Below are 137,723 nucleotides of genomic sequence, written 5' to 3'. Positions count from 1 at the left end.
ATGAACTAAACATGAATTTGAAATCACAATGCATTGTACTTCCATAAGTTTTAAAATAAAAAATGGATGGGACCAGAATGTCATTTTAACAACAATAAGCTACATAACACTGTGTTTTTATGGCTGTTGCACGTTTCACTGCAAATTAGCAGTACTAGGCTTCAGGATGCTAAAACATTGCTGATAAGTGTTGTCTGCTGTAGCTATTGTGATGGATGTTTTCTCCCTGTTAATTATGCCACCAAATGCATAAGCCTGATGGGCTTTGTGCAGAAACAACAAGCCATTCTCACAGAAAACAACTGTCGCTTATGTGCTGTCAACAACTCTTAATCATAACATATTTTAGTATATATTTGCAACATCAGTGGGATAACTGAATAATGGATAACCTTAAAGATTATTACATAATGTACGAATAATAACATATAACGTAAATAATAAAATAGAATCATATGCGTCTTTTCTGCTCCCTGGTGGATTATCCGTCCACTGCATGCACCAGAAAAATACAAACAGAATTTAACATTACTTTGAAATTACTTGAATAACATTTTGAAGTCAAATTAGAGTAAAATGGGGTTAAAAGTCTTTTTGCGACCTTTTTAAAAGAGGGGGTAACGTCCAATCACTACAAATTTTACTTTAAATATGTTAGAGTCTGCTATTTCTTGAGCTACCCGGTGTCCAGGAGGTTGAGTTCCACTTTTGGGTCTTGGTTTCCCTGAAGATTTCTTCCTCTATATCTGAGCCACTTATATTCCTTGCCACTGTCCGTTTTGGCTTGCTCAAAAGAGACTTGGACCCGAAACTGCTTTGTGACAACATTTTCTGTGAAAAGCGCTATAAAGATACATTTGAATTTAATTGAATTGAGACTCAGAGTCTACTCCAAAAACCCAACATTGCATCACTGCGAGCCAAAGAGCCAAAGTAGTGCTGGTAAACAGCAGAAGCAACAGCGCCTCCCGCCAGTTCACTGTCTTTAATGCTGGTTAAAAACAATTCTGTTTTTCCCCTTACCTCAGGCTGCGCTCCGGCAGCGCTGCTCTCTTCCTCCATCCGCAAAACGCTTTAGAGCAAATGAAGACAAAACTCAAAATTGTCTTTACATTTTCAGCCAGCTGACTTCAAACCAGTTTTAGGGAGAATTCAAATCCAAATTGGGTTTGATTTCGCCGGAGAGAGATGAGCAGAGACGCAGCGGAAGGTAGAAAGTGATGGAGGAGCCAGGAGGAGAAAAGTCGAAAAGCACAAACACACCACAACTGAGTTTACAAATCACAGTCAAATCCCTTAAAAGCTCCCTCACACACACGTGCGTGCGCACACACACGCAGCTTCACTCACTCACTTTCGCTCTCTGCACTAATGGCACAGATTGGGATTACAGCAGTGTGTATGTGAGGAGTTTGTGCATGTATGTATATTTAATACACACATTGCTGAATATAGCTCTTCTCCATGCTTCACTAGAAGTGCAGGGCAGTAATGCTATGAGCATCAGAACGTCATTTTTACAGCGTCCAAAATTGTTTATGGCATTTTTTCTTTATTGTATGATTTCAGAGCATGAGAAAGGAAGGGAGAGAGAGAGAGAGAGAGAGAGAGAGAGAGATAATCCATCTGGCCTTTGGGTCACGTGAGTTCTTAAGTGCACAAGGTTCAGTTTCTGATGACCCACCAAAGAGAATCATGAAATTACTTCACATGCTTGCATGAATTAAAACAGCTTGAAACAGTATTCTGAATGTAATATTATTTAGTGTGTATACGTCATAATGTTAAATTGTTTTGTTGTGTTTGTCATCTTAATAAAGTGTAATAAAGTGCAGCACTGTGATCAATCTAAAAGGAAGAGAGTAAAATAAGGTAGAATCCAGTCTCTGCCAAAATTCTTCTTCCATTATTCATCCTGAGAGTAGTGAGGGGTTGTGTTAGAAGAAATGCGTTACAGTACCAAATGTCCTAGTACTCATGATCTTATTTCTTTGACAAAACACCAGAAGTGGACTGGACAAAAGTATTGCCACCTTTTCAAAACTGTAAGAAATAACTGGATTTCAGTTATGTGATCCTTCTTTAATTTGTATTTGTGGCAACAGTATCATTGTGCAATATAGAAATCAGACGTTCAGCCAGTTTAAATTGAGAAAAGTTAACTCAATCTCCCGACTTCATGACAGAAAAGACAAAACAGCAAAAATTGAGAATGTGAGAACCAAAATTGTGAAAAGTTATGGGCAATTTAAAGTCCAATGTAACAGGATTTTAGACTATGTAATGTAATGGACTATAAGACCGTAATGGGATGCAAAATGAATCAAAGAAAAGAACGCCACAAAGTAAACAAACACCCAGACATGATTTAGGACAGAGTGAGTCAATGAGTCGAGCGCTATATTCTACAAAACAAATGTGGGGAGATCACAGAACACACTTAATAAAAGACACTATTCAAATCCCTGTCAGCAAAAAAGAGTGGTCCAAAATTCCAGAGGTGTAAAAAACTCACTCATGGTTACAGGGAATGACTGATTTCAGTAATTGTTTCCAAAGGGTGTTCTACCTAATATTAAGTTGAAGATACCAGTCCATTTTTGTGTTGTTTAATGCAAACAGAATAAACAAACATGTGAATACCAGTTGTAATTGCAACAAATGTCTGCATAGGATCAACTATTATCCTGGAAGCCTGGAAGAGACCACTACTTACTAAATAGTTTCATCAGTGGATAAAGGTTATCCGTCAGATCAATGTGCAGTGATTTGCAGTGTCCCTTACATCAGGGGACAAGTGAACCATGCCAGCAAGTTGCCCCCACATAATATAGCCCCTCACAGTATGGTCTTGGTGTATCACTGATTTTCCCATCTGTACACCAGAGAGTATATATTTGAAATAGCTGAACTCTCATATGTGCCTTTGTCTGTGTAATTAAATATTTATTCACTGCAGCCCTATTATAATATCACTTTGTAGGTGTGGATAGATTTTCCCTACAGACAGTCTAAACACATCCTACATTGACATTCGCAGTCACCAATGGAACAGCTGTTCCTGTTTTTTCTTACATATCACACTAATGCATGAGCACCACACTCATGGAATGTACATTTTCTACCACGATATCCAACCATTTCTCCTGATGTCATGGATCTAAATATAAATCACTTTAATCTTTGTTCTTATTGAAACGCTAGCCAGTTAAGCAGTCTTTGTGACTAAAGCTTCTACTAACTATGCCCTACTATAGAATTCTCTTTCAGTCACTTAGATATTGCCTTTTGCCATATTGATTCAATTTGTATAATAAATTATAGTGTTTCTGGAAGCATCTGCAATCCTTATATATCACTTAACACAAAATGAAAAATGTTTACACCTTCTCCATGGCTCTTCATATGTGTAAATATGTGTATTTCTACAAACATTAAAAAAGGAAAAGAAAGCATATGGCAAAACAATAATTTAATAGTAACAGTTTTTGTAGATGGTAAAGGACAAGAAATATTTATGAAGTAGTATGCTTAGTGTGAGTCTGCTCTCTGGTGGTAATGCATGGTCTCGCAACCTTATTGTGATCATTCAGAGATGCAGATAGGGATGCAGTTGCTAGAGCAACACTACTGTTACATTTAAAGTGAGTCAAAATGTATTGCATTATACTTGCAATCCAATTAACCTTGTGTTTTCCATTATATTCACACATTGAAAGAATACACATTAGAAAACATAAACCTTTGGCTACTCTAACTAAATTTATAAATAAATTTCTCCAGGCCATTCTTAGTTTGAGCATACTCCAGTTAAGATTTAAAGCAGCTGTTTTTATAGGACGAACTGTTACATACATATTCAACATAATCTGGAGCTCCTGGACAGTTGATGTTGTCAGCCAGCAGAACGGTGCCTTTTTGGAGAAGTCCACATTCCTTGAAGCATGAAAAATAGAGCCATTAGAGAGTGTCATGAATCAAGAAATGAGAATCTCAAATAATCAATTTAAGCCATGCTTTAGCAATATTATTTTGCCCTTTACCCAAATGTAGTCATGATGTATAATAATTTAGACATGCCATTTGTACATTGCTAATTGATACCTCCAATAATTTAACACCAGGCAGACAGCATTCTTTCAAGTGATCTAGGAAAACAATGTCAAACAATCAAATGTAAGTGTTCAATGAGGCGTTAAATCCAGGATGTCTCCGGATGCCCCCTTAACCACCTGCACCTGCCAATCATGCAGACACTTTAAATTTTCAAATTTGCATTGCATTTTCTGAAAGTGTGTAAACTTTTAACATTTAATACCTTACATACCAAGAGGTACCAAACTGCCAGACAATCTATACAGTATATTTATACAGTGATCAGCCCTAACATTAGCACCACCTACCTAGTATTGGGCAGGTCCCCCTTGCGCTGCCACAACTGATCTGACCAATCGAGACATTGACTCCACAAGACATCTGAAGGTATAACAGATTCTCTAAGATTTAATACTTGTGAGGTGGGGCCTCACAAGTATCACATCAATGAGTCTTAGGTGCCCATGACCCCATAGCCGGTTCACAGTTTGTCCTGTTCCACAAGTAAAACAAAAGTCTTAACGGCATATCTGTTACATGATTTGGTCAAAATACCTTAAACATCCAGCACAATACCACCCTGGTTGTTGTAATCTGTACAAATTAAATTATAATTATATTATTATATTAAAGTATATATATATATATATATACACAGGAAGTGGATTGTCCTTGCACATGAACTGAACTGACATCCCAAAGGAAAAAAGGTGAACACATGGGCAAGTGTTTCCCATGGACCTGAGATTGTTGTGGACTGGACCTTTTAGAGACTGTATGGAGAGTACTAAAATATTTGCACAAATAAAGTAATGCACAAGTACACTGCTCAAAAACACAGGGAACACTTAAACAACTTCAAGTCAATCACACTTCTGTGACATCAACCAGACCAGTTAGGAAGCAAAGCTGATTGGGAATCAATTTCACCTGCTGTTGTGCAAATGAAACAGACAACAGGAAGAAAGAAAGAATAAATAACATGAAGGATCAAAGACCCTCGTGAGTCTTGCCACTGTCGCCGTTGGCTTGCTCACGGGGGTCTTTGATCCTTCATGTTATTTATTCTTTCTTTCTTCCTGTTGTCTGTCCTGTTGAGGACCCATCCTCCTCTGGTCAGAACTATTTAAACATTAATGAAGGTAACACGGACACGGGAGCACCCTGAGAACACCAGCATCTATCTGCTCCACCGTCAACAACCCTGAGTGATCGCGTGTAAGCAGCAAGACGACAGCTCCAGCATCTCAGTGTACTACAATTTCCTGGGTCCGCGAACCCCTGGACCTGCAACCTTTATCTAAGGAACATTAATTACCAAAAGCTAAACTAAACATATAAGTTTTCAGCTTAGATTTAAAGTGTCTGTGTCTGAGTCCCAAACATTATCTGGAAGGTTATTCCAGAGTTGGGGGGCTTTATAAGAAAAGGCTCTTCCCCCCATTATATGTTAATAGAAGAATTTTGTATTCAATACGGACCCTGGCTGCAGCATTTTGCACCATTGAGGTTTACTGAGGTTCCTGCTGGAACAACCTGACAAAAGTGCATTACAGTAATCTAGACTTGAGGTAATAAAAGCGTGTACTAGCTTTTCTGCGTCTTGTAGTGATAAGGAGTTTCTTAGTTTGGAGATGTTCCTAAGCTGCATAAAGGCTGTTCTACAAATATTAGCTATATGTTGCTAAAATGATAAATCTGAGTCAAATGTGACACCAAGATTTTTAGCTGCTAAACCAGGAATGATGGAAGCATCGGCCAAGTCTAACATTAAGTCAGATAGTTTATATCTAGTGTCTTTTGGACCTAAAAGGAGAACTTCGGTTTTGTCACTATTGAGGAGAAGGAAGTTATGTGACATCCAGAGTTTTATATCCTTTACACAGTCCTCCATTTTCTGTAGTCTAAATTTATCATCAGGTTGGCTGATATATAGAGCTGTGTGTCATCTGCATAGAAATGGAAATTAACGCCATGTCTGCTTATAACTGAGCCCAGTGGTAACATGTATAATATAAATAATAGCGGTCCTGAAATTGAGCCTTGCGGAACTCCATATCTTCTATGTAACTTCTATGTAATTTGAAGATAAATCTTTACGAATTGATAGCGTCCTGTTAGATATGATTGGAACCATGATAGGGCTGTCCCTGTGATTCCAACCATTTTCTCTAATCTTTCTAGTAATATAGTATGATCTATTGTATCAAAGGCTGCACTAAGGTCTAGTAGGACTAATAAAGATACGTAGCCTTGATCAGAGGCAAGAAGGAGATCATTTGTAATCTTCACTAGGGCTGTCTCTGTGCTGTGATTGGGTCTAAATCCAGATTGGAATTTCATACATGTAATTTTTACTCAGGTATAAGCAGAGTTGTTGGGCCACAGCTTTTTCTAATATCTTAGATACGAATGTTAAGTTGGAGATGGGTCTATAATTAGATAATACGCTAGGATCAAGATTTGGTTTCTTGATTAAAGGTTTTATAACTGCTATTTTAAGGGTTTGGGGTACATGCCCAAGGCAAAGGGATGAATTTACAATTGTTAAAAGAGGTCTGATTATAATTGGGAGTATTTCTTTTAGCAATTTAGAGGGAATTGGGTCGAGTGTACAGGTTGTACAATTAGCTGAGGCAATAATTTTTTCTAGTTCAGGCTGTGGAAGTGGGTAGAAGGCTTCCAGCCTTTGTTCTACAACTAAGTTATGTTCTAAAGCAGCTACATCAGGTGATGGCCATGTTTGATTTAATAAGCAGGGTTGGATTTGTTGTCTAATATTTTCTATTTTATTATTAAAATAGTCCATAAAAACATGACTGGTTAATGATGTTGGAATCTGGGGTTGAGTATCTTCCTGGCTTTTAGTAAGTTTGGAGATCTCATTAAAAAGAACTCTGGGATTGTTTTTGTTTTTCTCGATCAGCGAGGCCAAATACACCGAGCGAGCTTTAATGAGAGTCTTTCTATATTGACTAAGGCTGTCCTTCCACGCAGAGTGGAACACCTCTAGTTTGGTCGTCCACCATTTACGCTCTAGTTTCCGCACTGTTTGTTTTAAGGAACGAGTATGATCACTATACCACGGTTCGAACCTTTTTTGCCTCATCATTTTATTTTTAAACGGTGCTACTTTGTCTAAGGTTGATCGAAGGGTATTTTCTAGATCGTTTGTTAATTTAACTAGCTCAGTTTGGTCTGACGGAGTGTAAGCTAAGGTCGATAGGAGTGGGAGGTTTTCAGTAACCTGTACAGTGGTCATTGGGGTTATTGCGCGCTTTAGACATTTTGCCTAAGATGTAGCTCAAAGGAGATTAGATAATGATCTGATATTACTGAGCTCTGAGGTAGAATATTTAGATGATCAATGCTAACACCCAGGGTCAGGACTAAATCTAGGGTATGATTACAGTAATGTGTGGGTCCAGTTAAGTTTTGTATAATGCCAACAGAATCTAAAATTGATACAAACACCTTTGTTAATGGATCGTCTGCTTTTTCAAAGTGAATAATAAAGTCTCCTACTATTATAACTTTGTCGCTGCACACTGCCAAGTCTGCATCAAAATTACTAAATTCTTTAAAAAATTCAGAATAGGGCCCTGGAGGCCTATAAATATTAATCAGTGTGAATGCATTTTTATTAGTGTCTGGATTTGATATATTAATGTAGAGAATCTCAAAAGAAGTGAAGGTGTTACAGTGTTTTTGAATAATCTCTAGTGTATTCTGGTAGATTATGCATACTCCACCTCCTCTGCCTGATAATCTAGGGCTATGTACATATTTATATTCTGTGGGGGTGGCTTAATTTAGTGCTATATATTGATCAGGTCTAATCCAGGTTTCAGTGAGGCAGAAAACGTCTAGCTTCTGATCACATATCATTTCATTTACGATCACTGCTTTCGAGGTTAGTGATCTAATGTTAAGTAGACCGAGCTTTAGGTCTGAGGTGCTGCTGTTTTCGTTTGATTGCGAGAATTTAACACTGATTAAATTATTAAATCGAGCTGATCTAGATGTTCTATGTTTGGGTTTTTTTTTTTGGGGTTGTTTGGGTTATTTGTTTGGGTTTGTCTGTCTGCGGCCTGGTCCCGGCTCTGGATTGTCAGCAGCCTTTTACACTCCTCTGCCGACTAACTAGCAGACTATGGGCTATGCTGCACGAAAGTAAGGCAGCACCCTTCCGCGTGGGGTGGACGCCATCCCTACCTAAAAAAACAGGCTTGCCCTCAAACTTTAACCAATTATCTATGAAGCCCACATGATTTTCCGAACACCACTTGGACATCCAGCGGTTCAGCGCTGTGAGTCGGCTGTAAGACTCAGCGCCGCGCCTCATTGGGATGGACCAGAGCAGATTACGGCATTAGACATCGTCTGGGCCATTGTCTGCCGCCGAGTTGTCACCCATTCGCCCTGCTGTGAGGGCTCTAACGCCGGAGTGGGGGGGATGCTAGCTCTCCCTAAGGCATCCGGGGCTGCTACTAGTGACTCGTGCTCTCTATCCTTCAGTAATCCCATGATGCACACCTCTAACTGCTCCACTTTTTCCACCAGAGAGCTAACTAACTCGCATTTAGTAAAAATGCTATCCTTATCACTAGCGGTGGAAAAAGGGTCTAGACTAGAAGTAGTATGAGGCGTTGTCTACAACCCACAATAGTTGCTCAAGTAGTGCAGGATGGCACATCAATGCAAGCTATGTTTGCTGTGTCTGTCAGCACAGTGTCCAGAGCATGGAGCAGATACCAGGAGACAGGCCAGTTCACCAGGAGACAACCCAGCAGCAGGCCGCTACCTCCATCTTTGTGCAAGGGGGGACAGGAGGAGCAGTGCCAGAGCCCTGCAAAATGACCTCCAGCAGGCTATTAATATCCATTTTACTGCTGAAACGGTCAGAAACAGATTCCATGATATGAGGTGGTATGAGGACCCGACGTCCACAAGTGGGGCTTGTGCTCACAGCCAACACCGTGCAGGGCGATTGGCATTTGGCAGAGAACAAAAAGAAGATTGGTGGATTAGCCATTGGTGCCCTGTGCACTTCACGGATGTTCACACTGAGCACATGTGACAGACGTGACGGAGTCTAGAGACGAGGTGGAGAACGTTCTGCTGCCTGCAACATCCTCCAGCATAACCAGTTTGGCAATAGGTCAAGAATGGTGTGGGGAGGCATTTTTTTGGAGGTCACATAGCCCTCCATGTGCTAGCCAGAGGTACCCTGACTGCCATTAAGTACTGGAATGAGATCCTGAGACCCATTGTGAGACCATATGCTGGTGCAGCGAGCCCTGGGTTCCTTCTGATGCATGACAATGCCAGGCCTCGTGTCTCAGCAGTTCCTGCATGATGAAGGCATTGATGCTATGGACTGGCCTGCCTGTTCCCCAGACCTGAATCAAACTGAGCACATCTGGGACATTCCATTCCATCTGGGACATTCCATTCCATCTACCAACGCTATCGTTGCAGCACAAACTTTCCAGAAGTTTGATGCTTTAATCCAGGTCTGGGAGGAGATCCCTCAGCAGAACATCTGCCGCCTCATTAGGAGCATGCCCAAGCGTTGTAGGGAGGCCATACAGGCATGTGGATGCCACACATACTACTGAGCCTCATTTTAACTTGTTTTGAAGAATTTCCACTGAAATCAGCCTGTAATTTAATTTTCTACTTTTATGTATGATTACAAATCCAGATCTCCATGGGATAATAATTTTGATTTACATTGATCATTTTTATGTTATTTTATTCTCAATGCATTACTCTATGTAATGAATAAAGATTCGGAACTGGAATATTTTATTCATTAAGATCTAGGATGTTAATTTAGTGTTTCCTTTATTTTTTGAGCAGGTAGTAATGTTGCACTTTCCCCTATTAAAAATATAATTTGGTCTAAAAATTACTTTTTTTCTACAAAGTACTTTTTAGAATTAGTGTTGTCACAAAGCAGCTTTACACAATCAGTAATCAGTAAGAGGACAAGAGATCAACAACACAAAAAGACATAAGAACCTAAGGCCTCCAGTGAGCAAGCCAAAGGCAACAGTGGCAAGGAAAAACCCTCAGATCTGGAGGAAGAAAAATTGGGAGGAACCACAAGGGGAACCCATCCTCCTCTGATCAGAACTATTTATAAAGTATTGATTAAAGTCACCGAACGATCGCATAAGACTGTTCTACTGTTCAGGTGTGCAACATAATATAATAATCATAATATAATAATAATAATCATATAGTATAACTTAATCTAATCATAGTAGTGATGGTAAGAATAATGAGAGCAAAGATGATTAATGGTGGTAATAATAATAATAGTGGCAGATAGTTAAGAGATTAGATTGGTAAATTTTAACATGGTCTGACACAGGTGGCAGGGAAGCCTGGTGGTTAGTCTGGTGGGTGGCAGCAGGTCTGACACAGGTAAAGGGGACCCCCATTATTTATCAAAAGCTAAGCTTCAGATGAGTTATCATAAGAAAAGGCTTCTCCCCCTGCTGAGGTTTTCTACATTTTGGGAACTAGTAAGAAGCCATCACCCTGTGATCTAAGTAATCATGATTGTTCTTAATAGGAAATGAGATCTTGCAGTATCAGAAGCGAGACCATGTAAGGCTTTGTGTGTCAATAGAAGAATTTTACATTTATTGGCAAAGAGGCAAATACACTTACACTGTGTGCAGAATTATTAGGCATATGAGTATTTTGATCATCATTCTTTTTATACATGTTGTCCTACTCCAAGCTCTATAGGCTTGAAAGCCAACTACCAATCAAGTAAATCAGGTGATGTGCATCTCTGTAATGAGAAGGGGTGTGGTCTAATGACATCAACACCCTATATAAGGTGTGCTTAAGTATTAGGCAACTTCCTTTCCTTTGGCAAAATGGGTCAGAAGAGAGATTTGACGGACTCTGAAAAGTCAAAAATTGTGAGATGTCTTGCAGAGGGATGCAGCAGTCTTGAAATGGCCAAAGCGTGATCACCAAACAATCAAGCGTTTCATGGCAAATAGCCAATAGGGTCGCAAGAAACGTGTTGAAAAAAAAAAGGCGCAAAATAACTGCCCATGAATTGAGGAAAATCAAGCGTGAAGCTGCCAAGATGCCATTTGTCACCAGTTTTGCCATATTTCGGAGCTGCAACGTTACTGGAATATCAAAAAGCACAAGGTGTGCGATACTCAGGGACATGGCCAAGGTAAGGAAGGCTGAAAAATGACCACCTTTGAACAAGAAACATAAAATAAAACTTCAAGACTGGGCCAATAAATATCTTAAGACTGATTTTTCTAAGGTTTTATGGACTGATGAAATGCGAGTGACTCTTGATGGGCCAGATGGATGGGCCCGAGGCTGGATCAGTAAAGGGAGAGAGCTCCACTCCGACTCAGACGCCAGCAAGGTGGAGGTGGGGTACTGGTATGGGCTGGTATCATCAAAGATGAACTTGTGGGACCTTTTCGGGTTGAGGATGGAGTGAAGCTCAACTCCCAGACCTACTGATAGTTTCTGGAAGACACCTTCTTCAAGCAGTGGTACAGAAAGAAGTCAGTATCGTTCAAGAAAAACATGATTTTCATGCAGGACAATGCTCCATCACATGCATCCAAATACTCCACAGCGTGGCTGGCCAATAAGGGTCTAAAAAAAGAAAAAATGATGACATGGCCCCCTTGTTCACCTGATCTGAACCCCATAGAGAACCTGTGGTCCCTCATAAAATGTGAGCTCTACAGGGAGGGAAAACAGTACACCTCTCTGAACAGTGTCTGAACAGAGGCTGTGGTGTCTGCTGCACGCAATGATCAAGCAGCAAACAGATCAAGCAACTGACAGAATCTATGGATGAAAGGCTTTTCAGTGTCATCGTAAAGAAAGGTTGCAATACTGGTCACTGATTTGTTTTTGTTTTTGTTTTTGAATGTCAGAAATGTTAATTTCTAAATGTTGTTATATTGGTTTACCTTGTGAAAATAAACAAATGAGATGGGTATATATTTGTTTTTTAGGTTGCCTAATAATTCTGCACAGTAATAGTTACCTGCACAAACAGATATCCTCCTAAGATAGCCAAATCTAGCCAAAAAACCCACTCCAACTTCCAAAAATATTAAGCTTTGATATTTATGAGTTGGGTTGATTGAGAACATAGTTGTTGTTCAATAATAAAAAGAATCCTCTCAAATACAACTTGCCTAATAATTCTGCACACACTGTAATGTCAAATTGGCTACTCCTCCAAATATGTGATTAACTGATGATATTAAACACTGCAGTTGTTTTGCAATGGCTCCAAGAGATATTTCCGTAATTTTTGTGAACTTACATTCATTCTTCTCAGATCTCCACTGAGTTTTTTGGATTTTCCCATTGTACCGTGTTGGTCAATCCTAAGGTGCTGTCAAACAAAACCTTTTTATATGGGCACAAAGAAGCTACCAGCTATAATCAATCATGATCACTAACAAATTAAATTAAGAGGTCTTGACAAGTTAAATAACATTTCCAAATTTTAAGCAGCACTGTAATATGTAAACTGTGTATATGTATATGTATATATATATATATATATATATTTTTTTTTTTTTTCACTTTCACTGCCCACTCCTGTTTTTGCAGTAACTGTCTATCCTTTGATAGCACTGCCTGGCACCACTCTCGGCAACCGCTAAATCAAACAGAGGTAAAACATTTTAAAGAGCCGTGATTGTCTATTAAAAGATGTAACTGATTTGCCAATTTTAAAGGCATAGAAATTAAGAGTCCTCTTCACTTTTCCTGTATATTACAGTAGATGTTTGCAGAAGACAAATAGTGCTTCACTATTTATAGGTTTTAAACATTGTATACTTTATATAGTTAACTTGTATATTTTATATAGTTACTATATGATTTAGCAAAAGCAAGCAAATTAATAGTTGCAGCAATAACAGCCTGTACTCTTCCGGGAAGGTTTTCCACAAGATGTTGCAATGTTGATCCTTGGACTTGAGTCAATGTACTATGCTACAAGAGCATTGGAGACTGCAACATAGATGTTGGAGTTGGATAACTCTAACTCATCTCAAAGTAGTTTAATTACACTTAAAGGGATCAGCTTGGATGTGCTGTTGGTGCCAGAGTGACCAACACAACCACGTTGGCTGTTTCGCAACAAATGCTGGTTGAAGAATGGGGCGCCATCCCACAGCAGTGTATGACCAGGCTGGTGAGCAGCATGAGGAGGAGGTGCTAGGATGTTGTAACTGCGTATGGTTCTTCCACATGCTACTGAGGCTCCTATTTCTTAAATTGACAATGTGTCTTGCTTCTTCTACAATCACAATCAAACCACAATCAGCCAGCCCACCAAACACACAAACAAGTCAATGGCAGAGCTGCTTGGCATTGGCAGAGAGGATTTGGCAAATGTTTCATGGGCTCAACCCACATACTCAACTCTGCTGCTCATTCAACAATGGCATGCTCATTAAAAATGTGGCACCATTTAAAAGGGAAATTAACCAGCTTTCCAACTGTATAAGGCTTACTGCCAAGAAGCATTGTTACAACAAAGAAATAATCTACCAAACACAAATTTACTTTTTTCAAGTTTAACAGCAACTGCTTTCTCCAAATTAAAAACACAAAATGCTGCTTTTAATGACTATTGCTGTCTCAGAATTATTCAACCCTTTTATGGCAAGCATATAAGTAAGTCCTTAGTACCCTTTCACTCTTATGACCTGCTGCAAATGTTATGCATAACTAGACACCAGCTTCTGGCAGCATTCCTGAGGAATCTTAGCCTGTTCCTGATGAGTTCCTCCAGTTCACTCATTCTTGGGGTTGCATGCTGCAATGCCTTCTTCCACAGATTTTATAGCAGATTTAAGTCAGGTGACTGTGACAACCAATGTACAATCTTCTAGGGCTTTTTCTAAAACCAAGCCTTGGTGGGCTTTGAGGCAGTGCAGCCCCGGAGTCTCACAGAGGCGCCACCAATAATTCATTGTAGGCAATGTATGGACTTCACTTCTTTTTAGTGCATGTTTCTTTCTTCTTACTCCATACAAACCTCTGATCAATAGGCCCGAAAAGTTCGTTTTATTTCAGTGCTCCCCATTCCAGGTTTTTAATGTTTTATCTCAAGTACACCTGACAAATAATAAGGCTCTTGATTTGCCACCTGATTTACAAATGTGTGGTCTTATGAGGGATACTACTGGTATACTACTCACAGATGATACATCAGTAGTGGGCCTCATCACCAAAAACAAGGAGACAATGAGCATACAGAGAGGAGGTGCAGCAGCTAACAGACTGGTGCAGAACCAACAACTTGTCTCTGAATGTGAACAAAACTAAAGAGATGGTTGTTGACTTCAGCAGAGTGCAAGGTGACCATACCCCCCCTAAACATCAATGGCTCTGTTGTGGAAATCATCCAGAGCACCAAGGGTACCCCCTCACACCCAAGGGTATATAAAATAAGATACATGGTACAAGATAAAATAGGATTTTGAAGGTGACAGTCAAAAGCACAGTGCTTAAAGTGTAGCAGAAGCAGACTTCAAACAAGCCTGTGTAAACAGTAATGTTTTTGAACTTGAATAAAGAAACTGCAACATTTAAAGCACATCTAATTACCTTTGAGAGTTGGTTTTCAGTTCGGTGTAGTATAAAAGTGAAATGTTGCTTCACCGTGGTTAGTTGTGATTCTGGTCTCTACTGGCTGACCAAGGAGTATGTATGCTTTAGGTTAATCACAACATTTTCTGAACCCAAACCATTGGGTGATTTGATTGACTAGTAGCAACATCTAAAATCGTTCTGCAACTCACAGGAAGCCAATGTGGTGACTTTACAGCTGGAGAAATGGGCTCTGTTGTATTGTTTCTGTTTACAACTCTTGCAGCAGCATTGCAAATTATATGGAGCAGGTTAAGTCCAGTTTTCTCTAGATCTTGTAGGGACATTAACCATTTTATTTTGGCTATCAATGGCATTCAGATATAGGCATCATATTTATAATGACGTGATATACAGACATGCATCTGCAACTACACTTAAACCTTTAGATTCTGTGTATCTCTCTGCAACTAGATTCATTACTGGTGACCCCTACAGCATACACCACTGCATGTATGAAAAGGTTGGTTGGTTATCTCTTGCTGTGTCCAAAAAATGTTTCTTTTTTGTTATTAAAGCACTTATTGGGCAGAGCCCACCGTATCTCAACAATGCTTACTGAAAATAACACAACTTGCTAGACTCGTTCCAGAGACTCCATGATCCTTCAGAGGTATAGTTATTTTAACAACTATATTTAAATGAGAATTTTACTCTTGAATTTAACTACTCTAATTGATCTTATTTGTTGTATATATTGTTTGTTTAAAGATATATACATTGTTCCTGTTTATTTCTCAATGAATATTTTATGTATTGGTTTGGCAACATTGTAAGGGAGGGTCACCTTAATAAAAAAAAAACTTTTAAATAAAGGTTGACTAATTGATTTATAATTACCAATGGTCACAAAGAAAGTCTATATAAGGGCCTTCTGTATAATACCCAAACTATTTCAGTTATGTTACAGATAGTCATGCCCAGTAATCCAGTTTGTCTATGAGGATTCCATGATCAACCATGTCAACAACACTTAAGTATAATAATACCAAAACTCCTAATTTACCAAAATCAGTATTTAGGTATTTGTCATTTAATACCAAAGGACCTGAAGTTAGTTAATGGCATAAATTGTTTATATTAGAATTAGAATGATATGGGTAAAAACAGAACATCTGGGTCATTACACTAGGTCATCACAAACCTTGTTACACTAGGTCAAGCTTCAAACCATGTTGTTATTGTATTTTGGGCCAGTTGTCACATACAGACATATTCATTTTAAAGAAGTAAGTGTAATAATAATCATTTTACAAGTTTGGCAAGTGTAAAAACACATATGCATGTATCAGCATCATGTATCAGAAAATTCTGAATGTGAATAACATTTTTGAATGCTTTCGCAAGGCACAACGCCTTTTTGAGTTTGAAAAAAATATTCCCCTTTTTAAGCTCTGTAGTTGAATAGAATTTAACAGAATAAACAGAACACTGCATAATGAACCTTTATTGTGAATAAATATATTCCCATATGGATAATGTGTTTACCATAGTGTCATTTAATCAGAATGGGAAACAATCTATAACAACAGCTATTGCATAATGACAAAAACATTGTAAAGCATTTCTGAGTGAAAAATTGGTAAAACAGTGGTCGGCCTGTTGCACAGTTGGAGCCAAACTACATTATTCCATATCATTAGCCTTTAATTATCCATCCTGCTGGTGTAGACACACTACAGTCATGTCTTATGCAACTAAAATATGTGTATAAAAGCTGATCCATACATAAATATACAATATATATTGTTTTAATTCAAGTTGCTTAATTTATTTTTCTTTATATATTTACATACAGTAAAGACACTGAAAATGAAGGCTACACAAAAACAGACTCCCAATGCACAGCTGTTTGGTCATCATGTTTCAGGTCTACTAGCTGGAGGCACCACACATTGCTAAAATAAAAAGCAATGATATATAAAACAATATTTTCACTTTCTGAAAAGTTTATCAACCAGAAACTGTTAGCATTCATTGTCTGAACCTACATTTTTTTTTTACCAGAAATGCAGCAGGTCTCAGTGCCAAACCTGTGGACACTTCACGCATTTAGTTTTTTTCCTAGCTCAGACGCTACTGATAACTGACCAATTCAATTCTCCGTACCTCTTTCATAAATATAGTTGTATGTCACAACCCCACCTATGACTTTATCTATTTATCTTCATTTATAAAGGAAAAGGAAGGTGTTTAAAAGAAAGGTACACATATGGAAAAGCTGTAAACATGAGATACTTGAAAACCTCAAATGAGTGAACTGTACGTCGGCAATTTCAATAAACCGAATGCCCCAATCAGAAATTAAATTAAGACCCCGCGTAGCTTGACTTTTACACTTCAGCAGCAGATTTAATTGACCTGCTCTGAAAACTTGAATAGGACTTTTGTACAGTTGAAACCAGAGGTTTACATACACTATATAAAAAGACATATGCATTTTTTCAGAATATACTGTCAATTAGGATTACCAAAATTATTAACACACAGAGGAAGCTACACAATAACTAAACTAACTTAAAACAAAACCAAACCAAACAAAAAACATTAGTATACACAAAGACATGGCCTACATAAGACCTGCTTATTAGTCAAGTAAACACAAGTCTTAATAATGAAAAATGTAGTGTATGGAACTGTTGTACAGTAGACCAGTAAGTTAAGAAGAAGAGCCACTCAATCGCTATATGTGCTTCACACATAGAAATGTAACCTCGGCATTTAACCCATCCATGCAGTGAAAACACAGAAACACACACTAGGGAAAAGTGAGCACATATGCCCAGAGTGGTGGGCAGCCCTAGCTGTGTCCTCTGGGGGCAGTTGGGGGTTAGGTGCCTTAATTTACATTAGCCCAGTGCTAAATACTAAAAGCCAGAGTGCAAACCATTTACACTTTACAAACAATATTCATAGAGATTATGTAATTACTTTTAGATACAAAGCACTTCAACAAACTGGCTTGTAACCATTTACTCACTCATGTTCTAGCTCAAAATTCTGGTCATGTTCATGCTGCAAATGCATGTTTTTTTCTGGCCCAATAAGAGTAGAGTGACCAGAACAGTCTCTTGAGATATTCAGAGTTGAACTGGGCAATATGGATATGTAATTTTATTGTGAAAAAAAAGTTAAGACACCTGTACATTAATTACTACTTCTTAAAATTAGAATCCAATGCAGCACAGCTTAAATGAGTAATGCATGTTCAACTGGCATAACCCACTGTAAAGGTGAGCCAATTAAAACTCTTTTATTTGAGGTAAGGGCCTTGGTAATGATATATAAAGCAGACATGTTTGGTAGCGCTTCTCGTGCTAAATACTTGCGACTATGCAATTCCTATAGTGTGTCAGGAGTTTTAAAGCCATCCTGCTCCAGTTTTAAGATGGGAAACATACATTTTGCTAAGCAGTAAGCAACTGTTTCAGTAATATCACACCACTTTTTTTGTAAGGCACAGTGTAGGCAAAAGAAGCTTGCAGTATCATCTGAATTGGTTTAGGCGCAGCGGGTCGCAAATGCTTTGAAACTGCAGTAGCAGCTCAGAGTTTAACAGTAAGTGATGAATAAACCAGGCTGTTGTTCTTCTGTACATAAATGTATATATTGTCTTTATTCATAAGCTGTGTATCCTCACCCTCCATGATGTGTGTGTGTGTGTGTGTGTGAACACAATTGGAGGCAGGGTTGCTAACAGAGCAGAGGAGTGAAGCTCAGAGCAGAGAATGAGGGAGCAGAAAATGTTTTCTGCAAGACTGTAACCCAAGATTAAACTACTCTGCATCTGACTTAAACTCATACTTTTGTATGATGTGGAAACAAGTGAAGATTTAGGCAACGATGTGTCAGCCTACCAGCAACTCATTTACATTTAATAATAATTTAATTTTCATTTAATAGTTTGACTTACAGCAGTGAAGACACTGCACCTTCTCGTGACCCATTGTGTTATAGTTACTGCGACTGGAAAAAATTAAGTCTAAAATAAGCATAAAACATACTGTCTTAAAACCACTAAGGACCACTAGGATTTCTTTACAAACTTGTGGGGCTATTCTTTAGCAATGTAAGTTTGGTATACCATTTTCAGCCTGCCAGCAGGCCATAGACTGTTTAAGTGTTTATAAAAATAAAATACACACACATATAAAGGAAAGGAAAGGTGTTTGAAAGAAAGGTACACATATGGAAAAGCTGTAAACATGAAATACTTGAAAACCTCAAATGAGTGAACTGTACGTCGGCAATTTCAATAAACCGAATTCCCCAATCAGAAATTAAATTAAGACCCTGCATAGCTTGACTTTTAAACTTCAGTAGCAGATTTAATTGACCTGCTCTGAAAACTTGAATAGGACTTTTGGCCAGCATTATGTACAGTTGAAACCAGAGGTTTACATACACTATATAAAAAGACACATATGCATTTTTTTCTCACTGTCTGACATGAAATCAGAAACAACTTTTCCAGTTTTACGTCAATTAGGATTACCAAAATGAATTCTATTTGCTAAATACCAGAAGAGTGTGTGTCATTATCCACAGTGAAATGAGTACTGTATCGGCATGGGCTAAAAGGCCACTCTGCCAAGAAGAAGCCATTACTCCAAAAGAAACATAAAAAAGTCAGATTAATGTTTGCAAATGCACACAGGGACAAAGACCTTAATTTTTGGGGACATGTCCTGTGGTGTGACTAACATAAAATGGAACTGTTTGGCCAAATGTTATGTTTGGAGGAAAAAGGGGGAAGCTTGCAAGCCTGAGAACACCATCCCAACTGTGAAACATGGGGTGGCAGCATCATGTCGTGGGGTTGTTTTGCTGCAGGAGGGACTGGTGCCCTTTACAAAATAGATGGCATCATGAGGAAAGAACATTATGTGGAAATACTGAAGCAACATCTCAAGACAACAGCCAGGAATTTAAAGCTTGGGCGCAAATGGACAATGACCCGAAGCATACTGCCAAACTGGTTACAAAATGGCTTAAGAATAACAAAGTCAATGTTTTGGAGTGGCCATCACAAAGCCCTGATCTCAATCCTATTGAAAATGGGCAAAGCTAAATGCATGTGCGAGCAAGGTGGACTACAAACATGGCTTAGTTATACAGTTGTCTCAGGAGGAATGGCCCAAAATTCCTGCCAACTATTGTGAGAAGCTTGTGGAAGGATATCCAAAATGTTTAAGTCATACAGTTTAAGGGCAATGGTACCAAATACTAATGAAATGTATTTAAACTTTTGACTTTGAAGAAAGTAATAAAAATGCTTTAAAAAATCCTTCTCTTATTATTACCAGCTTCAGCCAACAAAGTTTTTTGCTTTTGTTCTTGGGTTGCTATGCACATTTCGGACCAAAGCATGTTCATCGCTGGAACACACCTGTCTCCTTCTTGAGCGGTATGATGGCTGGACATTTCCATCTTGTTTGTACTTGCATATAATTGTTTGTACAGATGAATGAGGCACCTTCAGGCATCTGGAAATTCACCCAAGCATGAGCCAGACTTGTGCAAGTACACAATTCTCTTCCATATATTTTTCGGCTTATTTCTTTTAACTTTCCCATGCTGTTCCACAAAGAAGCAGTGTGTTTCAGGTGTGCCTTAAATACTTCCACAGGTGTTTCTCTAATTAATCAGAAGCTTCCAAAAACATAACGTCATCACATGGGCTGTCCTAAATTGTTTAAAGGCATAGTAATCTTAGTGTATTTAAACTTGACTTGCCTTAAAAAATCTCTCTCTCATTATTCTGGCATTTAGCAAATAGAAATAATTTTGGTAATCCTAATTGACTTTAAACAGGAGAAGTTTATTCTGATTTCAAGTCAGACAGTGAGAAAAAATGCATATGTGTCTTTTTATATAGTGTATGTAAACTTCTGGTTTCAACTGTATATAGCTTGTCTTATCGCACAACAGTAGATACAAAATAACAAGGCATGGATAGGCTACTAATCTAAGACTAATGCTATGTTAGAGCAGGAATAACACATTTTCTATGTTATGGCATTGTGAACCACATAAATAATGCATTGTGCTACTGTAAAATAAATAAATAAAATATAAAAGTTAGTTGCAAGCTACATCAGTTATCAATTACTTTGTCCACAATATTGCATTTAAACTCACTGCTTTAATGTATTAGATTTCGTATAATGGAATCACAAAAATAAATACTTCTTTCAAATCTTCTTTTCAATCTTTTAAAAAGAAAAACAACACTTACCAGAATATAATGCAAGTAACTAACTAAAATAACTTCAAACTAAACAAAACAAAAAAACATTAGTATACACAAAGGGATGGCCTGCATAAGACCTGCTTATTAGTCAAGTAAACACATGTCTTAATAATGAAAAATGCAGTGTATGGAACTGTTGTACAGTAGACCAGTAAGTTAAGAAGAACCACTCAATTGCTATATGTGCTTCACACATAGAAATTTAACCTCAGCATTTAACCCATCCATGCAGTGAAAACACAGAAACACACTCTAGTGAGCACACACACACAATGGAAAAATATGCCCAGAATGGTGGGCAGCCCTAGCTGTATCCTCCGGGAGCATTTGGGGGTAGGTGCCTTAATTTACATTAGCCCTGTGCTAAATACTAAAAGCCAAAGTGCAAACCATTTATACTTTACAAACAATATTCATAGAGATTGTTATGTAATTACTTTTAGATGCAAAGCACTTCAACAAACTGGCTTGTAACCATTTACTCACTCATGTTCTAGTTCTGACTTAAGCAGACATGTTTGGTAGCGCTTCTCGTGCTAAATACTTGCAACTGTGCAATTCCTATAGTGTGTCAGGAGTTTTAAAGCCATCCTGCTCCAGTTTTAAGATGGGAAACATACATTTTGCTAAGCAGTAAGCAACTGTTTTAGTAATATCACACCACTTTTTTTGTAAGGCACAGTGTGGGCAAAAGAATCTTGCAGTATCATCTGAATTGGTTTAGGCGTAGCGGGTCGCAAATGCTTTGAAACTGCAGTAGCAGCTCAGAGTTTAACAGTAAGTGATGAATAAACCAGGCTGTTGGTCTTCTGTACATAAATGTATATGTTGTCTTTATTCATAAGCTGTGTATCCTCACCCTCCACAATGTGCGTGTGTGTGTGTGTGTGTGAACACAATTGAAGGCAGGGTAGACAGAGCAGAGCAGTGAAGCTCAGAGCAGAGAATGAGGGAGCAGAAAAGGTTTTCCGCAAAACTGAAACCCAAGATTAAACTACTCTGCATCTGATTTATACTCATACTTTTGAATAATGTGGAAACACGTGAAGATTTAGGCAATGATGTGTCAGCCTACCAGCAACTCATTTACATATTTACATTTAATAGGCAGCCAATAAAAAGGCAGTGTTCATCATAAAAGCCAATGGCTGTGATAGTAGACAGAGTTTGACTTACAGCAGTGAAGACTACTTAGCTTACTTAACCCTTAACTGATATTTTATATTGTGTGGTGTGATCATTTTACTAATATAGCACTTTTAAATGCTGAATTATTGTGGTTTATGACATTACCTGTGTTTTGCTTTTTTGTGGGTGTCAATTGTAGTCTTTAAATGGAACATGGAATAGTTCAGAATTTATGCTTAAATGAACACACACTCCTACCAGCCAGATACTTAAAGATGAAAGTGATGAATGGGACCAATGTGAGATAATTCACCCAGGTGATTATGTGGAGGTAATGAAATGTTAACTAACAGATAATTATTGGGATTAACACATAAGCACTTGCAAGTTACCATGTTATGTGTTTTCATGAATAAACATACTCATTCGTTTATTGCCAATATAAAAAGTAGAACAAATTAGTACAAAAATAAAGCATAAATAATATATAAACTAATGACAAACTACCCTATCAGTTAAGAGTGTACTCAATTACTATTTGATTAATTAATAATTAATTAGCAACCCTTAGTGTAAAGTCTTAGTAAAATGTTGCACAATATCGGCCTCAACCATAACACCTTTTAATGGTTTCTGAAAGTCCCATTCTGTCTTTGTTATAGATGACAGTGTGTTGCCCTGAGAAATTTAGTAACTAAAAGGGTTCAATTTTAGGCCCAGTTCTCATATAAATTTTCGATGTTAATGTATCCACAGTGACTAAATTTAAACTACATATGTATGCTGATTACATGATTTTATACTGTAATGCAAACTCAAAGACACACACGCAAAGGTAGACACTGAAAATTGCAATCCGTCTTCAATTCCTTGCAAGTTGCATTTCAAAGCCAAAAATTTTTTAAAAATTATTTATTTAAATTATTTATTTAAAATGTTTTTACTCTCTTTACTAGAGAGATCCATTATGGCAAAGAGTAGCTGAGTACAAGTATCTTGGCATCTGACTTTTTTGTTAAAGTGTAAACTTTGCTTGGCTTCTTTTACAGACACAAATCTTGTTTCCCTGTGGAAAGTAAGAAAACAGCTGCAGAGGCAACCTTATTGTCCATTCTCGATTATGGTAATGTGCTCTAAGAAATGAGAAATGAGCACTCTGAAGGCCCTGAACCCTGTTTATCATTCTGCTCTGAGCTTTATCACTGGAAATCTGTACTTATCACTGCATTTTAAATGAGAGGCTGGGATGGTGTTGTAATGGATGGATGTAATGGTGGTGGCTCAGCGGTTAGAGCTCCGAGCTATTGATGACAGGGTTGAGGGTTTGATACCTGGGCTCTGCAAGCTACCACGGTTGAACAAGGCCCTTCATTGCATCAATGGCTGCCCACCGCTCTGGGCATGTACCTATGTGTGTGTTCACTGCACAGATGGGTTAAATGCAGAAGACAAATTCCATATGTGTCTGACACAAATGGTGAATATGATTGTCCTGTCTTGACTACTTATACAATATACTACTTCCATTCTTTTAGTTAAATAACTTTAATAACTCAAGCACAAATAAAGATGATATGATATGATATTTAGAGGTTCTCAGATGCAAAAGTACAATTCAGCCTTAAGCCAGCCACGAGCTCCTAGCTAACAAATCTCAGGTCTATGCACAGTATGAACAGCCAAATAGCATTATATTAAACCATAATATAGTAAGCACCAACTTCGCTGTGTTGCACAATAAAATGTTATATATTACAGAAACTGACAATTACACTGCACAGAAATGATCTGTTCACAGATTTTGAGGTATTTTTTCTTTATTCTTTGATTATCACGTGAGGTCCCTATAGCGTCTATAGAGTCTACATTTATCCATTTAGACTTAAATATGCATTAAGTAAAAACAGAAACTGTGTTCAGGTCTGATTTATCCAAACTAAAGTAATTTAGAAACTAAATTACTGTTAACAGATGATACTAATAATTTGATGATGTTAACAGATGATGTTAACAATTTTCGTAATGCATAATGTCGGAACTTTGAAATGTCAAATATTTTATTCATAAAGCAGTACGGTAAAAAATACCTGCTACATTTTTCTGGACCACACTTATTAAACTTACACCAGCAGGGAAGTAGATCTATTAGATTTATTATTTCTCAATGTTTTTAGCTAGTTGAAATACATTACCTTTAATTATTTAACCCTCTTAAAACATTTTGTGCATTATAAATGACACTTGAACATAATTTTTCTATTACCTTATATGCCTTAACATTTTTTACACTATGTAGACAAAAGTATTGGGACACCTGCTCATTCATTGTTTCTGCTGAAATCAAGGATATTCAAAAAGAGTTTATTCTGTTTTTGGAGTAACTGTCTCTATGGTAAAGTCTTTCTGGATTTTAGGCATTGCTGTGAGAATGGGTTTGCATTCAGTGACGAGCATTAGTGACGTCAGGGTGTTGGATGATAACCACCCCACCTTATTCCCAATTCCTCAATTTATTCATTCCAAAAGTACTGGATTGAGCACCATCATTCCAGAGAACACAGTTCCACTGCTCCACATCTCAATGCTGGGGTCTTTATACCTCTCTAGCCCTCGCCTGGCAAGAAATGATGTTTATCTGCTCCATAGAATCCTACTCTGTTGGCAATACTTCTCTACATGGACTAAACAGTCTATATGTGCTGTGTATCTGTGTCAATGTGCAATGTGAAGTAGCTGAATGCATTTATTAGAAGTGTCCATAAACATTTGGACATAGTGTAAGTTCTTTGTCTGCAGCAGATTCAGACCATACGGCTCAATAAATGTAATACATGTAACATATATAATTCAAAGTTTTGCTTAAAGTTTGCTTAAACAAACACTTCACAAAACCATTTTCCTGTGTCTCCAATCCCACTGTGCTGAGGTCCTTTCTGTTACAGTTTGTGTTCAATGGTACATCACATTTGAATAGCTACATATAGAGATATTTAAACCAACAGGTATGCTACACATTCACAGCTGTTATAAGACATTTAAATGCACGAGTTCATTGATTTTAATGTAGAATTTTATATAGTTTAATGACTGTTCACCTGAACCTTGTTACTTACAAAATAGTAATTTTCAGTACATACATTTTATCTATATATATTTTATTTTTGCGAAAAAATATATATCTGAAGATGAAATCAGGATGAGCTCGGTATTGTGTAATGCCCAAATCATATGCAAATGTACCTTTGTTATACAATATAATTTCATTAGTACATGTACTGTATATATCTTTATGTATTTCTATGATAGGGCAAAAAGCTCACAGCCAAGCTCATCACTGTTCATACACGGTTCCATGTTTTCCTGATAGTATAACTGGAGCACAAATGTTCTGGAAACTTCAGATGGAACATATTAGATGGAATTATACCAGAGTTCCTGGAGCAGCAGGGTCTGAGCTGGATTCTTTCTGGGCATTCTCTTGGGAAGGGAATGGTTCTGGATAGAGAGAAAACTCTACAGACCTGAGAACAAAAAAATATGTGTTTAGTAAATGTTATTTACTAAAAAACAAACATGCATTATACTGCTCTTTAATGTTTACATGATATATAAAGCCATTACAACAGGCTGTTATACATTCTAGTAGTGGGGCCACTAGTTTAGGGACATGTTGGCTGCAAGGACAACAAGACATATACACACCAGCGCATATATTTTTTCTCATGAGATCAGAGCAAAATGAAACGCTTTAGATCAGAAGTGATAACAACATTACATTACATTTACATGTAACACTCACTATCAGGAACATTATACTAGTACAGGGCATGGCCTTTTTTGCTTTCAACACAACCTCTTTGTGGCCACAATTCTTGCAGATTTAACATTCTATAAATCTCAACCATAGCCTCTGAACATCACAGGTACTACACATATGTATTTGCTCACAGCATTGCCAAATCCATGTGATGCCAATTCCAAGTAGGAAGAGTACCCGGAGGACACCCATGCAGACATTGAGAAAACACACCAAACACGTGACATACAGAGCCTGGAATGAGGATCGAACCCACAGCCCAGGCCCCTTCGTAGTACACGCCACTGTGCAAACATTCTACTTTACCATTTTACTGCTTCCCGATTAGTAGCCATTCATCTTGATCGATGGGAGTTTTGCCTTGCCAGTGTTGACATTGGCTTGCTTAAAATAGGATCGGCCCACATTTGTTTTGTGACTAAATAAATAAATGGAATGGAAGTGAATAAAAAGGGTATAAACGGATGCACATGGTCCGCAACAACACTCAAATAGGCTTTGGCATTTAAAATATGATTGTTTTTTAACAAGCACAAAGTGTTTTAAGAAAACTATCCACCACCCTGGTCTGTTTTTCATTTGTCAAGTTTTCATTTGTTGCATTATTATTATTATTATATTATTTGAGGTTGCTGTTTTAGTAATGAGGCTTGGCATCCTTATATGTGTGAAATAAGGTGGCATCATGCTGCCTGCATTGTCTTCAGGAACCTTAAGTTATGTATTATTTAATATTATGCAAAATTCATGGAAAGTTTGGAGACTTACCTGCCATGCAGTGGGTGCCCGTGGAATGAAGCAGACTGTGGGATGTGTGGGTGTGCGTAGAGTGGGTCAAGAGGAACAGACTGTGGCTGGTGCAACAGGTGGTGTGTGTGTCGCAGGGGCAGGCCTTCATGCCCTTTGGAGCTACTGTAACCCAGAGCATTTCTCAGGTACCAGTCCCGTAGGCCTTCCAGTGCCAGTGCCTTGTGCAGGCTACGAGTAGAGTCATCCGGCGAGGGCAGAGGAAAGGGTGCCAGTCTGCGGGAAAATGCAGTGGGCAGCTCAGCAGTGGCAGCAGAGCCATTGGGAGGGTGCGGGGGCTCGTAAGTAGAGAGAAGGACTGGGTCCTGGGGGTGCTGAAGGGGAACAAAGGGTCCGCAGGATTTGGTCCGAGTGACTTTAATTCGCCGAGGTTCAGCCTGCTGATCTTGTAGGAGCATGGGGCTATAAGGGGGTGGTGCTGAGGCCAAGTGGATTTGAGAATGGGAAAAACCATTATAGTGAGGAGGGGTGCCAGACACTGGAAAACAGGAAGTTTAAACAAAAAAAAGGTGAAATACTACAAGGCAGCTGTATGGACAAACATTAAGTTCATATTTTTTATAAAATTAATTTATGAAACCTGCCTCTTCCATTTGGGGTGTTTCCATTTGTAGAGCTATTTGTAATTAAATTTAGAAGTTTTGTATCTAAGTTTAAAAGTTTTTTTGAATATAGTGTTTGTATTAACTTAAACAACAATTGTTATAACAGTCTGACTGAATGAAAAGTGTTTTACCTATGTTGTATGTGATAACAGGACAACTTTTCATCATATCTGTATTAATGCCCTGACAACTGTTTATTAAGAAACAATGATGGTCACTTTACTTTACATTTCTGCAAACAGTTAATCATACTTAAATATAACCATAAAAAAGGATGATCAAATGCATCTTAAATGATACCCTTACTAATGAAGAGGGGTGACATAATGAATTACAAAACAATTACCAGACACTGGAAACGAGGAGAGTTCAGGCCATATCCGTCCTGAAGCTTGCGGCTGCTGGTGCTGAACCGGGCGCTTTTGCTGTTTGCCCCAAATGTAGTCCATTAAAATCTCATTGTAACCCAGAACACTCCCTCTGCTACCAACAGACGAGCGCATACGGCCCTTTTGCTCATTAACCCCACCCAGCTGTCTCTCGGGGCTGCCACGATACATCTGTCTGAGTTTTCCATCTGTCAGGGACTCTGAACTTTTATAGGGTCCAGCTCTTGAAGGCATGCCATTTCGGGGGGGTAGGGACTCAGGCAGGTTGGAGCGGTCCAGAAGTGCCTCTGAGCTGTTACTGCGGCGAGCACGAGAACTGTATGGGCAACCACGGCGTTCGGAAGAGGACAAGGAACTCTCTATAGATGCTAATGGCACAAACTGAGGAACATCTGGACTGTCACCCCATGGTTTTAAAACTGCACTGTTAGATGCATCAGACCTGGTGAGAAGAACAAGTCATGTCTTGGTCATTGTAATTTATATTCACAAAAGATACCACTAAAAACACATGTGTAGGGAGAAAAAAAAGGAATGAATTTTGATATGGCAAGGATAATAAAATACAGATGCATCTTAAAGGACACAATTGCCACATTCCTAATATCAAGCCACTCCTGAATCAGACAAAACATCAGAAGCATAAAGAATGTATGGGGTATTGTCAAAAGGAAGAGAAACATCTGACCCAGCAATAGAGACAACCTGAAGACCACTTTCAAGGAAACCTGGGCTTTAATAACATCTCAGCAGTGCCACAAGCTGATTGTCTCCATGCTACGTGGCATTGGTGCAGTAATTTGTGGTAAAGGAGCCCCAACCAAATACTGAGTGTATAAAAAACATACTTGTATTGTACACCCTTTTCTGTCTTATCTTATTTTTGATTATTTTTAATTATTTGAAATATTCTAATAATCTGAGATACTCTAAGCCATACTGATTAAAAGTAAAACAAAAAAGCTTGAAATATGCCACCTGTAATGAATTCAAAATGAGTTTACTTTTTTACAAAAATGAACCTTTTCGCTATATTCTATATTTGAGCTGCACCCGTACACTGCCCAAAAGGTTACAAAAACATGCTCAATCAAACCTTCTAAAATCAAGGGTAACAACTGAAAGAGTGCCCTTCTTGATGCAGTAACAGCCTCTAGTCCTCAAAGATGGTTTTACACTAATGTGGGGAACAACACATTTAGACCTCAAGTTGCACTCCAACTTAAATGTATGAACAGCTGGAACTGTTTTAACTGTTTAAACTGATTAAACAACACAATCAAACCTCAGCCAATTCAGTACCAGTTTTAACATGTAAATTTGATAAGTACAATACATTAAAATTCCCTCCATTAAAGGAATAGTTTGAAAGAAAAGTTCCACAAGTCACAAGTACAGTGCCTTGTATTCAGCCCCCTTGAACTTTTCAACCTTTTGCCACATTTCAGGCTTCAAACATAAAGATATGAAATTGTATTTTTTTTGTGAAGAATCAACAACAAGTGGGACACTATCGTGAAGTGGAACAAAATTTATTGGATATTTTAAACTTTTTTTAGAAAAGTGGGGCGTGCAATATTATTCGGCCCCTTTACTTTCAGTGCAGCAAACTCACTCCAGAAGTTCAGTGAGGATCTCTGAATGATCCAATGTTGGCCTAAATGATCGATGATGATAAATAGAATCCACCTGTGTGTAATCAAGTCTCCGTATAAATGCACCTGCTCTGTGATAGTCTTAGAGTTCTGTTTAAAGCGCAGAGAGCATCATGAAGACCAAGGAACACACCAGGCAGGTCTGAGATACTGTTGTGGAGAAGTTTAAAGCCGGATTTGGATACAAAAAAGATTTCCCAAGCTTTAAACATCTCAAGGAGCACTGTGCAAGCGATCATATTGAAATGAAAGGAGTATCAGACCACTGCAAATCTACCAAGACTCGGCCGTCCCTCTAAACTTTCAGCTCAAACAAGGAGAAGACTGATCAGAGATGCAGCCAAGAGACCCATGATCACTCTGGATGAACTGCAGAGATCTACAGCTGACTCTGTCCATAGGACAACAATCGGTCGTACACTGCACAAATCTGGCCTTTATGGAAGAGTGGCAAGAAGAAAGCTATTTCTCAAAGATATCCATAAAAAGTCTCGTTTAAAGTTTGCCACAAGCCACCTGGGAGACACACCAAACATGTGGAAGAAGGTGCTTTGGTCAGATGAAACCAAAATCGAACTTTTTGGCCACAATGCAAACCGTTATGTTTGGCATAAAAGCAACACAGCTCATCACCCTAAACACACCATCCCCACTGTCAAACATGGTGATGGCAGCATCATGGTTTGGGCCTGCTTTTCTTCAGCAGGGACGATGGTTAAAATTGATGGGAAGATGGATGGAGCCAAATACAGGACCATTCTGGAAGAAAACCTGTTGGAGTCTGCAAAAGACCTGAAACTGGGATGGAGATCTTCCAACAAGACAATGATCCAAAACATAAAGCAAAATCTACAATGGAATGGTTCACAAATAAATGTATCCAGGTGTTAGAATGGCCAAGTCAAAGTCCAGACCTGAATCCAATCAAGAATCTGTGGAAAGAGCTGAAGACTGCTGTTCACAAACGTTCTCCATCTGAGCTGTTTTGCAAGGAAGAATGGGCAAAAACTTCAGTCTCTCAATGTGCAAAACTGATAGAGACATACCCCAAGCGACTTGCAGCTTCACGATTATGTCCGACTTGTTGTTGATTCTTCACAAAAAAATACAATTTCATATCTTTATGTTTGAAGCCTGAAATGTGGCAAAAGGTTGAAAAGTTCAACCTTTCAATACTTTTGCAAGGCACTCTAGCTATTTTCTTTTGCAGCAAATGTAGCTAACCACTATTTTTCTTTTTAAACTAAGACCCACAATCTTCTATTCTTTGGCAGAATAAATAAAAAAATCTACCTGATGTGAATGCTAATTGGGGCAGTTCTGGACAGAAGGGGTGTGGCTGGAACACTCCGGCCCTCCACATTAGATGCACTTCTGGGCAGAGAGTGGCTTGGGCTAGATAACATATACACATATACACATACACACATACACAAATCATTTGGATACGCACAAATATCTAATACCAGTGCTGCCAATTTTGAAACTCAAGCTGCACAGGGCTACCACACACATTTTTCCCCCTTGTCTTTTAACAGTTTTAACCACATTCAGTTAAAAAGAGGTTTAAAGCTTTCCCCTTTTCTCCTTCTCTGTTAAATGCTTAAATAATGTTTTATGTGTTTCTTTTTGAAAAGTAAGAGTCTTAATCAATTTCAATGTGTGTGGCTTTGGTGTGTGTGTACCTGACAGAGCTGGAGGCAGAGTTACGGCGAGTTCTCATCTCATAATAAATCTCTACTGGAGATAGTTTCCTGCTGAGGCGGCTCTCCGGGCTCCCCGGTGCCAACCGAGGGTGAGAGAGGGAGCGATGCTCTGGAAACACACTCGGGGATGAATCCTCTGAATAACACACACACATATACACACACTGTTAGGGTCATTCAGAAACATGGAAATGCACACAGCATCTCACTGGAGCCTGTACAGTGTAAGATGATCCGATTTAAGATGGTTTTCCCACTTAGCCTGACCTGTTTATACATATGGTTGCAGTGGCCATACCCACATAATTAATTTTGCAAGGTTGGACACTAATAATAATTCCTTTAAGTTATATTACTTTTCATTTATATAGTCCTTTCCCAGCAAGTCACTTCACAGTCACAATATAGAACATGCAAAAACAAAATATACAAACAAATACAAGATTTAAAAACATGAGGTCACGAGAAACAAATCATGCATTTCAAAAATAATAGGATAGAGAGAAGTCTTAAGAGCTGAGAGCAGATGCTAAAGAGTTTCTATAAGAGTGTATTCCAGAATTTAGTTCTTACTGCACCAGTTATGAAGGTAAGTTACGAAGGTAGGAACTAGAGATTTCACACCTTTCATCCTTAGTAAGCAACAGGGGTATGATACGTTCATAGAGTACCAGGTAAAAAAAACACCAAGGTTCCAAGCAGTTGGGTAATCTATCAATATCAGATATAAGCCCATGAGACCAACTATGAGGACATCTGTCTTTTTGGAGCTGAGGTGAGAGTATTTTATGCCACATATACGTAGCATTGTATGATGTCATGGCTATAGCAGGGAGACAGCAGTGTAAAAGAATGTTGGGGACATCTTGGTGAATATAAGAGAAGCAATGGAGAATGGTGTGTTTCTAGGTGGAAATTAAATATAGTCTATCCATGACGTAGGAAATAAACCAGGTAATAACTATGCCAGCAATACCAATGGTAGAAAGGCAGGAAAGGAGGATATCATGGAAGACTATGAAATGCAGAGCCAAGGAGAAAATAATGTGGGAAAAAAGGTGGACCCGAATATTTGGGTATTCGGATATTCGCTCGTTGAGTAGGTTTTTAATTTTGGTATTCTGATATTTGTTTTCCCCCCACCTCGCTCTAACATCACACTTTAGTTTAGGTTAAAGACAGTATAAGAGAGGTAAAATGCTGAGAAGCTCAGCTGTTTGGAAGCATTTTAAATTGAGTGTAGACAAGGCAAAAGCAATGTGTCAAATATGTGATCTTCAGCTCGCATATCATGGTGGCACAATAAGCTTGAGGAACCATCTAAATGCAGTAAGTACTACTATTTTGTGGTGTAAAAAAATAATTATACACTTTTTTCTCAAAAAAAAAAAAAGGTGCAACAGTTTTTAAAGGACACAACAAAAGTCCAGTCTGGTCCATTCGCTACCCCAAAGCTTTTGCTGGTAAATACTTCACAAGACACAAAGCTCAATTTTACCAGACAATGTGTACAAACTTTATAATATAATATTTAATTTTTTACAAGTGTGCTACACAGCTACATGTGCGATTTGGTAAAATATATTACTACGAGACGTGTGCTATTTTGTAAAAAATTAAAATGTTCTTTTTTATGCTGTACTGCAATTGTAACAATGCAACATGTGCTATTTGGTTACATTTACTGAATGTTGTATTTATGGCAGTGCTGTTTAAAGTGTTAATAGCGGTGTTATTTTAAGGATACAACGTGTGCAATTGTTAAATTTACTACACTCAGTGCTTTGTATTTAAAGTGTTTTTTGCAATTCTATTGTAATGGCTGGACGTGTGCTATTTTGTTACATTCATTACACTGTTATTTAAGGTATTACTTTTTTTATTCAAAGTGTAATTTTTTGTGTGCTGCGCTGCTATCTATTTTAGCAGCAATACTCTTATTAGCTTGTTAAATAATACAATTTTGTATTATTGTATTTAAATAATTACTTATTTATTAGAAGTATTCACATTAGAGCTCGCATTATTGTGTTTAAGGCAATCAATTATTTTTATTGAACGTTAAATTAACGTTCATTTTTAATGTGTGCTCCGCTGTTATTATACTACTCCTGTTCCATTGTTAAATTTTCACAAAGGAATTTTTTTGCTTACATTTTTTTTTTTGCTTAAGTTTCTCTGTAATCCATAATAATATAATAGTGATTTCTTCTGAAGCTATTAAAAGTTTGTTGCTTACAGAAGATGTTTTGCATTTTTTTTTTAATAGTTAAATAATGAAAGTTAATGAAAGTTACTGTACTAAATAAGGTTTCTACAAGAGGCTCTTCTACATTTTTGGACAAGAATCCAAGAGAGCATAATTGCCCTACATAAACTATTGAAACTACATTAAACTATCATAGAAACACTCAGTTTTATTGGCAAAAGAACCACATGTTGACTGCAGTGTTTTAAAAAACTAGGAGCTGAATGCTTAGGGAGTCAGACTATATTATTCATTTTATAAAACCATAAAACAGTTATTTTAAGAAATATCTCTACTCAACTAAATAAATCAGTCCAGAAAGTGATTTTACTTCAGTATTTATTAGCAGAACATCTTATCTAAACTGTGTCTTTATCTGTCTGTTTGTGTCTTCTTTTTTTGTTGGTAATTGCGCAATACAAAATCCTTGCCTATGTCAGTGAATAGTGGTGAATAATGATGGGTTACTCACCGTTGTCTTGGGACTGAATTGAGTCTGACAAGGAGCTGCTCTCCGATTTAACTGTATCCTCTGCAAATGTCAAAATGTTATCAAAATCAAAACTGCACAAAACACAGTGTTAGAGACCTTCAAGAAATATAAATGACCATAATTCTCTTTATTCACTTTAAAACCACATGTAATAAGTGTAATTTTTTACACTAAGTCTTGTCACAGTCTTCTAGTGTATGGTATGCTTAAGTCACAATTATAGACAATCAGAATCTAATTAAACTAATAATACACAAACATGTCATGTCTATTATTGATCACATTGTAAACATACACAGGGCAGGCTAGAAAAACTAAGCAAACCTCTGTGTGAATGACTTCTGAACATTCAGCTGTCTGCAATAAACCAATCAAACAAGAACAATGTACATAGATCAACACAACTAATATAACAGGTGCTTTCTCTAAATGACACTTTTATTGATTACTGCAGTTTCAGAATTATTTAACTCCTTTATGACAAGCGTATTTTGTATTTTTCACTCTTTTGTTGTTATGTCCTGCTGCAAATGTGATGAATAGCCAGACACTAGCTTCATTTTAGCCCATTCCTCAAGGGCAATGGCCTCCAGTTCACTAAACGTCTTGGGTTTGTGTGTTGTAACCACCTTCTTCAAATTCCACCAAAGATTTTCCGAAGAAGTCAGGCAACTGTGATTACCTCTCCAGAATCTTCCAGGACTTCATCTGAAACCAAGCCTTTGTGGACTGAGATATGCTTAGGATCACTGTCCCTTTGGAAGCTCCAAACACCCAAACGTCAGCTTACTCACAGAATAACATGATGTTTTCTCCTAGGATTTTCTGATACACGTTTAATCCACCTTGCCCTCCACATGCTGCAGGTTTCCAGTGCCAGAGCCACCACCATGCTTCACTTCAGGCAGGGTGTTCTTTTCCTGTGGAAATGTCTTCCGCCTCCAGACATATCGCTAATGCATAGGCCTAAAAAATCTAGTTTTGTTTCATTGCTCAACAGAAACCCAAACCCTTTTGAGCATATTAGAATCAACCTTTCTTGCACTTTCAGGTCAGTATGTCAAGTCAAGAGGCTTTGTTGTCATTTCAACTATATACAGAACACAGTGAGACGAAACAACGTTCCTCAAGGACCATGGTGCAACACAACACAGTGCAGACAGAAACATAAGTGCAACACAGAACAAGTGCATACAGACAGTACAACACAATGCACACAGCACAGAGTGCAGACGAGGCACAGAGTTCAACGGGAAAGTGTAACAGGCAGGATACAATAAATCAGACAGACTGAGCTTTGACTAAGACTTTATTGGGAAGTAGGGTAGTGCAAATAGAATGTGCATTCTGTGTTATTGTAGAGGATCAGCAGAGTGTAGCACAGGTTAGTGTGATACTCTAACAGGTACTTTTAATAAAGCATTTGTGCAAACATGCAATGTGCAACTATGTGCAAAATAGTCCAGTGATGCAGTGAGGTAGCTTTTTGTGCAAAATGCTGCACATTGTCTGGGATATGGGGATCTTGGATAAATGTGAGTGTGTGTCCATCTATTCAGTCTCAGGAGTTGAGAAGTCAAATTGCTTTTGAGAAAAAACTGTGCCAGAGTCTTGTCATGTTGGAACGGATGCTGCAATACATTCCTCCCAGTGGCAGGAGGTTATCCACAATTCTGGTTGCTTTGTGGATGTAGTGGGTGGTTTAAATGCCCATGATGGATGGAAGAGAGACTCCAATGATCCTCTCAGCTGTCCTCACTATACGCTGGAGGGTCTTGCGGTACACCTCCTCTCAGTATGCTGACTTGTCGCCTTTGCTGATCAGACCCAGCACTGTTATATCGTTGGCAGCCTTATTGATGTGGTTAGAGCTGTGTTTTGCTGCACAGTTATGAGTCAGCAGGGTGAACAGCAGAGGACCCAGTGTTAAGGGTGATGGTGCTGGAGATCTGTTCCAAAACAGGACTGACTGGGGCCTCCCAGTCAGGAAGTTTAGGACCCAGTTGCAGAGAGGGGTGTTGAGGCCCAGCAGCCCTAGTTCTCCAATAAGGTTCTGTGGGACGATGGTGTTGAATGCTGAGCTAAAGTCTAGGAACAGCATTCCGGCGTAAGTGTTCTTCCTCTCCAGGTGGGAGAGAGAGAGATAAAGAGTAGTGGTGATGGCATCATATAATCAGCTGTTCTGCACATTCCCTGAGCACTCTACCGGGGATGTTGTCTGGTCCTGCAGCTTTCTGTGGGTTGACTCTGTGCAGAGTTTTCCTCACATCCCCCACAGTCAGACACAACACCTGCTCGTAATATGCAACTTGCTGTGCAAGCTGAAACCTCTGTGCATGCTGCAGGTCTTGTGAGAATCTGTACTGAGTTCCTATTCATGTCTAGGTAGTGTAGCCGATGTTCTTGTTGAACGTTGAACTTGCAAACTCTGCTTTCAACTGTACCTCATTCAGTGCCCTTGTTCTCTTTTCATATCCTTTTTCTTGTGCAATGCAATGATCTCTGAACTTTGTGAATAACTTTCTTGACTTAAGCATATTTCAATGAAGCTCTTGATTTGCCATCTGATTTGCATCTGTACTTATATTAAGTATTCTGGGGGGTTGAAAATTTCAGAAACTGCAGTAGTCATTAAAAGTGTATTTTTGTGTTGAATTGGGAGAAAACATTTGTTATATTTGTTGTGTGTGTGATATTTAAATTTTGATGGGAACAGCATTTTTTAGGGCTGCTTTCATGCCTTAAGAGCCTAGATGCAAGGCTGAGGAAACAATAAATGTAATCAACATGAATCATTATTTAAACTCTGAGAACATTGTTACCCTTATTTATAATGCAGCCAAGTTGATACAATAAAATACAATTTGTATCAAAATGTCCATGACCTTAAGTGATAATGGTTGGTGAACAAGACAATGACCAAAAGCACCTAAGTACTACTCAACTAAAGAAAGAAATAGAAATAAAGAAAACGATTTTTGACCTTAACCCTATTGAGATGCTTGTGATATGACTAAATACAAGGCATTCCAGCCACACTAATAAACTAAAACACATCTGCAAGGAGAAATGATTTAAAAAACTCAATGTTGTGCAAATGTTTTTTGCAGCTACAAACATTTGGTGGAAGTAACTGGTCTTAAAATGGGTATACAGGCTATTAAATTCATTATTTAATATTTCTAGCCTACACTATTGATTTTTAATAAATATAAAAATCAATAGTGTATAAAAGACATGAACAGTACAACTGTTTGTGTGCTATTAGTTTAAGTAAATAGTGTTTGTCTATAATTGTGTAGTTTAGGTAAATTGTGTTTGTCTATAATTGTGACTTTGAGAAGGCTTATGCTTACAAAACAAAGTGTACTTAAGTGAATTAGTAGTATACTTTTATGTGTACTATTTCAATACTTCTTGGGACTAAATTGTCCACTTCTTAGTTTCTGAAAGTACATCTTTAAAAATACTTTAGGTGTATGAGTAGTAAACTTAACTTAAAGTTTTAGAGGACTACAACTGTACTAAAAGTGAACTTATAGGAATGCTGCTACTTTACTAGGTATAACCTCCTATCCCACTTTTATAGTTTATGAAAGTACACTACCTGTAAGTATACTCCCTAAACTGATAGTTAATCGTTTTAAACTGCAAGTGTGCCGCTAAGATTGCTTTAAGTGAACCTGACTGTCAGGTCCGCGTCGCCAACGCGGTCCACAGGCTTCAAGTTCAAGGACTTTTAAGTTGATGTTCGGTTCATGTCACGTGTCACGTACTTTTAGTTCAAGTTCATGTCAAGTTTCACAGACTTTCAGTTCACGTCTTGCGTCATGTTTCTGTTAAGTATTCACGTGTATTTGATTCAGGTTCTTTGTTTCATTGATTTGGCTGGGATATTTAGGGAGCTAACGCTGACATTCTCGTTGCCGAGAATTCACCGTTCTGAGCCAACCTGGTAAGTTGGCGCCTTAGCTTTGTAAAGCGTCTCGTTAGAGATTCACGAGGACGAACGTAGGAGTCCTTCACGTTTTCTGTGTTCTACTCGGCTGTTGCCGTTCTGAGCCAACCTGGAGAGATGGCGTCTGTATCGGGTCCATGTAGTCAATTGTCTAGTTAGTTCTTCACGCGGACGTCTCTGTGAGTCCATCACGTTTCCAAGGGTCCTGCTGGGCTATCATCGTTCATGAGAGTACTACTGCTCTGGTTTGTTCTGAGTCACCTCTGGAGTACGGCGACTGATCCCTAAGCTTCGTATGCACGTCTTGTAAGTTCTGTTGCGCCTGACGAGTCCTGTTTACGTTCTCCCTTGCTTTTACACTGGCACGGGCAGTAATCTTAGTTTCTAGTTATATCTCCCAGTTTCTGTTCTCCCTGTTTACGGTTAGCTCCCTAGCTTTCCACCAGTCTCAGGTGTGCGTTTTGTTTTGCCCAAGTTAATTTGTCACGTTTGTGTGTGGTTATTCATTATTCCCTGTATTGCTGCGTTTTCTTGTGTTTACCCGTTCTGTTGCTAAATAAAGCATTCTTGCATCGCACCGTGCCTGCGAGTGTTCGCCCGTCATTGTCTGATCTAGCCAGTCATGACACTGACATAATACTTATAGTATACTACTTTTTATTTTTGCACTTTAAAATATACTACTAGTTTCCATTAAGGTATTTTTTAATATTTAAAATATACATTTAACTGAACTGTAAATACATTAGAAGTTAACTATTCTAAACAAATATTAAATTGGATGCCAAAGTAATTTTTTTAATAACATTTCAGCTGATCAATAGTGCCGAGCAAAAATTGCTTTGACTTTACTTCACAGCCACTTTTATTTTTTAATTTACATATTCCTATAATAGTTACACAACTATATTGTAACTGGTCTTATTTATGTTCTGAAATCAATGCCCCTTTTGAAATCTGTCTGTGTTGTATCACCTGTGTGACACCCACGGTGAACAGTTCTCTTGTTGTGAAGCATGGTTTTGTCTGACTCGATGTTCCTGCGGAGAGCGCCACTGAAGAGCGTCTTCATCTGTCTGCGCTGGCCTTGGTCATCCTGCACAAAAGCAAGCACTCAGAAAACTACCTGTATCCTGTCAGAGATGTCTGGCTGAACAATTCTGTCCACTGCCTCTGTACTGAAATATCCTGTTGGGCCCTCCCAGACACTCAGAAAGAAAAATGGAACATTTTTATACAACAATAACTATATAAAAGTCTTTGCTCTGTGTCTAAATATGTGATGATCCCAGTGTTTACCGTTATCATTCAACACCTAGTTTATGTACAGAATAAACATTCTGCATTAAAGAAAATGAGCTGCTAGTAGAATTCATACAGTGGCTGGAGCCCACATAGAAATTAAGAACTAAACCTGTGTTACACGGTAAAAACATTTAGCACTAAGAAGAGTAAATTAAAGTTCTAATACTAAGTTATCCAAATATAAACTTAACTGAAAAACTTAGGTTCTTTTAATGCAACAAGAACCTACCGTTTTTCTTTTCATTAAAGCAAATATTTTGTAAATGCAACTGTATATTTAACCAATATTTAAATTACTTTAAAGGACACATTTGTGTAATGTCTAGTAATAACTACTATACAATACCACATTAAAGTAATAAGATGACTTCTTATAACATTTTAATAATATACCGTTTTGGAAAGTTTAGGCATTTTTTTAATTGAAGAGAAGAAAACATACTTGCCAATAAATCACTGGGTATACTAACACCCCTAGGGGTAATGTAGCCTAGCCAATTCACCTACTGTGTGTAGTTTTAGGAAGCAGGAGGAAACACAGGGAGAACAGACGAAACATCCCTGGAGCTGTGTAACACACACACTACCTGCAGTGCCATCACTCCATAGCTAATTAGTTATAAAATACTAATTATTCAACAAATCCTAATGCAGATGTACTTTGTCATTTATGCAGACTGGTATTAAGAAACTGCAGTACAGGGAAACTTGTCAAGATGAACACTGAGTGAGATCCATCTTTCTCTACGTATCATTAAATGTGTAATTCACCTCTGCTTTGGTGGGGGCAAGTCCGGGTCTGCGCTGAACAAATGGGGGTCTTTCTCCGACCTCCAGTGGAAAGTCACGTGGCAACTTCCCTGTCAGTTCCTGTGAACAAATTTCCATTTACGCACTGGTCTCAACTGCTTGGCCTAGTTTGGGGCAACACATCAATTCCTCACTTTCATAACTACAGAACTTACACATTAATCTTGTAGTGGTTGCTGAATAACAGTTAATAAAACAACAAACAAAATACTGAGAATAATATTTGATGAATTCAATAATATCTGAATAATGATCCAAATAATACAGCAGTTATAAGAAATTAAACTGTACAAACAGACATACTTGCATAAAACCCTATTCAGTTATCCTTTAAAATACTCAAATGACCTCATATATCCTCTAGAATCCTCCTTAGTCATATTCTAAAAGACTCATAACTACAGATACAGTTTCCGGTGTGCATGGGTTGCAAATGAATGTACCGCTTCCAGAAGACACATTTGGCGCAGTTCCCCCAGTCGAGAGCTCAGGATCGTCTGCAGTGTCTCTTTTCTCTCCTGCAACTCTGATATCCGTTCAGCCTGCAGCTTACTGTCCTGCACTTCTAAACATACACACAGAAAAACGCACAAAACCCTTGAACCATGTAGAATTATTATGGAATTCTAAATACCAATGTACATTCTTATAAGAACAGCAATTGTCACAAAGCTCTGTATTTTTTTTATACATTTTTATAGGTAACTATGCCATAGAGTGTTGATAGTACACTTGCCTAATCTCTTATTATTATGGTATTTTTATGAGTTTTCCACTCATAAACAATGACCCATCACAAACAGGTTCTACTAGTGCCTGAACATCTCCTTAGTGAAGAAGACTCACTTCTTCCTTGTTCCTCACTTTCATCTATGGCACTACCCCAGTTATGGAACATGTAAGATATTAGACAAAATTATCTATGCAATTCTACACATTCTCCGCATATTTGACAATGATCCAAGTTTCTAATGCTTACTTTACATCAAACACACTCATGTGAGGCTCACATGGGTGAAACATGAACTGGGTGGGTTCCAGGTGGGCATGGGCCACCTTAATGTCACATGGGTCCCATTTAGGGTCTCCTCCATTGTACGCTGTCTAGTCTCTAATCTGTGCTTTATGGTTTTTTAGTTGTATAGTGTTTTATACTAGAATGAATCACCAGTATTTACTATATGTAATGTCTCCTGTTGTTTCAACTTAAATGTAGCACAAAGTCCTGGAGGAACTATTTAATTCCTTGCTTAACATTTGGAGGAATGGAAAGAATGATGATAAAGTTGGCTTTTTAAGGCATCAGCTGGAATCAAAGCTTTAACCAGTTGAATGATAGTAAATGTATCCTCAGAGTGCTTCCACTCATCATGAACAGTCCCCAATAAAAAAACAAGAGTAACTCACCAGGAGACCCTAAACCCATGGCAGTGATCAGGTGACCTTTGACCTCCATAGCACGTGACTCAAGATGTGCTAATCAACACTGCCAACCTAACCTCCAACTGCTGAAAAAGATGAGAACATATTGTTTCTTTTTTTATATCTTATTTTAAGGATGAAGAAAGTAATTCGTTTTAAAACATACTGTTACTTTATATTTGGTCTAACTAAAAAATAGAAAAAGTGATTACTCAATAACTATTCAAAGAAGCTGTAAAAAAGTACCAAAGCTCTTTCAGTTCCTGAGAATTAGACAAGAAGATGACATATTGAGCCAATATTCATTGGGCAATATTTATGAGCTTATAATTTAGAAATGTATTGGAACACAATTCCTGCATACAATGTGAAAGACTACATAAAATTCTAAAAATAAACAAAAGATTACACACTTTAGGATAATCTCAGGAGATCTGCCAAGGGGTGTATTACAAAACACTGACTAGGGCGTCCAAACATTCTCAAATGCCAAAACCTTTTTTCTGTTTTTAAATCATAAAATCATTAGATCATCACATATAAACTGTGAACTGACATTTGCTGCATCCATGTGTTTACTTCTTTCTGTGTCCAACATGTTGAACACTCCTGAGGAGGTTAAACCAACACCTTTGACTCACCTTGCATTTGCGGCCATGTGATGTCATTCAGTTGAGCATCTCCACACCGTTATACCAAGGGGCTTTCCTCACAGGGCTTAACAGTAAACCCTAGCGGACAAAAACAGAATATTAATATAAAGTCCCATCAGACTGAAGGACAGGGACGTATATGCATGATTGATCTTGAAAATGTGTATAAAACATGTACATACATAGGTATTTTGGTGGGGTATGGAACAAAACATACTGCCTTTGAAACGCATTGGTTTATCATGGAACAAAAGGGCATTTCTTTTTTTCCCATACATAACAGCTTAGATCCAAAAATCCTTCACATGCAAACTTGAGATCTACGATATGACTACTGGTTATTGAGAATCTATAAGAATAGATGGAGTTTGTAGAAGAACAGAGGGTGAACTGCTGAAAACTTTTCATGTAAATCTGAGTGAAAAAAAAAGTAAAAGAATCAAATATTTTATTGATTTTATTGAAGTGAAGTATGTGTGATCCACCAAAATACTTTAGATATTATTAAATATTATATAGTAGGATATTTTGTTAGGGCAGACAATCCACTACAAAATTAATTTACATCAATCCTAGAGTCTTAAAAAATGTAATGACACCTACACATTATTATAATCATACCCTGGATTTAGTATTGACTTTGATAGATAGTCTACAATTTCTTCCACAAACCTAAGCTCAGACCATTACCTAATTTCATTAGAGCTACATCCCTTTGCTATTTCATGAAGCACTTAACAACACCGCTTACAGCCTGACAATTTATAGAATTTTTACTCTCCCCAATGAAGCTAGACAGATTAACCAACTGTTTAGAAAATAACTAGCTAAATAATAAACTCCACACAGTGTAGCACCACTTAAATGTAAAAATTCAGAAAAAAACATGCCTGATGGTACAGCAATCAAACTTGTACTGTAAAACAAAACAGTACAGAAATTACTGTATATGTGTTCCACTTTGTTTGGAAGGACAGCCCTACTGAATATAGAGCACTAAATAAAGCCCATTCAGCATGTTCCGCCTCTCTGATCGAGAATAACAAACAGTCCTAGAGTACTCTTTAGTGTAATTTCTAAAAAAAAAAAAAAAAAAAAAAATATCCATGCAGGTACCAAATCTTAATTTGTTTTGAGATCTTGTCTTTATAATCTGGTGTGGCTGAAATAAAACGAAACAAAAGGCTGAAAAAAAGGAAAGGCTGGCAACTTTTGTACTTACTTCCCCAGCTAGAACTGGAGAACATGATCTTCTCGCCAAATTGTATAATTTGCCATTTGATGCAATTCCATCAAAACTACTTAAAGAAGTACTACCAGTTATAAACAAAACTCTTTTTAAAATAGTAAATTTCTAACCTGGGTCATGTACCCAAAGCTTTTACCCATATACTCAAAACTATCAGTCATTAAACAATTGATTGTATTGAACCTTTGAGTGTATTGCCTATTTACAGACCTATTTCTAATCTACCATTTATACTTATGTAAAGTCCAACAAGTTCACAAACCTGCATACAAATACCATACTTAAAAAGTCCAATCTGGATTCAGGCCACATCATTGCACTGGGACAGCTCTAGTTAAAATAACAAATCATCTCGTCTCTGATCAAGGCTGTGTATCCCTGTTACTTGACAACAGTGCATATGGAAGAGATATGGAATCCCACAAGGCTCTATTTTAGGACCGTTATAGGCAACAGACAAAGTTCTAGTCAAACATGGCATTAACTTCCAATGTTACGCTGACAATACACAAATGTTCATATCAGCCAAACCTGATGACAAACTTAGGAAAATGGAGGAATGTGTAAAATATGTTAAATGCTGGATGTTGCATAACTTCCTCCTTTTAAACAATGACAATACAGGTGTTTTATTTGAGGTCCAAAAGCCACAAGAATGAAATGATCAGACTTTATGTTAAATCTGACTGATTTCTTGGTTATACCTGGTTTAGTGGGTAAAAATGCTGGTGTAATAAAGTCTAGACTATTGCAATGCATTACTGTCAAGATGTTCTAGCAGGAAGCTAAAAAAAACTTTAACTGGTTTAAAATGCTGAAGCCAGGGTTCTTACTAAACCTAGATAATTTGATCATATCCATATTCTATTACTGACGTATAAAGCTCCTGAGTACCTGCAAGACATTATTCCTTATTATAAACCATCACAATTACTTAGATCACAGTGTGTTGGCTTCTTTCTATTTTCAAGAAATCAAAAGGTTTAGCAGAGAGCTTTCAGATAATGTTCAGGATTCAGGCTAAGTCTTGGCAGAAAAATTGTTTAGTTTAGCTTTTGGTAATGAATGTCTCCCTTTAGATAAAGGTTGCAGATCCAGGGGTTCGTGGACACAGGAAATTGTGTCTGTTGGAACTGAGATTTTGGTGCTGTCGTCCCACTGCTGCACACAATCTCTTAGGTTTGTGGACTGTGCAGCTGTTGGATGCCAACTGTTTCAGGGTGCTCCTGTGTCTATGTAACTTCTGTCTCTTTCCTTTTAGTTAGCATGTTATAGTCAGATCGAGCAATGTTTTGGGACTACAACATTCTGACAAATGTATTAACATAAAACATAGCAACAAATTAGCAGTCACTGTAACAACCAACAGCTTAGCAATCATCGCCGATATCATTGCATCACCTTAGTAACCACCTTTCAACACCTTATGAACCAACACCTTTACTAGGGTTGCAAAATTACGGGAATTATGGGTAATTATGGGAATTAAAAGGAATTAATGGTAATGGGAATATTAAAAAGGTAAAGGGTGCACGTATTTGTCACTGTACAGTGTGGACTGTACAGCGAAATGTGTCCTCTGCATTTAACCCATCTGGTAGTGAACACACACTCACACACACACACACACATGTGTTAGGGGCAGTGAGTACACACACACACACACACACCCAGAGCGGTGGGCAGCCAACTCCAGTGCCCGGGGAGCAGAGAGGGTAAAGGGCCTTGCTCAAGGGCCCAACAGTGGCAGCTTGCCGAGCCCGGGAATCGAACCCACAACCCTGTTATCGACAGCCCGGAGCTCTAACCGCTGAGCCACCACTGCCCCTTAAAAGCTAAAGGTAAGAAACTTGCATATAGTTGGTAAAAAATATACTGAAGCGTGATCGCTAAAATAATTAGATATGATACCAAAATAGTTGAAAAGCAAAGCTGCTTCTCAATCCCAGGAACATGGCACATTACACACTGAAGAGCTATTGAGCTACATAATGTTGCTTTACCTCCAACATGCATGAGCTGGATAATATGGGCTTGGGCACTGTTATTAATATATTCTAATATATTATATTATTATTGTTATTATACATCATTATATAATTTTTATATGGTATTATTATTATATTGTTCTATAATATATACTTATATATTATATATGATATACTTATATTATAATATTAATGTTATTATTTTGATTCATGATATTAATCGTTGGTTCATGATATTAAACGGTGATTACGATACACCACAGTACGCTTTTCAGAGTAGCTATATTGTGGACATCGTCAGCACTCCTGGGACACTGATAAACTGCTTTACTACACCATAAGTGAGAACTAGAACCCGTACGCCTTATGTAAATGTCTGTACTGAAAAAGAAATTACGATTAGCGCAGTAGTTTTCACAATATAATACGAAGTACATTAGGTGTACAGCCATGTGAGAATTAGCTAGCTACTTTGGGCATTAGCAAACACCTACTTAGTATCATTTCTGTTGAACATATCACTGTTTTACTGCAGGGCGATGTGTAAATTAGCCGTTAATACGTTGTATAATGCTTAAATGTCTTTAAGAAAGAAAGAGCAGCTTGTTGACTGGAGAAAAGCAGGAGGCTCAGCAGAATACTAAGTGGGGCCACAGAGGCACAAACACACAGTATAACGACGCGCAATCCAACACAACATATACATCGACCAAGCACATCAAATAGCAAATAAATAACTGATATTTAGCATTATTACGTGTGCAAAGCCACAGCAGCATTAGCCGTGCGTGTCTTCATCTTCCTGCAGTAAGAATGGACAATATGCACGAGCCGTGGTGATGAAGATAAAGAAGATGAAGATGATGGGGTTTACCTGGCAGACATGAAGACGCCCAGCAGCATTAGCGTTAGCATAATTTCTGTTACAGAAATGAAAAATCAACGGACAGCTCCTTTCTTCATCACTGCAGCACGCACGCACGCACGCGCGCGCGCGCACACACACACACACACACACACACACGGCTATAATAACACGCAGGTTGGTGCAGCAGTGCATGGAAGGTCGAACCACGAGCAGACCGACGCTTCACACGGAAGCTCCTCCTGCTCGACCACTTGACTTAACCCTTCAACTTTCACATGCACACACAAATAGCAGTGAGGCTTCAGATCTTTTGTTGATTATTATCGTCATTTATTACGATCATTTAACCAGTATGTTATATAACTGCGTGTATCATGACCACCGTTTCTTTTGGTGATAAATATAGCTGTAGATGATCCTAAACATTAACAGCAATAATACAATTAATATCCATCATGCATATTTCAAGTGACAATCACATTAAGGCAAAATAAATAAATAAATAATTCTAAAAGTATTTGGGCAAGATTAATATTATTATTAAGTATTAGTATGGACAGTAATACTTGTTTATTTGAGTTGTAACAGTGTTGCAACACCACCACGTGAACGCACTTAAATTAGCTCTCACTGGGTGGCTTACATGCTTATACAATGGTGTTATATTATACAGCGTGAACTATGTGACTTAATACACAAAACTCAGAAATATAATTCACCTTGCTATTAGAATATGAGATGATGACCAAAAGCGTTTATATTAATCTTAAATAATACACTCACTGGTAGCACTTTGTTAGGACACATACATACACATGCACTTACCTAACTTGCCCATCGTGTGGTAGTAGTGCAATGCATAAACTCGTGCAGATGCAGACCAGCAGCTTTAAATGGTCACATCAACCATCAAGTGCGTTTGTACTCTACACACACATTTTTGTATAGTTTCTGGCCAAACTTAGGTTTTATTTTTTTGTTACTGGCAGGATTTTTTAGCATTTTTAAAGGCAAATGGCGTTCATCTCCTGATTTTTCTGGTAGTTGGGGAGTTTCATTGAGTGGAACCCAGTAAATGGTGCCTGAACTGAAAGCTAAAGCTCAACAAAGTGGTTACTATTATACTAAGAACTCAGTAAGTAATAGTAAATACTACGAAACTATAAGCAACTTATATATTTATCGTAGCAAGCGAAAAAAGGAAGTGCGAGTGCCCTTTTCCTACTTACTGATTCGACAAAAAACAGTTCCAAACATTTAGTTACAATATGATTTATTAACTCATATTTTTCATATTTTATTCATTGTCACAAGAGCCTCTGAACAAAACTGAGATGTAAATTGCCCCCCCCCAAAAAAAAGCCAAAAAAGAACCCCACAAACGTAGAGAAATAGTTCACTGAATTATTCAAATTCTATAAACTCATTTCACTGTAATATACAAAGTTATCATCCACACAAATATAAGCAGTTTTCACCTGCACCATAAAAACAAAAGTCATGTTTGTGTTCCTGCGCGCAGTTTGTTTTCCAAGCTGTTTCATTGCTTCCTGAAACCTCAGCCCTGAGAAGAGTAGGAACAATTAAAATGACAGAGATGCTACCAGTCAACCAGAAATTAGCTAACCCAGTGTTATGATAAGTCATTGTTATTGTAAAGTGGATAATTGTTCAATATTGTACCAGTAGGTCTGTGCCTTATGCAATTATATTTACAAAGGCTTAGGATGCCAAATAAATGATCCAAACTGCTCACAGAATGAGAAGTTTCATTGTTTTTTTATGTAGTTAGGCCAAGACAACAGTTACTTTCTCGAATATTTAGACTAAAATTTCTGAAGACCAGAAACAACTTGATTTTAATATTCAAACAGCATATGTTGACAGATGTTTATAGACAGCTCCTGTAATATTAAACACAAAAGTCAAGTATTTGAATCTGAAATTAAACACACTAGATGATCTAGCATTTCCTTAGTAAAGTTTTCAGTTTTTTGGTGAAAGAATGGTGCATAAACACCTCCAATAGGCTTTTATTGGCCATAAAAAATGCTAACAAGTTAGCATACCATGATGCTAAACTGTTTTCATGTAAAGTGTTAGCAGCACAGTATTTTCCAGTAGCTATAAAGTTAATATCATCCAGTGGAACAGAACAGATGGAAACAGAATAACTGGCCTGGGACTAAAATGAGTGTCATAATTGGTGATGGCAAAGGAACAACGTATTTGCTAATCAAAGGTAATACGGACTTATAAAAATATACATAATTATAGGGAAATAAAGACTTTATAATACATTTTCCAGGTTAAAATGCACACTATGCTATTCCAACAAGATCATCACTTTGATTTGTCCTGTGGAAGCCTGCTGGAAGAACAAAACAAAACACTAGACTATGTTTTAGCACAAACTGTACACAAATGATTAAAGTACAGTATTGTATAGAATGAACTTAGCTAAAGATGGTCTGCAGCTGCAGTAAAAGTTAAAGAGCAGTAAAAACGCTGTGGCAGCATGGCACTACAAGTGTTGGTGGCATATTGATATTTTTGTATATGAAGACTTTGTGAACAATAGTAGGTATTTACCCTTTATTTATCTAATGCTAAAGTAATAGACTGAATTTGCACATCAATGGTCTGCATTCTGTCATAGCTATTGTTGTAAAACGCTGTCAGAAAAAAAAATCTTATTCGCCCTAATGAGAAATTAGTAAAATTTAAAGTGCATTATTTATTTCAAATAATTTTTACTTCAAATCAGTTTGAATGACCACAGATATCCAAGACAGACTAGGCTTTTTTTTCCATGTAATCGCACCTTGCCTTACACCTACAGCAAATAACTTGAATCATCTCTTTAAAATTGATTTTGTAATTTATAGTAACTTGATGTCGTTGATGTAGGTAAAGCCGCATTCTGTGGTTCGGAGTCCTGGTCCTAGGGTATCATTGCCCTGTACATGATCTTCCTGCAACAACCTTATCAGTTATTTTCAGAAAAGATTTGTTAATGAGTCCATTAGTTTCATTAGGTGTGACCTAACACACATGCAAAATATATAATTTGAAATACACTTTGATAGGCAGTACACAGACAAAAACTGTGTGTGCGCGCTACAATCTCCTAGGACCAACAATATTTTTCTGTAAAGCTTGTCCTACCTACAGCTGTTACAAAAGAATAGGTGGACTGAACTGGCAGAAATCCCAGAAAATCATAACTATAAAAGAACACAGCTGTAAAGCAGTCCGCAAACGATAATGACGTGTGTATTTCACAGTTTTTGCTGGTCTTCCAATTATAAAGAGTCTATTTCACTGTTTCTGCTGTCCATTCTTGCAACGGGTGCAGCGTTTGGCTTCTGGCATCACCAGAAATTCACAGGTCGCAGCCCGTTCCTGAAAGACTGGCTCAGGGCCTGTGGGGAGTGCAGTCTCAAATCCTCTGCACACAGCGTATCTTTCCAGATCCTCCAACAGGGCAATGACCTGCGCTGAGGAGCCGAGTCGGGGCGGGTGGACGCAGTAGAGACGGTGTGTAGGCAGCAACGGTTGGCCCTGGACACTGATGTGGAAGCGGAAGTTGGGCTCTACCTGCACGGTGGTGTCTGCCATCGACGACATTTTGGAACACTGCAGCAGCTGTAGCCGCGGACCTTCGACCAGCACAGGGCACCATAGCACAGGAAGTGTGGTGCGACGCAGTGACAACAACAGCTCCAGTAGTTCTGGTTCCAGATCTACCCCACCACCTGCAGAGTCACTACCCAAGCTGAAAATCTGAGTGATCTGAAAATTTGTAAACATGGTTAATCAGCAAGACAAGGGCCACATTGCAATCCTCAGTGTTAATTTTAAAGTGATCTTTGACAGTAAAAAATTTGGATGTGAAATTACATTCATGACATTCTCAGACATGCAAATTCACAATGACTAACAGCAAACCTGTGCTAATCTTTAAAGGTTTGTATTAAATTTAAACCTTGCGCAGGGATTTAATATTAGCAATTAATTCACTATTATTTACATTATTATGGGACTAATAAAGGACCATCTTATCTTATTTAAATGTCCTGGTGACTTTGATATCTCTTTCGAAAACTTGTTTTCTTGTCTTATTTTTTGAATTTCTTTAAGGCTACTTTGCAACATCAGCAGATAGTAAGAGCAATATACAAATTAATATATGGTATTGTGGATACACACAAAATAACTCTACAACACACCTGTGTGTGTGTGTGTGTGTGTGTGTGTGTGTGTGTGTATACACATATATACACACACACACACACACACACACACACACACACACACACACACACACACAAAATTGTTGGTACCCCTCACTTAATGAAAGAAAAAACTTCAATGGTCACAGAAATAATTTGAATCTGACAAAAGTAATAATAAATAAAAATACTATGAAAATTAACCAGTGAAAGTCAGACATTGCTTTTCAACCACCCTTCAACAGAATTATTAAAAAAAATAAAATCATAAAACAGGCCTGACAGAAATTATGGTTCCCTTAACTTCATAAATTTTGATGCACAACCTTTTTAGGCAATCACTGCAATCAAACAATTTCTGTAACTGTCCATGAGACTTCTGCACCTCTCAGAAGGTATTGTGGCCCACTCCTCATGAGCAAACTGCTCCAGTTGTCTCAGGTTTGAAGGGTGCCTTTTCCAGACGGCATATTTCAGCTCCTTCCAAAGATGCTCAATAGGATTTAGGTCAGGGCTCATAGAAGGCCAGTTCAGAATAGTCCAATGTTTTCCTCTTAGCCATTCTTGGGTGTTTTTAGCTGTGTTTTGGGTCATTATCCTGTTGCACGACTCATGACCTGCGACTGAGACCAAGCTTTCTGACACTGAAATCTCAAGACTATCAAGGGGTCCTAGAGAGAAATGTGCTGCCCATTGTACCCTGCACAGGTTCAAGACACCCTGCCAGACGCAGCAAAGCAGCCCCAGAACACAGCAGAGCCTCCTCCATGTTTCACAGTAGGGACAGTGTTCTTTTTTTGATTTCCATCTGTGAACATAGAGCTGATGTGCCTTGGCAAAAAGTACCATTTTTGTCTCATCTATCCATAAGACATTCTCCCAGAGGTTTTGGTGCTTGTCAACATGTAATTTGGCAAATTCCAGACTGGATTTGTTTTCAACAATGGTGTCCTCCTTGGTCGTCTCCCATAAAGTCCACTTTGGCTCAAACAGTGACGCATGGTGCGATCTGACACTGATGTTCCTTGAGCTTGAAGTTCACCTTTAATTTCTTTAGAAGTTTTTCTAGGGTCTTTTGTTACCATTCGTATTATCCATCTCTGATTTGTCATCAATTTTCCTCCTGCAGCCACATCCAAGAAGGTTGGCAACAGTCCTATGGATCTTAAATGTCTGAATAATATGTGCAACTGTAATCACAGGAACATCAAGCTGCTTGGAGATGGTCTTATAACCTTTACCTTTAACATGCTTGGCTATAATTTTCTTGTGAGACAACTCTTTCCTTCGCTTCCTCTGGTCCATGTTGAGTGTGGTACACATCATGTAGCTACATGTGGTACACGCTACCTGTAGCCCTATATATAGGCCCACTGACTGATTACAAGATTGTAGACACTCGTGATGCTAATTAGTGGACACACCTTGATTTAACATGTCCCTTTGGTCACAACATCCCCAGGCCTGTTTAATGAGTTTACTTTTTAAAATAATTGTGTTAAAGCATGGTTCAAAATTAATGTCAGATTTTCATTTGTTCATTTTCATAGAATTTTTCTTTATTATTACTTTTGTCAGATTCAAGTTCTGTGACCATTGTGTTTTTCTTTCATTAAGCGAGGGGTACCAACAATTTTGTCCAACTTTTTTTCCCTCCCCCTAAATCACCGTTGGTCCAGACTCCTCCTCGTCCTGCTCCGTATAGTTCCGCAGTGTCCTCTCTGCTCTCAGATGCGGCAGCTCCTCTTGAGTCCGCATTTCAGAAACTACCAGCCGGGCTCCAACATCTACCCCCTATACATGGAAACAAGCAGAAAAGTTTAATCTAACATCACTGTTTAAAACAGATTCACCCAGGTCCTGTTTACCCCTGGCCTGCATACAGTGCTGTGAAAGTAGTATTTGCCCCTTTTTCTTCTATCTGCCATTTTCTTCCATTTAATCTATCTATTGAACCTAAACATTCCTTAAATAAAACATGTCTGCCAATGCCAAACTGCTAAGTGAAAGATGACACTTGGGTCTCATTACATCTGTTTTAAAGCAATGGAAGCATACATTCTATAAAGCATAAACTTTCTATAAAACATTCTGAAGTAGAATGTCCACCTGTTACTTAAGAAATGCAGCAGGACAAAGACTTGAAGCAAACTTTAAATGTAGCAAAATTAAAACAATCTTCTGCAAAGAAGAGCAGGACATAATTCCTCCACAGTGATGTAAAAGACTCATTGCAACTTATCACAAATGTTTTACAACAGAATGATCATTTAAAAGCTGCGGTGTGTTTACTTGTGTTGTCCATCTAATATTAGTTGGATGAAAAGAAAAAAAAAAAACGTTTTTTTTTTTTTTTAAGGAGTTGGTAAGTTGGATCCAGATATTAGAGGTACTGAATGGTACCATTTAGGGTTGGGCGGCATCCACTGTCTTTATACAGTTAAATACCACAATATACAGTATTACCAGGGGTGGGGAGTAGATTTTTGTGGATGGTCCAAAGCTTTCGGCCATCTCATCTTGAATTTCAAAACTGAAAAACGATCAAATACAAAATTGAGTTTGCTTACAGGGTCATCAACTAAGTGATCACTGCGCACAATTTTAAATCAACCATTTAACAAATGTTAAAACCATCAATCTGACGACCACTGCAAATGTTAAACTGCTGCGAATCAGAAGCCATAGACTGGTTAGCATTAGCTTAGTTAACTTTTTAGACAAGAATGACTGAAATTAAGGCTTTCCTGTTATATAGAATGGCGCGCAGTTCACTAAACTCACAGCTACTGTGGACCGTATGGTGAGGTCACATACAGAAATATCATTGTGCATCTACCCTGTGGCCCCTTTTAAATGTACATAAAGGAATATGTGAATGTTTACTAGAGACCCAGAGCAGAAATTTGACATCATTCATGCTGTAATTTTGAAATTCCGTCCTCATTTGGAGATACCATTATAATTTAGAAGAAGTTTACTAAAACTACATGAAAACAAAAAGCAAAAAATGGCATTCCAAAAATGACAACTGTTGTATTAGTGTACAACATTAAGATGATTGAGCTATTCAACTAATGTCAAGTCTGGGATCCTGGACTAATAAAAATAATTGCTGGCAAAATGAAGTAAACCAACTGCAAAAACAATTATGTTTTTTGCAAAATGTAGAGAAGTACTGCCAATTGGACAGGACTCTCTGAAGCGGATTAACATGAATCTATTGTACCATGCCTAATGCCAGGTGTGAGCGAGAGGTATATAAAGCCACCAAATATTTAGCTGTGGAGCAGTGGAACTGTTCTCTGGAATGATGGTGCTACATCCAATACTTTTGGGGAAGAGGTGGAATAGCGGTCATCAAACATCCTGACCTCACTAATGGTAGTTACTGAATACAATTAAATTCTCACAGCAACCCTACAAAGCCTTCCTTGGAGAGCAGAGTTACCCCAACAAAAGCAGGATAAACTCGTTTTAATACCTTTGACTTTGGAAGAAACAATAAATCAGCAGGTTTCCCAATACCAATGTCTATATAGTATATTTTTGGCGATGTAACTTGTACGAGTAACTCACTACAGCTGGAAGGGTTTTGGTGCCTCTTGCTTGCAAGCCGTTTTCAGTGATTGTGTTTGTGTTTAAATGGGTGGTGTTCAGCTGGAGGCTCGGCTATAAGAGAATTGGAAGAGGAGACGAGAAGAAGTAAAGAAACATGTAAAAACAGTCCATATTGCCTGATCAAATCAATCATGAAGACAGTCTGCAGCACTATTACATTATGTTTGAAAAGAATGTTTAAAAGTTTGGGCTTTAAAAAGTGTTTGGGCTTCATGCAGGATATAGACAAAGATATTACACTATTTATATCTATTCCTATTATATATTCCTATTAAAATACTGATTAATACTGTGCCTTGCAATGTTTTCAAAATATTATTTCTTTGTGGTGCAATACAAATGAATCAAAGTGCCCACAGAACACTGGAATTGCTCCTTTCACATCTGCCATACCTGTACTTTATAATTTGAGCTGCTGAGCTTGTCTCTGTCCAGGTGAAGAGCTGCAGCTGGACCTTTTGTCCTTCTTTCTGACTCTCCTTCATTATCTGAGAAGTCAAAGTCCCACCTCTCTCGATTCTGGTGGGCTTTCTTTCGGCTGTAAGCGTAAATCGGTCTTGGCCTGCCTGGCACCACCCAGCCCTGTGGAGTGAGGACTGGAGTGTGACCTGACTCAGGCAGCAGGTGTCTCTGCCAAATACAAACATTCAGGCAAGGCAGCATTCACTAATGTGAGTCAAAGTTGCATCAGTGAGTCAGTCAAACTGTCTATTGGCACTCTAGCAGCTTCTGAAGCTTTATAAGAGTAGTGCTGTGTTTTAATAAAATTGCATGCCCTGGTTCCATAACTTTAAGTCTTATTTTTATTTTGGAATGTTAATAGTTTGTGTACACGTATGGTCTGTTTAGTCTGTTACATATCACGTGTGAGCATGCACCAAGACGAGAGAAAAAGAATGGGGTGTAGAGGCCTACCATAGCTTCCCTTTGGCACTGACGCCGACGGCACTTCTGCCTCTTCTTGTTACTTCCCCCAAATTTAGGTTTATCTATGCAGAAATCACACATTCCACAGTCTGCTTTAGACACACAGCCCTTGCATCTGCCACAGGAGCGCCGCTGCTTCTTTACCACCTTCTGAAACGCAGCAAAACACAAAAAAAATGAAAAGCAACAGACATTTGTATAAGTTTTGTTTTTGAATTCTTGAAATATTGAATAAAATGTATTTTACAATATGGCCAATAGTTTGTAATATTTTAAATTATCGAAGCCTGTGATTCTAAGGATAATTGTGGTTGCTTATACACTATGTGAAGACACAGTTTGGGATCAATACATGTTCAACTTCTGCCATTGTTTGTTATGGCTTTGTAAAACTGATGTCTTAATTTTAAACTTTTACAGAAAACTGTTAACCAGCCTTAGCGCTAGAAGGTTACAGAATAATGTAAATAGTCTGTATAGTTATACCTAAGATTTCATTTTTTTGAAAGTTCCTTTGAAAAAAAGAGTTACCCGTGTCTGCATGTCTGCATACCTATCCATTATCAAGTCTATTCAGAATTACATCCAAGAATAGCTAAGGTATAGGACTACTTTTCTATGTGAAACATCTCCTTATACACTAATACTTTTAATATCAGGCTTAAAAGCGTCTCTGATCCATCATACACAGATACGTTTACACAGGGCTGATATATGCAAAAAGTAGAAGACAGTTGGAATGGTCAATGTATAAATAATATCGGAGTGCAGCAGGAGGTCACATTTTAATGATTTTATATTAGACATTTAATATGAAAACACCACAAGAAAACACACCATACAGCTTTTATGCTGTATCCCCCCCCCCAAACCTAATAACTGGTTGTGCAACATTTGGCATTACCAACTGCAATTAAATGTTTGCAATAGGTCTTTTGCATCAAGAAATTTGGCCCCCTCTTCTTTGCAGAACTGTTTTCATTTGGCTATACTGGGTTTTCGAGCACAAACTCCTTGCTTACAGTCTTGACACAGCATCTTAGTGGTTGGTGTGGCACAACAGATAACACCACTACCTGCCACTGAGTTACAACACCGTGGGAGACCAGGGTTCATTTCCCGGTCTGGGTGACTATGCTGCACTACACCAATAAGAGTCCTTGGGCCAGACTCTAAACACTACATTGGCCCACCACTGTGATACGAGTAACCTTGTAAGTCGCTCTGGATAAGAGCGGCTGCTAAATGCCATAAATGTAAATGTAACGTAAATCTCAAAGTCAGGACTTTGCCTTGCCTTGTCCATGTCCTGCTGCATCAGTTTTCTACCCAGGAATTTTTTTCGGGGGTAGCTTTTGGAGTGACATCACTGCATGCACGCTCAGAGACCACATGAAAATGGGAACTGGTGAAGCAGAGTTTGGTTTTGTGACCAGAGCACCTGACGTTGTCTCCATCTTACAAAACGAAGAAAACATGAACACTGCGGTGTGGTGGTTGTTTGTCATTCCCTGCGGTTCGCTTGTTAATAATGCGATAGTGATAGTGTCGTTATTGCGACAGCCCTAGCTAGCAAATTACGCACAAATGAAATTACCTGAGTGAGAATAAGAGCCCCATCTTACACCCTGCGCATGCTCACTGCTATCTTACATCCTGCCAACAGTCTATTTTCACACCTTTCGCCTGCGTTGCTCAAATAGCAACAGTGCTTGCAAATATATCTACGCAGAAAGGCATGGTGGTCATGAACACAATGTGTGAATTGTCAACACAGGGGCATTTTCCCAGCGCTTGTACACCCCCTTAACAATGATAAAACCGAGGTTCTCCTTTTAGGTCCAAAAGACACTAGAAATAAAGACTTAAGGAATATCAGACTTAATGTTAGATTTGTCTGATGCTTCCATTATTCCTGGTCTAGCAGCTAAAAATCTTGGTGTCATATTCGATTTAGATCCATCATTTGAGCAACATATAGCTAATATGCAGCCTTTATGCAGCTTAGGAACATCGCCAAACTAAGAAACTCCTTATCTCTACAGGATGCAGAAAAGCTAGTACACGATTTTATTACCTCAAAGGGAGAGACTTTTCTTATAAAGCCCCCCCCCCAACTCTGGAATAACCTTCCAGACAATGTTCGGGACTTAGACACCGTCTCAATCTTTAAATCTAGGCTGAAAACTCATCTGTTTAGTTTAGCTTTTGGAAATTAATTTTTCCCCTTAGATAAAGATTGTCAGGTTTGTGGACAGTGGAGCAGATGGACGCTACCGTTTCAGGGTGCTCCAGCGTCTGTGTTACCTTCTGGCTCTCTTCTTTAAATGAGGCTGTTATAGTCAGACCTGCCGGAGTCATCAGACACACTCTGATACTGCTTAACATTCTCTGCTCTCCATGAATCCTTTCAGAACGTACTCTCTCTCTATTTACCTTCTCCGAGTAAATGGTCACCCAACCCGACCTGCTGGAAGATTGCTCGCTGAGGTCCCCTCTACCAGTCCGACCAGCAGGCCCCGCCCCCACCCATGCCAGACCAGTGGCACACCCTCCTACCACTGCTACCTGCGTAATGACCATGTTAAAACCTAAGTGGACTCTTAACTATCTACCACTATTAATATTACCACTATTAACCATCATTACTCTCATTACTCTGACCATCACTGCCATGACTACATTACGTTATACTACACCATAATTATTATATTATGATCAGAACAGTTTAACAGTATAGATGGTTTTGTAACTTTTATCAATAATTTATAAATAATTCTGACCATAGTAGGATTGGAGTCTTGATTCCTCCCAAGGTTTCTTACTTCAGCTCTGAGGCAGTTTGCCATAGTCGCCGTTGGCTTGCTCACTGGGGGGTCTTGGATCTTTCATGTCTTATGTTTTTTTTTCTGTCTTTTACTAATTACTAATTTTGTAAAGCTGCTTTGTGACAACAACAGTTGTAAAAAAAAAAGCGCTATACAAATAAATTTGACTTGGAAGACAACTTAGGGTATCTAATATTTTGCCAAAACACAAATATTATTTGTCAAGAGAAGCCAGTGTTGATGGTAATGTTCGGTGGTCAGTAAGATTGGGTGGCATCCACTTTTTCCATAAAGTCTCATCACCTCAAAATATTACTGTGGTAAATGGTATTACCGAGGGCGGGGAGTAGCGCAAACTGAACAAGAACCACAGACAGTTTTACGATGACGTGGCTCCCGTACTTTCTCATCCTGCATTATTTAAAAAATAAAAAACATTTAAACACATTTTAGTTTGTTCACAGGGTCACATACTTCAACACTGTGCATGACTCAGGCTGACTTAGATTGAGCAACTGGTGCTGGAAGAACTAAAAGACGAATTTTTGTCCCCCCGTGGTGTTGGTTCTGTAGCATACAAATGCACCAAGTACTGTTGACTAACTTGCTTGAGGATTGATAAAAAGATGCATCAGAGAGCAAAGTCAAGTGAATCATGTTGGGAGTCACAGAAATGCGAAATGAGACCATGTTTGGACCTGTAGTCAGTGTTAAGTCGAGTTTGAATTTCCAGCAATATGTCCTACATAGCAGTCCTGCACGTGCGCAGAAAATTGTGTTTTCCATGACATTTGGTTCATCATTCAAGTGCATCATGCAATCTGAGCACACTGTTAAGATACGCTTAAGTGTTCAAAAAGTGTAAATCTTTCCAAAATTTCAGCTGAGACAGAACATCAGTCTAGACTTAGATGAGTTAGCCAGCAGGTTAAACATCACAGCACAGACCGCATTTCAGCTAACTGAGGCTCAATGCACATGTTTACAGCCTCATATCTGAAGGCACAAAGTCATGGTAATCCTATAAATGCTTTTGACGGTTTTCAGCAACGTTTGGCAGACTGGTTGTGCCGATTTCCATGCTTTCCCTTTCAACTCAACTAGTCACTTTTCCTACCTATTTTCAGAAAGTATCACCACCAATCAGTTCCTTCACCCTGAGGCCATCTTAAATGCACATGATTGAATGGGTTATTTTGGTCGTGCACTAGGTAAACACAGAACAGAAATTTGACACATCAGATGTCATAATTTGGAATTCAGCATTTTTTAATACCGTGGTACACAGTATTACTGTTATACTGTCCAAACCTAGTAGTCAGATGATGGCACTGTTGTCTGTAAATTTCCCACCCATGGCAACAAACTAACTAAGCTAGCACTGTTCTTCACATTAGAAACATTCTTACAGTTAGGAGGGCAAAAACATTTTAAAAACCTATACAACATAAATTCAAGGCATTTGGTTAGTTTATGTACTAATCTGGGTGATAAATCACAGATGCCAAATCAATGTACTACAAATTTAAAAAAAAGAAAACATTGGCGAACAAATAGACTTACCTCTTCATCATCATTAAAATCTTCCTCTTCCTCCTCCTCCTCCTCCTCCTCCTCATCATCATCATCATCATCATAAAACAGTGAATGCTCATCAGAGTCACTGTATTGTTGAGCAGAAATCTGCTGCAGACAAATATGGAGTTTTTAAATCTAATTCCCATCTCCATATCCACCAAATTTCCTTTGCATGTTCATAAATAAAATAAAACAATGTTTCGTGACTTTCTGAAAACTATGTGGGAGAAAGATTTCCACAATTATTTTGCAGAGCAAATACAGATCAGAAATTAAACTACTTCTCAAAATTCTAACCTTTCCCACAGAAGAAAACACTGGTATGGTTTGACCTGCCTCTACAAAAGCAGTATGTTCAACAGCATACATAGTTAAAACATCAATGACAGCAAGGTAAATGTCAGAAATACTTAGCATGGAGGAAAAAAGTTAATAAAAAAAAAAAAAAAAGTTTACTGGATGGTGGATTTTAGATACAACAATCATTCATACAATGATAAAATATACAGAGAAATATACTAAGAATGCTTTACCTCGGCCACTGTGCTCACAGTTTCTAATCTTTCTGGTTTCTGTGGGTAAAAAGCATGGCTTTTCTTTCACATAATGAACAGTCACATTACAAACATCTCAAAACAAAGGGTGCCACAGTTCAAACAATTTACATATAAATGTATGTTGCATGTTCTGTGTTGCCAGAACAACATAGTTAACAATGGTGTTTTCGTCTGTTACCTTGAGAGAGGGGCATAAGCATTTCCTTTTTCGACACCTAACAGGCCGCCTGGAATCGGGGTTTAGTTTTCCATTCTTGCAGCTGGCACATGTCCCACAATCCTCTGTCAGCTGGCAGGCTCGGCAAAACCCACAGGGCAACCACTGGTCAAAACAGTTACAGAAACTTAACTTCTTCAAAGGAGGAGTTTACTTAAAAATAATTTCATTCCTATTAGATCTGATTTTAGTTTTTTTCTAGATGTCCCTAATGGTTTTGTCAATACATGCAGTTTAAAAAAAATTTTGTGGATTTTTGTGCACACATTTCTGTTACTTACCTTTCTAAAGACAATGTTGCGGTTATCCTTAGCTAGACAAGAGGGGGGGAAAAAAATCGTAACCTACATAGTATTGGTAAGCATTTATATATTACTATTAACAAGATTCAATTTAAAAACATTTCCAAATTTTACTGTGTGCTTACACCTTGCATCAACATGTGTTTCATGTGGCTCCAGATCATATCTGGATATGCATCAAAGCATGCACTATTTGCATTTTACTCCCACCAACCTACCACTCACCATGCAACTAAGAACGATTTAAAAAAGACAGGGAATCATATGCAACTGGAAAGAAGGTTGTCTTGCAGCACGGAACTCTCAAAACTGCTACAGCTGCAATAGAAATTGCTCAACCCCCATTGCAAATTAGGTTTATAAGCAATATTTACAAACTAACAACAATTTAAATAGCTCATCACAACTAATATAACAAGTGGTTTCTCCAAATTCAACACAAAATGCTCACGCAAAAACCTTGTATTCCCAAAAATGGGGCATTTGGGGCATTTCTATTGGTCCATTCATCATGTGAGATACAAGGTGTGTGTGTGTGTGATAATAAAAATATGATTTACAAAGATACAAACTATTTTATGGCTTTCACCAACAAATTAGCTAATCGGAAACAAAAAATATAAATTAGAATAATAATAATAACTTATTAAAATTTTTACTTACAAGCATTGCATGCTTTACTGCATTTCCCACACATGGTCTGTCCTTCAACACCTGTAAACGAGTTCCTACATCTTGCGCAAATGCTAAAAGAAAGAAAACAAAACAAGCTCATGTTTTTTCTCATGTTTTTTTCTCAACATATAAAAACACATGTTTTTAAATGTAATCATACTCAAGGACAGCATTGCGTGGGATGTACACTGGTTCTTTCTTGGGGCCAACTGTAATGTCAGATGTTTTTGTTGGAGAGCCTCCATTAGATGGGTTGTTCTGGCCAATGGAAGCAGCAGAGGGGGTTGTGAGGGTCAGGCTGGGGTCATCATGGGATCTGGCTGGGTTGGCAGTGACATCTTTTTGGCTAGAGGGCGGACTAAGCCTGTGTTCAGATGACCTACTAAGGCTGAACATGGGGCCTGGACTGTAGGTGCGGTCAACCGTGTCTGCCGATTCATTCTGAAAACTTGATTCTGAAGAAAACCCACAATCAGCAGGAGAGGAGTGGCCCACCCGACGCTTTTTCATGACAGAGAGATAGAGAAGATTTCCATATTAAAACTCAAGTTAAAATTTGTGACCATAAAACAATGAGATTACAAATGATAAAAATAAATAAATAAATAAATTAATTAAATTCAGGATCTTTCCTAAAAACACACAATACTATTTACAAAAGTAAAAAAAAAAAAAACAAACAAAAAAAAAACAAAACACAACACCCAGACAGAACACTTCGAGAACAATGAGTCAGCGCAGTTATACTACTTCATCTGTAATGTATAAGTTGGAGTTTTCCACATATGTTTTACATGTGTACATGTACTTTTTAAGTAGAATTATATTTCTCTTACCCTTGGGCCTCTTTTTGGAGGTTCACCGTCAAAAAACTTCCCCATTCTAAAGTCATAGTTTGTAAGGTCCAGAGTATTTTTAAGGTATTTGGCCAGCTCAATCTTACTCCGCACTCTTTCACCTTTAGGGCTGCAAAAAGACATTCCTGTTAGATCACATTAATATACTCATAATTAAGTAATTGTACCAATTACCAATTTTAAAATGAATGATTGGGATAAAAACATTTAACAAATAAAACTAATTTTAAATATACACTGTAGCAAAAAAAGTAACGCATCTCTTAACATGATAGCAATCAGATAATGTCAAATAATTACTGCAGTTCATCGAGATGAGATCTCATCTCAAACTAATCTCAGTCTATGATATAATCCGTTTAAGTAACGTATTTAACTAATTAATTGTGGTAGCCCTGTTGTAAATGTACCTCATGTAATACGTGTCAACCTGTCCCATGCTCACACCAGAGCGACGTAAAACCACTCTGCGTTTCCAGCCCTCGCCCAGTACCGGCCAGTCCTCCCAGTCCTCATCTCCAACCCGACGTCTCGCCTTCCTTACCTTTCTAAAAAATAAATAAATAAATAAATAAAATAAAATAAAATAAAATGAATAAATAAAAAAAAACACACAACAAGATAGTAACAGTGCTCTCATCATGCCAATAAACACATTTTTTTTTAACTTTTTTTTTGTTTAGTTCACAATAAAAATAAATATTGTGGTAGGCATGTTTGTGTAAATCAAATGATACAAACTCCCCCCCCAAAAAATTATTTTAACTCCAGGTTGAAATGCAACAAAATTGTAAGAATGTCAAGGAGGGGGTGAATACTTTCCCAAGGCACTGTATAATACCTGTATTTCCAATCCAATTAAGATTTATTACCTCTTTGTGCTCTGAGGTAGACAATCAAGCACAATACCATTTCCCTCCATCAAATTATTTTTCACTGACCATAATCGAATACATTTGACAAATGTCCTAACACCTTTGAAGGGATTGATGTAAAACTTTAAATAATGGCCAAATATCATCCACACACCAATGCAGAAATATACATATTAACTTTAGTTATTGTTTTTTAACTCACCGCAAATATCATATACAATACATGAAAGACATCACATTTGTGTTGGTATTTTAGTGCACATTGAAATGTTCACAAAAGCAGTGCATACAGCCATACAAAAAAAAAGTTAGGACAGCCTACGAAAACATTATTAAACATATGGACATTTGATGTGTACTTTATTTGGAAATAAAATGTGAATTGGGAATAATGGAAGTTGGAGGTAATAATTAAAATAAAACTATTTTAACTATTAAAACTATTCTCATTTGCAAAATGTAATTAGTAAAATACTATTTTTCTATGAGGGGAAAAAAAAACAAATGCCGAAATCTTCAAATGCCTAATCAGGTGCACAACATTAGCCGCAGATGAGCAGAACATTAGAGGAGGTCATTTGGAAAAGCCAAACTTTTTTTTAAAACTCAGACATTTTGGTTGGTTTGCTCTTAATTGGTAAAGGAAGTTATTACCACGGTGAGATCCAAATAGCTTCCTGAGGCCTTTAGAAAGAAGGTTGGCGGTGTGTAAAATGTCACCACATGATCTATAGGTAGCTCTTGCCACAGTCAAAGTTAAAAAGAAAGACGCCACGCAATTAATTTCCGTGGGAGGTGTGAAAGGTTGGGAAAAAAAAAACAAACAAAAAAAAAACATCCAAACATTTTCCAGAACACACCTAGATCAAGATTAGGACTTTTGGAACAATGTGATTTGGACAAATTAATTCAAAGTTGATTTATTTGGACACAATAAGAGAGGGCATGTTTGGTGTAAACCAGACACAGCATTTGAACACAAGAACCCGTACCAACTGTGAAGCATAGAGATGGACATGCCATGGTTTGGGACTGCTTTTCTGCAGTAGGGCCTGGACACCTCTCCAACATAGAATCTACTAGGAATTCTTTATTGTACACGAGAGGAAAATGAGACACCATCTGTCTAAAAACTACAGCTGAAAGATGAAATGCATGTAGGAGTAGGAAAAACATTCTCTCATGGAGACTGGTATTTCACTTAAGTTTTTTTTTCAGCCAAGGGGGAAAAACTCCAGCTATTAGGGCATTAGAGTGCTTTACTTTTTCCTCGCAAGAAAATGGCATTTCTTAATTAAATTACATTTTGCAAATTAGTTTGGTTTAGCTTCATCTCTTAATGTTGTTTAAATGATCAAATATTTAAATATATTAAAAAAGATTTTCAAGGCATGGCCTGATGTTTTCACATGACAGTGTAAAGTGGCATGGTGCAATGGTGTGCTTGGTTTTAACGTAACTTTATTCTTTCATGAGTTATTTACAAGCTTCTCTTTGTTTACAGCCATTGACATGTCGCAGTGGTTAACACGTGAGGAGCGGATAGAAATTGTGTTGATGTCTGGTGAACGCAGTACCCAGGTCACTGCAGCAGATTTCAATGCAAGACACCCTACGGGACCACCCATCTCCCTTGCTACAGTTAGCAAACTGCTTGCCAAGTTTCGTGAAACTGGTTCAGTGTTGGATTTGCCAAAATGTGGACGCATGAAAACTGTCACTAATGAAGAAACATCAGTGGCTGTCCTAGCTTCATTCAGCAAGAGCCCACAGAATAGCACTTGCCGCATGTCACTGGAGAGTGGCATCAGTCGAACATCCCTTCGGCGGATATTAGCTACTCACAAATGGCACCCTTACAAACTCCAGCTGCTGCAGCCTCTCAACGAGGATGACCCAGATCGGCGCACTGAATTTGCAGAATGGGCAAAACAAAATTTGGAACAGGACCCTCAGTTTACACAGAACATTTTGTTCAGTGATGAGGCAAACTTTTATGTGAATGGTGAAGTTAACAAACAAAACCACCACTATTGGTCTGACACTAAACCACATTGGATAGATCCCTCCAAGACTGTTGGAACACAAAAATTGATGGTATGGTGTGGTATATGGGGTACAAAGATAGTGGGGCTATTCTTCATCAATGGAAACCTCAAGGCCACTGGATATTTGAAATTGCTACATGATGATGTGTTTCCCTCTTTATGCACTGAAGCTGGCACACACACAAATGAACAGCAGGAGCTTGTAGTTGTTGACATATAAATATTAAGGCTGCTGCCTTAAGATAACCAAATTAGCTTAGTTGTCATTAGCACTTGTGTATCTTTGCTCAGAAATAGGATAATATGAAATAATATATCAGTTTTATTTATATATTGATATTTTAATCCAGTAGACAGGGGCTTTAAGCTTAAAGTAAAAAGGTTTCTATAAAAATGACATTCCAAAGACTACACTTAAAGTAAAGGGTTTGGCACAATTGTACATTAGTATTCATTAAAAAGTATAAGCCATGTTTAAGAATAAACTTCATTAAAATGTGTGCATCAAATGGTAGAATAACTAAATTTTCAACCTCAATGTCTGTCTATTTTTAGTTGACTGTGAAATGTGCTAGAATAATAAATTAAAAGACAATTCTTGAATATTTGGACTATAGGAGAAGTTTAATTTTGTCCCCAAATGTGTCTCCTTGATCTGCCTCATATTATTCACCCAAAAGCATCAGTAATGACAAATAAATTACGTTAAAAGTACTTTACGTTAAGAGTACATGCCAGGGATGTCCCCTTAGCCGTTTATATGCTTAACATATAGGGTCCTTGTTCATCAAATTGAAAACATTTTGGACTTTTAGCAATGAACATGAGCCTATAGAAAATGGCTCTGCGGACTAGTGCATTACTGAAAGACAGATGAAGATGTCAGCATGTGAGACATTGGGCTCCGTGTGTGAGTCTGTGTGGTGTGTGAGAGTGTGACATCATGCTGTCAGTTAGATTTCAAATCTCAACATTCCAACAATGTATTTATATGGGAATCTTTTTCATTTTTAAACGTAAATTTATTAAAAACGATAAATCGGATCAACTCTAAAAACACATAGCAGCACACACAGCATGATTATCTACGAAGCTGTGTTTGAACCGTGTCTGTACATTAAGCGGTTTGGGCTTAAAATCATAATTAAAATAATAATAATTAGAGATAAATAACAGTTTTCTTGCACAACTTGTAATGGGAACTTTGGTCTTCAATATGCATCTCAGTATTATGAAATTAATACTGTCATCACACTGATATGCAGTGAGCTACTAAACATACCAGTCAAAATAATTTGACAAAAGAACTAGAGAAAAGCGGCTGTGGTATTTCTACTTAACCAAGTATTACTTTGCTTAAATGACTGGCACCTGGTTGCTCTAAGATCCTAAGCATGCGCTTTGAAAGGCTGGTTAGAGACGTCCTCTGCCCCTCAATACCTGCCACCCTGAACCCACTGCAATTTGCATACCAACGGAAACACATCCACCAATGATGCAAACCTGACACTATAAAGTACCCCACTCACCCAAGCCACTGTCTGTTCATGCAGCTGCTGAACAACAGGCAGACCAGAAGCATAAAAACATATTTCCCATCAGGCTGCTAAACAGTCAGCAACACAGGGTTATAATATCAAGTGGGCTTTTAAGACAATTGGTTAAGTTCAAGGGCAAAGTAGGGACGGTGTCTACCCTAAGCAGGAGGGTACTACCTTACTTTCATGCATAATAGAGCATAAACTTTTAGCCAGTTAACAGAGAGGTGTAAACAACTGCTAATAATCCAGAGCTATGACCTGGCCAGTGCATTCAGGATAGAGCACCAGACTATTGCGATGGCTGCCGAGCCTGTATATGGCTGGTCGGTCTTATCCAAATTGTAACAGGGTAAACACATTACTGCAAAATACACCTAAATCCATCGGCTCCAATACCTTTCCTATCAACTTTAGAGTGTAGCACTTCAAATGTAAAAAGGCTATACAGAAAAGGCTTGCCCTGAGGTACAATGGTCAAGCCTATACCTTAAAACAAACAGCACATCAAGAATAATAAACACTCTTAGAGTTTGTGCGATCTCAAACCAGATATCGAATCTCAAACTCCCAAAGACACAGACCTCCATACAATTTTGCAATTCCATCAAAACTACTTTAAGAAGTACTACTATACCAAATAAAGTCAGCAAAATGCCCCAACAGCCCAGACGAGCCTGGAAACTCCCTCACTGTAGGCACTGACAAGCATTTAGGCCTGTAGCATTCTCATGGTGTACCATACACATGCACAGCTAGCCACCATTAGGCACGTGTAGATAATTAATATCACAATAATTACCTTAGAAATTGTTGACCATCTTAACATACTGTATTATTAAAAAATGTACAAGATGACTGTGCGTGTATGTTTACTATTAGAATTCTAACAGCAAATGGGTTTATGCATTGCGTATTTCTGACGTTCACAAAAGATAACAGATAATGTTTATAAACATTTATGACATGTACAAATTAGGACTAGCTAAATAAATTCTATTTCTATATTTGTATTTGTGTACTACTGTGAGGGACCTTGCACCCATGTTTTTCACTCACCTCTACACCTGTGTAATGGGACATGACAACAAACAACAAAAAGACTTGAAATCCCAAGACAATTTTTAAATATTAATCAAATATATCGTGGTTAAGCAACTATATTTGGACTAAGAGGTAAGTTTTAGCATCAAATTATATATATACGTTTAACATACCCAATGGTTCCGCCTCCTGTGTGGTTCCACTCACTGCCCGCCACACTCCCACTTCGCTCACTACCGGCCAGACTCTCTATGTCCTGGTCACAGCTTTGGCCATCCTCATCAGCACAGTCCTCCTCTAGAGGTTCAAACCAGTCAGCCGGAGGCTCATCTAGACCTTTTACATGCTCACTACCAGTATCACTTAAGGCTCGTCCAGCACTGTGATCTGTGCTGCTGGACAGGCTTTTCTTGTCCTCAGAGTTGGAAACATCTTCGTCCATTCTGGGCAGCCTACAGGATCCTTCACTGTCCTCTGTTTCTTTCTCCATGGCTCACTTACAAGCTCGATTTCCTTCATTTATTTCGCATAACGCCTTAAATAAAAATAAAAAAACGAGTTTGAGTTAACAACAAAAACACGGCATTCCTTATCAAGGCTAGCATTGTATGCTATTAAACACATCGGTGTAATGTGTAATGAACTGGCTTAAATGGCTAGGTAATATTAAAGCTTTAGGTATACAGTTAGTGTTACAGCTGTGAATTAAAGGAAAATTATAATCTAAAGTTGAGGATACAGCACTAGCGAACATAATTTCGTTAACGGCACGACTCGGTTTGGAGTGTTTTTAATGAACGTAGCTAGCTAGCTAGCTAGCTACTATCTACAGCAACGGAGCCTTTACGTGATTATAGGTTAGCACTGTCGCTATATTGTTTAAAAAGACTTAACGTCGTGTTCTTACATTCCCCGAATATATTTAGCTGAGTAAATAACCGCGTTTATAAGCAGCTAAAAGTATTCAATCCTTCTCAAGCTAGCTACCTACCCTAGCTTGCTAGCTAGCTAGCCAACTTGCTATTCCACTAAATCTAATATCAAGCTAGCTGGCTAACTTGAAGTTCATCCATTTAGAACTAAGATTATTCAGAGAAATTTATCCTCTCACCTCTCCGTTTATAACCGTTTTAGCTTCAGAATTCGTCGCTAAGGTAGGCAGTTGGCGTCTCTTTCCTCTGTCATGTTCAGATTGCTATCATGGCTAGCTTAGCCTTGTTTAGCTAAGCTAGCAGAATGGCCGCGGCCCATCAAGCCTAATTGTTCTCGAATTAGAACGCCTAGCTAGTGTGCAAAGTTCTGGCTAGCGGACTAAAAAGCACACAGAATTAGCTGACAATACAATACTAATACATACAACAATAATAATAAATAATATCAATAATAGAAAAGGCATTAGAAGGCCCCACTTTCTAATGCGTTTAGTTATAAACAAGGAAGCTTAGCACAAGGTAGTACACAAGTGCGCAAATTGAGATGTGGCCTAAAGCTCTAGTCCGCATGTTAACAGCTTTAAGACAAACCAAAGCTTGTCTAGTTAAAGTGCTGATATATTTACGCTTGCACTGTGCACATTCCGATCTGACTCTTACAGTCATTAAAGTATGCTGCCTGTATGACACCACACGTGTGTGTGTGTGTGTGTGTGTGTGTTGTTATATAACAACACTGATCATTAGCGTTATTCAAAACACTTACTTTCTAGGAAGCAGAAGGATGAACTCGGACTCGGACAAAGAACAATAAGCTGAGCCATGTGACTTCAACCGATTTTGCAGAGTTTAATGTTGAATTCACATTTGTTGTTTGAATCATGTAAACCACTACAAAAATACACATTTAGAAAAATACAAAATTATCATAATTGTAAAATCCGTATGGCTTTGTATCAAAGATCGTATGTGGCTAAGGTAAACTTTAAGTGAGAATTTGATTTTGGATTTATGTCAATGTCGACATTTTTGACATCATGGGCGGTTCTACCGGGGTGGCACAGGGTGGCAGATTCCACCCCATTTGACAGCAACGAATGAAAAGAAACGTTATGGCCAAATGCATACTGACGAATCTCCGATGTCCGACTGCAGTGAACGCGGCGCGAGATGACGTCAGAGCGGCAAGAGACTGATTTGTTTGGAAAATTGAGTGTCGCGAAGCGAGGGATCCAGGAGTCGCGAAGACAAATGTTAAAACTGATTAATTATCAGTTATAGTTGCGATGTTGATAATGAGATGATGCATATCAGGTTGAAGAACGTTATTTTTCTCACTATACATGCAATGCTAGCTAGGTCTGACGCCATGTGTAAAGTAGGCTATTAAAGTTAATATTAATTCAACGTCTGTCAAAGAAAACACTGTTGAAATGAAGAGGAAAGGTTGAATGAGAGAGAACAGCGGTTGAATGAGAAAGAAGTTTAAGTGCCATGATCCATTTATTTCCACAGTGTATTTATGCACACCTTAGTACAGCTCTGTCATAGATCTTCACGGATGAAGATTTTCTTTGGATAGTTTCTTCTTGTACAAATGCTGCCTGCAACGCTGCCACTGATACACTGCCACACTGTTTGCTGTCCCACTCACATATCATCTCCTATTAAGTGGGATCACATTGAGGTTACTTATTCACATGAAACCACAAAGGAGTCTGGATCCTCCCATGGTTCACATGTTTTTTGGGGCTTGTGTGTCAACTGCTTCTGGATCTGCTGTTTATTTCCTCCAAGAACATTTGTATAGAATCTGGCCCTTGTTCACAATCTCGACATTCTGGTTTAGCTGAACACTAAGCAAGTCCTGTTGGTAGTCTAATAAAATATCCCACTTTTCACTGGCTTAAAGGTCGGTCCAACTATGGCATTCATAGGGGTATGTAACGAAATTATTTTTGTTCAGACTGGCTGTACCACCATACAGGGTCTCATTTAAAAAACAATCATGTAAATGCATTCGTTTCATGACCTCACCAAAAAAATCGATTCACAGTAAGTGTTTAAATACTGTTAACTTCATTTCCATATATGGATGCATACTGTGAAAATATAGTCCCACATCACACAGGACCTTTTAAAAAATTAAAGTAAGCAAATGAAAAGAAATTGTAAAAACAGTTATCAAATAGCTACCAGTACCGCAGATGAGCTAGTCCCTAAAGTTAATGAACAGTGCTAAACTTTATTCACTAAAGTTTTCCATCAGCTTTACAAAGCTTTATTTTGGAGATGCCCTGATATAGCCACCACACTTTTTAAACACACTGCACCCCCTAAAGCAATAGTTAGTGAAAATCAAATGAACATGATTTATCACTAACCCCAGAAGCAGTAGACCAACCAAGGCATGTTTGAAATCAGAAGTGTTTAAGTTTAAATTGGGAAAGCTAGTTTATGGTACATAACCAATATTTGTATTTTCAGCAAAAATCAATAAAAAAAAATGCTACAGACAAGCAAAAGACAAATAAATAAAAACACCATAAAAACATTTACACTAGACCACAATATGCAGAATACCACATACTGTGCTTCCAAAAAAGGTTACAGTTAGTCAAAATGGCTGCCGCCATGTTGTCAACCGCATTGATTTGTCGGCACTAAACAAGGGAAGATCTGTTTCAAACACGCTGACCGATGGTTTTGGGCATGTATTTACAGATTGGAGACTGATGTCCAGTGTTTGTTAGTACGGTCAGCCTAGCATCTCCTGATGTTGACTAAAAATCCAGCATGTCTTGGCTAATTGGCAAATTGTTGGCAAAATTATTTATTTTAAACTGAAATAATAAAATGTTACAAATGGTAAGAGACCATGAATAATGACATCTACGCCTTAAAGAAAATCTGCTTAAGTACAGTAAATTTTGCCCAAATAAAGACAAATATTAACAAAACATAACATAAAGAACACATAATTCTGCCCTTATTTACAACACAAAATGGGAAGAGGTAGAACAATCTGTATGACTATCTATCCTTGTTGCTGCGCAGGTCAGTGGTGAGTGGGTCATGCTGAATGGTTTGGTGCAGCATTAGGGCCAGCAGCCCCGCTCTGTTCGTCATCGCTGTGCGGACATTGCGCTCTTGCTCAAATAACTCATCCAGCTTATACCACTGAAAAAAGAAGAAACACAGAAGCATCAAATGTCCTGTAAAACTTAAGGTTCTCCTAAATTCAACTCAAAAGCACACAGTGTCAGCAGTTGAAATTACCTACAGTGCTGCATCCACCCATACTGCATAATGGTTAAAATATATATTTATCAATAGGTTTCAGCCCTCTTGCAATAAACAATACTTTTCCAATTAAAACATTCTTTCTAAATTTGTTTAGAGATTTACCACAATTAAGATTCATAACTTCAACTATTACCAGCAAGCAAATACAGATATAATTGTTAGAAATTGTTATAAAACCTTACTGCCACAATTAGTAAATCAATGTAAAAATGCAACCAAGCTGTTTTACACCGGGTTGCAGTTAATTACTACAACTGGATGGCTGTTAAGACTTCCACAATTTTAGTTTAATTCGATTTGCCCTACCACTCTGACGCGTTCCAGGTCCACTTCTGCTCTCCGGAGTTTCTCCCAACAGTAATGCTTGTTGCACTTGCGCTTTGAAACCCTGCAGTATTCACCTGTTGGCTCAAACACGTTCCGCACTAAAGGACATCCACACACCTCATCCACTGGCACCTACAAAAATGAGAGTAATTACAGGTGTCAGTAATAGTTTTGGAACCTGTTGCACCATAACAATTTTAGTTAGGTCCATAAATATTTGGATTTTTTTAGCCTCTGTACACCATTACCATGTGAAGCAACCACAATTTAACTGAAATGAAGACTTCTGCTTTTTACAGGCTAAAAAAGGTAAATGTACATCTGACTGATTAGCAGTTTCAAAGCTAGTTGTGACCTGTCCCCTTATTATTTTCTGACAAATTAGAATTAGTGAAACCTACCAGATAGATTTCAGAAATTTTTGGAGCACCCAAATGAACATTTTGATGCAACTGAATTGTTCTTGTTTGAAAAAATTCTTGAGATGCAGGAGATGCAAGATGTCAAAAGGCACAACCGAGAGACTTTCAATATTAAACCACTATTAACACTCAATAACGGAAAGGTCAGAGTGTTAAGGCATGGACATGCATGTCTGTCAATGGAACTGGAATACTGGTGTTTGTTGACAACATGACTGCTAATTGAAGTAGCAGGATTTATTATAAGTGTATAGAGTTATACTTTCCGCTCAGATTCAGTCAAATGAAACACTGATAGGATGACACTTCTCTGTACAGATAGATGAAGAGCCTCCTAAGTCAAAGGAATAAAATATTCTTAAATTGCCGGATTCGTCTCCTCACCTCAACCTAAATGAGCATGCTTCACTTGTTGACGACAAAACTTAAGACAGAAAGATCCACAAACAAGCAGCAACTGAAGGCAACTGCAGTAAAGGCCTGAAAATCATCTCAACAGAAAGCACATTTGGTGACTTCCATGGGTTCCAGGCTTCAGGCAGTCTCTGACCGCAAAAGATTTGCATCCAAATATTTAAAACACTCCACATGTTTATAACTGTTGGTTTGTCCAATTACATATGCGCTTGAGAAATATGGACAATGTTAAATAAATACATAAATTAAAGGTATAATTCATAACATTTGTTAAACCGTGAGTTTAATCTTAAGCCTACACATTTTGAATGCTATGTTTCAAATGGTTTGTACTGTACTGTATTGGATATACTACATCAATAATAGAAAAGGCTATTAAATCTATTACAGATCAGCATAAAAAAAAGAATGACCTTGATTATTGACACTGTGCCACAGAATGTAGTTTACAGTTACAGTTTGTGGTTAGACACTTGTTTTTGGCATAACATGTGGATGGTGTAACACCGTGGGTAACATGAGGACTTTTAAGGCCTCAAGTAAGACTTTTGAGAATACTCTTATTTTGAAGTTTCTCACCTTTGGGTCTCTGGAATGTTCTGGACATAACACCTGAAGCCTCTTGCAGTAAGTTTTGCTCTGAGGGTTATAAACATCACAGAAGAGTCTTGTTGCCCTGTTAACATGGTGAGGGGGAAAAAACCACCAAAAAAAATGATGTCTAAATGGAGAATAATAATAATAATAATTAAACATTACATTTTCTTTTATATAGAGATTATTCAGAATGCATAGTTTATAGTTTTATCTTTTCAGAAATATTACCTCCAATTATTATCTCTCAATATTGTTAATTGTTGTCTATACACACACATTCCACAAGATACTCAAAACTGTCTTGAGACTCTGGCCCATGTTAACGTATTTTTAAGGAGCACTTTCATGTTGTGAATTTACCCTTCAACTACATCTTAAAGGTGTTGAACTGAACTCATTGTCATGTATATAAAACCAATAAGTCTCCGGTCATGTATTTTATAAATATTCATCTTTGCTTTATGGCCACAGGCTATTCAGAGTATTGTTGGTGACCATGAGGATCACCTTAAGGCCACAGTTTATCAACTAGTCTTTTAATGGCTACTGTCATCATGACAAGACAGAAAGCAAAAGTTGTTTCAAACTGAACATGACAAATCATTTAGTGATCCTCAGTGGCCTTCCCAGAATTTCAAAGAAATGTTTCCAACTTCTTGTGGTATCCATGCCACAAAGAAAGGCTGTTGCGAGAACACAGAAAGGAGACCCTATTTTTGTTTTATTTGTGTACTGTTTCTTATATGTTGCTCAGTGAGTATAAATAAAGTTATTTAGTAGTAATTATATGCTATAGCCTGTTAATGGGAAATCAAGAGCAGCTCTTACCCTTCTATTCGTGTCGGGAAAATGGACCCAAACGATGTCTGACTTTCATACTGTCCAAGTTTCATGGGAAAAACAATATACAATTATTATCGCAATATTATTAATTTAGTCACATGACCTTATAGAAGCTCTACTGCAGCAATGGAGAATTAAAAGAAAGTGAAGGGTAATTTTAGAAAGGGGGGGGGGTATATAGGTCTTACTAACAAACTATTAAACAACACATGCTCATTCAAATAAACATACAAGCACAAGTTCTTTTTAAAGAAATGGTTTACACGATTCATGAATAGTTATATAATTATAAATCAATTACAAAAATAAACAAACAAGACCCTGCAACACTGAGCAGTAATTTTCAATACCAGAGTTCACAGTATATAACAATTGGTGATCACAGCCTTTAGGACCACTGCCACTGGAGGAGTTTAGGTTTTTTGTATTTACCTTAGCGTAACACCTCTCCATATGACGCAGCGCTACCTTGGGGTTAATGGGATGGCTGCATGACACACAGAAGATCTGGAGATCCGTATCCTCACCATCAGTTTCATTGACCTGCAAAGAAACAAAAAGGACAGATGTTGTTGCCAGTGTTCCTCAATGAACCCATGTGTTTTAGTTCAGGACTCTTTGGGTAGTGAGCAGGGATTGGAAAATGCACCAGCATATCCATCTGAAGGTAGCAATTTAACAGCAATTAAGATAGAATTAATTACGCTAGGAATTGATTACAGTATTAAAGTTTTTTAGCCTACTTTAAAAATGTTAAAAGCAAAATTTTAAAGAGCACACATAATTGAAAAATAAAAAATAAACACAATGTAGCACTGCTTGAATAAAATACAAATAATTTATTTTGTGTCATTTTACATTTTTTTATGTCTTCAATCATTTTTTAAAGCACTGTAACAAAATGTAATCAATATGTGACATTTACTGTTCATGCTCTCACCTCCTCATCCTGCTGCACCACTTGTTGCTTGGCTCTGGCAATGATTCCCTCCAGCTCATGGAAACGACGCTCCATTTCAGCAAGGCGCATGCGTGCAGCCTGCTGTTCACGCCGAATCCGCTCCAGCTGCTTTCGTCCCTGCTCTTCTGCAACACACGGACTCTGCTGCCACTGCTGAATCCGCTGTGGCAAAATCTCATAGATCCGACTGCTCACATAGACCAGCACATAAAAACGTATTTTACTTGGGATACAGACTTTATGCATAAGGGAAATACCCTTGTCTCTAATAGAATAAAGCTCAGTCTGTCAGAAACTACCACAATTCCCCTCTTATCCTAAATACAATGGCAAGTAAAACCTATGTAGTTTTAGGGCGTTCTGCATTCATTTGTCAAGTGTGGAAAAACATAACATGCCTAAAATAATAACACAAAAAAAAAATTATATTGGGTTCACATACTTTATCCACTAGCACCATAAGGTTTTTATGGTTGTTCTCAATAAAGACATGAATGATCAGATCTGTTTTGTGTTATTATTTTACGCACATTACATTTGTCAAGACTTGGATGAGAATCAGATCACATTTTATGACAAATGAATGCAGAAAACTATACAATTCACAGGGTTTCACATATTTTCCCGTGCCATTGTACATCAGCACATTTGGTGTCAGAATTTTGCTTCTTTAGTTTTACACTGGAGTCTTTTAAACTCTAACATGAACTCACTTGGCTGCTAGCTTCATGCCACAGTCCTCAGAGCAGTATTTGGAGTTTGGGCGCGCTGCCTCAATGCAGTTTGGGCCCAGGCACTGATGTAAATCTCCAGTTTGGCGCCCATCGACTCTGTTGCTGTGTCGAGACCGCTCTTTATGTTTCTGTTTCTGCTTATGACGGCGAGACTCCTTCTGAAAGTGTAAAACACTAAACCATTAAAGCCAAAAACATAATGGAAAAAAATCATCCAGTTTAATTTACAATACAGAAAAAAAGTGACATGTGGAGAAGTAAAGGGCCTTTGCTCATGGGCCCAACGGTGGCAGCTTGCCGAGCTCAGGTACCGAAACCACAACCCTGTCATCAGGAACCCGGAGCTCTAACCGCTGAGCCACCACTGCCCCACCACTGCCCCAACCCATGTCTTGGTTGTCATACCTTTTTGTCAAATTTCTTCTCTCGTCGCTTAACATGTTTGACTTTAATTGCTTTTTTGCGCCGGACAGGGCTGTAGACAGGTCCTTCTTCATCCTCACTGCCCCATGTCTACAGAAATGTTACAGACAGAAGCAGAAAAAGGTAAAGCACCATCACACTGTACAAACTGTTCAAACTTTTTCACAACACATGTCTTGGGTTTTCTGTGGTTTGTTGTTTTATTTAAAACGGTAATATGACTTAAATCATCCTTTACTAAAAAAATTACACATTGATAACACACAGAAATAAAAGTATGAAGGTATAATGGACTGACACTAGGGATTATGGGGCATTACGTGGGTAATCTCATCCTGCTTTAGTTCAAGTTACTTACATGGTCAAAAACTGAAGTGAATACCATGCACAATTTTAAATTATTCATTCAATAAGCATTAAACCATCAGACTCACAACAACTGCAAATATTAAACTGCTCTAAATTTGGAGAGAGAAGCTGGTTATCTTGAGTTTAGCTGCTCACTACATATAAATAAGAGTTTGGCTGACTGAAAGTCTACTAATAAATATTTAGATAAAAATGAGAGCACAAAGTCGGATGAAGGGTATAAAGAGCGTTTTTGACTATTTTTAGGCACATATAGTAGACAAGTTTATCCAGGTTTGCTAGCTCTCCCTTTTAATAAAATGTAGCATGTCGCTAAACTTGCAAATACAGTAGGCTTGGTTTTTCCCTCCCATCTGTTTTCAAAGCATGACATCACCCAATCAGTGAGCGGCCACAGCTCTTAAATGCACATGGAGGAATGAGCTTATTTGGCCATGTAGATAGATACAGAACAGAAATTTGACACATCAGACACGTCATAATTTTGAAGATACCATGGCATACAGTGTTAATGTAATAACACCCAACCCTAACCTACAATCAGCTATGTGCAATTTCAAGCACTTACAATACACTGGTTGTTTACAGGCTGCGCCAATTGGTCTTTTTTTTCATGATACATTCAGTTGGTCACAAGTACTGCCTGCGCATGTTCTAGAAGTACTTATGATACCCAGGTCAAGGTTCCAAGTTAAATGTTTTTAGCTAAGCATGAAGAAAATTGTGGTTTTACAATACCATGTTCCGCTTCTTGTACTGCTGGTATAGCTCCATCTCATTCCCATCAAAATCATCGGAGTATCTTCTGTCTCTGTGCATTATATTATCCCTCCTCTCACGAAGGGAAAACTCCTCGTCCCGAACGCGCAACATTTTCTACAAAGATACCATAAAGATAAAGATTTTCTAAAAGATACCATGCCTTTACATACGGCAGATATGATGAATAAAAGACTGATGTGAACTGTGAAAATTACCCGTGCGCGCACTACACACTGCCTCAGTCGACATTTCTGACGGATTTTGTTTGGGCCCCCAAATTTCTTCATATCTTTGCAGAAGTCACATTGAGCGCAGTCCTCAGTTCGCCTGCAGGGTTCGCATTCACCACACATGCGTGCAGACCGCTTCACCTGAGAAGTTAAAGCATGCAAGAAAGAAAACCTTTAGTTACAAATACATCTATATCTATCTATCTATCTACCTCTCTCTCTCTCTCTCTCTCTCTAATATATATATATATATATATATATATATATATATATACATATATATATATATATATACATATATATATATATATATATATATATATATATATATATATATATATACACACACACACATATACACATACATACACACACACACACACGTGTGTGTGTGTGTGTGTGTGTATATATATATATATATATATATATATATATATATATATATATATATATACACCTTCTTTGAATCTTCTTTACAAACTTTAAAGTGTACCAGAAATGAGAAATCTCATTGAGAAACAATTTATTAGCCATCAGCTTTTTAGTGATTTACAGATATTATGACTTGAAAAATAAAATAAAATCTAATAACAGGTTAACTAAATGTAACAATTATTGAGCTGTTATTATTACGTTTTTTTTTTACACAGTACACGGCAATGCTTTGGAAACTCACTTTGGATCCTCTGCGCTTATCAAGTTTGAAGTCCGGAGGACTGGATCGTTTTTCAGCTCTCTCTAGTTCACTGTCCTTTTCCCGATTCTTCTTGGAGCGATATTTTATCTCAAGAGACGGATCCATCTCTGTGTGGCAGAGAAACCTTATTTAAAGTTTTTAAAGAGTCACTGTATCACCACAGAAGTAAAAAGAAAAATACAATTGTCCACTTACCTTGGCATCGCTGACAGTACCACTCTCTGATAGCTTTGGCCATCTTTTCTGTTACATTTATGCAGTGGCCGTGAAACCACTCATTACAGCTGTCACACCCACTGCGAGCGAGCAGACATTTGGGTTAGCAACCATTATGCACATGCAACAAAAAACTGCTGCAAATAAAAGCATGCCTGCGAAAGATGTCCATGGCATCAATTTTCCAGTGACCTTACATCATGAAACAGTTGATGTCTGGTTTTCGACATATGCAGTAGAGTGGTGCATTCTCCTCCTCCATGCTGCTGTTGTCCACAGCTGGAGTCTGATCCATATCAGACACCTCACTGTCCTGAAACAATAATTTAAATTAAAAAATGGTTTAGGTTAAATGAATGAATGAATTAAGGATTACATCTTACAGCCCAGTGTAAACTTTCCTAATAATGGATGACACTTACTAAAAGAATATCATCACCATCTTAATGCTATGGCATTGTGTAATAAGACGAGATATAATATTTTTCTTTGACCCATAATTACAAACTGCAAAAACAAAGAACATTTTTGAAATTTTGATTTTTTTTACGTTTTGAAATAAGCTATGTTAGCCAGTTAGCTCTAGCTAAGCAGGATAGCTCGCTATAGAGCCAACAGCACACTAAAGGTAGCTAACTCTACAAAACAGGGACTAACCTAAATGTAGCTATCTAGCTACTTATATATAGCTAACATATAACCGTCCTTCTAACTCATCACATCATTCATGAAATACTTTGTTTTGTGCATTCAAAAGCAAGCTGTTACTTGGCATCTAGCTAGCTAGCTAGCAAACTTACCATCGCCGCTAACACAAGCCCTACCGGATGCTAACTGTTAGCTAGCTAGATTTAAGATTAAACTAAAACGTTTCCCCTAATTGCGATATACTGTTGACGGGTTGTGTTTTACATTTTAACATAATCCCTTTTGGTGTTTGAAAATGTAGCAAGAGATAAGCGACAACAAATAACTGCTACTAATGCAGGTCTATGTTTTCCACCAGTTTTCCCCAAAATCCCGCCCTCCGACGCTACCATTGGCAGAGTAACAACTAATAGCCAATCTATACGCAGACAGACTCGCAGTCTGGCGCGTCGGCATTCGGGCGACAAAATAAAACCGGAATTCTAAATGTTTTGCGCCGGTTCGTAGCTGAATTGCAAACTTTAAAATAAAAGTACGTAGCGCAACCGCAACTTTGCACTACAAATGAAATAAAATATGTATATATATATATTTTTTTGCAAGCAGCCACGTCTATATATTTTTATCTGATGTAAATGTGGGGGACTGGAGTCTCAGATGTATAAAGGGACGACCACACGGGCTTTTAAAGGTTTTGTTTTATTCAATTTATTCAGATAATAATAATTAAAAAAAATAAACAGATAAACATTTCCCCCTGAAAAATCCATGAATTAACTATTTTTTGGATAAGTAAAATTATTTCCTCTTCCACTCATTTCTTTAAAAAGCTAAATACTTAAAAGGATATTTCATGAGGGCTTATCTTATCTTGATACCAAAAAATTAATACCAACTGAAACCAGCATTAATTGTGTATTGTTTTATACAGTAATTGGTGGAGTTGTTAGCATAAATAAATTATATCAACTTTTTCCCTCTTTCTCAAAGGTCTACTCAACTGTTGTGTTCATTTTAGAGCATGGGATTGCTGTTGGCACCACTTTCAAGACCTAGAAAATAATTCGAAGGAAATTATGCGTATATGTTTAGGGTCATGCACATATTTTTTGTGAGAGCAGGGATTGATGACATATGCGTAGAAGTAGCCTATATTACAGCTAAGTCATACCACAACCCTACCATAAGTTACGTAACATAATAACGGTCACATACACTACTCACACATTTTGGGTGACATTTCAGGATGAACCGAAAAAAATGCACTCTAATCATTACAGGTAAATATAACGTGACCTTCTTCAAATTTTTGAATGCACATGTCCAACTGTTCAGTGTTTTTCAGTACTTTTTTGCACAACTTGCTGTTCTCTAACAAGGAGCTTAACGGCAAAATTCGCAACAGGTGATCCATGAAACAACAAATACATATCAATTAGAATTGGTATTTAAACAATCCTGCTTATCATGTTGTTCACGTTTTGACATCCACTGTTTTACAATGAACACAACCCACAGTTCTCTGTGCACCCACAGTTCTTATGCAAATGATTTTTCTTTGATTTTCCAAAATTGTTGATGAAAATGACAAAACCTCCCAATGATAACAGTATTTGTCACAAAAAATAATCAAAATGCACTGTTCCAAATTATTATGCACAACCGAGTTTTAAAAGATTTCATAGGTTGTAAAAAATTAAAAAATGGTAATTTGTTGAATATGCAGCATTAATGCAGAGGTAACATTTACTGAAACCAAAAGCTATTTCAATCAAAAACATCTTAACAGGCCAAGTTACATGTTAATATAGGACCTTCTCCTCTCCCTGCTAAGGTTTTCCAAATTTTGGGAACTACCAAGAAGCCAGCACCCTGAGATCTAAGTATTCTTGATAGTTCATAATAAGTAATAAGATTTCGCAGATACTCAGGAGCGAGGCCATGTGGGGCTTTATATGTTAATAGAAGAACTGTGTAGTCAATACAGAATTTAACTGAGAGCCAATGAAGGGCTGATAGAACTGGACTGATATGGAAAAAATTGTAGAGTTTTAGTAAGGACCCTGGCTGCAGCATTTTGAACTATTTTAAGTTTATTGAGGTTCCTGCTAAAACAACCTGACAATAGTGCATTACAGTAATTTAGCCTTGAGGTAATAAAAGTGTGTACTAGCTTTTCTGTAGAGATAAGGAGTTTAGTTTGTTTAGTTTAGTTTGACAATGTTTCTAAGATGTAGAAAGGTTGTCCTAATGATATTAGCTATATGTTGCTCAAATGATAAATCTGAATTGAATATGACACCAAAATGTTTAGCTGCTGGACAAGGAATAATAGAAGCATCAGCCTAGTCTTACATTAAGTCTGAGTTTATTCCTAGTGTCTTTTGGACCTAAAAGGAGAACCTTGGTTTTGGTACTGTCAAGAAGAAGGATGTTATGTGACATTCAGTTTTATATCCTTCACACAGTCTTCAATTATCTTTAATCTAGATTTATTGTCAGATTTGGCTGATATATAGAGCTGTGTGTCATCTGCATAACAATGGAAATTAAAATAATTTACATATAATTTAAATAATAGCAGCCCTTTAATAGAGCATTGCCATATCTCACTTTTGTATAATTTGGAAGATTAATCTTTTACCTTTACAAACTGATAGTGTTCGGTTAGATATGATTTGAACCACGATAGGGCTGTTCCTTTGATTCCAACCATTTTCTCTATTCTTTTTAGTAGAATAGTGTGATCTATTGTATCAGAGGCTGCACTGAGGTCGAGCAATAAATATAAGTAGCCTTGATCAGAGACAAGAAGAGGTTTTAGGACTGCTAATTTAAGGGGTTTGGGTTCATGCCCTAAGCTAAGAGATGAATATACTACTGTTAAAAGAGGGCTGATTATAATTGAGTATTCCTTTTAGTATTTTTGAGGGAATTGGGTCGAGTGTACAGTTTACAAAACATTACTGGGTAAAGTAACTGGAATCTGGGGTTGAGTATCTGCCTGGCTTTTAGTAAATTAAGAAATCTCACTAAAAAGTACTCTGGGATTGTTGTTGTTATTCTCGAGCAGCGAGGCGAGCGATACGCTGAGCAAGCTTTAATGAGTGCCTTTCTATATTGACTAAGGCAAGGTTCCGCACTAGGTGCTCTAGATTCCGCACAGTTTGTTATAAGGTGCAAACTTTTTTTGCCTTGTCATTTTACATTTAAGCAGTGTCACTTTAATTGAAGGGTATTTTCTAGGCCGTTTATTAATCTATCTAGCTCTGTTTGGTCTAACAGAGTGTAAGCTAAGGTCAGTAGGTCTGGAAGGTTTTCAGTAAACTGTACAGCTGTCATTGGGGTTATTAACTAGATATGCATTTTGTGAAGGATATACCAGTGCTTGCAAAGCAAAAAAGTTAAAATTATAAGTTCATTTATTATGGTTTAATATGAGTTTGTGAACATTAACTTTAAGCTTGTCAAAGTGTGTGTTCCAAAGTGATTGCTAGGCAGTTGTTATTGTATCCTAGGTGGTTGCTAAGATAGTTGCTAAACTAGGTCAAATCAAATCACATTTACTGTCACACCACATTAACACAGGTAAGTGAAAAACTTGGGTGCATAGTCCCCCACTAGGGTGGGGCTAGGGTTGGTGGAGTCCTTAATAATCCTCCTGGATTCCTCAAACAGCGCCTGGTGTATAAATCCAGAAGGTTTAAAAGCTGAACCCCGATGATGTGCTGGGCTATGTGCGCCACCTTCTGCAGAGCTTTCCGCTCCCGAGAAGTGCAGTTCCCATACCAGGTGGTGATCTAGTCAGAATACTCTCCACATTGAGGATGAACCTGAATATATGCTGTTGTGCCATCCTCATCACCCCTGTGGTGTGTTCTGTCCATGTAAGTTCCTCTGTGATTTGAACACCAAGGTACATGAAGCTGCTGACGTTTAGAAAGAGGTTATTTTTCTGGCACCACTGTGGCAGGAAGCTAACCTTCTCTCTGTAGGCTGCCTCATCATCGTCTGAGATCAGGCCCACAATTGTCTTGTCATCAGCAAATGTAATGATGATATTGCTGTGTCTCGTGCACAGGTAGTACAGGAGTGGGCTGAGCATACAGCCCTGAGGGGCTCCAGTATTGAGGGTCTGTGAGGAGGATGTGATGCTGCCCTTCCTTACCACCTGCTGTCGGCCCATCAGGAAGTTCAGGATCCAATTGCACAGAGAGCTGTTCAGATCCAGATCCTGAAGTTTAATGTCAAGCCTTGGGGGCACGATAGTGTTAAATTCTAAACTGTAGTCCTCAACTGTATTCTCACATATGTTTTCATGTGTATGTGACAATGCTGTTTCTGGACAGCATTTAACACCATCAGGTGGTTATGATGTTATTGCTATGGCATCTTACATAGTTGCTCTATTCTAGGTTGTTGTGGTTCTATGATATTGTAGGTGGGAGTGAGGTGTTGTGTTTGTGGTGTTGAGTGCACATTGTGTGTGTGTTTGTGGAGTGTATGGTGTTTGTAGTGTGTGTACTGTAGAATGTGCGATGTTTATGTGCGGGGTGTGTATATGGTTTACCTTTGTCAAAGTCGATGGAGTTGATGGAGGCACTGTTATGGCATGGGCCATATATCAGTCATTTGTATTTATTGATGATGACTGCTGATTGAAGTAGGCAGCTGCAGTAAAAGCCTGGAAAAGAATCAGAACAGAAGAAAACTATAATCAAGGCAGTCATAGACAGCAAATCACTTGCATCCAAGTATTAAAAAAATCATTATGTAAATATATATCATTATATAAACTTATTATATTATAAGTGTGATTGGCCAATTAAATTTGAGTCTGTGAAAATGGATGAACTATGTAAAAATGCTATAATTCCTAAATAAATGTCTTTGTTATCCCTTAAATTAAAACGGAATGTCTATTCAGTCACATCTTGATTGCATATTATTTTAAACCCATTGAGGTGATGATACTGCAAGGACTGGCTTCAGGCAAGTTCAACCTACTGCCACCAGAGGACAACAGCAGGTGACTGCCAGAGCAAATCAAGCACAGCAGCCTACACCTGGGAGGAGGACTATTTAAAAGCTCAGATAGAGGCTCAGGTTGCTGGCGCTTTGTCTCCACGTGAGCATAGACAAACAGTCAGTCTTGCTAGAGGGTTGAGAGTTCTCATTCTTCCACTCATCTTTCTTTGTTGATTATTTAAGTCTCCCAAGCTCCAAGTTTACTGTAAGTAAAAGGAAGACTTCCTTTTACTTTGTTTCTGTCTCTTTTTAGACCTAGTCTTGTTTAAGTCTTTTTCTTTCCCGGTTTTCCCCTGCCACTTGGGGTAGCGAGCCTTCTCCTGGTATCCTTTGTTCTGTTCTGCTCTTTTGTGTTTTACCGGCTCCGAGATTTAACTGCTCTGCACTTTGGTTCTAACGACCACAAGCCAGTGGTAGCTCACCCAATTGAGCATGAGCTTAGCGATCCCCCGACCTCAGTTCGAATCCATTACTTGGTGACACGTTACAGATACATTTAGTGGCAAAAAAAACATATAAAAGCAAAGGTGGGGACACAAAGAATCTTTATTATATTGTTTATTTCAGTAAGCACCAACACACCCCCAAAAAAAATCAATTGTATTTTTTTTATAAATTAAAATGTGAAAATAAGTACTATTTAAAATCCCTTTGACTTGACCAATCAAATACAACAGAATTGCACAAAGTTAAAGTCCAAAGTTAATTGCATTAACATATTTCATGTCTGTTTAAAAACATCTTTCTGCATTATTAACACAAAGACTGTACAAATTGCATCAGTAAATTAACAAATGAACAGTAACTGGCTTAAGAAATCATTTTGCTGTGAAATACATGCATTTAGTACCTGGTACTGCTATAAAACCGCATTATTGCTGTGACCTTAGATCTTTAGAAAAAGCCCAAAAAGATACTTTAGGAAGTATCACAGGGTCCAAGTCTATGCAGACCTGGAGAATACAAATCCACAAGTGCACTGCTAAAACATCAACATTCGGCAATTATAAATAATATATTTTTCTTGTAATGAAGCAAATGTTACACATTTGGAAATCTTTGTATACACATCTGTAAATTTTCTATGAACCCTTTCTTTCCTTATAAATATAGTCTGTTACAATTCTAATTTAAAGTAAAAGGCACACATGTGTTGGATAATTTCCAAGTAACTTGGCTATAAATTGAATACATTTCAGTCATCTCTACTGATACAAACAATCTGGGTGGAGGTAGTTCTACAGTAGTAACTACTGAAAAGCCTTTTGTGATGTACGACACCAGATTGTTTACATAAACCTGCTGTCTGTATTTAGAGATGTTGTTTACACAAGTGTAAACAATATACATCTACACAATCTTCTGGAAGTAACTAGTTAAGAATGTAAGGTAACTCCACGTCATCTTAACATGTTTTAATATTATGTCACTAAAGCTTTTGAATTATTAGAATTGCAATATGTCACTTTCCAAGTTACTAATAACATTAACTATTTAGTTTCAAAAGCTCTCTTTGGTTAAAAAAATAAGTTAATGGAGTGATGTCCACTCTTCCATTCTTTACCTGGTCATCCCCAAGTAAACCTTTTCCCCAAGTAAAAATTCATATTCTGAATAGAGAAACATGTATTTACAAAACTGACGTTCTCATGACTATTACATCATAATGAATTAATAATATGTATATAGAATATGTATTTAAGATTTCTTTTGCTGATCATGTTTTTTTTCTTTAAGCTTATGCTGCAATGTCTTATTAGAACAATACTGACAGTTAATTCTGCAGTGAGAAACCTCAACATTTTATCAAGAAAGAGGAAACAGCAGAAGGAGGATTTTCCCTGTCATCAGGGTAAACAAATCAGCACCAAAGTGATTAGCCCGTACACTCTTAGATGTTGAACTACAAAATATCTACCCCAAGCAGCAACTCATTTTAATGTGTAATGTACATCTTTGTAAATATTTATAGGACTAGCCTACATTTGACTTTATGTATAGCTGCTGGAGGGCCACAACACTGCAGAGGTTAATTATCTACTTCATTTAACACACCTCTTTCAACCCATCAATGCTTTACACACAAATACTAATAATTTACTGTTGCCACAAAGGCCAAGGTCTATAGAGCACTGCCAAAAATTCTGCAGATTTTGTAAAAGCAAAAAACAAAACAAAATGCAGATGTACATTTATATTGTAACTATAGATTTTCTATGCATGTAAATGGATGTGTGCAGTTAATTGCATTTTTTATCTGCAATTAAACCAATGTTATGTATCATGATGACAAATATGTGATTTTAATATACTAGATTTCACCATCATATACTATAAACAAAAACTGCAACAGTTTTCTGGAAATCTTTTCTAACCTTGCAGCAGTTGCTACAAAAGAATGCATATGTGGAAGGGCATGGATACATACACATACTTCTGAGGTCATGTCTTTACTGCAGCTCCTTGTAAGCATCAATATGAGCACTAGATCTGAAAAATCTAAAATATTCCTTACATATAAGGGAAAAAATGTATGACATTCTACAAAATTGCTCCCTTAGCACACTCAACAAGTTCCAAAGCCAATACATTTTGTGAAGTCAGTGAGAAGTCAAAATAAGAATATCCAAGCTAACATATTTCTGCACACAAAATTCACTAGCAAATGCCCCAAAATGCGTTGCGCAAACCAGCAAACTTGGTCAAGTGTAATAATTATGTAAATGTGAAAGTAGTTGATAACAATTCAGTAACTGCTGCGATATAATATAAAATTCCAGTCAATTAATAGCCTTACTTTAATGCAGTGCCAGGGAAATGATCAGTATTATCTCGCTTGTAGCTATACACATATTTCCACTCCCCAATGACTTGTAATTTAGAGAAGCCAGTGATAGTCACTGAAATATTTAAAGGATAGAAGATATTGACTTTGAATTGTTCATAACTGTGAACAACAAGGTGAAAACGGCACCCCCTTCCCACCCACAATTCTACGTATTTGTGGCCTTCGAGAACACCTCTGCTTTGAAAAAGTATGTCACAAGTCCTCTTCCATATTGAGGCTGCTGCGGCGACTGCTGCTTTTGGATTCCCCTGGAGAGTTTGAGTTGAGCAGCTGGTCAGGGGACAGAGTGCACTCCTCCATAAGCATGTCCCCAAGACTCACATCCGTGTAAAGGCTCGAACCTGCTGGGTCATTAAGCTCAGAGAAGCTGAGATTGCCTAGGTCCAATGGAGTGGCCAGAGCCAGTTTGGGGGAGCCAGAGGGGGGCGGGGACAGAAAAGAGGATGATTGACCCACAACTCCATCCAGGCCAAGGTGTGTGTGAGGGTCCATCAATCTGGCCTGGGGTTGCGACTGCTGCTTAAGAAATGGAGATTCTGCACTGACGCCAGAGGACAGATTGGAGGACAGGCCATGCAGACGCGCCTGCATTTCCAATTCCTGTTAACACACAGTGAATGTTTTTTTTATATATTGTAGTTTCAATATGTTAATTTAGCAATTTGTATAACATTATTATATACAGAATTCCCACCACAAAGCAAAGCAATATACCAGATATTCCATAGAGTTCATGAGGTGGATTTGTCAGTAACTGCTTTTTTACAAAAAATGTGCACGCAAAAGACACTGCAAGATACAAACGACTAGTTAGGATGGCCAAAATATTTGCTAAAATCTACTTAAGAGTCTGAGGAGGTCCTGGAAGAAGGCCAGGTGGACAGGTGAATGAATTTCTATTCGAGCAATGGCAAGTGCAAAGTACTATCTAGCAAACCTGTTTTTGTGGCTTACATATGGTTTGCATCTTGCAGTGCATGTATTTTGTATTTCTATTCACAAAGATGGGCAACACAAACTAGATAAAGATAAGGTATGAATTAGATATATTAATAAAACAAACATCTAAAATGAACTACATTTCTATAAATATGCCAACCTAAAGAAATTATTTAGTTGCTTCTAAAGCTGTTAATGGTGGTGCCTGAAGAATATCAGTAGTGTTCCAGAGCTTTGGCACAAAGTGGCCAAACCACTACCTTTTATTTTCTCTTTATTCTTAATGATCCAGACAGTTTATTTCAGTAAGTCTAGGGTTAAGTTAAGGATTAAGTTAAGTAAGAATACTTGATTAAGTATAAATATTATGTAATATTCACACTTAATCACACATGCAAGCATAATCTTGTAGAGCCTGTTGAAACAAATAAATATTCTGTCTTTTTAAAATCTTTTTGTGTTTAATCGCAACAAACAGTAAAATAGTAATTTCAGTATTGAAATACTGGTACCTCAAAGACCATTAGACCATCGGTTACAAATCCATACTAATCAGCCACAATTCACAGTTTGATCACAATTATATTAGTTGACTGTTTGTTACTTCTATTATGCATATTTCATTTGTTTAAGTAAAATGACTAAAAAATGCAAGTGTGTGACCTGAATGCGCAACAGTAGATTTTGATTGGCGTGTTCCAGTTTCTTCTGCTTCATCTCAATTTCTTTGGCTCTTTGCTGCTCCTTCTGAAGTTTTCTTATATAGTCCACAGATGCCTTCAGAATGGTCCCTTTATTCCAGCGCATCTCCCTGCAACATGCAGAGTGAACACATTCAAGAGCACTACATGTGTACAAGTGATAATGTAAAAGCGAATAAAACAGAAATAATTAAAAACTCACGGGTCACTAGATTTTGGTATGAGTGCTCCCAGTTCCTTAATTCGGTCATTTATATTAAACCGTCTTCTCCTTTCAACTGTGCAAAAGAAATCACAACTAATAAAACAATTGTACAAGTAGTACAAGTATGCACAATATAGCGCTTGGCATTTTTTTATTGTCTTGTTTGCAAATCTAAGCCCTCCAACCAATCAGTGTGAGCAGCGTCAGCATCTTAAATACACAGTTCCAGGGGCATTTCTTTAGGTATATTTATGAATCAAGGGATTTATAAATGTTTTTGTCAAAACAATGCAGTCACTTTTTTGACTAATCATGTCTCATTACTGTTACACCAGAAACTATGTATTGCAAATATGCCGCAATCTAAATGCATTACTATTTTGTTAATTTTGGGCTGCCCACAAAGATATATTACCAGAACATTTTTGGCTAAATGAAATGAACTCACTGAGATTATGGTTGTCTTTTTTCTGTCGCTCCTTCAGCAGGGTCTTGGCCTCCACATCTACAGAAAAAAGAAAGGCTACTGTGATGCATCACATTACAGTACATTTATTGAGTATAGTATAAATACCAGCAAACTAAACAATGCGTCCATCATAAAAAGACAAACATTAGACCAAATATTAACATCCTGCAACCAATAACAATCATTATATAAACTGCATAGCTAATTCATAAAATTGAGCCTTTTTAATTATTTTATTTTTTATCACTATGCAGCAGCATGTAGAGATAAATAATATTAACCAAGAATATCATGCTCATATCTCACTCCCAGGTCTAGCATGGAGAAAAACTGCTCAGAGATGCAAAGCCAGATTTATAAAATTGTTTGCAGCTGCGGTAAAGAAGAACTAGATTTTCTTAAAAAGGCACATTCATATGCAATTCAATTATTAAATATAACAATTCATCACAATACAATAAAATATTGTAATATTTCCCACTTTTACTGAAACTGCTTGTATATCTGGAAGCTGCTCTTGTTTCTGCTTTTGATTGTGGTTGACAATTATTGTTACACTTGACACATTATTTGTTGTTTGTTTACCAAAGCATATTTCTTCTGTTTATTTGTTGGTATGTTTTAGCAAACAGTATTCCGGCTTTAATTCTGATTGGCTGCTACAAGCATCATGTGTACAAATTTAAATGGATGATGCCTTTAAATATATATATTTTTTAATAGTGTAGCAGAAAACCACTATGCTGAGTTAATACTGCTCTAAAAAAAAGTGGTACTGTTGTTCTGTTTTTGCATGCATTTTTATCTCCAACTCGTTCAGAAAACTGAAAAACGATTCATTTTGTATATACATACACTATATGGACAAAAGTGCTGACACACTACTAATTCACTGTATGTCTGCCATTCAGCAACAAGGGTGTTAGCGAGGTCAGGATACTAGATGATCATCCACCACACCTCATCCCCAACTGCCCAGCTTTAGCCCAAAACTATTGGATGGAGCACCAACATTATTTCAAAGAACACAGTCCCACAGCTAAATGCTTTATACCCCTCTAACCCACGCCTGGCATTAAGCACAGTGCCAATACGTACAGTAGGTATCATGTTTTTGCCATACTGCTCATTCTTATTTCACTTATACTTAATGTACCAGTTATGTACCAGTTAATTCTGTTTTGATTTTAGGCAAATCCGCAGGGCATGAGTTGCTAACAGTAACTTGAGGGGTCGCCATGCCAGGACTGGTGTAGACATCCAGAAGGTTGCCTGGTAGCTGGAACAACAGAAACAATTTAAACACTGTAAATAACAAAAATGAGAAGCCACACCCATTTTATGATTTTACTAAAATATTAGCTTTTTAAAGGTAAAAATAACTTACTGTATTTGGCAGCTGTAAGCCAGAGTCTATAAACGACATAATATCATCATTGAAGCTGGATTCAAGGCTAATGATGTCATCAATTACATCATCAATCTAAGGAAAAATAAAAAAGACACATTTATGCTATTGTAGATACAGTGTAGTCTGACAGAAAGCTGTGTTGTTCCAGAAAGTACTGGGATTACAACAACAACAACAATAATTATTGTTATTATCACTTACATGGAAAAACAACATGACCAACAAAATAGACAAAATAGCTTTATGCGAAATTCCAATCTGGATTCAGACCCAATCACAGTACGGACACAGCCGTAGTGAAGATTACAAATGATCTGCTTCTTGCCTCTGATCAAGGCTACATATCTTTATTAGCCCTACTCAACCTTAGTGCAGCCTTTGATACTATAGATAATATTTTCTACTAGAAAGATTAGAGCAAATGGTTGGAAGCTCAGGAACAGCCCTATCGTGGTTCAAATCATATCTCACTGAACTCTATCAGTTTGTAAAGATAAAAGATTTATCTTCAAATTACACAAAAGTAAGACAAGGAGGTTCCATAAGGCTCTATTCTAGGATTGCTATTATTTACATTATACATATTACCAGTGGGCTCAGTTATAAGCAGACATGACATTAATTTCCATTGTTACGCAGATGATATTTGGCTCTATATATCAGCCAAACCTGATGATAAATTTAGATAAAAAAAAATGGAGGACTGTGTAAAAGATATAAAACTCTGGATAACACATAACTTCCTTTTTCTTACCAGTAACAAAACTTAATGTTAGACTTGGCTGATGCTTCCATTATTCCTGGTCTAGCATTATTATATTAGTAGGACACCTTTTATTCATCTTAGGAACATTGCCAAACTAAGAAATTCCTTATCTCTACAGATTGCAAAAAGATAGTACACACTTTTATTACCTCAAGGCTGAATTACTGTAATGAACTTTTGTCAAGTTCAGCAGGAACCTCAATAAATTTCAATTAGTTCAAAATGCTGCAGCCAGGGTTCTTACTAAAACTAGAAAATTTGACCATATCAGTCCAGTTCTATCAGCCCTTCAATTCAATTCCGTATTGACTACAAAGTTCTTCTATTAACTTACAAAGCCCTACATGGCCTCGCTCCTAAATACCTGCAAGATCTTATTACATATTATGAACCATCAAGAATACTTAGATCTCAGGGTGCTGGTTTCTTAGTAGTTCCCAAAATTCAGAAAACCTCAGCAGGAGGAAAAGCCTTTTCTTATAAAGCCCCCAAATCTGGAATAACCTTCCAGATAATGTTCTGGACTCAGACACAGTCTCAATCTTTAAATCTAGACTGAAAACCCATCTGTTTAGTTTGGCTTTTGGTAATTAATGTTTCCCCAAAGTAGTAGGTCCAGGGATTCGCAGACACAAGGAATTGTAGTATACTGAGATGCTGGAGATGTTGTCTTGCTGCTTGCATGCAATCACTCACAAGTGCTTTTCTGGAAGAATGGTCAAAAATTCCCATAAACGCACTACTAAACCATGTAGAAAGCCTTCCCACAAGAGCTGAAGCTGTTATAGCTGCAAAGGGTGACATGATATCATATTAAACCTATATGAAACCTGACATCATATTAAACCCTATGGATTAAGAATGGGATGTCACTCAATTTCATATGCGTGCGAAGCAGGCAAGCGAATACTTTAGGCAATATAGTGTATAGAAAGACAGACAGATAGACAATTTTATTTTAAAGATGTTTGGGGCAAAAGTCCTAGTTCTTAGTTTTTCTTAAATCTTAAAAACTATTAAACGCAGATAAATATATATATATATATATATATATATATATATATATTTTTTTTTTTTTTTTTTTTTTTTTTTTTGTAGAAAAGTCACAGCCGCTGTGCCATTTACAAAACCTAAGAAACACAATTAGAACAAAGTTTCTAACTATCCAAAGACGTGACCAGGCCACAGATAACTACCAACTAAACCAACCACCTGCACGCTGCATTGAGCAAAACAAATGGTAAGGAAATTAGAGTGAAAATGGCAGTCTATTAAGCTTGAGGTATTCCATATTGAGTGTAATGAGTGCACTCACTAAAGCTTGCTCAGCATATTTGGCCTTGTTGATCGAGAATAACAAAAACAATCCTAGAACATGTTTTAGTGTGATTTCTAAGCATAAGAAAAATTAGGCAGATACCGAACCCCAGATTCCTGCTATTTCTACCTGCACCTCTAATTACAGACCTATTCCTAACCTAACACTTAAATCTAAAATCTTAGAAAAAGATGTGGCCCAACAACTCATAAAACTCAAGAACCACATGTATGAAAAATTCAGATCTAGACTAAGACTCTATGATAGCACTGAGACAGCCCTAGTGAAGATAACAAATGATCCTCTTGCCTCTGATCAAAGCTACGCATCCTCATTAGTACTACTCAACCTCAGTGCAGCTTTACAGCTGATACAACAGACCACACTATCCTCCTAAAAAAAATGGAGTTGGAATTACTGGTACAGCCCCATAGTGGTTCAAATCATATTTAACCCTTTAAAGCCGGCCAATTCCAATTTTGAAACAATAATTTTGATGGTTTAAAGCCTTATATCTCCACCTTTCCAATCACTGATTGTAAATCTGAAAACTGCTCCAGGCAGCTGACAACCCAGAAGAAAGTTTTCCCATTTGGCCCGCCCACACATGGAGAGCAGCAGAGAGAGTGGCCCACCATAACACACAGAGAGAAATCCTGTCAGTCAGATGAGGTATGGCCAGTTTATTAGTGTTATTACTTCTAATTTCTACTCAAAAACTTGGCTTTAATGGTATTATTATTAGTGCTAACGCATTGGCAAAGCTGAGATGATTTTGAGAGACGTGTTCTAAGTTTAGTCAGTCAGGTGCACAACTCTCCTTTCTGAATCGACTGTAATGTTTCTTTATGTCCATTTATATGGAAATAAACACGTGTGGAGAGTTTCATTAGTTTTTTTAGTCTTGTTTGTTTAATAGTTTGTAAAGTATGCAGCAGTTTTACACAAATAAGTGAATAAACCAAAGCTAAGCTAAGCTAGCTCTACCGGAGCTGTTGGGTTGGAACAAGCTGCTCAACAAACTCCAAAGTAAGATAATATGAATGTAAGTAAAATTATATGTATGTAATTATATGTAATTAATTAGTAATTAGTAGCTAACTTGTTTTACAACAATACCGAAAATCTGCTTAGAAATCACCTTAGCTTCGGTCATAATAGCATTGTTTTTAGCATTACAATGAAGTGACTGGCTAAAGTAAGTTAGCTGAGGCAGAATGAATAAAGGCGAATAACATTCCAGTCTGGGAAACCCATAGTGCATATGTATATACATACATATATGTAGTTTTATTTTGTTTCAGGACTGGCAGGGTTCCAGTGGAGCATCAGGTTATGGGTTTAGTTTAGAAGGCTAGACAGCCAGACAAACTTTAGGAAAGTTTGCAGACATTGCAGTTGATGCAATTTTGCCATTTCAGCCTTCAGTAGCTCCAAACATTTTACGTCACATTCCTCAGATGGAGCAATTGCTGGTTTTGCTACAAAAAAATAGATTGCATGCATGGCTCCGGAGTGCCAAGGCAGAACATGTTTAGTTGGCAATCAAAACTGTTTTCAGTCTTGGCATTCTAGCGAAGGAGATGAGTTTCACAGTTAGACCTACATAGGGCTCCTATCTTCTACCGTCAACTCTTCTCATTCTTCCTCAACCCCTGTGTTCTCTGTTTCTCTTTACAGGTCAAAGTTCAGTGTGCATTGTTCATTGGAAGGAGGTCATTTGGGGTAACTATATACTGTGCATTGTCTGTTAAATATTTTGTAGTGAATTTCTGGCAAACAGCTTAGATGAGATTTGATATCCTGTTGCCTCAAAACTTTTTATTAAATTGTTTAATGATTATCCTGAACAAATAACTGCTTTTTCTTGTAATGTTGAACTGAATCATTTGGGAGTTTGTTTTATGAAGTGATGCATTGTTCATTGTTCTTTGATAGTGCTGAACTATTTTGTAGTTATTTGCAAGAAAATATATAGCTTGAATGATTTTATGTAATGATACTATGTCTAATGTGTTATTTTGAAATTATTTATAGAATTAGAAGTGTATATAATTCTAATACATGCACATTTAACTGCATGTAAATATGGATGTTGACAATGTAGTAATAACTAAAAAAGTACACTTTCATTGGTTTATAGTGTGTGCTGACATTGGTAAAGAGTGAGGTAAAAAATGAGCTACACAAACATTCTAAATTGCTAAATGACACCTTCTCATAAATTGACTATAACTTTTGAATAAAATATTCAAAATTATTTTCTTGACAATTGGCGCACAAAATGGCAAATATTTCATAAACTTTATATATTTCTCTATATTGTACAGAAATGTTTATTAATGAAATAAAAGCGGATTATTATGGAAATAATGGTGTGTGAATATAGTCTATGCTATGCACTGTATTTACACAATAAAGTTTGCCTATTCTACATAGTGTTCAAAAATGGAATGTTCCACACAGGCAGGAAAGGGTTAACTGAACACTATTAGTTCATAAAGGTGAAGGATTTATCTTCAAATTATGCAAAAATTAAATTTGGAATTCCACAAGAATCAAACAGTGACAAAACATCATTTTTCTTTTGGATCCAAAAGCAGAAAAAAATACATAAAATATTAGACTTAATGTGAAATTTGGCTAGTTTCTTTGTTATTCCTAGTTCAGCAGTTAAAAATCTTGGCGTCAGAGTTGATTCAGATCTCTCATTTGACCAACATGTAGTTAATAGAACTACAGTAGCATTTCTACATCTTCGTAACATTGACAAGCTAAGAAATGCCTTACCAAAATGCAGAACAATTTGTACATGCTGTAATTATCTCAAAGCTAAACTATTGCAACACGCTATTGTCATGATGTTCCAGCAGTATCCCCCAACAAGTTTAAAATGCTGCAGCCAAGGTTCTTACAGACAAGGGTGCCAAAACTTTTGCTCAAAAGATGTTTGGGGCTAAAGTTTATCCAAATATGTTTGGCTAATAGAGCTGTGTCTACAACCTTTTAGCTAACATGTAGGGAACAGACAAATAGACAGAGATGTGTAGAGGGACAGACAGACAGAGTTCTGGAGAATTTACTAATACAGTTATATTGGATCTAAAATTATTATGCCATCAAGTTCAGTTAAAAAAAAAAAACAAAAACAAAAAAAAACAACCACATCAAAATCACTGATCCAGTAAAATCACAGAAGAGCCCCCGTGAAAAAAAGAATTACCCCAGCACCAATGTATAGACCTAAACATGCAAATTTTCTAATAGTAAAGATCTCCTGTTCGGTGGTGGTGTGTTATTTTTCATAACATTCTAAAACAACTGACAGCATTAGAATGTTGGGGTTTGTCCTAGAATGTTCGGTGGATGTGCTCTGCCTTATGGGAAAACTGCCTTTGCTTTTCTTTAACCCTCTGGAGTCGAAAGGTATTTTCTAAATTTTTGCATATCCTCTAAAATTCTCCTTTACAGGCACTTAACATATAATACCCATGTTTTATACCAGAAATGTTCAGAACAATCTCAGCACTCTCTCAATCTCAGACCCTATGTGACCTAGAACACTGTGTGAAAAGATACTCACACAGAAAATAACCTGAAAAATTGAAATCCGATTTTAAAATTCTTCATATTTCTCATTCCATCTATATAGCCTCATAACTCTGAAACGTGTTCATAGACTTCAGAGGGTTAATATCTTTAAAAGTATGAAAGATAGAAAACAGAAAAGTCATAGTCCCATGCCATTTACAATATCTATGCAATGGTGTTTGAACGTTTGAAGTTTCTGTGTTAAGCGTTTTTGGAATTATTGGTTCTGGAATAATAATAATAACTACAATTGCATTTCCTGAAGGAACTACAACAATGCTTGAAATGTGGCAAGTACTTGTTAATGGGTGTGCTAGTTGGTAGCTATGGTGTTGCTAAGATGTTGCTATGGTGTCCCAGGTGGTTGCTATGGTGCTATGGCAATTCCACCTTAATTCATTATGAATAATATATAGCCAACCAACACAGCGTGATTATCTACAAACGGTGTTTGAACCGTGTCTGTGCGTTAAGCAGTTTGGGCTGTATCAATTACACAAATGTGTGGAAGAAACAAGAACAATTATAACTAGAATTGCATTCTAGTTATAATTCAGACCACCACTGCCATGACTACATTAAGTTATACTACAGTATAGATGGTTTGGTAACTTTTATTAAGAATTTATAAATAGTTCTGACCAGAGGAGGATGGGTCCCCCTTGTGAGTACTTGTTAAGGGGTGTGTTAGGTGGTTGCTCTTGTGTCCCAGGTGGTTGCTATGGTGTTTTAGGTTGCTGCTATGGTCTTAAAGGTGGTTTCTATGGAGTTGCTTGGTGGTTGCTATGGTGTCCCAGGTTAGGTCTGTCAAGTGGTTGCTAGGTGGTTGCTATGGCATCCTATGAGGTTGCTATGGTGCCGAGTAATCTTGAGTAAAACAGTAAAGCACTTTTGTAAGTCACTCTGGATAAAAGTGTCTGCTAAATGCCGTAAATGTAAATGCTGCTACGCAGTTGCTGAGGTGTCCCAGGTGATTGCTATAGGGTTGCTAGGTGGTTGCTATGGTGCTGCTAGGCAGTTCATATGTTTCACAGATGGTTGCTTGGAGGTTGCTAGGTGGTTGTTATGGTGTCCCAACTTAATTTTAGTGAGGCAGCCCAAAAAACGATTAATCAAGTATCTAGTACTCATGCATATCAAAATCTCTTACCTCCTCTTTGTTGGAGCCGAGGTTAAGCATGGCCATTGGACTGTTGGGGGCGCTGCTAGCAGATGGTGTCATTTCAGGGGCGGAGCTAGACTGGGGTAGTGGAGAGACAGACAGTGTCTGAGATGCTACTTTCGTGCCCAGTGTTGTGGACAGGTATTGCTTCACCTGCTGCCGCTGAGCCTGCTGGATATGGTACTTGGTCGGGTTCTCCAAATGAGTCTGCACCTATGGTAAATATAAATAAAAATGGGGAGTTTATTTTAAACAATGTTAAGTAGAGGTATAACTATACACCAAAATCCCAAACTGATTAAACATGATATGGGTTGTTAATGCAATACAGTAAAAAAAAAAGTAATGCCTAAATATGAATATTATGCCTGGTATCTATATGTTAATGTTTACACTACGCTTACACCAAATATGTATGCACATGGCACCATCTGCCATATAACAAAAAAAACCTGACAATGTAAAACAACTCCCAGAGTGTAAAAATGATAAAAATGATGAGTAAAAAACTCCTGCACAGTTTACTCTGAAATGTTGCATAAACATGTCATGCTTACTGTGTTTTCAACAAAAAAATCTTTAAATACTATGAAGAGGCATAGTGATGATATAGTTCTAAATTTTAATGCACTGTTTTAATCAAAACTGTTATACCCATTAAAGCTATATTCAGACACACCAAACAGGGAATTATGTGCAATGAAGTATCAAGCAGACTGATGAACCGAGCATGGCAAAAGTTCTTTCAAGTGTTCACTTAACCCCTTAATGTTTATTATCCATTTATTAATATGGCTGCAAATCTTTGACTTCATAATGATTTCATTTAATTAATATTCTTTAGAAAACAACTAATATTCACCACAATAACATACACTTTAGACTCCAGTTCTCAGACTAGGTACTGTCTGGGGTTAAATGGATGCTTGAATGAATGAATTCACCTAATTAAGTAAACATGTGCAAAGAAAACCTGGCAGATGTTTCTGCAGCCAAACCTGTCCACCCCTATACATGTGAACTGACCTTTAGCACCTCCACAGGAACTTGTGCAGGTGGAGACCGGGTGACTGAGGGCGGGACAGTGACAGAGATGGCAGGGGTGGAGTCAGGAGGGCGGAGCTGAGCCGCCTGCTGCTGAGCTTCACGCCGCTCCTGTTCCTGGGCCTGCTCCCGCATGAGCTGCTGCCGCAGCAACACACGTGATGTCATCGCTCCACACACCTTCAGCAACAATATCAGCAAAATATGTGCTAAAGACACAAAATTACAAAATATTATCATGATTAATAACATCACAATGTGCTTTTGTGTATGTATTATGGGTATTGTCTGTTTTACAACACTGAACAACTGCATGGATCATAAGACTTAGTCAGCCTGTAAACATCAACCAGTGTATAGAAACCCAAACAACAAACACATTTCTTAAAATTATTTCAAAATAATGGAGATAAACCTTTACCAGTGCCACATAATTAGTTGACTAATGTGCCACACTGAGAATTAAAAAGTAATTATTTCATGGACTTTTCATTTGATCATACTAGTGCTGGATGGTGTAACCAATAATGTTGGTATTTCTTTAAGATTCTGCTGGTTGTAACATTTGCATTACTGGGGTTTAAGCCAACATTTGTGGCTTATTTTATTGCTAAGAGAGGCAATAGAGAGCACAGATACCGGGAAGCTTACTGACACCCTACTTGTTCAATTTTAGAACTTAGAACCTTTATGTTTGCATACTTTGCATGTTTAAACAACCAGTGATAGTTATTCCCATTAAATAAATAGCTAAATAGTTAATACGTTGAATGTGAAATTGCTGCATTTTTTACTGCTCTGAAATGTGAAATGAATGTGAACAATTAAAAAGTGGTCAAGGTTTTTTAATAGCTTGAAGCTTATTATATTTTTATATTATAAAATTATATAACCTTATATATATTATATAACCTTTTAAAAGTGGATCACTCATTTACCAATTTTGTTACATTACAACATGTAATGAAATGTTTAGTAAACTGAATTGTACATGATGCATCTGCATAAAATAGCCTAAGTTGGTGAAGTGAAATGAGAAAACTAAGAAGGTAGTTGTTTACACCAGAACTTTTTAGAGGCTTCATAGCAAAGGGAGTGAATACATAATTTTGTGTAAGACTGATAAGCCACTGAGAAAAACGCTATGTCCGGCACAAAAAAAAGTTTTTTTCTTGAAACATGGTGGTGGCAGCATCATGCTGTGGGTTTTTTTAAGCAGCACTTCTAAAAGACCCAGTATGCTTTGAGTCATTGTTTTTTTGGAAGGTGAAACTCATAGTCATAGTCTCAAGTCACTGACAGACTGAAACAGGTTTTGATCAAGAATATCCTTGCATTAAGCACCATGCATTTTCCCCTTAACCCAGTCCCGATCCCCACAGCATGATGCTGCCACCACTGTGAAGATGGTGTTCTTGGAGAGCTGTTTCCTTGGTGGACAAGGAAAATACATAGATTTCCTCCATACATTTTGGAAATCTCCCATATGCCTTTTGGCAACCTCAGAATGAGCCTTCCTATTTTTATCCAAGTGAAGGCTTTTTTTTTTTTTTCTGGCCACTCTTCCACCCTTACTCCAGCCTCTGCTTAGGAACTCCGCAGCTCCTTCCGGATTACATCGTCTTTGTGCTGCCTTTTTTGGTGGACGAACCTCTCTTGGCAGGTTTGTTGTGGTATTATGTTCTTTTCATTTGATGATAATATATTTGATATATGATAGATTTGGATATTGTTTTAATAACCCAACCTTGACTTGTTTGGAGATCTCTTTGGTCTTGATGGTGTTGTTTAGTTCGTGGTACTTCTTGCTTAATGGTGTTGCAGCATACATATGCACATCCTATTTTATTTCTAAAATGTATTTATTTTTTACACACACACACACTATATATATATATATATATGCACAAAAAGGTCTTAAGTTGGTAAAGTGAATTTTTTTTATTTTTATCATCTTTATTTTATCTGATCTTATTTCACTTCCCCAACTTAAGACTATTTTGTGTAGCTGTATCACATACAGTTTGGATACAACAGGTTGTAATGTAACAAAATGGGTAAAAAGGCAAAAATAAAAGGGGGGAGGGGGGGTGAATACTTTTTGAAGGCACTGTAAGTTCCTAAATTAGATGTAATAAAAGCATGGGTGAGGGTCTCAGTGACAGTGTGGGAAAGAACATTGCCTTGCAATATTGTTGAGATGGGAAACAAGCTGTTTTAAGTTTTTAATGTGACCATCAAATGACAATGTGGCTTCCACAGTAACGCTACAAGTAATGCTACAGAGTAATTCTCATTGATTTTGTATCATCACTTTACATTTCAAGAAATTGGAATTTAAGTGTAGACTTTAAGTTTTGATAAAGTTTTTAACGACACACGAAACACCATTTTGATACAGTTTCTTTCTCTATGCTCCATTTAAAGTGGGTTTTATCTGTCTAAAGAACATTTGCATGTCCCAATAGAAAATTTCACTGCTCACATTTGGCCTCATTCACTTACATCAACATCTCCTCGGACAACATATTGAGTGCTCCCATGAACACCAACCAAATGCAAATTCCCCACAAAAAGGTAATATGGCTGTCAACACATGGGACGCACACCTGTACACCTAATTACAGAGCAAATAGAGCAAATTACTAAGCAAAAGCAAAACTGCCTTTCAGGCTACAAAACTACTGAATCAGTGTTTACTTGAGGCAAGATAAAACCGTGGCATGCAAACGCACCAAGACCGTGATTTAACACGGTCTATAATAAAACACTCAACAGGGACTCCGTTTTGACAACAGTAGATAGCTAGCTATCGCTACGTAGATACTGACTTAATCTTGTAGGTATCAATAATACACATAGGTGCAGTGATTAAAGCCAGCATCTACACTATACATAACCTTTATCTGAACCATTCATTAATGCATTAAATGTGATTCTAGTAACGGGTTACATAACAGCAAGTGAAGCCTTCAAGAAAAGAAGTATTAACAATGTAACGTTTCACAATTGTGCGTGTTTATTAAATACCATAGTCATACTGATTAGTATATGCTAATCGAAGTGACGGGCCCAGTAAGAGTTCTAATGAAACAAACTAAAAGCTGATCTTTGTCTCAAACCAGTTATGGGCCAACTGTACAAACCCATTTTAAACAAACAACAAGAAATACAGCAAAAACAGCTAGCTACGCCAGAAGCAAGGCCGTTTACCTAACAAGCACCAACATGCTAATTTGCAATAGTTGACCTTTTGGATTTCCATACGGTTAACATTACATGTTTGTATGACACCTGTCATATTTCGCACTATATAATTTATAACTTTGCGTTAACAACACTTGCTGAAACTTGAATAATCCGCATGAACGCTAAAATAATCTGAATTGCAGCTTGCCTGCTATGGCAGCTAGCTAGCTAGCTGCTAACGTTCCGTAGGTAGTGTCAAGTTTGTCTGTCGCAACACCAACGCTCACTAATCTTATACAGAATTAAAGACAACTCGCAATTGTTGTTAGTTACATTACCCTGCTAGTTTATGATCGGACCTGGGACACTTAGCTATCGGTTCAGGCTCGGCAGCTTCTTACCTATTTGCAGAAGAGTCGCACTTCAGGCAGCAGGGTTAGCGCTAGCATTAGCCTCTGTCCTTGCCATTAGTTTCCTTGTTTTGACTAAAAGAAGACGCGGTTCAGTTTGGCGACAAAACCCTGCTTCCAACAAAGATTTCACTTGGATACCAGTTTTAATCTAGATGAATCGTTATATGTACGCAGTTTCATGTACTGAAGTGCAGTTTTGGTGAATTTGTACTGTAGCTATATTAATTTAACTCGTTGCGTGTCTGTAAGGAACCTTTTTGCAATTCCCTTTTTAGGTTTAACGTTCATTCTTGGCTGTTGGTTCATCTAGTTTGTTCTGTTGTTGCTGAAAACTCTTACAATTTTATCTTATCCCAAAGAAATACGTCCACAAATCTCATTTTAGGACGATGTTTTTATGGAGATTCGTGCTTTTTACATGCTTCTTTCTAAATTCAAATTGTGCTACTAAATATATATTTCGAATTGAATTATTAATATTTTAAAGTAAACATGGAGAATTTGTAGGCACCTTTACCCAAATCAGAGGAAAGTGCATTATAAATGGAAGCACAAAAAAGATGCCCAACTGGGGGAGACAAAGTATTACACACTGGCTACCGGGGTGTAATATATATATATTCACCTATATTATTTTAAGCACCCTCTTGGTGCCGGTGATATAGTAATTTTGAAGCACAATACAACTAATACAGCTAAGATACAGACTTAACATTGTTCACACAGCCACTAAAATATGTACACATCGTTGATGCAATCCATTATAGCAGGTAGCATCTTAAAAACTGAAAGTATTTTAGCGCTACACGCTACAGTATCTGGCCAACATTTGGGCAGTTAGTATGTTTCCAGCACTTAGAAGTATTCAGCATTTGTTACCGAAACATGAATAGAGAAAGAAAACCATGGCAGACTGTAAAGAGAATGAAAGCTGGTAGTAAAAAAAACACATTCCACATTCAACTGAATTATTTAAAACAGTAAATAAAACAAAGTAACAAAACAAAGAATTTGGCTCAAACAAAACATGCCCAATGATCCTGTTTCTTAGAAGGTATATAGAAGCATTTTATCAAGTTTTTATTGCATTTAAAGCATGCCAAATATCCTTCTCAAGAGCTGCTTGTAATTTCAGCTATCCAGAAAGGTGAAGTTCATTGCTGATGTAAGAGAATCAGAAAGTTTGGTGGCAAGTTTGTCTGTGGAAAAAGTAAAGAGAAACATTTACCAGCGAGCAACTATCTATCAACTAATAATCAAAAATCATGTTAAATGACTATCAGTAAAAGTGAGAAAGGTAAAGGTGTTGTACCTGCTCTTTTTTGCTGCTTCTTTCTTTTCTTGTTAGCAGCAGTAAGTGCCTGGCCTTGCTGAAGTGGGTCAACATCCAGGATATCTTTTAAATCCACAGGCTTCGGAGACTGTGCCTCCATAGCTTCACCAGATTTTGTTTTTGCTGCTTTGAGCTGTACGGTCATGTGTCCAAACTTAAATAAGGGTAAGAGCATATATTTACATATTTTTTATTACTCTTAAAAATGAAGATACCATAACACACTTATAAATATATAAATGTGAATAAATGTATTATGGGTAAACATTGTAATGAGCATTTTTAAACAAATTCTTTCTTTATATATGCCAGTGTGTTTATCTGTAATGTATGTGTGTTAAGCTTTTCTATTTTTTACCTGTTGCACCAAACAAAACAAGTCACCTCAGAAAACAAATCAATTTCATTTTTTCTTACACTGATGTACCTCAGGATCTTGATCTGCATCCATAGACTCTTGGGCATCTGTTTCATCCACTTCTAACTCTGCTGGCATTTGTTGACCTGCCGGAGTCATTTCTGATGTAGTCATACAGAAGTTCATCCCCACATCAGTGGAGCTGCATTCTATAACAGACAGAAATAGTTAAATTGCACTGGCAATACTAGTATTATCTCCATACTGTGCAGCCCTAGTAGACAATCTCAGTGATACATTACCGGCTAAAGTCTCCCGATTGCCTTTCTCTAGCTCATCCCAGTCAAACTCCTTGCCCATCTCAGCCACAATTTGTGCGCTGACGTGAGTGGGTAGGGTGTGCGTTTCAGGAGGGTGGGTGAAGTAGCTGATACGTCCTCTAAACAAACCGATGGAAACAACAACCACTGCATATCAATTTAATCAACAAATATAATCAACCTAGTTATTCCACAAAAAATAGGTCTCCGTTTGCTACATACACATTAGTCTGTGTACAAAACAAATCTCTCCTCATGTCAGTTTTTTATTCACATATTTCAAATGTATTTACTGCTTTCCCAGAGGATTCCCATTTTTCTGGGCAAATAAATTGATTGAATTTTTTGCTCTTTATAAAGAACATTTTCCTCTTTATATTTTACTAATTTCTTGTTGATTCCACACTTTTGGCCTGTGGTGTGACTTAAGAATAAATAAACAGTTTACTGTTTTAAAACCTACCCAGTCCAGTCCATTAGGACACTCTTGGCTGCTATATTGCTGTCTGGTAAACCCCCCTTACGCAGTTTCCCTTGGCGACGGGCCAGCAGTGCCAGAAACTCCAGAGAAGTATGAAAGTCTGGAACGCTGTAATACTCCATGATCTGTTAACAGAAAAATCAACAGTGATTAGTGATTCACCTATTCATTATGCTAGACCTTTACATTAGCAGTATCAGTACCAGATGGTCCGATGTTTGTCAGATGTGACCAGTTCACATATAAAACTGTTTTGGTCATTATAAAACAGTAACATTGTACTCCTAAACCTTTTATGGGGGAAAAATAATAAAACAACAATCAAAAAAAGAATGTTGGTATACAGGCTCCGCTATGCTACATTAGTCCCTACTACTTTATTCACCCCGGGACTACAGCAAAGCTTGTTAAACTGGCACATTAACATTTCTATAAATGTGTCCCATTAAAATGTGACCCAGTAATGTGCTGAGCAGTCCTCATGACCTATTGATTCTGGAGCTCTCCAAGATGCTCTCTATTATGCTTTTGTAGAAACAGTGGAGGATGGGTACATGCATGTCTTTTTTTTTTTCTCAGCAAGTAAAGCTGCTAATAAGCCCTGCTGTATCAGGTGGAGGTGTTCAGGGACTAGAAGTGATGTACTGAAGTCAATAGCATTTTTTAATTAGTTGCCTTGTTGTTTAGGATCAGGTGGATGTGGAGGATTGGTCATCCTCAGTGGAGTGGTTCTGCTTGGAGGCATGGTGGGGGTAAAGTGTAGGTGGGATGGAGTCCTTCATGCGAGCCATGACAAACCACTCAAAGCACTCTAAAGACAACTGTGATAAATAAGACAGTCAAATCGGTACTCCGTATTAGATATGTGAATTCAGAGATCACTCAATTGGTATCAAGATGGATAAGTGCATCGCTAACATCAGCAATAAGAAAAAGGACAGGAACATTTGCAAAGAATTAGAGTTAATTAGACTGTAGACTAATATTACAATGCTGGAAACAGACAGCCCCTTCCATACTCCTTCTGCAGCAACTTAGACTGGAAAATTCAGATTTACCTTACAGGATTCTGTAGAGAAATTCTATAAAACTTGGCAACCCTTTATTTTATTACCCTTTACCTAACGTACAATCAACTTCCACAATTAAAAGCTACTTTGAATCCTGGTTGACTCTCATCCCTCTCATTCCTGGTTGGGGATTTGTTTTGGTTAAAAATATTTTAACATTGCAAGATCTACCTGCAAGCACTAACTTTGTACATCTGAAATCATATCCTCTTATTCTGTTTTGTAATTTGTTGAATAACTAGAAAAACTAAAACATGTTTTAAAAAATTATAAATTAGGCATTGTAAGTTCTAGGTACACTTTCAATTATCTGTTTGTTTAACTGAATACAAAGTTATCCTCCATAGCTAGATTTATTATGCATTTATTTATGCATTATTAACACATTTATTTCATTCAAATATGTTTAAATGAGTAAAGTTTATACCTTTCGTAACCATTTGTATAAAAGTAAATACGAGACTGTAATGCCCCGTTTACACCTGGTATTAACATGAGTGTAATCCAATCATAGGAGGCTAGGACGAAGAACAGGTGTGAACATGGTATTATGTGTCTCAAGGATAGATTGTAATTCAATCACTTAAACCACTTTCGCCAAAGCTTGTTGATGTGTTTCTGACAGATGTTCCGAGAGATGCAATATATATTTGTGATATCTTACAAATGTACATATTACTGATATTAGCTCTGCTGGTCACTGTATTGTATTAATTGTCTTCCTAATTTAGTTTTTTTCTTTTTTTTAAATGAAAAGCTGTTAAAAATCATGACATACTAAAAAATATTTAGCACTAGGAAACTGAATGGCATGTGATTTCGCCACTGCTATATTCCTTATACCAAAAAAGATTGTATTTCCTTTCATGACTCCATAAGACAAGTTTCTATTAACAGTCATACATTCCCCCTCATGCAAGTTCTTCAAATCTTGACCACTTCATTAAATCCTACAGCCAGACATGTACGTTTCAGAAATATTAGTAATCAATGAAAGAGTCAAGTAATTCTAGAGGGTTCACTTGCAACTGTATTTGTTATGTACAGTTTGCAAACTGGGTGGTAGACAAAGTAGTACATAGGAACAAGACGACAGTTTTTTTTTTTTTTTTTTTTTTACTGTTTCACAAAATTGTACTAAAACTGGCACAGAATGTTCTGGGTGACACTTTGAGAATTGTAAATAACAAATTCAGTTCCACAACATTTGTTTGCTAAGCATTTAGGCCTGTATTGCACATTGTATAATATGTTGTCTGTAGTGTACATAGCTACCTGTTTCTTACTGCAGCGTCTTAAGATTGCTTCAACGGCTGGGACTGGATCCACCAACTGTTCAATCTTCACACAGTTCCGCAAGATCATTACAGCATCACTGTTTGATGTTGCCATAACAATACCAGGGCAATCCAGCAATTTAACATGTTTGTCTAAATGGACCTCCTGTAAACACCTGAGAACAACACTAAACGTAACAATCAGAGAACCACCAAATAAACAAAAGCAACAATATCTGAATGGGGGCCAACTTACTTTGTTACTCCAGGAGTCGCTCCTACGGTGCATGCTCGTGCCCGCTTTAAACTATTAATCAAACTGCTCTTTCCAACATTAGGAAACCCTAAAGAAATTAAAATGGACACTAGTGTGACTTAAGATTAGTTACTTTGTTGATCAACATGTTTGCCTCTTTAGTTTTGCACTGGAGCAACAAGGCTAAAGCAGACAACAAGCTAAATAAGCTTAAATCCTACAAATTAGCATTGTACAAACTTAATTCCTAAATCATCACACACTTGCCCCAAACCACTTCAGAGTTTTGTTAAAAAGGAGCTCACCCAAAATCACATCAGACCCTGGTAGATTAGTATTACCTCAAAATACTGTTTTATGTTTGACTGGCTAAAAAAGGCTTGTTCACTACTGCTTCTTTTTTATTTTTATGTCTTTTAGGTTTAACCATGTAGTAGAGGTGAGCGGGTACGAAGGCCCCCAGCATTGGGCTGTGGTACTGTGTTCTTTGGAACGATGGTTCCATCCAATACATTTGAAATGGGTTAGGGAGATGAGGATGAGGTGCGATGCTGATCATATCCTGACCTCACCAACGCTATCGTCATTGAATGCAATCAAATCCTCACAGCAATGCTCCACAATATAGTAGAAAGTCATCCTTGGACAGTAGAGACATGTTACTCCAACAAAAGCAGGATAAACTCTTAATACTTCATACTTTTGTCCATATAGTGTAACAGGCTTGAGTGAAAATCAGTGCACCTCAACATTACAATGTTATGATTAGTTTCTGAACTATCAAGCATAGAATCTCCTCTCCAACCCTGAACTGATGCGATTCAGTTTTACTTGACTTACCTTGACACAAATATGACTGGAGTTACGCAGCATTGCGCAGTTATCAAGCATTATCTTGCTTTTTGCTCTGCTTCTTTCAGAGCCCAGAAGAGTAACAATGACAACGGTATTCTCCCTATTACAAATCAGTGGAGGGGGGGCTCCAAGTAGTCCAGTGGACTTCCTCCCCATATTAGTCCTAGTGTGATGTTGGTCAGCACAGGTGCTGTTAGCTGTTGTATTGGACCTTGTGCTGCTTAGAGATGGTCTTGTAACCTTTACCTTTAACATGCTTGGCTATAATTTTCTTTCTAATCTCCTGAGACAACTCTTTCCTTTGCTTCCTCTGGTCCATGTTGAGTGTGGTACACACCATGTCACCAAACAGCACAGTGACTACCTGTAGCCCAATATATTAGCCCACTGACTGATTACAAGATTGTAGACACCTGTGATGCCAATTAGTGGACACACCTTTATTTAACATGTCATTTTGGTCACATTATTTTTAGGAGTACAATCATTTTTGTCCAGGCCTGTTTAATGAGTTAATTTTCTTTTAGTAATTCTGTTAAAGAGAGGATCAAGCTTCTTCTTAATGAGGTTGAAAGGTTTGGCAGTGGTTTATAGCAATTGGTAATATAAACATTTGTTTTTAGTAACAGTTTAAACTATTAGCGCATGATACAAGTTTAATAGATTCACAATTTAAATAACATACTAATTAAATAACTCCCACAAGTTTACGCTCATTTGAAACTGAATCTGAACTATTACTGCTGTGTTAATACAGTCTACTACAGCTACTACAGTCTGTGTTAATCAAGGTTAGTCCTATTCTGATTTTTAATGTTTGAAATATTGAAAATATTGCACACTTTTTCCTTTGCACTTTTTTCCAGATTTAAGAGAGACCAAAAATAATAATTGACATGACTATTGCAGTAAATCTGGGCTTTTTATGTCGACCAATTTTAATTAAATACACCACCAGCTGACCGTATCCTGGCAGTCGAAATGCATCTGCGATTCGGTTGTAGGTGACAGCACAGGCATCAAGGCAGCTGTTTTGGATACAGCTAATATTTCATAATAGATTTGCTAAGATTAGACAAGATTAATCATTTTCCTTCCTATTTCTACCTATATATTTCCTTCCTATTTATTATTTTTTGTCTGTATTGTGTTGTATTGTCTATCTGCACTTGTCCTGTGTTGCACTTGTGTTCTGTATGCACTGTGTCCATGTTGCACCATGGTCCTGGAGAAACGTTGTTTCGTTTCACTGTGTACTCTGTATGTAGTTGAAATGACAATATTTTTATTGTCATTTCAACTACATACTTGACTTGACTATTCATCACTTTCTGCTGATCATGGCCTGATACTGATTCTTTGTATTAGATCAGTGAGACATCTGTAAGGTAGCAAACATAATATACATAACCAAAATAAGCACATTTTGGAGAAAACATCCTGGTCACTGACTACATTTTGGGCAAGGAGAAAATTTTATGAGGAATAAGAATCCTAGCGCTCTAAGATTTGGCACAACACTCACCTACCACTCCAACTGTTATGGTGGTTTTTATGTCCTGGCTTCGGCAGTAGTTTCCCAGTAGCTTCATTAGACACTCAGCCCCCACACATGCGCTGGAGCCCAGCAGCTCGGGAGTGGCCTGGGCCACTGGCACATGGCTGCGTTTCTGTGGAAAAGATATTAAACATTAAGTAATCTAATAATAAGGTGTTAATAAATCTCTGTATTCAGTTGCCTTTTTTCAATGTAATTATTTTTTTTAATGACTTAAATTACAAATCTGTAATAGCTGTTCACATATATATCAAATATAATTCTAAATTTATGCCTACATTAAAAGTTCACAGGGAAAATGCAGTTTTACATCTTATTTAAATATTAAAGCCAACAATTAATAAGATATTACCTGGAAAACAAATGTTCATATAAGCTGAAGAGTAACCTGATAAATGATGAAGAGGACTGAACAGTTTGTGTGTGCATTCCTGCTCATTCCTTAGCATGTGCATGTATGTACACAAATATGATTGTGCCTGCATGCGTGTGCGAGTTGTCAGCACAGTGAAGTTGAGCACCTTGGCCTTTGTGTTTTTGTGTGTGTACACTCTTAAACAGAAACTATAGGAAACATGTTGTATAGGAAGTGTCACTTGTAAGATCACTTACTTTGCTTATGTTCATACAGTGCAAGTGTATTCCTGATATTGTGGGTATTTCTGTAGAGGGGTTGTGTGCATTTAGGGCTTATGCAAATAGTGCTTGTGTGAGCATGCATGCATACAGATATACGTTTACCCTACTCCATACTGTATGTTTAAATAATTGCATGCCTGTGAGGTTTCTTAAGAATAGGTCTAAGCAGTTCTAATCTTCATGTTTCTGGGCGGGGCCTGGACACTACACAGTGTTGAAATTCATTCAACATTTTTGGATAATTATTCCTTTCTGCTGATACCACATTTGTACTACAGCGCCACCATCAGGCCAATCGAGCGGCGCTTGAGCACCTGAGTAGTGAGAGGAACTGCTATCTGTTGACCAAGTTTCATGTTCATACGACTTGTGTTTTGCTCTGGGCACTTTTTCATTTTATAGAAGGAGAAGAAGATAAGGCGAAAAAGAACTAAAAAACAATAGGGGTCCTGTAACTTCAATAAAAATTATCATTCCTTCAGCCCCATGTCATAGATTCCAAGAGTTCTCATGGCCAGACACAAGATGCTTTTAAATATATCACACAAAAATAACTCAAACAGCATGTTCTAATGTTCATGCCTTCAAACACTTATTCTTACCAGATTTTTGTTCTGTTGCTGTGTTGATGCTTTGAAGGCCACAGTGGGAAACTCATTGCGAAGGTACTTAATCCACTTTTCGACAAGGTCTTTGGGCACCAAGTCTAAAAAAAATTTTTTTACATCATAAGTGTTAAAATAAAACAAAAATGGATGATATTTGGGTGAGTGCAAACCACACTACCTCACTAAATAGTATGGGAGAATGGGGGGAACCAAAAAGAAATAACCAAAAAAAACAACAACATAAGAGGTGCATTCAGTGTTGTATGTAAAAGTATAGAAATATGTTATCATCTGTTGACCAATTATCCAGCTTTGCTGAGTTTTAGCTGGAAATATGAAACAAGATTGAATGGCTTAAGTTATCTCCTGATTAAGAATGTGTTCATCGAGGTAAACTGGATATCTACAAACTGAACAGCTTGTTGAAAAATTAGAAGAGTAGGCTAATGTGTATTTGTAGGATTTTGTAGGATTTAGCATTCCTGTGAATCACTAAACTGATCATGGTCCTTTACTGTGACTAAGCTGTAAACCGGAAACAATTGGTCAGTTTTTACTTCAGCTATTTTCTAAAGTAAACCAGACTCCACTGCATTGCCAAGGTGGAAGTGCTGGGAAAATCAAATCGCTTTTTACATCTGCTGTGGTCACAAAAATAGCTGATGTGGCCTTCTGAAGTAGAACATTTTTTTTTAAATATTAATCCCAAAGTCAGACTTAGATAAGCACTTATATATATAGGTAAACATGTTTGGTAGACATGGGGTCAAAGCCATTACATCTGCCAAATGACCATCTCAGTTATTTATTCCTTTAAGGGTCACTGTAACTGATCATAGAAAATGTGAAATATTGTATACAGTAAACTGTGCTCACTTCTTTTAAATACCATGACCCTAATCCCATGGCTTGTTTTAGTTTGCATCTTACCAATTTTGTTAAGGACAAGTACAACTTTCTTGTTTGTTCCACTCTGAACCACAGCCTGCTCAACCTGGGGGCAGCGACAGCCTAAAGGATCTCTTGCATCCAAAACTTCCAAAATAACATCTGCAGCTTCAATTACCTGTACAGATATCAATCATTAACAGACAACTCAGTCTCAAACCCAAAATATAAGGACTGGCCATGTCACAAACTGAAAATAGTTTGAGTCAGGTCAGGTGTTTATAAGCATGTATTTGCCACTTACTTTTTTAAATTCTCTGTAGTATGCCTTCCTCGAATTCTCATTCTCAAAACTGACATGCTTCTCCAAATTTTGCATCTCCATTTCCTGGACAAAGAAAAATGCACTTGGCTGAGGATAACTACATTAACAGTTGTTAATTTTTTTAACAAAACATTAAAAGTAATAAATAATACATAAAATGTCCCTAAAATATATATTGCTAACTGAATTTTGAATTTGTTAAAGTTTATCTAGGTTAGTCTGAAACTAGTTAGTTTGATAAATGTTAGCTTGAATTAGCAGAGCTCCTGCATATCTTTTCTTCTTAAAAACAAATCTTAGTAATAAACAAACTGATTTAAATTATAAATTGTAACTGGGACATGCCATTTCCCACCCTTTTTGGTTGGTTAATGTACAGGGTGGGCAATTTATATGGATACACCTAAATAAAATGGGAATGGTTGGTGATATTAACTTCCTGTTTGTGGCACATTAGTATATGGGAGGGGGAAAAACTTTTCAAGATGGGTGGTAAACATTGCCGGCCATTTTGAAGTCGGCCATTTTGGATCCAACTTTAGTTTTTTCAATGGGAAGAGGGTCATGTGACATCAAATTTATTGAGAATTTCACAAGAAAAACAATGGTGTGGTTTTAACGTAACTTTATTCTTTCATGAGTTATTTACAAGCTTCTCTTTGTTTACAGTTAACACGTGAGGAGCGGATAGAAATGGTGTTTCTGATGTCTGGTGATCGCAGTACCCGGGTCACTTCAGCAGATTTCAAAGCAAGACACCCTACGAGACCACCTCAGTTTACACAGATTATTTTGTTCAGTGATGAGGCAAACTTTTACATGAATGGTGAAGTTAACAAACAAAACCACCGCTATTGGTCTGACACTAACCCACATTGGATAGATCCCTCCATGACTGTTGGAACACAAAAATTGTGTGGTATATGGGGTACAAAGATGGGGCCCATTCTTCATCAATGGAAACTGGATATTTGAAATTGCTACATGATGCGTTTCCCTCTTTATGCACTGAAGCTGGCACGTTCCCTGAGTTTTTCCAGCAAGATGGTGTCTTAAACTAAAAAAAAAAAAAATGCATTACCATTTAGGAATCACATACCTCCATTTTCATTCTGGTAGACTAATCTAGTCTTTCTGCAATCTAGAGTTACCAGTGGTTTGCATCTTGATGTTAACCCTCTCATTAATGAAGAATGATGTGATGTTGCCTTCCATGGTCTTCCAGGCCTTTTGATGGTGAGCTCACCAGCGCATACCTTCTTTTTAAGAATGGACTAAATGGTGGAATCGGCCGTACCCATAGTTTTTGCTTTCTCTAATGGCATTGTTTTTTTTTTTTAGCTTAATGAGGACCTCCTTCACTTGCATCAACACCTCTTTAGATCATCTATTGAGAATTCCCAGGCTTTGCTGAGTTTTAGCTGGAAATACAAAGTTAGATTTAACTGAATTGAAAAAATGGATGTTTTAAACTGAAAAAGGCAATAATTTTGTTAAACCCCTTAAATTAAAATCCAATTTTAATCGCTTCATGTGCAACCCACTAAAACAGGTATAATTACAAAAATTGTCATTATCCAAATACTTTTAGACCTGACTGTATTATTCTACATAAAGTTACATGTGCTTGGAGTGGCAATGAACGAGACTACTCCCTAATAAAAGTTAGTGGTAATACTTTTGAAACTGTTATAGCAAGGTGAAAATGCTTACATAAATAAACTTTCAAACAGAACTTATTTAATTTACTTAATTTACCTGTCACAAAGAAGGCACAAAAATAGACATCTGTAATTAAATACCAAAAAGTATATGTTTTTTTTTTAATATCTGAAGAAATCTGAAGTATATGTTTTTAGAATATCTGAAGATTTTGAAAACTTGATCATTTGACTTGTTAAAATGTGTTGTTTTCTTTACACAGCCATGCCATCTTACTCACCCTATAGTAATGGCCATTTTAATGGAGTTGCTGTAAGGAGGTCCATTCTTACACAAGCAAACTTATGATTAAACTGAGCTGACTTTATGTAAGCTAGGGACACATCAAACTAGTGCACTTCACAAAATAGAGCATCATGAGGAAAGAACATTGTGTGGAAATGCTGAAGCAATATCTCAAGACATCAGCCAGGAAGTTAAAGCAAACTATTTCTGCAAACTATTGTGAGAAGCTTGTGAAAGGATATACAAAATGTTTGAACCAAGTCATACAGTTTAAGGGCAATGGTACCATATACTAATGAAATGTATTTCAACGTTTTGACTTTGAAGAAAGTCAAATTGCCTTAAAAAATTCCCCTCTCATTATTTTGGCATTTAGCAAATAGAAATAATTTTGGTAATTCTAATTGACCTAAAACAGTAAAAGTGTATTCTGATCTCACGTCAGACAGTGAGGAAAAAAAAATGCATGTGTCTTTTTATATAGTGTATGTAAACTTTTGGTTTCAACTGTATGCTTCAGTATATTTTTACCAACTATATGTAGTAAGTAAGTATCTCACCTTTAGTTTTGAATATTCCCATTATTATTCATTACCCGTTAATTCCCATGATAAATATATCTATATTGTTATTCAAAAAAATTCCCATAATATCCCAAAAGGTCCATGGAAAGTTTACATGTACAAGTTGCCTGAAACCGGTTGTTTAAATTGAGGTTGTAATGCTATATATTAGATACGTATCTGAGGGGAAAATGGATTTGGGCCACTTTTACCTACTGTGTGAATGTAGCCAATGTGTCTCAGTTGAGTGCATTTAGTGAATCACTGGCTACTGAGCAAGTGCTTAATGCAAGCAGCAATACAACCTGCCCACTTAGACCTTTCTTCTAACATAAAAAAAGCTGCCCATTATCTACTGTTGTTAACAGCTGGCTACAGACATATTTCTTTTTTTAATATTCATAGGGTTGCAAAGCGGTGGAAAGTTCTGATCAATTTCCAGTAAATTACTAGTATCTTAGAAACTACTATCCATGGAAACTTTAGCTCTGGAACTTTGGAAAATTATGGGAATTTGTTGGAATTAATAGGAAATACTGGATAATTTAAAGGAACTATATCATACAGCCATGTGATCAATTGTAATTACAAGCTTAAATAACATTCAAGCCATATAAAGTCTCTGCTCTTCAAACCTTGTACTAACACTCAGCAATCATACGCTCCTAAGCAACTGATGAAAGATCACAGGAGAACTGTGAAAGTCTAGATCAGATCTGGATGTCCAAAACTTGAATGCTGGTAAGACAACCAAATTAAGAACCCAGAACATGCATGAAAGTTAAATTTAAGAGGGTGCACCATTTCAAAGTGCATCGTTACATCATGAACAGAAATGCAAAGGCTTTACTGCAAGATACAAAACCATACTTAGCCATAGCCCATAATCTGTTTAAATCTCAAATAAATTAAATGAGTACGGACAGCTCATGTGCGCAACACATATGCAGGGTTACCAGAAAGTATGTCAGTGCCTTAAATGCATTTGTTTAAGCTGCTGAAAGCAAGGAGAACAGCAAATATTGGATATACTGTTTAAAGTTACAAGTTCATAATGTTACTAAGATGGATACCAACCTTTATTTCAAATTCTCCCTGTCTTTGCTGTACGTCTTTTTGAAAGCTGTCAAGACTCCTCCTTTTCAAGAGTTCCCTTTCTCTGGACAACTTCTGCCTCTCCTGCTGCTCCTCCAGCTGCGACAGTCCACAACACAAAATTCACGCATTTCAGATGTAGTTGTATATGATTTACGAAAAAGTAAAGGCCAAACTGATATTTTACAGGGAGCTACTTAACCTAAAAAATAAAAATAAAAAAAAGTCCATGAACTAAGAGTTTGCATTTTACCCTCTTCTGTCTGAGTGCATCCTGTTTCTGGCGGTGGCCTTTGAATGCTCGGACGTTGGGCAGATCGGGATCTTTTCTGCTTCCATTCGAACTCGCCTGTTGTCCATCTTTAACCTTTATAATGAGACAGATTTCCAACATTCCGTCTTGGTTTTAAGATTCTTATTTAGACAGTTCAGTGATACGAGTAATGGAGCTAGGCTAATTGAGTCCTACCAGTATTCGGATAAACCTGCCCTGTTGTCTTGCCTCCTGTGCTGGAATGTACTAATAGTCCATACACATAGACCAAAGCGACTGGTAGTACCTCCCAGTTGTGTTCAAGAGGGCGAGGCTTGTCAGAAAACAGGTAGGAAAACAACAAATAGCGTACACATAGCAACTTAGCTACGCACCTTTTTGCCACAAAACCCGAGCCGCTTCGCTCGCTTTTGTTCTGTAGGATAAGAGAAGATGCTTGTGTAGCTGTTATATCAAGTTAATTTTACCTGAATTACAGCAAAGGTAACTTACATTCGAAAGTGGAAAACATATGAGCGTTATTTTTACTTACTCGCTTTAGACATGACTACACGTGCGTCCAGACCATCAGCAGCAGCAATGTGAAGTAGGTAAAAATATACACAGCATTTCAGCATAAAAGTCCCAAAGTTCGCATAATACGCAACTGCCGTATGTTCAGTACGTAAATTAAGAAGAAATATAATAATATAATAATAATAATTATAATTATTTATATATATATATATAAATATATATATATATAAATATATATATATATATACATATATCACAAAAGGGGGAGGAAATAAAATGTAAATCTTTACCTTTATGCCGTTTGAAAATCTGGTCTACACTTTTCAGATACTACACTTTTCTATATTTTATTGTTAATATACATTTTTGTTATATATACATATATATATATATATAACAAAAATGTATATTAACAATAAAATATAGAAAAGTGTAGTATCTGAAAAGTGTAGACCAGATTTTCAAACGGCATAAAGGTAAAGATTTACATTTTATTTCCTCCCCCTTTTGTGATAACATTTTTGATAAATGATTGATTTTGCCTCAATGGCATCTTTTAAAACTCCTTCAAGGTCCTTCAAGTTGTGTTTCTCCCTCTTCTCTTTATGATTCTCACAATTACACCACAATAAAGCAGGAAAGAATATCTTGCCTTTCGAGCACACTAAACTGCAGCCCAGACCAAGATGAAGTTAATGCCAGCAGTCGCCCATTTACCATCAAACTTGAAATTTAAGGTTTGCACACCACTATCCATCTCTCAAATGAGATGACAGTTACTGACAACTGACCGGGAATAGGCTACCTGAAGATTCCAGTAAGGATCATTAAGCAACAACATAATCCTTTGCAATTTGATTGCTTTGTGACTTGCGGTAACCAAGAGGCATATTGGCCACCATAAGTAGCAACTGTGTAACCGGAGGCATCATATAACATAATGAAACTGTCAGTGCTTTCTTTTAGTGATGGTAATATGTGAAGAATAAATTACGTGTGTCCTCATCCTGTCTTTTGGCAGCAAAGATGGTGTTTCCCCACTCTTCTGCCATTTTTAAGCAAAATATTTAGTCAATAATTTAATAAATCAGACATGCTCTTTTTATGCTAAAATCTTTCCCTGTTCATTAAAAAAGTTAAAATACAACAAGTTTGCATTTAACAGTTTTACACTGAGCTATGAGACATATACAAGCTCACCTTCACAGAGAGTTACTTCAATTAGGATTACCAAAATTATTTCTATTTGCTAAATGCTAGAATAATGAGAAAGGGAATTTTTTAAGGCAATTTTCATTACTTTCTTTAAAGTCAAAAGTTTAAATACATTTCATTAGTGTTTGGTACCATTGCCCTTAAGCTGTATTACTTGGGTCAAATGTGTTTTCCTTCCACAAGCTTCTCACAATAGTTGGCCTTAAGCCAAGTGTGTGCGCTACTGAGGACCCGCGACTCGGCCTTCAGAGTGGGTGACAAGGCGGCCCTGAGAAAAGCAAGAGCCAAATTGTCACGAGCCATCCGAGAGGCAAAGCCAACACACGCCCAGAGAATCCACAGCCACTTCAAGGACACGGGTGACACGCGGCGCATGTGGCAGGGCATCCAGGAAATCACAAACTACAGGACAATGCCACCGTCCTGTGACAGTGATGCCTTTCTCCCTGATGCCCTGAACGACTTCTATGCACGGTTTGAGGCACAAAACAACATGTTGGTGAGCAAGATCACGCCCAAGCCGGATGAGCAGAGTCAACCCACGGAAAGCTGCAGAACCAGACAACATCTCCAGCAGAGTGCTCAGAGAGTGTGCAGACCAGTTGACAGATGTTCTCACGGACATCTTCAATGTCTCCCTGTGCAGCTCCACTGTCCCAACGTGCCTCAAGACCACCACCTTCATCCCCGTGCCGAAGAAGTCCACGGTGTCCTGCCTCAATGACTACCGTCCCGTTGCTCTCACGCCCATCATCATGAAGTACTTCGAGAGGCTAGTCATGAGGAACATCAAGACCCAACTGCCCTCTTCATTGGACCCCCTGCAATTTGCATATCGTCCCAACCGCTCCATGGACGATGCCATCACCACCACCCTTCATCTCTCCCTTACCCACCTGGAGAAGAAGGACACCTACGTCAGAATCCTGCTCATAGACTTCAGTTCAGCATTCAACACCATCATCCCACAGAATCTCACCAGGAAGTTAAGCTTGCTGGGCCTCAACACCCCCCTCTGCAACTGGATCCTGGACTTCCTGACAGGGAGGCTCCAGTTAGTCCGGTTCGGGGACAGCAGCTCAAGCACCATCACAATGAACACTGGGGCACCCCAGGGCAGTGTACTGAGTCCTCTGCTGTTCACCCTGCTGACTCATGATTGTGTTGCGAAACACAGTTCTAACAGCATCATAAAGTTCACAGATGATACAACTGTGCTGGGTCTCATCAGCAAAGGCGACGAGTCGGCATACAGAGAGGAGGTGCAGCAGCTGACAGACTGGTGTACAGTCAACAACCTTAACTGGAATGTAGAGAAGACCAAGGAAATGGTTGTTGACTTCAGGAAAACAAGACACGACCACTCTCCGCTCAACATCAACGGCTCCTCTGTGGAGATCGTTAAGAGCACCAAGTTCCTTGGTGTCCACTTAGCGGAGAACCTCACCTGGTCCCTGAACACCAGCTCTACAGCCAAGAAAGCCCAGCAGCGTCTCTACTTCCTCCGGAAGCTGTCTCCCTCCACCCATCCTCACCCTCTTCTATAGAGAGACCATTGAGAGCATCCTAAGCAGCTGCATCACTGCCTGGTTTGGGACCTGCACAGCCTCTGACCGCAAGACCCTCCAACGCATTGTGAGGACTGCTGAGAGGATCATTGGAGTCTCTCTCCCCTCCGTTATGGACATTTACACTGCCCGCTGCATCCGCAAAGCAACCAGCATTGTGGATGACTCCACCCACCCTTCACACAGACTGTTCTCCCTCCTGCCATCAAGAAGAAGGTACCGCAGCATCCGGTCCAACACAGCCAGACTCTGCAATAGCTTCTTCTTCCAAGCCATCAGACTTCTCAACTCAACTCAACTTCTGACCTGATGTCTTTTCTGTTACATGTGTCTCCTTTCTGAGCAGTATGATGGCTGGACATTCCCATCCTGTTTGTACTTGCGTATAATTGTTAAAATACATTCACAGATGTGTCTCTAATTAACTCAAATGTTGCCACTAAACCTATCAGAAGCTTTTAAAGACATTACATCATCAAATGGGCTGTCTCCAATTGTTTAAAGGCATAGTACTCTTAGTGTATTTAAACGTTTGACTTTGAACGAAGTAATAAATGTTGCCTTAAACAAATTCCCTCTCTCATTATTCTGGCATTTAGCAAATTGCACATGTGCCATCACACTCGTGTCCTTACACGCATACAGAATCAAGCACTTCACTTTAAGGTTAATCTTCCTTGGATAAGAAGTGCTTCTAGTGTCAGGATTCAGGAGAAACTGCTTAGCCCCATCAAGCGTGAAAGGGAAAATTACATTTGACTGTCTCCTTTCATTGGATGACCTATAAGTAACAGTAAAACTCTAAATCCTGTGAGGCACAAGCAGCTTCTGTGTGGGTTCAATATTATTAAGGTGCTCTAGCTAAAATGCTATTGCTCTGCCAATTACAAAGATAGGTGAGAAAGATTTACATTCATTCAGACCTGTTTAGAAATACCGGACAATGCATGACACATTCTGCTTGGGGAACATGGTTCACATTTGTGCAAGTGCAAAAAAATCAGACCTGAAGACGAAACACTGTTTTCAATTTGCTGCATTTATTTTCATCACAAGAAAAATAAAACCATATTATATACTGTACACAAGCATATATCTATTTTGTTAAGGATTTTTTTTGTATTTTTTTTTCATGCAAGATAGCTACAAAAGTATTTGTTACATTGTTACACAATGAGTAAGTGTGAATCCACAATTGATTTCACTGCAGAGGTGATTTGTTCATCAGTACTCATTCATCTGTGTTGACTTGCAGTGCTATGTAAAGGCAAATATCAATGGACACTATTGATAGTTTACATACTGGTATTTGTTTCTTCTTGTACATTTAACAGTGAATGGTTTTATTAGGAATATTATTTTTAGTGTTCATTACCTGGAAGCCTGTTTATCAGACTGTCATGCATGTAGATGAGAGAATACTGTAATCCATTACAAACACACACCCCAGCATATGGCTGCTGTTAAGCATTAGTCTCAACTCTGTTGAGAAAGCAATGCTTTTGCAAGCACTATCGTGCAACAAGGTATTTCCCCATCATACTCTGGGAAACAACAGAAGGAATAGAAAGAAAAGCTATTACGAAAATTTTGAAGATGCAAGGAATATAAAAAGTTCCGTTTTGAGTTTCTTGTCCATGTCCTTAAGACTTGAATCCACTGTATGAGGTATACTTGGTATTTTATGCAGGTGCCACAGAGGAGACTTCTGTCTTAGATGTAGACACCTCAGATCCATCGTCAACCTTCTTTCCAAAGAGCTGCATGATGCATGTACGAAACTAAAAAAGGATGAAGAGGAAGATTGTTATTGGACTAACCTAAATTGGTTATCTCTTGTAATTTGTTAATTGATAGATGTGGGTCTGCTTATGTGTTGAAGTTACACATTTTAATGGTGAAGACCTACTTGTCGGTTCATGAAGACATAGATAACAGGGTTGTAAATGGTGGCGCTCTTGGCAAAGTAGGCAGGCATGGCTGCTGCTAGTGGGTGAAAGGCATAGCCAGGGTTAGCAGCTGCAAAGCATGCAAAGAATGTGTAAGGACCCCAGCAGAAGCAATAAGCAAGGATCATGACCACCACCATCCTGGACACTTCCTTCTCTGCTTTCTGTGTTGATTCTGAGTCTTTCTGTTGCTGTGCTACCTGTTAGAAGAAATATTTTTTTTTGCATTTAGCATTCTCATATCTGCAAAAAAACAGTCTGATTTAATGTTTTAATTTATTGAAACATTGAGATTTATTAAAACAATGAGACAACTTACAGTGCGAATGGCCCACCATACAGCCAAGTAGCAAAGAATAATAACACCCAAGGGGATGAAGCAGCAAGTAATCATCAGTACAATCATGTAGGACTGAACCCCAGGGTCTTCACTTCCGCTGAATACATCAGGTCCACAGGAGGTTTTTAGACCATGAGGCCAATACCTGTCAGGCAAAAATGTGAATCGTCAGATTTTCATTTTAATATCTTGGATTTTACTACACTAGTTGGAGAAAAGATCTTACCTGCTCCATCCAAAGATTGGTGGTGCACACCAGATAGCAGACCAGACCCAGGTGAATACGATGCCAGCAGTTGCCAGTTTTCCATCAAACTTCACATTACCAAAAGGTTTGCACACAACCACCCATCTCTCCCATGAGATGACAGTTAGAGACCAGAGACCAGCAATACCTGGTTAACCCAGATTAATGAGTGACACTTAGAATGCATATTAGCAAACATGAACTAATTACAAACAATTACACATAAAGTCTGCATTTCAGTTTGGTTGCTGAAATTTTTTCACATTGCTTTTTTAGAAACCAAAATGCCACTTACCACAGGTAGCAACTGTAAAGCCCTCAAAAACACACATTGGATGTCCAAGAATGAAGTAGCCAAAGAACTGGTTGCAGACACTGATTGTACTGGCTAACAGTGTCTCTAAAAGATCGGCCACAGCAAGGTTGACCAAGATCCAGTTGAGTGGGTGACGGAGTTTTTTGAATTTGGCTGTGGCCACCAGCACCAGGCCATTGGTGAAGGTTGAGGCGACGACCACAAAGAACATCCATAGTGTAGCAAGATTGTACACCCATCTTGGGGCAATGTGGTAATTGGGTCCCTCAAAAGGATCTGTAAATAGAGAACACAATACATTTAAGCTTTCCTTTAAGCGGGATATCGATAACAGGGTTATGGGTTTGATTCCCGGGCTCGGCAAGCTGCCACTGTTGGGCCCTTGAGCAAGGCCCTTTACCCTCTCTGCTCCCCGGGCGCTGGAGTTGGCTGCCCACCGCTCTGGGTGTGTGTGTGTGTACTCACTGCCCCTAACACATGTGTGTGTGTGAGTGTGTGTTCACTACCAGATGGGTTAAATGCAGAGGACACGTTTCGCTGTAAAGTGTACACTGTACAGTGACAAAAACGTGCACCTTTACCTTTTTACCTTTTAAAGAGCTCCATAACTGGAGTCTGTCAGAGTAGGACCTAAACATGTAATTTCATACCAGCTTTACACAGGCATGACAGAAGCTTTATCCACAACACAATAAGCAAGTTATTGACATATTTATTTTTTAAAAACTATTTCAATAGCACCTTTGAATTAGAAACTACCCTGTGAGCTTGTCTCAAATTGAATTCTTACCTCTTGTGTTATTGCTGTTGGTGTATGTGAAAGCTACTTCCCGCGTTGTCTCATCACCTCGTCGCCTGGCTGCAAAAACAGCATCTCCCCATTGGTCTCCCATCCTAAGTTGTTTTTTCAGAGGTTTTTGGTAGGTGTTTTGATTTCTTTGACAGTTTCCCCTCAATGTTTCCTATTCTTGCTTGCTCCCTCTCCTTCAGTTTGTTCTCCTCCGCTCAGCTGTCTGTCGTCAAAGAAGCACCAACGGATTTCTGGTTCTTGTCAATGTTCTTTTATACTCAACAGGATGCCTAGGCTGGATTAGCACAACCCTTGAATGGGGTCAGGGTGGCAGAAAAACCCACGTGAAGTTACCATGGACATACGTTATGATAAACATCCTGGCATTAGGATTCTATTGGCTTAGGAAAGTAGCCTAAGCTACTATTGCTCCATGAAAGCTGGGGTGCCATCTTAGGTAAAGCATTCATTGTGCCATGGAGCTTAAACATTAGTCAGTAGTCAACTCTAAACTGATTATAAGGCTGATCTGTGTTTTCTAGGGTAATGACCTTTTAATTGTAATGTTAAAATATAAGATGTATGACAGCTTTGTGTAGCTGTGCTTTGACAAAGAGAAATTATAAAGTCTAAGGTACAGTCTAAAATACAATGCACAGTTTTTACACAGGAAATGTATGTAATGATGGATGAATCTTCTTATCTTGTAGATATTTAAATAATATAATCAACCATTTACCCCAAAAAACTACATGATGCATGATTGAAACCGCTACTAGAAACTAGCCTATCCCAATCCCATACCTATGCTAAACAGTTTCCTGCTCAGACAGATCAGACTATACCTAGCTTGTTGTGTATACCTAGCTAGTGTGTGTGAGATATAACAAAGCTATGCTGTGCAGAGGAACCCTGACATTTGAGCAGGTGATGAGAGTGTAAGACTTTTGGTGTTACTGCTGTTAGTGTATACAAAGGCTATGTGCATCAAGCCTGACTTCAGAAATGGCATCTCCCCATAGCTCTGCTATCCTCAGTTTTTTAAATTTGTATTCTGATTGCTGGCATGACTACCCACCACTGCACCATCAATTGTTCTTAGAACCTGAGAGCTAAATTAAATGTTCAAGCTTTATACATTTTCTGACACTTTAATCCTTATATTAACACTCACCAACTTCAAGCAACTATCAATGGATCTGAAATTGAATGTAACCCATGCCCACAAGGCAGGAAATTGCTACAACAAATGGCAATTCATGGGAACAGTGGAGGTCAGGGTGAGATTTGGAAGACCAAGAAAACAAGAAAGTTTGGCCAGTCAAGTCAAGAGGGTCAGAAGGGTGACACACCATCTTACTATAAAACATTGCTTGCACAAACATAATTGTCATTGAAGAGTCATAAATAAGAAACCTTAACTTTGACCTCACCATAAAACGTAGTGTTCGCAATATGTTACAGAAACTCTAGAGAAATCAAATGAGGTTTGGAAACAAGTGATGTGGACTGATGAAATCAAAATTGAACTCTTTGGCAACTATAATGTTTGGAGAAAAAATAAACTACATTTCAGGAAAAGAACACGTTTCCAACTGGGGTGAGGTGGTCCATAGCATTGGTAATATGGTGAGTGGAGGGAAGAATGAATTCCACAAAATACCAGTAAATCCTGAATGCAAATGTCAAAACATTTGTTAAAATGTGGACAATAAAAAGAGGATGGCTACAAAAGTATAATGGTTGACCATTTGTATTTTATTGCAATTTCTACTAATTATAATTTGTGAAATTTACTGAAAGGAACTTTGTGCACCAGTACTTAAATGCTGTACTGTATAATAATATGAATTCATGTACAGACTAAAACTAGTACAGTACAGACATAATATGTGTTCAGATTGCACATTGCACATTTCTAATTTTAATGAGCATACAGCATAATGTGAGAGAATAAAATAGTAGTTTTAACTTGGCTCAAATTGGCTTATTGGGACAACTCAGGTGCCTAGTTACCCTATGCACAGATCTTAATTACAATCGACAAGGAGCAAGTCAAACCTTTTAATCCCCCATAGCTGATGGTTCAGGTTAGGGAAAGTATCCTTGTATCAGCTTTTTAGGTGAAAGGCATTGCCAGTGCCAAGCAGAATAAAAGGTGTAAGTCTCCAAGCAAGGGTTTTGACAGGCCAGTTTTATATAGACAAAATGTTTTCTATATTTGCTTTCTATGTTCACTATGAGTTGGATAAAAGCAAATGTTTTGAACATGGACTCAACATACTGTCAAATAGTTCTTTAGTTATGAACTTACTCTGACCTACATCTGAAGGACTAGTGTTGTAAGGGACAGAAAACTGTCAACATTGAAGGAAAAGAGCATGTGTGACATTTTTTTATGAAATATGTAAATACTTTGCATTTACTTCATGTAATACAGCTTAATTTCACCATTAATTCTTAAACTAGGCAATTTTGTTCACTTAAATGCGACATAGATTAGACATTTAACATTTAAAATACTGTGAATTGATTGATTTAAAGTGAGAGAAAAAGAAAAGCAGACAGGGCATACAGAGTATTTCTCCAAAAAGATTCAGTCTGTTTGGACCTTGGTCAGCTTTATACTGGCTGATCTTTCAGAGACACTGTTGACTAGCACAATCTGGATCTGCAATCAGTTTCTCAGCTACTTCATTCTTGGACATTCAATGTGAATTTTTGCAATGTTGTTCACACAGTTGTCTTTTCATTGTTTTATGTTTACTAATTTAAAATGTGCCTTTCACTAATTGATTTTCAGTGAACTCTTCAGTGACAGTTTTATTTATACTCATTACTTGCAAGGTTACCAGAAGGCAGATGTAGTTTAAGGTTTGTCATTTCCGCCGGGTCAAAAGCAGCTTATTGGGACAGTTGGGGTGCCTGGTTACCCAGAACACCAGATCCTAATTATTATTGACAAGGATGCTGTCCAAACCTCACTAATCCCTCCGGATTGATGGTTCAGGTTAGGGAAAGCGGGGTTTAACGGAAACCTCAACAGGGTCAGCCTTTAATCTTTTACCACATCCTGCTGCGATTTTCTCCCCTAACCTCGACTCTTTCATCTATTGTGAACAAGTGACACAGGAGGAAGTTAACACTGGGGCTTCAAGGAACATGCAATGACGAAGATGCATCCAGCAGGAAGAGTGAGAGCAGTCTGTAAACTCTTTCATTTCATTCTTTATTTTTCATACTTAAGATTATATGCAGCTCCTTCAGCACTGTTGTGAGAGTGACTAATGTTTATACTGAGTAGTCTCAGAATTAGCCAACACCTGGATATCCAATGAAAGAATTGCACTTTACTGTTACACATTTATTCAAATTAAATGTCCTGAGTGAGAGAGTGAGGTTTTTTACTGCTACGGTTAAACTGTATAAGAACTATGACACTATGACATATGACATAACATTTTATTTTAAAAATGTTTGCGAAAAAATCTTCTGCAGTTTATTTTATTAATTTATTAATTGTAATAGTTTTCTATATGAAACATATTTTTTAAAACAGTATATTTTAAAAAAAGTGAAAATGGATTAAGGATGGATCCTTGATGGATCAACCAATGCTTTCCCACCCATCGCATGGTGCAGCACTTTGTCAGGTGTATGTCTGGAATTCCGCTAGTTCTGAACTATTCAGGATTGGTAAAAGTTCACTACTAGCAGAACTCGGATTTACACCTGAATGCCAGCGAAAGCCCAGGCTCATGACACAGTCTGGTCTTCAATGAAATGCTATTCGACATCTGGTATTTCCTTTTTTCTTTAGCACTCAAATTTATGCTTAATAAATGTGAAATGGCTTAAATGATGAAAATGGTGTTAACTTAACAAGGCAATATGTTTGTTCTTACTGTGCCTTGTTTTTTTATCATCATTTTTGTGTAAAATGTATTATATTTCCAGTTTGTTTATACATTTAATGCTTATCCTTTTTAATATAGTGATTCTTAATTATTTTGTGGAGAAATTACAATTAAATTGGTTTGCTAATATCTGTTTTCCTTATGCAGCAGCTTTTTCATCTGAGAGCAAAAGAACATTGTCTTTAAGTACAGCTCTGAAACTAAGAATGCAGGTAAGTTTGAAAAAAGAGATTTTTAAAAAATAATTTATTATATTAACATATGTTAAGACATAATGTGGGAAATATATATTTTCTTTTGTGTGATGATAATAATATTATAATAATAATATTTTTTATTTCAAAACATAGTTTGATTATACCGGCAACCAACTACAATATTGCAATATGATTTTGGTGGTGAGCATGATGTTTTATTTTTCTTTTTGCCCTATAGCCAATGTTTCATTGGGCCTGCTGCCAACTACAAAATGATGACATATCCTCAGAGATTACTTAACTGTATTGTGCAAACTGCAGCTCTTGCTTTTGTCCCATATTATAATAAAGAAGAAGCAGCATCAGAGAAAGCAGTATCTGCATTTAATAGTATTTATTTGGTTCAGTCTAAAATGTTTATGGATTTTAATTTGGACTGTTGGACACTGATTTTTTTATGCCTTACAGTCATCTATGAAATGCTTTTAAACATTTCATGACTAACTGAAAAATCTGACAAATGTAAAGACAATTGAAAAAAAAAAGTATTGACTGCACTTTGCTGCCAAAATGAACAATGAGTGTTACACTTTCAGGAGGATAAGATAAGCACAGGGATATGCCACTAGGCCTTGCGTCCATTAATTTGACCTCTGCCTAGTAATAAACTGTTGTTCATCTTGGGAACTTCAGCCTGTGTTCAGATGAGAGTAAATCTGCACAAGCTATGGTGAATGTGGAGCTTCCCAAAAGGAATGTGGTCAACCCATACACTGCACATGCTGCTGGAAGAACACTGAAAGTGCTTAACCTCTTCTCTAAATGTATCTTTCTTTGTAATAATTCACAAATCAGGTCAGCCTGAGAATTTTGATTAGGTTAGACAACTTTAAGAAAAAAAAACACTTCCAGTCCTATAGGTGTTTACACTGGATCATCTATTACATAATACTAAATTGTGTATTACTTTTTCTTAATACAGTGCTACACAAACACACAAGGGGTTCTGAATCAACTACCAAAGGAAACACTCACAAACCTTTTTAAACTTTGCTTTTATTGTACATTTTTTCCCCATAAAACCATGCATTTCTACTATAATCTGATATAATATCATTAAAAGCAAACATACAAGTCTATATGATGTGTATTTATTATTTACATTACAAAAAATATTTTTGCCACCAAAGTTTATAAGAACTGTGAACATATCACAGAACAGGAATGCCACTGATGTCTGTCACTTAGCTATATTGTTACTGTAACCTTTGAGTAGATCAGAGGAGAAACTGATGATTTCATATATGAACATGCATATTGGTGTGTATGTGAATGCAAAAGCCACAGAGACACATTCTGTCTGAAAATGTCTTATAAACACCCTGAAGCTGTGTATAAAAGTTGTAGGTTTGTGTTATTCTTCTTTTAGTTAGCATGGGTTTATTTCTCTGGCCCTACAGAAGACACCTGTGTCACCTGGGATGAAGTGGAGGCATCTTCATCATCTCCAAACGGACTCTTACCGCAGAAAATCAACTTCATCATGCAGGAGCGGAACTGCAATTCAGACACAAAAGTGATTCAAGAAAATGCAGGGATTTATAGTCACATAAATACAGGGATGGACTCGACATCTAATTTTAGTGGAAAAAGCTAACTGATGTAGAACATTTGGTGGGTGCGCAGTGCAACTTAGTTACACTGAGCACCCAACCTCGTCCATCGTCCAATTTTAGACAAAATATGTCTTAGCTGATCGATTATATATGGGTGTGTGAAAGTTAGCATACACTTTATCCCCAAACCATTACTTTAAACTTTGAAAACGTTCTAACCAACACATCTCATTTATTAAAGAACATGTACTGTCCCTTTTAAAGGTCTTATGCTTATTTTACTGCCTTATATTATAAATGATTGTCTCAAACCGCACCTGTTTGTTCATGAAGACGTAGATGACGGGGTTGTAGACTGTAGAAGCTTTTGAGAAACAGGACGGTATAGTTCCCATCCGCAAGTCAAACGCTTGGCCGCGGTTGAACACCACCCACAAGGCGAAGGAGGCGTATGGCAGCCAGCACACCAGAAAGCCCAAAACCATCACCACCACCATCTTCGTCACCTCTCTTTCCGCTTTCTGCGTGGAGGCCGAGTCAGCCTGTGCTTTGGCTGCCTAGTGGACACACATAGGAACTTCAGCAGTCAGACCATGGGCCCAAGGTTCAATTGTACATTCGTGGAGAGACATCTAACGGACAACAGGGGAAGTGCAATTCCAGCCCTGGGAAGCTTAAGGCCCATTTTAAAAGCTCGTAAGTGAAACTTATAAACAAAATACTTAAATACCTAAGCTAAATAGGCTTAATATCCTTAACTGTAACTAATGTTCTAATTTTATTTGTGGATAAGCTAAACAACAGGGCATTTGATTACCTATGCGTTTCCTGTGTAAGTTTAAATGTGTTTATCTGGTTATGTTGACCTACATGTGCACAGTAGACTGTATAATAGTGCTGTATTATTTAAGTCAATTAAAGTCAAATTTATTTGTATAGCGCTTTTACAACTGTTGTTGTCACAAGGCAGCTTTACATAATTAGTAAAATACAGAAAAAAAGAAATAACATAAGAAGACATGAAAGATCCAAGACCCCCAGTGAGCAAGTCAGTGGCAAGGAAAAACTCCCTCAGAGCTAGAGAAAGAAACCTTGGGAGGAACCAAGACTCACAAGGGGGACCCATCCACCTCTGGTCATTTTTATGATTTTTTATAAATTATTGATAAAAATGACCAAACCATCTATACTGTTGAACTGTTCTGATAATAATCATAATATAATAATCATGGTGTAGTATAACTTAATATAGTCATTGAGCATTTCTGTTTTGTATTTCTCACTGATTTGAGAGTGAAGAGCAGCTGGCCATAGCAGAAAAGGATGACGGTGAAGGGAAAGCCAAAGCAAAAGCAGAAAAGGAACATGACATAAGACTCGTTGTTGTATTTGTTTTCGCTCGTGTACCAGTCTGGACCACAGGAACACTGCAGGCCCTCAGGAATGTACCTGCAGAAAACCAAAAAGGGTCACACAGATCAGTACAATAGTAAACAGTTTGTTTAACATTCTGAGATAGTAAAATATTTTCCTTGCATAAGTGCATAAGTTCTGTAGTAGTGAGTAAGAAATTTAAATGTGGGCACACACAAAGCAATCTTTAAGATAGTACAAAAGAAACACTTATAGATCCCTTGAGAACCATGCAAACGAAATGTGTGAGTGTGCAGAACCTTTTTAAGGTTTAAAGGATCTTCACTTTATATTCTTTACACTCACACATAAGAGCACATTGGCTGGAGCTCTTTACTGAATTACTGACTGATCTGTAATCATACAAGTACTCATAATATGTTATGTATGTTATAATGCTAATAATATTCCCAGAGGTGGCTTAAGTATTATTATTATTATTATTATTACTATTAATACTACTACTACTACTACTACTAATAATAATAATAATATGCATTTATTAAGATGAATGTCCAGTAAAATCTTTTAGAATGGGCATATTTTGTATAATTCTGCACTGACCTGCTCCAGCCAAACAGTGGCGGGACTGAGGCAAGTAGAGCAAAAAACCAAGTGATTGCACAGCCAATGATGGCATGAGTTCCCTTAAAGGAGAAGTTCCCCACAGGTTTACAAATGACCAACCACCTCTCAAAGGCCACCACTGAGAGAGACCACAGGCTGACCATGCCTACAGCGGGGAAAAAGAAACAAAAACACACACAAAACGCACACATGCTATTGTGAACCAAAGATTCCATCTGTACCTTTGATTAAAATAAGAGCAAACAATTTGAATAATTTTACAAACCACATTATTATACATGCGAACTTTATGTGTCTTCACTTTTCTACAGAATGTGACCTGATCAATTCACAAAAGATTTAGAATATATCAACAGTACATTACAATGTATCCCATTTTTCACACAAACTAAACATAATACATTAAATTGAATTAAATATGTACATAATTTCTGCCATCTGAACAAAACCAGAACAATTTATATTTTTGGGCCTCATTTAAAAATAGAATATCTATCAGACCAATAAAAGGGTCCAGAATTACTTTAAAATTCATTAACATCCATTGAAAGTTAAAAATTATTTCCTTCTCTTGTCAAGTAACATTTTTAAGTTGATGTTTTATTCTGACATAAATAAAATATGTATAATATATTATATAAATAACATATATTAATCGCTAATGTTAATGTGGAAATGACAGTAACTATATGACAGAGAATAATACACAATACCTCCTAAAGTTGCGACAAATCCCTCAACTTTACATGCTGTGGCTCCGAAAATAAAGTAGCGGTTGAGAAATGAGACAAAGGCGGTGAAGGATCCAACGGTTGACACCAGCAGGTTGGATATTGCCAGGTTTACAAGAATATAGTTGAGATGTGATCGGAGCTTCTTGTACTGGAAGGTGCAGACAATGGTGAGGACATTGATGGAGGTTCCACCGACAAACAGAAAAAACATGAAGACTGCCATGACCATGAAAATTCCTGTCCCTCCCAGGTGGTCCTGCGGGACCAGGAATGGGCTGAGGGCTGTGATGTTATTGGTATCCAGTGTGATAGGGATGTAAAAATCCTCCGTAAACTCTTGATGACGATTCTTCATTTTGCCTCAGTAACAGCCTTCGAATCTGCAGTAATGTTTTCTTATACTTTATTCTGACTGTCCACAAAATGCTAAAGGATTGCTGAGGAATTGTAAGACATCAAAATGTTGTTCAGCTAGTGTGCGAATGTGGGTTATTGTCCAAAATCTCTGAGCTGCATGATGGGATCTTTTATAGGGACCTAATAGGGCTGTCCCTACAAATTACTGACTAATGCTAACTGTCACACCCCCCACACATAGCAAATACAGTTGAATTGTGTAAGACATTCCTCTTTTAATCTTCTTTTCTGTAGAAGAACCTGTCTAAGTCGGATAATCCTATTCACTGAGCACTGTAGTTCAGTCTTAGCGCTGCTTGATAATCTGCTAGGCAATGCTGCTAAAGCAGCTAATCACATGCATTTGGCTTCTCTGTAATCCACTCTGGAGAGAATTAACCCTCAGCTTTGTGACCTGCTGCATGCTCCTAACTGAGGAAGAACTACAGAGATTTCCTTAACCATGAAAGGAATTAGTAGAATGAGCCGTATAAAATTTCACAACTGGATCAGGCTCAGTAGTAGTCTAGACCCCACTTTAACACTTTCTGTAGGCAACTGTATTTGAGTGTGTGTGTGTGTGTGTGTGTGTGTGTGTGTGAGAGAGAGAGAGAGAGAGAGAGAGAGAGAGAGAGAGAGAGAGATTTAAAGCAAAAGAAAAGAAAATAGTGGACAATAGGATATGTATTTACTAATGGAGGGAATTCCAAAGTCTCTGAGCTATAGTGAGAGATGACCCCCCTCCCACTGCTGTCATTCAGTATTACATACCATTACTAGATAGGTATTGGTGGTCTAGAGAGTGTGATGTAGGGTTGTTGTAGTGTTGGTTGTGGGGCTACAGGAGCTCAGAGTGGGGCAAAGTCATGCAGAGCTTACAACATGTTATTTGTACCTTATTTATAATCAGGTGTGAAATGAATGGATCACTACATGTGTGTGTGTAAGGTGAAATGTATTTTTTGAATAGAACACCTGTGAAAAGAAAAAAGGAACTGTTTAGGTGATGAAGGTACCAGGGATTCCTTATCAAATAAAGTATGGGTTGGTGCCAGGCAGCATTGTGAGCTGATAAAAATCTTTTAGTGAGTGGCTCTTTTGAGTTCAAAGCAAATGGAATTGTTGACACTACAGAAGGTTTGAAAGTCAGTCAACTTAAGCATGGTTTATGAGCCAACAAGAAACAGTTTTTCCAGATTTAATATTTATGTATTCATCTGATTTTAATGAAGGGGGGACGGAGAGCTAAGGTGGATTGAATATGGAGATAAACCTGCATATTTCCTGTGTAACAGTGGAATATAAGGCATTATTTACAAATGACCAGACTCACGAACTGTATTAAAAAACTGCACTAAAATAAAATAAAATAGGAATGCTTATGGCACCTGTGTCAGAAGAAAAAAGCAAATTGTTATTTTCTCTAACAAGAGCAGCCTTGATACTGCGTAAATAGCAGAAATCAGATGGGAAAAGCTTAATATTATTGGTGACAAGGTAGTTAACAACTCTTTAGAAATTTTTAGATCTGGATATTACGCTGTCTGGGAATTACAACTGCAATTGAAATTTTTCAAACCCTTATTGCAAACTGTTTATGTTTGTTTCTGGTCTCCGCCTTAGCCCCACCTTGTTAGTGTTTCCACCTGTGCCTCTTTTGTAGCCCTGCCCTCTTGTTAGTCCTGTTGCTTGTTGGTCCATGTATAAGTAGTCCCTTTATTCGAGCGTTTCTTTGTCTGGTCTTGTACATGATCGTGTGTATGTATGTTCTTGGCAGTTTATGGTATGTTGGCTTGACCTGTTTCTTTAGTTAATTTCAGGGTTTGTTTGGAACTCCAGTTTGTTTGCTTTGTTTGGTTTTGTGTTCAATAAATCCTGCATTTTATGTCCTCCCCTGCCTCCAAGCTCCATACCATGACACAGCTATCTGCAATATAACAATTACTTTCTCCACATTAAAAATAAAATACTAATGACTAATTAATGACAACTGTTTTAGACAACTGTTTCAGAATTATTCAACCCCTTCATGACATGGCATCTTTAGTACTTAATATAGCATTCTTTTGTTGTTATGATCTGCTGCAAACCTGATGCAGAGCCAGACACCAGCTTCTGGTAGCATCTGATGCCTCCTGTTCACTAATATTCTTGCATTTGCAAGAATATTAGTGAACGGGAAGGCATTATGTTTTCTCTTAGGATTTCTGGATACCTCATTTTGCCTTCCATACACTGATTGTGTCCAGTACCAGAGCAAGTAAAACAGCTTTACGGCATCGAAGAGCCACAACTGCACTTGAATGTTGGCAGGGTGTTCTAATCAGCGTTTGCTTTATTCTTCTTTTACTCCTACAGACATACTGGTAATCCAACAACCTGAAACTTTCATCACTCCACAGAACAGAATCTCAAAAATCTGTGGTTTATATACACTGCTCAAAAAAATAAAGGGAACACTTAAACAACACAATATAACTCCAAGTAAATCAAACTTCTGCAAAATCTGTCCACTTAGGAAGCAACACTGATTGACAATCAATTTCACATGCTGTTGTGCAAATGGAATAGACAACAGGTGGAAATTATTGGCAATTAGCAAGACACACTCAATAAAGGAGTGGTGTTGCAGGTGGGGACCACAGACCACTTCTCAGTACCTATGCTTTCTGGCTGATGTTTTGATCACTTTTGAATGTTTGTGGTGCTTTCACACTCGTGGTAGCATAAGACGGACTCTACAACCCACACAAGTGGCTCAGGTAGTGCAGCTCATCCAGGATGGCACATCAATGCGGAGGCTGGAGGCGCTACCAGGAGACAGGCCAGTACACCAGGAGATGTGGCGGAGGCCGTAGGAGGGCAACAACCCAGCAGCAGGACCGCAGGAATCTCCTTTGTGCAAGGAGGAACAGGAGGAGCACTGCCAGAGCCCTGCAAAATGACCTCCAGCAGGCCACAAATGTGCATGTGTCTGCACAAACGGTTAGAAACCGACTCCATGAGGATGGTATGAGGGCCCGACGTCCACAGATGGGGGTTGTGCTGACAGCCCAACACCGTGCAGGACGCTTGGCATTTGTCAGAGAACACCAGGATTGGCAAATGCGCCACTGGCGCCCTGTGCTCTTCACAGATGAAAGCAGGTTCACACTGAGCACATGTGACAGACGTGACAGAGTCTGGAGATGCCGTGGAGAGTGATCTGCTGCCTGCAACATCCTTCAGCATGACCGGTTTGGCAGTGGGTCAGTAATGGTGTGGGGGGGGCATTTCTTTGGAGGGCCGCACAGCCCTCCATGTGCTCGCCAGAGGTAGCCTGACTGCCATTACGTACCGAAATGAGATCCTCAGACCCCTTGTGAGACCATATGCTGGTACGGTTGGCCCTGGGTTCCTGCTAATGCAGGACAATGATAGACCTCATGTGGCTGGAGTGTGACAGCAGTTCCTGCAAGATGAAGGCATTGAAGCTATGGACTGGCCCGCCCGTTCCCCAGACCTGAATCCGATTGAGCACATCTGGGACATCATGTCTCGCTCCATCCACCAACGTCACGTTGTACCACAGACTGTCCAGGAGTTGGCGGATGCTTTAGTCCAGGTCTGGGAGGAGATCCCTCAGGAGACCATCTGCCACCTCATCAGGAGCATGCCCAGGTGTTGTAGGGAGGTCATACAGGCACGTGGAGGCCACACACAATACTGAGCCTCATTTTGACTTGTTTTAAGGACATTACATCAAAGTTGGATCAGCATGTAGTGTGTTTTTCCACCTTAATTTTGTGTGTGACTCCAAATCCAGGCCTCCATTGGTTAATAAATTTGATTTCCATTGATGATTTTTGTGTGATTTTGTTGTCAGCACATTTAACTTTGTACAGAACAAAGTATTCAATGAGAATATTTCATTCATTCAGACCTAGGATGTGTTATTTGAGTGTTCCCTTTATTTTTTTGAGCAGTGTATATGGTTTAGATTAAAGTCTACTTTTCTTGTGCTTTTGGGTCTGTAGAGGTAAAAACAATCACAGGTTGACTCCTGAAGAGGCAATTGATGGCAAAAGACCTGCAGTAAGATATGTTGAGAAATATTTCACACATAAATATTTCATAAGTAGGACTTGTGGCTCAACACTTATTTATTAATAATGTAACAATAGTAGGTAGAACATGCTGTGTTAAGTGTGTCTCTGTATTTGACATACTGGCCTACAAATACTCGTATGTAGTATGGTGTGAGTAGAGTGGAGTGTGCATGTGTTTTGTGTGGAATGTGCAGTGTGTGTGATGTGAAGTGTGTGGTGTGTAGTGTGTGGTGTGTGTTTGTGGAGTATGTGGTGTGTGGCGTCTGTAATATAGAATTGTAGACTGGACAAATAGACAGCGTAGCAGAGGGACAAAGAGTTGTAGAGGGATGGTTAGACAAGAAAAAGAGTTGTAGAAGGATAAATAGACAGGCAGAGGTCCTGGAGACTCTAGGAATACAGTTATTGAGAAGGACAGAGAGAAAGGGAGGCTTAACAGTATGTGACAATGAGGAACATGATCAAGCCAACCTGATAATGAAGTCATGGCCCATTATAAGCCTATGGAAAAAAATGTCTTTTTATTATTCTTTTAGGATCAAAAACATTCATGTGTTTCATGTAGACAGAGATGTAGAAGGATAGACAGACAGAACTTATTGAGAAAGACAGAGAGAAAGGAAGGCTTAACAAGTTTAGCTTGGGTTCTTTTCTACAGAATGATCTTTGTATGTGAGTCAAAATCAGTATGCTTGTTTACCTTTTCAGAATCTGTATAGTCATGACACAAAATTTCTTCCAAAATGTGTGTAAATCTTTGGGATGTTTTGCTTACAGACTTAAAAAGGTAAGCAGCTTCTAGCATTCACCAATACACAACTTACACTGCACACGGAATGCACTGTGATTCTGTATAATGATAGACTGTAAATATTCTGCACTCTACATCTTTTTATACAATTGGATACAAGCAGATAACAGAAGAGAGCAAAACAGAGAGAATTGTAATATAAAAATTCGACTTCTATATCTAGTTTCTAAAGGCCAGAGCATGCTGACTAAACAAATATGAAGAAACACAAACAGACGAATTTGGTTGTTGTGTAACACCTGTGTTTTTAATACCTTCCACGTTCGCACTGGTTCATAGCTAGCCAATTTGTGTGCATTCTGAAGGCAACTGCGGAATTGCAGAATGTTATTTGGCACGCCATGAAAAAACATCCATGATAGATGAATACAGTGAGTAAAGTGAGAGTAATGTGAGATTCTGCAGGGCTCTATTTTAGAACTTCTTTTATTTACATTATACATATTGCCATTGGGCACAGTTATAAGCAAACAAGATATTAACTTCCATTGTGATGCAGATAATACACAGCTCTATATATCAGCCAAACCTGATGACAAAGCTAGATTAAAGACAATTGAGGACTGTAAAGAATGTAAAATGCTGGATGTCACATAATGTCCTTCTTCTAAACATTGAAAAACAGAGGTTCTCCTAAATCAGACTTAATGTTAAAGATTGTTTAGATTGTTCTGTTATTTCTGATTCAGCAGGTAAAAAATCTTGGCATCATAATTGATTCAGATCTATCATTTGACCAACATATAGCTAATATTACTGGGACAGCTTTA

The 137,723-nt window shown here is 37.7% G+C and overlaps 7 protein-coding genes across 16 annotated transcripts; all 7 read right to left on the bottom strand.

Moving 5' to 3' along the window:
• Positions 1-16,210: 16,210 nt before the first annotated feature.
• Positions 16,211-46,317, bottom strand: ccdc120b (coiled-coil domain containing 120b). Of its 4 annotated transcripts, XM_072666049.1 has the most exons (13): positions 46,142-46,317; positions 42,019-42,108; positions 41,363-41,463; positions 40,399-40,520; positions 39,917-40,015; positions 38,816-38,936; positions 33,862-33,921; positions 31,121-31,277; positions 30,729-30,830; positions 27,738-28,222; positions 26,748-27,264; positions 26,286-26,397; positions 25,608-25,683 (listed from the first exon to the last, which is right to left on the bottom strand). In XM_072666049.1, exons 3-12 carry the CDS (start codon positions 41,409-41,411, stop codon positions 26,304-26,306), a joined length of 1,806 nt encoding a protein of 601 aa, XP_072522150.1. In that variant the 5' UTR covers positions 41,412-41,463; positions 42,019-42,108; positions 46,142-46,317; the 3' UTR covers positions 25,608-25,683; positions 26,286-26,303. The 4 variants fall into 4 exon arrangements, with proteins under 4 accessions (XP_072522148.1, XP_072522151.1, XP_072522149.1 ...); XM_072666047.1 differs by lacking the exon at positions 26,286-26,397 and having other exon boundaries at positions 16,211-25,683; XM_072666050.1 differs by lacking the exon at positions 26,286-26,397 and having other exon boundaries at positions 16,211-25,683; positions 38,831-38,936.
• A 1,074-nt stretch (positions 46,318-47,391) lies between these two features.
• On the bottom strand, positions 47,392-69,679 carry mbd1b (methyl-CpG binding domain protein 1b). Of its 6 annotated transcripts, none has more exons than XM_072666432.1 (15): positions 69,136-69,679; positions 67,611-67,972; positions 62,343-62,480; positions 61,912-62,041; positions 61,236-61,576; positions 61,064-61,146; positions 60,380-60,411; positions 60,060-60,203; positions 59,858-59,896; positions 59,310-59,432; positions 54,907-55,068; positions 54,385-54,621; positions 53,950-54,042; positions 52,039-52,164; positions 47,392-49,930 (listed from the first exon to the last, which is right to left on the bottom strand). In XM_072666432.1, the coding sequence occupies exons 2-15, from the start codon at positions 67,925-67,927 to the stop codon at positions 49,457-49,459; spliced, it is 2,439 nt and encodes an 812-aa protein (XP_072522533.1). In that variant the 5' UTR covers positions 67,928-67,972; positions 69,136-69,679; the 3' UTR covers positions 47,392-49,456. The 6 variants fall into 6 exon arrangements, with proteins under 6 accessions (XP_072522533.1, XP_072522532.1, XP_072522536.1 ...); XM_072666431.1 differs by lacking the exon at positions 69,136-69,679 and adding an exon at positions 68,549-69,083; XM_072666435.1 differs by lacking the exon at positions 69,136-69,679 and adding an exon at positions 68,549-69,083 and having other exon boundaries at positions 54,385-54,573.
• A 174-nt stretch (positions 69,680-69,853) lies between these two features.
• cxxc1b (CXXC finger protein 1b) lies at positions 69,854-79,692 on the bottom strand. 2 transcript variants are annotated; one of them, XM_072666437.1, is made up of 14 exons: positions 79,474-79,692; positions 78,871-78,986; positions 78,653-78,753; positions 78,437-78,564; positions 77,746-77,901; positions 77,507-77,644; positions 76,382-76,489; positions 75,956-76,134; positions 75,222-75,432; positions 74,714-74,824; positions 74,267-74,316; positions 73,421-73,517; positions 71,982-72,134; positions 69,854-71,549 (listed from the first exon to the last, which is right to left on the bottom strand). In XM_072666437.1, the coding sequence occupies exons 1-14, from the start codon at positions 79,474-79,476 to the stop codon at positions 71,403-71,405; spliced, it is 1,698 nt and encodes a 565-aa protein (XP_072522538.1). In that variant the 5' UTR covers positions 79,477-79,692; the 3' UTR covers positions 69,854-71,402. The 2 variants fall into 2 exon arrangements, with proteins under 2 accessions (XP_072522538.1, XP_072522539.1); XM_072666438.1 differs by having other exon boundaries at positions 75,222-75,429.
• A 5,193-nt stretch (positions 79,693-84,885) lies between these two features.
• On the bottom strand, positions 84,886-103,267 carry tfe3b (transcription factor binding to IGHM enhancer 3b). Its single transcript, XM_072666464.1, has 9 exons — positions 102,394-103,267; positions 98,786-99,012; positions 97,748-97,972; positions 90,899-90,994; positions 90,679-90,790; positions 89,491-89,547; positions 89,040-89,115; positions 88,800-88,947; positions 84,886-87,797 (listed from the first exon to the last, which is right to left on the bottom strand). The coding sequence occupies exons 2-9, from the start codon at positions 98,969-98,971 to the stop codon at positions 87,390-87,392; spliced, it is 1,308 nt and encodes a 435-aa protein (XP_072522565.1). The 5' UTR covers positions 98,972-99,012; positions 102,394-103,267; the 3' UTR covers positions 84,886-87,389.
• Positions 103,268-103,356: 89 nt separating this feature from the next.
• gnl3l (G protein nucleolar 3 like) lies at positions 103,357-116,819 on the bottom strand. The gene is made up of 15 exons (XM_072666463.1): positions 116,785-116,819; positions 116,627-116,667; positions 116,232-116,345; positions 115,961-116,077; positions 112,353-112,436; positions 112,091-112,226; positions 111,155-111,258; positions 109,881-110,025; positions 107,501-107,588; positions 107,243-107,420; positions 104,880-105,022; positions 104,399-104,535; positions 104,166-104,305; positions 103,718-103,892; positions 103,357-103,604 (listed from the first exon to the last, which is right to left on the bottom strand). The coding sequence occupies exons 1-15, from the start codon at positions 116,795-116,797 to the stop codon at positions 103,537-103,539; spliced, it is 1,683 nt and encodes a 560-aa protein (XP_072522564.1). The 5' UTR covers positions 116,798-116,819; the 3' UTR covers positions 103,357-103,536.
• A 4,335-nt stretch (positions 116,820-121,154) lies between these two features.
• Positions 121,155-123,342, bottom strand: LOC140543357 (red-sensitive opsin). The gene is made up of 6 exons (XM_072666466.1): positions 123,194-123,342; positions 122,383-122,679; positions 122,067-122,235; positions 121,820-121,985; positions 121,461-121,700; positions 121,155-121,332 (listed from the first exon to the last, which is right to left on the bottom strand). The coding sequence occupies exons 1-6, from the start codon at positions 123,294-123,296 to the stop codon at positions 121,234-121,236; spliced, it is 1,074 nt and encodes a 357-aa protein (XP_072522567.1). The 5' UTR covers positions 123,297-123,342; the 3' UTR covers positions 121,155-121,233.
• A 5,042-nt stretch (positions 123,343-128,384) lies between these two features.
• Positions 128,385-132,013, bottom strand: opn1sw2 (opsin 1 (cone pigments), short-wave-sensitive 2). The gene is made up of 5 exons (XM_072666465.1): positions 131,638-132,013; positions 130,901-131,069; positions 130,207-130,372; positions 129,241-129,480; positions 128,385-128,864 (listed from the first exon to the last, which is right to left on the bottom strand). Exons 1-5 carry the CDS (start codon positions 132,011-132,013, stop codon positions 128,748-128,750), a joined length of 1,068 nt encoding a protein of 355 aa, XP_072522566.1. The 3' UTR covers positions 128,385-128,747.
• Between the last annotated feature and the right edge of the window lie 5,710 nt (positions 132,014-137,723).

This window comes from Salminus brasiliensis, chromosome 21 (genome assembly GCF_030463535.1).
Source record: "Salminus brasiliensis chromosome 21, fSalBra1.hap2, whole genome shotgun sequence".
NCBI classification, from domain to species: Eukaryota; Metazoa; Chordata; class Actinopteri; order Characiformes; family Bryconidae; genus Salminus; species Salminus brasiliensis.
The sequence above is the reverse complement of the archived record's forward strand: the minus strand, read 5'-3'. Positions and strand labels throughout refer to the sequence as shown.

What these genes read in the sequence shown, in the direction of transcription:
- ccdc120b (XM_072666047.1), bottom strand. Translation starts at nt 41,411, where the DNA reads ATGGAGGTCAAAGGTCACCTGATCACTGCCATGGGTTTAGGGTCTCCT. An exon ending in TCACCGTGGGTGTCACACAG is followed by an intron (nt 33,922 to 38,815) that starts GTGATACAACAC and finishes TGACATTTGCAG; the next exon opens with AGGATACAGTTAAATCGGAG. An exon ending in GGGCACCCACTGCATGGCAG is followed by an intron (nt 25,684 to 26,747) that starts GTAAGTCTCCAA and finishes TTTTGTTCTCAG; the next exon opens with GTCTGTAGAGTTTTCTCTCT.
- mbd1b (XM_072666432.1), bottom strand. Translation starts at nt 67,927, where the DNA reads ATGGAGAAAGAAACAGAGGACAGTGAAGGATCCTGTAGGCTGCCCAGA. An exon ending in CCACGCAATGCTGTCCTTGA is followed by an intron (nt 61,147 to 61,235) that starts GTATGATTACAT and finishes TCTTTCTTTTAG; the next exon opens with CATTTGCGCAAGATGTAGGA. An exon ending in CAGTAAAGCATGCAATGCTT is followed by an intron (nt 60,412 to 61,063) that starts GTAAGTAAAAAT and finishes CCTCTTGTCTAG; the next exon opens with CTAAGGATAACCGCAACATT.
- cxxc1b (XM_072666437.1), bottom strand. An exon ending in AGTACAAGAAGCGGAACATG is followed by an intron (nt 76,490 to 77,506) that starts GTATTGTAAAAC and finishes ACATTTCTGTAG; the next exon opens with ACATGGGGCAGTGAGGATGA. An exon ending in GGCATGAAGCTAGCAGCCAA is followed by an intron (nt 75,433 to 75,955) that starts GTGAGTTCATGT and finishes GGTCTATGTGAG; the next exon opens with CAGTCGGATCTATGAGATTT.
- tfe3b (XM_072666464.1), bottom strand. Translation starts at nt 98,971, where the DNA reads ATGACATCACGTGTGTTGCTGCGGCAGCAGCTCATGCGGGAGCAGGCC. An exon ending in AAAAGACAACCATAATCTCA is followed by an intron (nt 89,116 to 89,490) that starts GTGAGTTCATTT and finishes TCTTTTGCACAG; the next exon opens with TTGAAAGGAGAAGACGGTTT. An exon ending in ATCTACTGTTGCGCATTCAG is followed by an intron (nt 87,798 to 88,799) that starts GTCACACACTTG and finishes GTGTGTTAACAG; the next exon opens with GAATTGGAAATGCAGGCGCG.
- gnl3l (XM_072666463.1), bottom strand. An exon ending in ATGCACTCAGACAGAAGAGG is followed by an intron (nt 116,078 to 116,231) that starts GTAAAATGCAAA and finishes GGACTGTCGCAG; the next exon opens with CTGGAGGAGCAGCAGGAGAG. An exon ending in CAATCGGGAGACTTTAGCCG is followed by an intron (nt 104,306 to 104,398) that starts GTAATGTATCAC and finishes TGTCTGTTATAG; the next exon opens with AATGCAGCTCCACTGATGTG.
- LOC140543357 (XM_072666466.1), bottom strand. Translation starts at nt 123,296, where the DNA reads ATGGGAGACCAATGGGGAGATGCTGTTTTTGCAGCCAGGCGACGAGGT. An exon ending in CCAATCTTTGGATGGAGCAG is followed by an intron (nt 121,986 to 122,066) that starts GTAAGATCTTTT and finishes TTTGCCTGACAG; the next exon opens with GTATTGGCCTCATGGTCTAA. An exon ending in TATGGTGGGCCATTCGCACT is followed by an intron (nt 121,701 to 121,819) that starts GTAAGTTGTCTC and finishes TTCTTCTAACAG; the next exon opens with GTAGCACAGCAACAGAAAGA.
- opn1sw2 (XM_072666465.1), bottom strand. Translation starts at nt 132,013, where the DNA reads ATGAAGAATCGTCATCAAGAGTTTACGGAGGATTTTTACATCCCTATC. An exon ending in TGCTCTTCACTCTCAAATCA is followed by an intron (nt 129,481 to 130,206) that starts GTGAGAAATACA and finishes TGTGTCCACTAG; the next exon opens with GCAGCCAAAGCACAGGCTGA. An exon ending in ACGTCTTCATGAACAAACAG is followed by an intron (nt 128,865 to 129,240) that starts GTGCGGTTTGAG and finishes TCTGAATTGCAG; the next exon opens with TTCCGCTCCTGCATGATGAA.